Source organism: Sphaerodactylus townsendi, linkage group LG10, assembly GCF_021028975.2.
Source record: "Sphaerodactylus townsendi isolate TG3544 linkage group LG10, MPM_Stown_v2.3, whole genome shotgun sequence".
In the NCBI taxonomy this organism is placed as follows: domain Eukaryota; kingdom Metazoa; phylum Chordata; class Lepidosauria; order Squamata; family Sphaerodactylidae; genus Sphaerodactylus; species Sphaerodactylus townsendi.
Window position 1 is genome coordinate 88,838,921 of NC_059434.1, and position 110,310 is coordinate 88,949,230.

Genomic DNA, 110,310 nt, shown 5'->3' on the forward strand with positions numbered 1-110,310 from the left:
CTTAGGGAGCCACATCTAGAATAGGAAAGAGGGGAAAGACAGCTTGCAGAGACCTTGCTAGCTAAAGAGAGATTCTCACTTCCCAGAAGAAGCAGGATGTTAGAACTGAGATTATCAGTCTAAGGACAGAGAAAAGGACAGAGCGGCCTCTAACCTTACAGTCCTGTCTAGCTGTCCACTTGACTGTCCACTGCTGGTGGGCCTTCTTAGTTTCTTTGCATTGCTACTTCCAGCAGGAGATTCCTGTGTGTACCTGGTGGGTTCAAAGAGCCAAGCCTCTTCTTCCTCAGCCTGGACCCACCACGTGGCTAGGAGACTTGTGCAGCACCCTTGTGGTTGGAGTTCCCGTGAGCACGAGCCTGGGGGGCAGGCAGGGCACCATCCGAGGCACCTGTGGGGCTTTTGGCTGTTGGCAGCTCCTTTGCTGGCTGAGGAAGCTGCCGGCTGTGGCAGCAAAAGCATCGGAGACTTCCTGTCTGGACCGAGGCTCAGACCCCATGGGCTGTTTACTGCTAGTTGTCCATATATCAGGGAGGGCTCTGGAGTCCTGATTCTACTGCTCACGCCAGAGCTGCAGCAAAACTTGCTGTGGAAAAGAACAGGCCCCCAAAGGGCATTCTGGCCTGAAGCCAGGCAGGGGGGTGGGCAGAAGGATCCGAGAGGGGGGAGGTGTCAAGGAAGGAAGGTCATTGCAGGCTAAAAATCATATATGGAACTGACTGGGCAGCTGCCTATGGGATGGACCAGGGTGGGGTGGGGGTGCAAGAGGGAAGGGAGGGAGGGAGGGAGGGAGGGAGGGAGGAAGGGAGGGAGGAAGGGAGGAAGGAGGGAGGGAGGGGATGGCTGAGACTCTCCTCCAGATACCCGGCAAGATTTCCTTGGAAAGGGGGAGCCTATCAAGGCCTGATCCCAAGCTGCAAGGGCCCAGTCAGAGGCTGATACCTCTCCAGTGCCCCTTCTCTTTCGTCGTCTCCAATGTGTTTGTTTCCAAGATTGGTGTCTTGCCTTTGCTCTAAATATCAGCCTCCCAGGCAGCGGGGGGCGCGGGGGGGGGGTTCCTGTTGAACCTGTGGATGGACACTGAGATTTCCGTTCTTGGCTCTTCCAACCCAGCAGAGAGAGACCACGACTCCTCCACAGGGCAGAGAAGCTGAGCAGCACTAAACTCTTATGAACAAAATGCTCCATTCGTTATTTTTGGGTGGGGGAGGGGAGGGGGAAGGGATTTGCATAAACCTATTTTCCTCTGGCTCGAATTTCCTGTGGGATGCCTCATCTGTACGTGTGGCTGGTGCAGCAGCCCACTGTGGGGGGTTTAATAGCAGTGATTGTTATAGCACACGGACCCCTCCCCCTTTCATGGGTAGGTCAGTGGCCTTCCTTGAGTGATTTCTTGGGGCCCACAGATGCTAATAAGTGGGGTTGTAGAAGAGGAGCAGCCAGCCCCGTGGCGGCTCCCTCCAAGGACAGAATGCCACGAGGATCATCAGAAACCAGGGCTGCTCCAGGACCAGGACTGGCTGTGGCCACTGGGAGGGATGGCCTAGTGGGCACAGGCTGGAGCTGGCGTGTGAGCTCTGTGGCAGGGAAAGTTTGGGCAGCTCCCTGGTTCGAGTCTGCTGCCTGGGAGAGGCCTGGGAGAATCCCCCAAGCAGGATCTGGAAAGAATCTCCCTTCTAGAGGAAACTGATTTAGATACTTCTAACTGCAGTGCTGGACTGTTGCAGCACGCTCTACCCGGGGCTCCCCTCGAAGACCACGTGGACATTTCAGTTGGTGCAAAACATGGCTGAAATGTGTAGGTTGGGTCATCTTAAGCAGCTTCATTGGGTCAGTGATTGGATTCCAGGTGATGCATCACCTTTGAGGGCCCGCTCCTCCTCACCTTCAAGAACTGCCTTGCCTGGTGCCGCCCTGGCATCAGCTCAGATTGTTACTGCCAGGAACATATAAAAATATTTTCCTAAGCCTATCGCCAGACTGCACTGGCTAAGGACCAGAGCACAGAGACCAGTGTTACCCAGAAGTCTCCATAGGGTCTGGAAAGGACGTGTATATGTGGTTGTGCCAATGTTTCACATGGTTTTCTTCCTGCTTTTATTTCTTTTACGACTTAGTATAAGCCCCTCAGTGTTGGATTTATTGTTTGCCTAATGTTTATGCTTATGTCAATCATACATCTTAACTAGGTTTTCCAGCTGATTCAAGGTTTATTAATGTTAGTTTAGGATATTCTTGTTCACACACATATATATATGTGGGTGCTCTTTATTATATTGTAAGTTCTTTAGGATTGCATCTAACGTTTAAGTTAGAAATGCTACTTTAGATATTTGTATCTGTTAGTAAAAGCAATAGCTGGTAGCAGCTGATATTAAGACCCAAGGAAGTTAGTCCTGGAATTCAGTTTGGACCAACACCCAGTAGATCTCTTTAGCAAAACAAAGACTCTTTTGGAATTACAAATTGAATCTGATGACGGCACCCCAGATGTCCCAGACGTTGAAGAACGTGCCAAGACCATCATTGGTCCACTTGAACTTTCTTTTGTTGCGGGACTGAGGGGCAGGAGCCTCAGGACATAACTCAAGGAAGCAGCCCATCTGATAACCAGATACCTGGGTGCATTAACAGCCTCACCCAGTTTTATGAATGGACACTCTCCGCTCTCTGTTCTTGCGCTCTTGTAAAGTCTCGCAGGAAGACGCTGGACAGCGAGATCTCATGGTTCACTTCACAAAGTTGTAACTGTACCTTTCTTTTATGTGTTGATGTTTCTTTATTGTTGCAAGGTAAGGGGCCTGCCCCCTTACCTGCCCCCTTGCCCTCTTTTGATCTTCGTGTATAAAAGTTCTTGTGCTTGGCTACAGCCGCATGTTCCCTTCCTGAGCTGTATCAATCACTTTCGAATAAAGATATTCTGTTTTTGAAGAGCACCGGCTTCCTGCGCCTCACTACATTGCCTGAGCTAAAATTGCTTAATGTTACCCGAGCAGCGGCAGTAACAAGATCCCCCCAGCTGGGAGTCCCGTCTGAGCCATTTGTGGGCATTTGGGGCACGAAGGCTTTCCCCTTGGAACCCCTTTCAAGAGGATGTGTGGACTCCGACGATGTCAAAGGCAGCCAAGTGGAACCACGTGGCCACGCAGGAAGGCATTTATGGGCAGCTGCGTTGTGCTGCTTTGTGGCTGTTTTAGGAGAGGGCAGGTTGTTGTGGGTTGTTTGTTCGTAGAAAATGTTGTGTCTGTTTGGCTTTCACTGCAGCGTGTCTATTTTTCAGTGCAGATTTGTTTTGTAAGTGCCGGAGCCTTATTTGATGTGTGGGAAGAGTGTCACGATGTAAATCTCTAAATAGAACTGAAGAGTAAAATCAGGATCCAGAAGGCCCAAGGTGGGGAAAGGCAGGTAATTTATTACTTTCGGTCTGACTGACAAGGAAGGGATCTCCTCAGAGATTTGTTTACACGTTTATCTAATTCTTTATTTCCTTTCTAATCTGGCTTGCTTGTTGGGAGGCCAGGCAGTTGACAATAAAAACGCACACCACGTTACCCCTGGGGATCATCGGTGTGGCTCTCCATGGCTTGTCTGATGCTCCTTGCTGGGCGAAGCACTCTGGGACACAGCAGAACAGCTCTGGCGTGGGGGAGATCTCTGGCCTCACTGGAGGCTGGCTCTGCCGCCCCCCCCCCCCACTTTGCAGAAGGTGGAGGACAGGACCGTCTCCCAGAGATGCTCTTCTTGCTGCTGTCCCCTTGCTACTCAGCCCCTCTGGCCCTGCTGAAACGCCCTCCGTGGGGCAGGAGAAGTGGTTCCGGCACCCGTGACCAGCGCCCTCCTCCCAGGAGTGGGCAGGGAGCCCTGTGCTTGGTGCGTCATGCCCACATGCTGCCCGGATTCCCGGGGAGGGCTGGAAAAGCAGGGAGCACCAGACAGGCCCAGTCCAGCTGGCAGAGTGGCTCCCTCACGGCAAGGCGTTCCAGCCGCTGTCCTCTCCAGCAAGTCAAAGCTGGCAGCAGGTGGTGGCCACGGCCCGAGCAGGCACCACCATGAAGCTTGCGGGGGGTGGGGTGGGGGGTGGGGCTTGTCTACTGCCCTACAGACTAGTCACCCAGTAAAAAGAAAGCACTGGGGTGAGGGGGGCGGGGCTCAGAGGCACAGAGCTCCTTCCTGCAACAGTTGTGCAACTCCAGGTATTTGGCTGTGCAAAAGGGCTCCCCACAATGGGGCAAGGGAGTTTTTGCCACTAACCTCGAGCATTAGGTATCAGCAGACCCAAAACCTGCAGAGAGATCAGATTGCTCAGGCCTGGTTTGAGATCCCCCCTCCCCTTGTGGTGTCACAGAACGACAGGCCAGCTGACGGCTGCTCAGCAGGGGCTGCGGGACCCTCTGGATCTGGCTGTGAAGTTGTTGCATGCCAGTCGGGCACCGACAGTCACAAAATTGCCTTTTGATTTTTCTCATTAGCCCGGTCTCCAGTGAGCTCGTTACCAGGAACGTCCGCACCCTGGCGCTGACAACTCCTCCTTCCCACCATGTCAGCCAGATGGCAGCGCTCTGCTTGCTGCTGTGTGCCCCCATGTGTGTGTGTGTGTGTGCGTGTGTGCGACCCAACTTAAATTCCAAGAGGGATATTATTCTCAATTGACAGTGTGATCACACCTTGTGACACTCAACACATACAAAAGTTACAATAAACAATTTTCCAACTTGTTCTTTTCATTCTAATCTGGAGGAACCGAGTTTGATTCCCAGCTCTGCCGCCTGAGCTGTGGAGGCTTATCTGGGGAATAAGGTCCCTTTCCCAGTGGCCTCCTCTGGCAGGGGCACCACAGCAGGCCTCCGAAGGGTGCTGGAGCAGCTGGGGAGGGGGAGGGGGCCTTGTGTCTCCCCCACCTAGGTGTCCCTATGCTGAAGCGAGGTCACCTTGCAGGGGCCGTGCCCTTCAGTTCTTACTGTCTGCTGTTAATGAGCCTATTTCAAACCACTATGGTTGTCCTGCCTTCCATCTCGACAGGGGCCAGCCCCAGCCAGCCTGAGAGAGGGGTGCCCGCCAGCCGCCCAGTGGGAGTGGGGGGTCCCTTGGCATTCCAGCTCAGCCGCTCAGATTAAAGATTTGGCCATTCTAGAAGAGAGACCACTGTGGCCCCCCAGGGCTGTCCCTTCTCGGGGGGGGGGGGTGTTGTTCCTGGCCTTCAAAGGAATCTACCCACCAACCCCCCACCCCACCCCTGTCCATGACAGAAAAGCAAATGAGGGCCGAACAAAGCCCCGCCTTTCCAGACACTGAGCTAGACCTCTGCCTTGTGGGGCTGAGCAGCGCAAGTCATGGAATAAGCGGGGGGGGGGGGGGCACCAACCCCCACAGCTGAGCTACCCCCAGAGGTGCTCTTCCCAGCTACACAGGTGCCTGGGCTGCAAGTCAGGAGGGTACCCCTAGGCCGGACAGGACGGCCACCTGCTTCTGAAGGACCCAAGAAGTGGAAGGTCTCTTCGAGAGAAAGGAGCCCAGAGGCTGGAAAACAGTGCAATGAGCTGAGCAAAAAGAGGACGGGGCAAGGAGCAGGTGGCTGAGAAGAACATCCAGGCGAGCAGGAAGCGTCTCTCTTCAGACGAGCCAGGCAGGCAGGCAGGCAGGTAGGGAGGGAGGGAGGGAGGGAGGGGGCTGGGTGGGGCCTTTGGGGGACCAGGGAATAGAAGGGTTGCTTCAGGAAGTGGCAGAACGGCAGAGCTCCAAGGGGGAGCGGCAGTAGAGAAATAAAATAACTGGATAGGAAGCATCTGAATGAATCCTTTGCATCCATTTTCACTGAGCAAAATATGGGGGTCTGTAGCAATGCCAGAGGAATGAATCAGACGGAGGTGACTAGAGATGTCGCTCTGGACCACGGCCTGTCTGCCTTGCGCTGGCCTCCGCGCGGGACTCAATTGTGACACTGCTCCTATACGAACCAGTATCTGCAAAGCGAGTTTCTGTCACATCAGCCTTTTGGAGGGCTTTGAGAACATGAAGAACTGTGTCCCCGTGGACATCAGATGCCTGGACTTGCAAAAGGCCTTTGACAAGGAACCACAAAAAGGCTGCCGAATGGACTTGGCACTCACAGGGCAAAAGGGTGGCTTCTCTTAGGGTTGAAACGGGTTAAACAGCAGAAGGCAAAGAGAGAATCAGTGGGCAGTTCTCGGCAGGCGAGTCCCACAGGGAATGTCCGTGGGGCTGCTGGGGCTGTTTCGTTTGTTCCGGAGCTGAGGCTGAGTGGCCACGTTTGCAGAGGACACAAACTCATTCAGGATGGTGACACCTACGGGGGCTGTGCAGAGCTCCAGGGCAGAATTCGGGGGCATCCAAGGGAGCTGGTGGGCTTCCGGACCGACACCAGGGAGGAGTCTTCCTTGCCCAGCATTTGCTGGCAGCCTGGGATTCGCTGTCAGGGGAGGGGGCGAGGGACGGCCACCAACCTGGCGGGCTTTCCAAGGAGGCTGGACAGATTCATGGAGGAACTGCTTTGTCGTGGTGGCTAAAGGGAGCCTCCACATTCTGAGGCAGTCTACCTATGAATCCCCGTGGGGGGGAAGCAGCCTCAGGAGACAGGTAGGAGGCAGCCTCTTTGTTGGGCCTTTAAGAGGCCCCTGATTGGCCACCCTGTTTGAGGGGTTGTGGGATGAGGCGGGGCAGCACTGGGCTGACTCAGCCAGGCCTTTCTGATGTTCTGGTGAGAGGCGCTTCCTGGAATGGCCCAACATGGAGGAGCTGTTCAGGGGGGCCGAGTCTGGTCCTGGCCCCATTTCAGAGGGGAGTCAGGCACACTGCTTGCAGAGCCCCCCTTCCTTCCTTCCTTCCTTCCTTCCTTCCTTCCTTCCTTCCTTCCTTCCTTCCTTCCTTCCTTCCTTCCTTCCTTCCTTCCTTCCTTCCTTCCTTCCTTCCTTCCTTCCTTCCTTCCTTCCTTCCTTCCTTCCTTCCTTCCTTCCTTCCTTCCTCCCTCCCTCCCTCCCTCCCTCCCTCCCTCCCTCCCTCCCTCCCTCGGTTGCTCCTGGGCCAGTGAGTTGGGCCACTTGGCTGGTTCCTGGACTGAGTTTGCAGCTGCAGAATAAAGGCTGAGCTCCACACAAAACCGCAGTGGCACTCTGGAGACAAGCTCCTCCTGCAGGTGTGTGAGCCCACAAGTGAGTGAGGGCATGCAGGGTACCCCTGTGCCCATCTGCAGGCAGTTCTTGGGGCAGGGGAGGGTCTCAAGACTCCCCCTCCCCCAGCCAAGCCCGCCCTCTTTGCTGAAGCTCCAAGCAACTGGCGCTGACAAGCAGCCCTCCCCTTCCCTCCTAAGGCCCCGGAGGCAGGAGGGGGGAGGGGGGCTCAGGTTACCCCCATGCCTGCAGCTTGGAGGCTCCAGCCATTAGCAGCCCTGAGCATGACGGGGTGGGGGGGCGGGGGGAGTGATGGGCTTGATATCAAAGGGATGCCCCCTCCTTCCCTTTTCCTTCCCCTCCACTCAGGCAAGCTCCTTGTGCCTCTGTTCACCAGCCCCCTCCCACTATTTTTCATGCGTGGCGGGGGGGGGCAAGAAGCCCCACTTGGCCCCGATCTCTCAAGGACAGAAGGGCCCAGGAAAGTTGACCTTTAGGACCTGCTCTCACTGTCCGGGCTCATGGACTTGGTGATGACAGAGGCACCCTCTGAGCATGTTCAGAGTGCAAGGACTCCAAGGCAGAGGCAGGGCGAGGGGACAACCAGAAGTAGGCGTGACCAGCACCAGCCTAAGGTCTACTTGGCCACCTGTGCCCCACTCTGTGAGGCTGAGGAAGGGCCCCAAAGCTGCTGAGTGGGGCTAGCTTTCCGTCCTGCCCCCCAGCTGTGGGGCAGGCAGAAGTATCACAACAGGGGAATGGCGGGGGGGGGGGGTGTCGCTGTGGGGTAGAGACATGGTAGAGCAAGTCATTCCCAAAATGCTGAGACGGTCCCAGACCTTTGGCTGGAGAGCCACGCTTTGGAGACCCTCCGCCCACCCTCCCGGCCCGTAGGAGGGGCCATTCTGTGGAAGCCCCCACCCGCCACTCCTGGCAGCCAAGTGCAAATATGTAGCTGGGCGGGCCTGGTGACTTTTTATGCAAGGAAAGGAAAGCACTCTGCACTTCCTCAGGAGCTGCTCTACACCCTGCCAATCACCTGTTTGCAGTCTTGATGCAGGCTCAGAGATCACACTCTGCTGTCTTTGGAGCCCCGGCTGGGTGGCAACTGAGCAGGCTGTAGGGCGGTAGACAGGGAGGGGGAAGGGAGGGCTTTGCTCTCTGACCCTGTGGCCCCCTTCGCCCCATCCTGAGCACGGCCTGTGGGGATGCACTGTGACCCCCCCCCCCGCCAGTCCACAGGCCAGCTGCTGCCAGCTCTGGCGGGGGTGGGGGTGGTGAGAAATCACCAACAGCTGGAAGTGGAGAGAAAGCCGGGCCAGAGTAACCAGATCCCCCCACGGCGGCACTTGGGTGGGGGTTCGGGGTCAGTGGCAGCCAGCTTGCTCAGGGGTTAAGCACAGGGCATCAGGATGGTTAACTATCTGCCAGTGCCCTGTAAATCTTCAGCTGACGCACCCGACACACACACACAGAGGGCCAGCAGCACAGTGACAACAGGCCAGTCTGTTGGGAAAAGCCCAGCTCTGCACAGGGCGGGCATGCTGAAGAACCCTTTACAAATCACCCAAGGACCCTGTTGCAAAACACACACACACTCACACACACACGCACACGCACACTCACACACACAAGAAAGAATGGGAGGAGGCCAGGAGGGGCAGCCTTTGAGCTGAAGGCCAAGAGAAGGAGTCCCAGAACACGGAAGGAAGGAAGGATTCCATCCCCTACCTCATGTCTGGAACAAAAGCAGAAGAGGAAGATGGACAAAGGTGGAAACCAGGAGGCTGCCAACTAGGAAAGGGAAGGAGCGGGGCGGGGCGGGGGGTAGTGCCAGCTGCCAGCAGACGGAGGGAAGGCGCTCCATCCTGTGCCGCCACCCTGTCAACATGCCAGCAGTCGGAGAAGCCAGAAAACAGGAGACAAGAGAGAGACCTGGTCCAGCTTGAGTGGCTCCTCCTTGCAGGGCAAAGGGCAGGGCAGGCTCTTCTGGAGGTGACTGGGTGGGTTCCCAAAGCCCAAAGGAGGGGGTCGTGGGGGAGGAGGATGCGGGGAACCACGGCGTGGTCACTTGGCCCTGTCTGGAAAGGCACTACTGCAGGCACAAAGAGAACTCCCTGCCCCAGAGATGTGCTGGCGTGGGGTGGGGGAGATCCTCCGTTCAGCCTCCAGCATCTCCAGCGAAGGGGCTGGGAGATTCCTGCAGAGTCTGCCATGAAGGCAGGACTGGGACAGGCAGACCAAATGGGCAGAATTAGGAGCAGGCCACTGCCTGGTGTTCAAAGCAGGCTGCTGAGTGGAAGCCATGCAGCAGGGGGGGGGAGACGGGACTGGGGTGGGGGTGGGGCTCAGCATGTTCAGAGGGCAAACCACGCCTGCCACAGGGCAAGGCTGGTATTTCCACGCCTGCCTCCTGGGTCCAATGGTGAGACTTAGTGGCCCAGGGATGAGGTGGCGCTGAAGCACAGGGGTGGGCGGAGCTCCGCCCTTTGCCCCGTTTGGTCCACCCGGCAGGGAAGACTCTTTCCTTCTGGTCCTTTCAGCCGGCCTCATTCAGGGCGGTAAAAGGGGGCAGACATGGAGAAGTGGCCGTGCAATGAGCCCAGTCCAGGGAGCATCCCTTCTTCTGCTGGGTGTGTGTGTGTGTGCTCTGCGTGCACGTGAGCCACTGAAAGCCACCTGGCCGGCTACTGCGGGAAACAGGATGCAGCATCAGCGTCCGGAGCCACCATGGGAAGATTCTTCCGACGACGTTTGGTTTGAGCTCACCCCAGGAAAGGCGGCAGCAGCTGGGATGGCTGAAGAGAGGCTGCCACGATGGAGCAGGAGCCCGGAAGCCGCAGGCGGGCGGGCAGGAGTGAGGCGGGGCTGGGGCCGAGTGTGGACGGAGGCACCGCCAGAACAGGGCAGCCTGCTCAGGGGGTCTCCCCAGAGCCACAACCAGCCTGCCCGTTGTTTCAGCTCTGGGATGTGGAAGGCTGGGTGCTCCTGTCCACTTCTGAAACATCCGGGGGCGCTGCTGGGAGGAATGACCCGTCTGGAATGCCAGTCATGCCTGGCCCAGCTGCTCCAGCTGCCCTCCATAAAGGCACATGGCCCAGCCTGCTTGCTGTGCAGCCAATGGGTAGCGCCAGAGGGAAGCGAGGGCGGGGCCTCAGCTGTGAGTCCAGAGGCAGCCCCAGGGCCTCGACCCTCTCACCTGTCCCACCTCTGCAGTGGGAAGCAACAGGCTGTCCCCACCCTCTGCCCCCCCCAGTCACGCAGCGGAGTGCGGGTCACACCCCTTCTGGAGCTGCTCCGCTGGTGACTGGCTTCAGTTCCAGGCTGTGGCAGCGCCTGCAGAGCCCTTCGTGGCCTTGGAGGGGCAGCAGGGCAACCCCGTCGTCCCGCTCGCTCACCTGAGCCAGGTGCTGCCTGCCTGTCGGTGGGTCCGCTTGTGCTGCCCGGTCTGATGCGAGTCTCACTGAGGAAAGCCGACTAGAAATGTCCTCCCCTGGATCCGGCCCTGCCCGTCCGCACACACCCTTTGCTGAGGCTCTGGCCCAGCACCTGCCAGGGCGTGTCCCAGCCTCGTGTTCACGGCATCCTTTTCTATCTTTGCGCTGTCAAGCCATTATTTATGTACTTCTGGGTCTTGTATGCCCCCCCTCCTGAAGGTGCTCAGGGCGGCTCACAACATTTCCATAATATGTGACCAAAATCATTTAAAATGTTACCAATATGAATATGTTTCAAACCAACAGACATACATTTAAAAACATTTAGTAGATTATTGAAAACACAAAAAATATCAAAATGGTCTAACTTTATGGCACTGAGGAAGTTTGGTGGGGGGAAGGAGGGAGGCCAGACAGATGGGACACTGTGGCCGCCTCAACCGTGCCCCCGATGAAACAGCCCCGGGCCCCACAGGACAGAGCGTTCCACCAGGTTGGGGCCCTGGTTGAAGCCAGGGATCACCAGAAGACCCTTGAACCAGAGCAGGTACTCCACCAAGAGCCAAAGCAGCTGGCGAAGGACCAGCTCAACAACAGGTGAGCAGGAGACTTGCAGTGCCAGGTGCATCTTGGGAGGTTCCTTCTCGGAGGACACAGGATTGTGGGCTATTGCAACGCTTCTCTGCCTTTCCTGCCGCTAAGAACCTGGCGTCCCCATCATACCGGTAGGAGCACAATGCCAAAACCCACATTTATGTTTACTGGAATTCGGTTATCATCCTGAGCATGTACAATGAACTCCCAGAACGTTAAAAAAACCTGCAGCAGCACAATAGATAATCCTGGGTGGGAAGGAAGAGGCACATGGCTGGTGGGTAAGGGATGGGGGTCTTGGTGAAGAACAGCACCCCCACCTACTTCTTGCTTGCCGTAAAGGGCAAAGGTGGATAACTGGCAGCAGGTAGAGTAGGAAGGAGGTGGTGGCATGTTCCATTTGCCAGGGCCAACGGGAATGGAGAGAGTGTGAATTCTGCATTCATGGTTCCAAAACCCCCCCCCCCCCCCCCCCCCCCCCGACTTCTGCTTTGTACTGGTGACACCCGTTCCACGAGTAGATTGCCGTCTTTATTGTTCACACTACCCTTGATTTGGCTCGCTTGTCTTCTATCTTTGTAACTAATGCAAAGACAGGGCTTGCGCATCTTGTAGTATTTTCTCATTCGGTAGCTGAATTGTATTGCATTGTTTACTGGATTTTTACACTGCCTGATGGACCTTCTTGCTGTGTTTTCAGCCGCCATGAGTCTCAGCAAGGAAAGCAAACTGCTAGAAGTTAAGGGACAAACAGGAAAAACAGGGACCCGCTGTCTCCAGGTGGGGCGAGAGGCCACAGCCCCCTCCCATTTGTCAAGGAATAGCAGTGGCAGCAGAGTACAAAATCAGAGCCCCCCTTTCCAGGAATCAGGGGTGCTAGAAGGCGACTTCCCAGTCAGACTCTGCCCAGCTACGCTGCAATAATAAGCTAAGCTCCAAAATCCAAACTTCACGTACATCAGCTACAGTGGCCCCGCACCGCTGGCGATCGCAGGCCAGGACTGGGATTTGCGTGTGTTCGCTGAGGCTCCATGGGAAACAGACCTGTTTTGAATGGCAGCTGTGAAAAAGGCAAACTCTATGCTGGGGATAATTAAGAAAGGAGTTGATAATAAAACTGCAAGGATTGTCATGCCCTTATTTACAAGCAGTGGTGCGACCGCACTTGGAGTACTGTGTTCAGTTCTGGTCGCCACATCTCAAAAAGGATCCTGAAGAGATAGAAAAAGTGCAGAGAAGGGCAACGAGGATGACTGAGGGACTGGAGCACCTTCCTTATGAGGAGAGGCTGCAGCGTTTGGGACTCTTTAGTTTGGAGAGGAGATGTCTGAGGGGGGATAGGATTGAAGTCTATGAAATTATGCATGGGGTAGAAAATGCCGAACGAGAGAAATTTTTCTCTCTTTCTCACAATACTAGAACCAGGGGGGCATTCATTGAAAATGCTGGGGGGAAGAATTAGGACTAATAAAAGGAAACACTTCTTCACGCAACGTGTGATTGGTGTTTGGAATATGTTGCCACAGGAGGTGGTGATGGCCACTAACCTGGACAGCTTTAAAAAGGGCTTGGACAGATTGATGGAGGAGGGGTCAGTCTATGGCTCCCAATCTTGATCCTCCTTGATCTGAGATTGCAAATGCCTTAGCACAGACCAGGTGCTCGGGAGCAGCAGCAGCAGCAGCAGCAGAAGGCCATTGCTTTCACATCCTGCATGTGAGCTCCCAAAGGCACCTGGTGGGCCACTGAGAGTAGCAGAGTGCTGGACTAGATGGACTCTGGTCTGATCCAGCAAGGCCATTTCTTATATTCTTATGTTCTAATACAACCAGCCAGGGCGGGGGCCACAAGGCCCCCTCCAGAGCAGAGAGGGCTGCAGACATCTCTCAACCCCCCCCCCCCCATCATGTTCTGACAGCTGCCCAGATGGCCTCCCCACTTGCCACAACAACGCTCCTCACCAGCTATGTGCTGGGACTCCCCAAATACTCATGCACCCAAAGCCTTATGACTTGCATTATCACCCATTATCTCGAGTGAGGGAGAAGCGTGGGGGGCGGGGGCGGGGGATGGACGATGACAGGGATCATTATTTGCTCCATTATTTGCTCGCTGGAACCCTGACATCCAAAGGGGAGGGGGAAGGGGGGGTGGCGGAGATTAATCTGCCGAGGAAGTGCAGCAACTGCTGCTGGGTAAACAACGTGCCTCAGCTACCAGTGCATTAAATCACTGCACAGGAAGGGGAGGGGGGACACCACCAGCTTCCCACAGGCGGAGAGCCCCCTCCCCAATCCAGGCAGGATAATGGGGACGGGACTGCCACCTGCTGAACAGTCTGGGAAACAGCAGCCCTCTCCTGCCTTTATGGGAACCCGTGTCCTCCTGCATGGGGAGGTGGACGTGGTTGGGGGGGGGGTGTCTGTCCCCTGACGCCACGCAACAGCACGCCACAGCACTGACAAAAGAGCTGAAGGAAGCGGTGGTTTTCATTGATTTTATTCCAAAAATAAATTCATAATGAAGCAAAGAAAGGCTTAAATTAAAGGTCCAGTGCAGGCGGGCGGGCGGGCGGGGGTGTAACTCATTCTGGGGCCCCTACCTCCTCTTCTCCTTCACACTGTAGTGCAGCAGCAGTGGGGCAGGCTGGAAAGCAAGCGGAGAGGTCAGGGAGGGCCCTTCTCTGAGAATGCAGCCTGTTTCGCGCCCCCCCCCCCACCGCAGGGCCCTCCAGCCGACCTTGCCAAACCAGCGGGAGAGCCAGAGCTGCTTCAGCGTCATGTGGTCCGGGAGCACCTCGTTGTCAAAGAGCACGTGCACCTGAGGAGGCAGGGGCAGGGGGCCGTCAGCCTCAGCAGCACTGCGGGGGCCCCCCTGACACTCCCCCGGCTTCTCCAGACAAGCTAGCCCCCAGGACCGCCCTCTCACTCACGTGGGGCAGGGCCAGCTCCAAGCGGCAGCACAGCACCCGGCGGAGGTGGCGGATCTGAGCCCGGACGGAGCAGCGGACATACTTGTGCTGGGGAGGGAAGCAGAAGCACTCTGCAGGCCCTGGGGATGGGGGGGGGGCGCCACCCACACCCAGGGAACTCCCAGGCCAGGGGCTCTGCGGGGGGAGGGGCTGCTGCCATCAGCTTTTGCAGACTGCCCCCCCTCAGGGCCCCTCCCATGTCGACCCGCCAGTCTTGGTTACCTGAAGGACGTGCCTGTTCTTCTCTTTCCCGGAGCTGCAGTAAGAGGGAAGGAGGGTCAGAGGAGGGGGGGGAGCCCCGAGGGCCCAGAACAGCCAGCGAGGAGGAAGAAGGGGTCCCACCCACCCCCAGGGCAAAAAAACAGCCCCGTCTCCCTCCACACAACCCCCGCGGCCACACCCCAGCCGTCCACCACAGCAGCTCCCTCTGCTTTCAGGGCTCACAGAAGCCAACGGAGAAGAAGTGTGTGTGTGGGGGGGGGGCACCCCCTGCCCCCGTCATACTGACCCCTGCTTCTCCAGGCACAGGGAGACCTGTTCGTCGAAGCGGTAATAGTGAGCTCGGGAGTGGTCAAAATCCGTGCAGGGCAGTCCCATGCGGTCAGAAACGGGGTCTGGGGATGAGATGAAGAGAAGAGAAGGTCAGGGCCAGACAGGAGGGCTCTCTGGCAGCGCCTCCCCCACGCCGGCAAGCCCCAATCCATTCTCATAGGGGAAGAGTCCTGATTGCACCTTCGTTGCTGGGCTGAGTGACCCGCTCCAGGCCTCGGGACTGGCAGAACTCCCGGATGCGCCTCTCCTCACCTGCCAAGGACAGAAGGTCAGAAACTCAGCAGGGGGCGTGGCTGGCCTCAGCCAGAAGCCAGGAGAGCCTCCCCCCTCCTGCTCAAGGGTGGGTGGGGGGCGCTGCTGAGGGACAGGCGACTGGAGGAGAGGCCCCGTGGGCTCGGCTGGCCGATGGGTGAGTCCTTGCCCCCGTGAGGGCCAAGAGAGCCTCCCTCAGCGGCAGGGCTCTTGCCCCCCTGCCCCGACACTCACTCTCCTGCAGGCCGGGCACCAGCTTGTAGACGATGTCTTGCATCACGCGGTCCAGCTTGAGGTTGAGCAGCGGCTGCGTCTCGTGGATTTTGGTGTTGCACAAGGGGCAGTATTTGTTGGTCTGCAGGCACTTCACGATGCAGCTCTTGCAGACTGCCGGACAGAGAGGCCCCGTCAGCCCTGCACCTCCTGCCCACAGATCAGCCCCCTGCCTCCCAGCCACAGGACGGGCCCAAAGAGTGCGTGGGGTGCGTGGCCATGGGGGGTGGGGGTGGCACTGGCTTTCAGAGCGGATCAGACTGACTCATGAGGGCCAGGGGCGGGGGGGGCGGGGAGAGACATGTCCCTCTGGGCCTCCAAGCACCTGGCCAGCTACTCTGGGAAGCAGGAAGAGGCCTCTGCTCAGCATGCGGAAGGTCCCCGGCTGGACCCCAGCAGCACCCCCAGGCACTGCAGTTATGGGAAAGACGCCTCTGCTGCCTCGGGCCCTGCGGAGCCTCTCCAAGCAGCCGACCTGGTCTGGTTCACTGGAAAGCAGCATCCTGTGCTCAAGGACCAGGTGGGCCCAGCTCTTCTGAGAGGAAGCCCAGAGAACTGCTGCCCCACCCCCCCACCCCCAAGACACAGCGGTGCCCAGAGGTGCGTTTTCATGCGTTTGGGGCTCAGAGGAGTTTGGGGGCCAGAACCTCTGCTCATTTTAGTCACATGTTTCCATTGGAGGACCTTTGGTTCTCAGACGGATTTTATGGGGCTCTGCTGGCCGGTTTCTCTAAGCAGCCAGATGCCGGCCAGGAGCAGCGGCACGGAGGGCACCACGCGGGAGATCAGCTTAGCCCTCAACACTGCCTGGGGCACCTGCAGCCTGGCTGGAAATGCTTCCATTGTCCGCCCCCCCCCCCCCACCCCTGTGTCCTTCCGGGACAGCTCCTTGCTTGGACGCCACCAGGCAGCGGCCTCAGCTCCCCTCCCCCGCCCTCTGTCCAGTCACGGAGCTCCCACATGGTGTGGACTCCCCCCCCCCGCCCACCACTCACAGGTGTGGAGGCATTCCGTGATGGTTGTGGCATCGATGAAGTAGCCGGCGCAAAGGAAGCACACGATGTGTTCGTTCAGCTCCTTCATCTTCACCTTCACCTCCTCCTGCAGACAGAGACAGACTCCAAGAGACGGGCCCTGACACCCTGGTGGGGAGAAGCCTCCACCCTGACCGCCCCCCCAGGCACAGAGCAGGGGGTGGGAGGGCAGCTGCTTCTGACCACACTTCCTTCCTCTCTGAGGGCCTGAAACACAGCCCAGCACAGAGAGCTGTGTTCGAATCCCACAGCCTCCTCAGAGCCTGTCTGTGGGCAGCCCCCCGGAACCAGAAACACTGAAACAGAGCACAGCCTTCGGCATGTCTGTTCGTATCGTGGGGTTGCGCAGCCCCCCCGCCCCCCCCCCCCATATCTCTGTCATGTCGGGGCCTGCCTCTCAGCCACAGTTGTGCCACAGTTTGCTTCATTCTGCACCTGCTGGAAAGGCTGAACGGATGAAACCAGCACCTGCCTACCTGGCCTCCAGGCAGTGGCGGGTCTGGACCTCGGGCCGGGCCCCCTCCTCCCGCCCCGTTCGCCCGCCTGGACAGTGGGAGCTGCGACCACCCCTCCTTCAGAGCAGCCAGGAGAACAACACAGACGCGCTCCGCTCTGCTCCCAGAAAGGGGTGGAGAAGGGAGCCCCCCCCCCCCCCGGCTTTCTTTTCCAAGGATCGTCTGCGTCGTCGCCAGCGCTGGCCAGCAGCCCCTGGCCATTTTCCTTGCGGAGATATAAGCGGAACGGCACCTTTGCCGGGCAAGGGGCGGGAGCCTTTTTGCAAGAACTCTCCCCCCCCCGCCCCCCCAAAATCGGGAGGGGGGGTGCTTCATGGCCGGGGGAGGGGAAACCCCGCCTTCTCTTCTCAGACTTGGCACGGGAGGAGCCGCGGACGCCCCACCGAGATGCGGGCTGTGTGCGTGTGGCGACCAGGGGGGGGGGACGGGCAGAGCCCCACTGCTTTGCCCCCCCCTCCCGGAACGCGGCCCGCCCCCCCCCCCCCGGCCCTCCCCTCCCCTCCCCTCGGCCTCACCTCCCCGCCTGACCTCGTTGCGCAGCGGGTCCATCTTGTAGACGGCCTGGAGCTGGTTGCGGAGCCGCATCGCGATCGCCATCGGGCCCCCCGCAGGAGGAGATGCCATCTTGGGGCCGCCTCGTCCACTTCCGGGTGCGGAGGGGCCGGCCCGGACCATCGGCACTACAGCTCCCATCGTCCCTCGCGGCGCCGCGGCACGTGCCTGGCTGGCGGAGGCGCGCAGGGCAGGCTGGGAGTCGTAGTCCCTTTTCCGTGGCACGTGCCGGATTCCGCCGCGTTCCCTGCCGGCCTGGAGCGGGCGGTGCGCCGGAGCCCCGGGGGCGGCCCTTCGGTGGGCAGGCGGCGGCAGCGGCAGCGCTTCCATCCCGAGGAGAGCTGGCCTTCCGCCGGTTGAATTTCTCCAGCCGGTGCCTAGACTCGGCCCTAAAAGCTTCCCCGCCCCCCGGGCAGCAAACAGCTAAACATTCAGTTTTTAAAAACGTTGAAAACCATCTGAAGTGCGACGGGGGCTTCAGCGGTCGTCGAGAAAAGCACCAATTAAACACCAGCAGCCCTCGAGAAACAAATACAAAAGTCTTCTTATCAGACTGCCCCAAAGCAGAGCAAAGCAGCGAGATGGACCTTGCAGAAGAGCCCGGGGGGGGGGGCGGGGGGGGGCGCGAGAGGAAGGCGCCCAAATCAGGGGGCTCCTGCGGAGAAGGCCCTGCTCCCCACTGCCTCATCTATGAAAAATGAGGGTCTCCGTTAATGATCTGAGAAGGCGAGGGTGGGAGTGGGGGTTGCATATAAGCGACCTTTAGATATTGGAATCACCCACACTGTGAACTGAGCCCAGAGATATAGGATGGGTGACACCTGGCTTGACAACACTACATGTGAAAGGGATCTAGGACTCTTAGTAGACCATAAACTGAACATGAGTCAGCAGCGTGATGTGGCAGCCAAGACAGCCAACGCGATTTTGGGCTGTATCAATAGGAGTATAGTATCTAGCTCGAGGGATGTAATTGTACCTCTCTCCATTGGTTAGACCTCACCTGGAATATTGTGTCCAGTTCTGGGCACTGCAACTCAAGAAGGATATGGACAAGCTGGAACGGGTCCAGAGGAGGGCAACCAAAATGGTGAAAGGTCTGGAGTCCATGCCCTACGAGGCGAGACTGGGGAAGCTGGGGATGTTTAGTCTGGAGAAAGAAATGTTAAGGGGTGTCATGATAGCCATGTTTAAAGATTAGAAGGGATGTCATGTTGAAGAGGGAGCAAGCTTGTTTTCTGCTGTCTCAGAGATTTGGACACAGAGTATTGGATTCAAGTATTGGAATTTCTTGACCGTCAGAGCTGTTGGACAGTGGAATGCACAACCTCAGAGAGTTGTGGAGTCTCCTTCTTTGGAGGTTTTTAAACAGAGGCTGGATGAACATAATGTGTCGAGAGTGCTTTGATGGTGTGTTCCTGAAAGTTTTCACCAAACGAAACAGCAAACATGTGGAAAACTCTCAAAAATATCACCGGTTACAGCAAACCACCTTCCCAAGCTGAAGGAAATCAGCAATTGGCAGACGACCTGAATGTGTTCTACTGTAGGTTTGAAAACAATCTACAGTCACCTTTCTCCACAACCTCTATCTCAGACGCACCAACAATAGCCAAACTTCCTACAACTGAACCCATTTCATTGGGTTTACAACCCCTGGTGATCTCAGAAAAGGAAGTGCAAGATCTATTTCACAGACAGAAGCCTGGAAAAGCACCAGGCCCAGACAAGATAACACCTTCTTGCTTAAAAGTCTGTGCTGTCCAATTGGCCCCCATTTTCACCCAAATCTTCAACAAATCACTAGAGATGTGCTATGTTCCTTCCTGCTTCAAACACTCCACTACTCGTCCCAGTGCCGAAGAAGCCTTCCATCAAGGAACTTGAGCGACTACAGACCAGTTAGTTGCTCTAACATCTGTAGTTGTATGAAAACTTTGAAAGGCTAGTGATGTACCATTTGAAAACCATCACGGATCCACTGTTGGACCCTTGCAATTTGCATACCGGAAAGCAAACAGATCGAAACCCAGACGATGCTGTTAATATGGCTTTGCACTATATCCTACAGCATTCTTGAATCGCCATGAAGACCTATGCAAAGGGTCCTCTTTTGTTGACTTTAGTTCAGCATTCAATACTATCAGACCGGACATTCTTCTAACCAAAACTAAATCAGCTAGCAGTACCTGGAGCATATTTGTAAAGTGGGATCACAAGCTTCCTTAACAGATAGGAAACAGCAGGTGAAGCTAGGAAAAATTACATCAGACACCTGTAAAATGAGCACAGGGGCCCCCCAAGGCTGTGTGTACTTTTCACCACTTCTCTTCTCTCTGTATACCAGTGACTGCATCTCAAACGATCCATCTGTTAAAATACTGAAATTTGCAGATGATACTAACAGTGATTGGTCTCATTCGGAGACAACGATGAAACCGCATACAGACGGGAGGTTGAACAACTAGCCTCGGTGGTGCCACTGGAACAATCTAGAACTGAACACACCTTAAAACCCGTAGAAATGGTGGTAGATTTCAGGAGAAACCTCTCCCCATCCTACCTCCTCTCACAATACCTAGACAACACAGTGATATCAATGAGTAGAGACCTTTAAATTTCTAGGCTCCATCATATCTCATGACCTAAAAGATGGTCACCTAATATCAAAATGTCATCAAAAAAGCACAACAAAGCAATGTTCTCTTCTAAGCCAACTCAGGAAGCTCAAACTGCCCAAGGAGCTGCTGATACAGTTCTACAGAGGAATCACTGAGTCTGTCATCTGCACCTCTATTAACTGTGTGGTTTTGGTTCTGCAAACCCAACAAGATCGACACAGACTCTCAGAGAATAATCAGAACTGCAGAAAAAACAATTGCTGCTAACCTGCCTTCCATTGAGGACCTGTATACTGCACGGAGTCAAAAAAAAAGGGCTGTGAAAATATTTACTGACCCCTCGCATCCCTGGACATAAACTGTTTCAACTTCTTACCCTCTAAACGTTGCTACAGGAGAGCACTGCACACCAAGACAACTAGACGTAAGTTAACAGTTTTTTCCCGAATGCCATCATCACTCTGTTAAACAAATAATTCCCTCGATATTATGTTAAACTATTTATTATATGCTTTATTATATAATTGCACTGCACTACTTTTTTCATCATTCCTATTACCCATCTCCTCCCACTTATGACTGTATGACTATAGCCTGTGCTGACATTTTATTTTATTTTATTTTATTTTATGATTTTACATTTTATGTTTTCATTACTACTGATTGTTTCCTGATTGCTTACTAGACCTATATGACAATCATTAAGTGCTGTACCTTATGATTCTTGACAAATGTATTTTTCTTTTATGTACACTGAGAGCATATGCACCGGAGACAAATTCCTTGTGTGTCCAATCACACTTGGCCAATAAAGATTCTATTCTATTCTATTCTGAACTGCAGGGGGTTGTTACCGACAGGAAAATAAACAAAATATTTTCCTGAAGTCAGGTTGCCTAGCTACACCAGCTTCATGCCTGGACACAGAAGCCTTCATAAGGTTCACAAAGAATGTATATGCATGATTGTGCCAAGGCTATATGGTTTCCCTTGTGTTTGTGTCATTCTAGGATGTGGTAAAAGCTCCTCTTAGTTAAGTTTATGCCTGTAGTTTAGGATTTTAGTTTAACAAGGTTCTTCAGTTAGGTTAAGGTTCTATTAGTTTTAAGCGAGCCCTGCCAGTAGGTAGATGTACAGTCCTGCCTATAAGTATAAGTATGTGTGTTTATCCTTTAAGGTTTTCCTAATGTTTAAGTTAGAAATGTTATTTTTGAAATTTGTGTCTGAGAATAGAAGCAATAGCCAGTTAAGGTCTAATATTAAAGAACCAGGGAAGTTGGCTCTGGAATGCAGCTTAGACCAACGCCCAGCCGATCCTTTGATAAGAACAACGACCCTCTTTGGACTTGCTAATTGAATCTGTTGCCAGCACCCAAGGGTCACCCAGCCGTTGGAAGATGTCACCCTGTTTTGCTATTGGACTGTTTGAAGTTTTACTCTCAGAATCCAGAAGCTCATTGGACTGTTCACATCCTTACTTTCAGGATCCAAGAATTCATTGGATCATTTACACTTGTCTTTGTCTAACACTCCCAAGGAACCACCTCAGGCAAGAAGGTGTGAGCTTTTCTTCTGGGATTTGATCTCATCAGCATGTGCAAAGGGATTGTTTTCTCCCTTAGGTGTTCTAGGATATTTTCTCTGTATTAGATGGAAGGAGACTGCCCCCTTCCTGGGTTTTGCACTATGGGGGTGGGACTGCCCTACACCCCCTTTCTGGGTTACTGGGAAATGTATAAAAGGGGCTGATGCACAGCCATGTGGGGGTCCTTTTGCTGAGCTGTGCCAGGAAATCACTTGCAATAAAATCCTTCCTGCTTTGAAGAAACACCTGCTTCCTGCACCTCATTAAGTTGCTGAGCTGAAATCACTTATTGTTACTGGCAATTCGCTGTAACAGTTGGACTTGATGGCCCTTGGGGGTCTCTTCCAACTCTATGATTATAAGTCCATTGTTTTAATCCCAGTGGACCCAAGGTGCTCACACGATTCTCCATTCTGTCTTTGCAACAACTCTGTGAGGTAGGTGATGCGGAGTGTTGGGTTTCTTGTTGGTTAATATAGCAGCTTTGCCCAGTCATGGGAGTGTGATGCTGAATCCAGTAAAATCAGTCTTCTCAAAAAGTAAACTGCAAAGAGGAAAACTTACATTTAAGTAGATTCTGTTCAAACTCTTGTTGCAGTTGAAAGAAAGATCGAAATCCTAATCTAAAGAATATACTTCCTTATACAAGTGGGCACTTGTTGGTGCATCATATGGGAGCTGAGTGCAGGTCTGGAATATTTGCTTCTGCAGGAAAGACCTGTAGGAGCGTCTGAGTCTGTGCCGGTCCATGTGGAAAAGGTGTGACAAAGAGCAATGGCTAAGTCAGAAGGAGGAGGGTCAGGGGGAAAGGTGCAGGAAAAGAGAGGAACATCCCACCAAGAGATAACACTGATGCACTTAGAGAGACTTAGAGCCCCCCCCCCCCAACATCTCGTGCTGAGTTGTGGTCTCCAACACTGGGGTGGGGGGGGACTGGTAGTGGTTCAAGGTCACCCAGAAAGCCATAATCAGGCATAGGGCGTTCCAGTTTTGGCACTGCAGCACCCATCGTCATCCTGAAATGTGGGGCCAGTGTTGAGACTCTGTGTTGAATTATACCTGCTGCCACCAAAAGGACAGGCCAGTGGGCATGTAGGTCCTTGTGTCATTCCAGACTCTTGTGGTCCAGAGGGCTTTGCAGGCAATGGGGGGAACGTGCAGTTTCCTTTGCCGGCCCCAGTCTCAGCCTGCTCGACTCCAGTGCCGATCTCCCTTCTTCACTCTCCCCTCCCTCCCCCATTCCTCAGGCCATTTTAAAGCTGCCTTTGCTGCCCCCAGCAGGTTAGCTGTGACCTGCTGCCAGTCCCCATCCCCAGTGTTTATCACTGTTTGTGAGAACATGAATGGGAGCAGGAGAGGGGGAAAGGCGAGTTCTAAGCTGACGCTAACACAGAGGGGTAGTGGGGTGCAACGCCCTGGGCGGAGTCGCAGGGGAGTAGTGGCCAGGCCAGGGAGGGGGCGGGCATCACCACAGCACAGCCGCCAGGCGCCTGGGGTGCAGTTTTCCCTTGCTCCGCCTCTGCGCTAGCGGTCATCTTGCATTGAGGACTTATCTGAAGGAAATGCAAGAGACTATTTTGTGTGGCCAGGGAGGGCCATTTTATAACGGGGGTCTCCAATGAGGTGCCCGAAGGCAGCAGGGCCCCTGACAAACATTCTTGCAAGTAAGTGGGGCTTTTGTCCAGCATGGCTTCTGATTGGCTGTGCAGATTTTTAAAAGTTGCTATGGGAGCAGCAGCTGCTGAGCAAAAGTCTTCCCACTTCCCGGTGTGCCTGAAGGCCAGCTGCCTGCAAGGAAAAAGAGGGTTTTAAGCAATATGCTCCTTTGAAGGGCAACCTGCCTACAAAGTTGAAGAGTTACTGCTATGCATCACCTCACTCCCTGACATTTCAAGGTTGGCGTTGCCTCCTGCAGCTGCCCTTGGGTGTTTATGTCCACAACTCCTTCTTTGGGTCACCCCTGGAGAGAAAGGCCAGCTGCAAATGAAATAAACACCTTGTCAGAGTCCCAAAGTACCCCAGGCTCAAAAAGGCAGTGGGCCCCTGTGCTAGATGCAGCGGGAAAACACTGGGCTGCTACTGGGCCCTGAAACTTTTCTGTTGCTTTGATCCGAACAGGTCTTGCAAGTGAACCGGGCACATTTCCCACCAAGCCAAGTGCAAGAGGCAGAATCTAGAATGAACAGAGCAGTGTAAGAGAGATGCAGGGACACAAGAGGATTGCCTCCTGGGGGGAGGGGGACCGGGGGGGAGCGCAGCTGCTTTGCATCGAGAAGGTTCACGAGCTTTGGGCAATCATAAGCCAGGGAGTGGGTGGTTTCTACAGCCAAGCTGGTGAGTGGTTTGGGGTTGGCGAGGCAGGCTTAGAAGCCACTCAAAGGGCCACACAGCCAATGAGCTGCTCAGTTGGAGCAGCAGGGTTAACAAACTTGGCCACAACAATATATAGAGGGCTTTAAAAAGCAGCCCCCACAAGGAGCACTAGAACCTAGGCCTGCGCAAGCACTGCAGAATGTGCTCTCCTCACCCAAACAGAGACCCCCTTCCGAACACAGTGTGTGCAGCCCACCGCCTGGGTTTCAGGTCAACAGATCCTTCTTGTGGAAAGGAATTCCAGAGAGGCCCTCCCCACCCAAAGCGCTGGAGGTCTTGATGCCCAGGGTGGCTTGCATGGTGGTAAAAGCTTCAACCAATAGACCTTCCTCTTATAAACTGGCCCCAAGTCCTCATTCTGTGTGGCAGTCTTTCAGGTATGCATTGTCCAGGTAGAACAAAACAACACCACACCAAGGGCCACAAAGCACTCACAACGACATCGTCAGAGACAGTGGAGCAGACAGACCCGTGTGAGGCTTGCAGGCTCTTATCTCTGGCAACCGTTTCCTCAACCACGTCTTCCCTGCAGTGCTGCTACCTAACAGCTGTTGCTTTTTAAGCAGGGATCATGTTATAACGATAGCTTGCCCTGTTCCTCCAACTTCCCAGTTTTTATTTCAAAAACAAGCCTCTAGCCCTTTTCATTGCAGTGGTACAAGGAGAAACTGGACGTTCTGTTTCTATGCAGCAGAGAGCCGTGAAACCAGCAAAGAGGGGCAGCCAGTCGAGGGAAGGGAGCCTTGGGAAGAAGCCGGCTTTTGGCCTGCCTGCGACTCAGATCGGCTCTTGACTGACTGTCCCCACAAATGCGGACACTCCCACAGGACTGGGATTCCCTGTTCTTCTGTTGCAGCAAACAGACAGACCCAGATCTTTTGGGAACTCTAAAGGTCTGCATCTTTTGCAGTCTGCTGAACACACAGGCAAGTGCTGCCCTCATGCGGCCACTGTGAGGTAGGCGCTAAGAAGCCAAAATCACAACACAATACATATATATATATATATGTATAAGGAAAGCAGGAATAGTGTGCAAACAATCAAACATAAGCAAAAGGAATACTATACCCAGGCTACATGTGATACGAAATGTGTAAGATTTAATACAATAAGTGTAGAAATATCTGAATAAATAACAAAAACAGCCAAAATGTCTAATAAAATTATAAAGTCCCCAATAGTGCAGAGAATCCAAACATGGGACCAGCTTGGCTCTGTTGTCTGTTTCCTGGTGAAATTATTTCACTTTCGCAGCCATAGATTTTAATCTTGCCCATATGTTCTGAAATCACTATCATGGGATCTATTATACAAAGCAGTAATTAAGAACTGTATAATAATACACATGATAAACATATTCCAAATCCACTCATTATAAATATAGGATCATAAATGGCAGTAATAAAACTCTATCAAGAAACATACATATATAATACAATGGCACTTACATGCTGTGTATGTTAATAAATTCATAGATGTGACATTTTCCAGTAGGCTAATATCACAGCTGCCAGTTCTTTAGCTGGTTGTTGGCCTTTCATGACAACTGGAGCCTCACCCAGAGGCCATCCTTGGCTGTGTGTGGTGCTTTCTCTCTCATGGGATTCCCTGGCCCCACGACCTCCTGACCTGTATCTGGTCCCCTTCCCCCTGCTCCACCTGGGAAGCTATGAAAGGAAAGGGGAGCCTTCCTTGCCTGGTCTTCCTGCTGCCTGCCTGCCTGCCCTGCTGCCTTTCCCAAGTCCTGGCTCAGTTTTGCCTTCTGACCATGCTCCTCCCTGCTGATGCCTGACTCCTCCTGGCTGTGTTCCAGTGATCAGCCTCTCCTGGCCTCTCTGGGAAGAGATCGTCTCCCATGATTGCTGAGCCTGTAGAGGCCATCCCACCCCACCCCCAATCTCAGCAAGTGGGCCCAGATTTGCCACTCCTCCATCCAATCTCGATGGGGAAGGCCAGAGTTGCTCCGGCCTCGCCCACTGAGGCCACCGCCCCAATCTCCCCCATCGTGGCTCCAGGCCCCCACGCCTACCTTCAGCCCACTGCTGCAGCATAGGGTGGGCCTGGGGCCTCCCCTGGCCTCCGTCACAGCCGCAGCTTCTCCAGACTAGAGGGGACAGCTGCCGCCGCTGCCGCTCCAGGCCCACCAAAGGTAGGTCAAACCCCCTGTTTATTTTTAAAAAACTTTCTGGATTTTGAATTGTTGTTGTTGTTGTTTATACAGTTTGATATCCTGCTCTCCCCACCAGTTGGGCTCAGACCAGCTACCAACCTACATAAATACAGCTATATAACAATAAATACAATATAAAACAATTTAACAATTTAAACTTTAAAACTGTGCAAGATGGTGCATGGAGGGTGGACACTTTGGTTCTTCATTTCAGTTCCATTCATGGGAAAAGGGAAAGGGAGGGGCGGGGGGGGGAGTCCTCGACTATAGGCCTGGCAGAATTGCTCCATTTTGCAGACCCTGCTGGAGAACCGTGGCAAGTCCCACAGGACCGACTCTGTATTGTTGGGCAGGGCAGGGCAGGGCAGGGCAGGGCAGGGCAGGGCAGGGCAGGGCAGGGCAGGGCAGGGCAGGGCAGGGCAGGGCAGGGCAGGGCAGGGCAGGGCAGAAGAAACCCTGGCCCCAGTTGAGGACAGTCAGATTCTTTGTGGCCCAGGGACCTCCAACAGATTGCTATGAGCAGAGCACAGTGTCCTCCAGGGGCTGGATGGGGTATATTGGGAGAGGGGGTCTCATGCTGGTCCCAGGCAGTTAAGGGCTTCAAATGTCAAGACTGTAACCTTCAAATGGATCCCGCACTCCACCTCAGCTATGGCAGCTCATAGAGCTCAGGTCTAATGTGGGCTCCCCATGACGTTCCAGTGAGGACCCTCACAACCACATTTTGGACTCTCTGGATCGGAGCCAAGGGCAGTCCTGTGTAGAGCAAGTTGCAGTAATCAGTCCTCGAGGTGACTGTTGTGTGGATCACTGTGGCGAGGTCAGTGAGGGACAGAAAAGGCACGAGTTGCCTGACTTGTCAATGGTGGGAAAAATGCCAGTTGGGCTACATTTGTGACCTGGTCCTCCACAGAAAGGGAGGCATCCAGAGTCACACCCAGACTCTTGACCGGTGGCTTAGGTGTCAACTGCACACCATCAAGAGTCGGGAGCTGGAACCCCGTCTCCCTCCCTCCCTCCCCCCTTTCACCATGACCCATCCACAGGATCTCCATCTTTGTTGGATTCCACTTCAGCCGACTGCTTCATCCATCCCACCATGGCATCCAAACAACTGGTCGAATCCCAATTCACTATCCTCTTGTTAGTAAAGAGGAGAGATTGTGTCCTAACTACATGACTAGCTCAGAGAGAGAGAGAGAGAGAGAGAGAGAGAGAGCAATGGGCAGAGCAATCCTGAGGCCCCTCATTTCTGGGATGGGTGGGAGATCTCCTGATATGACTACTGATCTCCAGGTTACAAAGATGACTTCTGTTGGAGGAGATGGCTGCTTTGGAGGGCGGGGCTTATGGCATCACACCCCATTGAGGCCCCTCCCCTCCCTAAACTCCATCTTCCCTAGGCTCCACCCCCAAATCTCCCAGAATCCCCCAACCTGGAGCTCACAGCCCCTAAGAGTCAGTCCTTGGGGAAGATGGGGTGTGTCTTCTAGGTGCCCAAGGATGGCGAAAGAACCATTTTAATATTCTTGATCCTGCAGACTCCTTGGGCTTGAGGTTCGGCTGGAAGCATCCAGGTTCTGGTAGAGTTCCCAGGGGCTGCTGAGAGGCCGGCTGGATGGGGGGTGGGGGTGGTGGGCTTGTCTGAGTTGAAACAAATGGGCGTGGGACTGGCTCAGGACAACTGCTTTTTTGCGGGGAGGGAGGCTGAGATTGACTGGTTGACAAAATCATGGTTTTCTCCAACAAATACACAGATGGTCCATACACGGACTTCCCATTGAACAGGTTTTAAATATCTAGGGATCCATCTACAATCCAACCCCAAGTGGGTTCATGATAGAAATGCTGTGGTGAAGGGCTACACTGCTGCTATAAGTGCGGTGTGCAACTTTTTCTACTCTAAAGGGCAGAAACACATTCCCTCAGCCCTGAAGGTATTTCGAGTATCTCTCTCCTGCAGCAACTCCTGTGTAATATGGATCCCTATCTGGTGTAGTGAGGGAGAAAAAGTACAATCAACGTTTCTGCACAGAATATTCGGAGTCCCGCATTGCGCTCAACACTCGGTCCTATGCCTAGAAGTGGGCACCTATTTGCCAGTCACTAGGCTAGGGCATGGGTCCTGACTTTTAAATTCTGGATGAGGTTATGCTTCCATCTAGACCCTGGCAGCCTACTCCGCAGGGCCTTAGCTAATACACAAGACTCACAATGGTGGAATACAATTACTGCCAAGCTCACCCTATTAGGTTTTTCTCTGGAGGAGTTCATGAGGGACCCTCGAGAAATATACAGTCTAATTAAAACCAGACTATTTGATCAGGAACAACAATATCTAATCAGCCATGCCACAACATCATGCTCCCCATTGCACCTCCGTATCAACCCTGAGGTGGGTAAGATGGCCAATTATTTACTACAAGTTCCAGATCCTAAACAAAGCTGGGTTTTGACTTGAGCCAGGTGTAGCGTCTTCGCCCCTGCCTCTATACAAGACTGCTTTCAGAAGCTCCCTTTATCCGATAGAGCATGCCCATATTGCCCCACTTTGGTTGAAATGTTGGAGCATATTATATGCCACTGTCCTAAATATCAACTACTGAGGGAAGCCCTTTTAACATCAATTATGAGCAAAGCCCCTCCCAAACTCTGCATTGTTAAATTGCTGAATGGGAATGATCCTGTAATCCTAGGGAAAACAGCCCATTATTTGCTGCAGGCAATGACACCAAGAGAAATTAACACCACAGGCAATACTCTCTCCTTACAATGATATTCAGCATAAATATCTGCAACAAAGGTAGCTGAATTTAATATAATTTTAAAATAATTTTGTTAAACAAATATGATAAATACATCAAATGTGGTCTATTGCGTATTTTTATCTTTGGTACTCTTGCTTTTTTCATGTATGGATCTTGGGAGTCTATTGTCAGACTTTCCAAGTTTTACTTAAAAAATAAAGACATTGTGTAATTAGTCACTACATTTTAAGCATATTATCGTAAACAGAATGCAGGGAAGGTTAAACTCCTCTCAGTAAATATGCTGTCCAGTGGATCCTATGGGATATGCAAAACCTAGAACCTAGTTTACATTGGTCTATTCTTCTAATCATAATTCTCCCTATGTCAAAACTGAACCAACACCCAAAATATTATCTCTATGACAATGTTTATGCTATGCTACCAAACTGCTTCTATAAACGAACTGGAATTTTCGACACTACAACTAGATATAGATGGCAACCATAATCCTCCCTAAATCTTGTACTTTTTACCTGTGTCCATCTGTATTTTACAGTCAATAAAGGTTTTGTATTGTATTGTATTGGTTGAAACCTGGCAGAGGGGAGCGCAGCATCCCACAACACTGGCTGGGCGGGCGGAGATGAACTGAGCACCAGGCGTCTGCAACAGCAGTGATGTTTACTGAGGGCTCTCTGTGGTTGGCTTGATGGCATCCCCCCCCCCCCACACCCACCCACCATGGCTGATCTTGCATCCCGTGCTCTAGGCCAGGGATGCAGAGGTACAGGATTCCTCGGTTGCAGCCCTTCTCCTGGGTCCGTGTGCAGATGAGCCACTCCACCAAACTCCACCAGGCAAGGACTGGCAAACCCTCACCAGGTTGTCTCTGGGGCCTGACTGTGGGGTGTGCATCCCAAGCTGGCAGGTGCTGGCCTGTCGAGAGGGTGGGGCCCACCGTGGGTGCCTCTGGCATGGCGCAGCTCACCCAAGCACCAGAGAAAAAAAGAGGGTGGGCTGGCTGGGCTATTCAGAGATGCCCCCTCCCCTCAGCCCTGTGCCCCCATGTCTCTCGCTGCACTTCACCTGCCAATACCCTCCTGCTACTGAAACCCACCTACATCAACATGACAGGTAATAATGCTGAGCCCCTTCTCTCTCTCTCTCTCTCTCTCTCTTCCCCCCCCCCCCATGCTTGCCTGCTGTAATGAGCCAGCTGGCAGCATCTGCTGTCACTCGCCTGTCCCTGAGAAACTCATTAAACTGCTACAGATGCTGACAGGGCGAATGGTGGCCTGGCGGGGGTGGGGGTGGGGGGGAGATTCCTTGTGGCCATGCTCTGCTTGGCTGTGCCCACCCCAGCCTTGCTGCAAGCCTGAGCCAGAGGTGGGCAGGTGTGGCTTCCACAGTAATAGCAACGGAGTGCACCTGCGGGGGGGGGGGGGGGGGAGGGGACAGGCTCCTGGCACGGGAAGGCTGGGGGTGCCTCAGAATCCGAGGGCCAGGAAAAGTCCAGGAAAAGGGGCCGGGATGTGAGTCCCGGTTGTGGCCGGCAGTGAAAGCCTTCGACAACACAACATTTCGAACCAGCTGCAGGTTCTACCACCCTGGGGAGGGCAGCTCCAAGGTCTCTCAGTTGGGAAATGGGGCTGGGTGGAGCCTGGGGGTGGGAGAGGAGGGGCCCCAAGAGGGGTGTGACGCCCCACAGCCAGCCCTCCAAAGCAGCCCTTTCTCAAGATCTACCAGACCACGGCCACACAGCCCAGAAACCCCCAGCAACCAACTCGTTCGAAATGTTTCCTCCGTTCTTTCTGGGGGCGTGTCGGTCACTGTGCAACCCCCTCCCCACGTGGACTGCTGGAGTCTGCCTTCGCCCATCAAAGCCAGTCTTGTCTGCTCAAGGCAAGCAACCGTCTTGAGAAAGGAACATTTGTTTCTTACTCCTTTTCTCTGCCCACACAAGTCAGTTCAGCTGCAAATGCTCCACCTACCCTGAGTTGAGTCTGATGTGCCCTTTTGCCTGTTTGGATTTGGTTCTGTTCTGTTATTGCAAAGACCAGCTATCTTGTTCTAGGCACCAGAGAGTGTGAACAGCTGGTGGGTTGGTCATTCTTTACAATGTTCTGGCCAGGACAACATAGCCTTGGAAATATCTGAAACAGAAGGAAGGGCATCCTTGCTCTCCCCCCAATCTCCAAGGGGGGACCCCTTGGAGTGTTGGAAGAGAAGGACTTTACACTGTTTCCTGCCTCAACCACAGAGGGGTTTTTACCAGTAAGCCAGATGCTAGATCGGGACCCAGGGATCCACACCTTTACTCTATCATGCTGGCTCTATCCCTTTGATGTTAGACTGATACTCGCAGGGACCTCCTTCCAGCTCCCTCCTTCTTGCTCTCTAACCACTTCTACTGCACCTTGTGTGTAGAGAGGATGGAGGCTGAGTGCATCCATCCGCATCCAGCTAGATTAGATTAGATTGTGAACCTTTCTATCCAGAATGGAGTTCACTAATAAATACTCTTTTTATTAGATTAGAAACTACAAACGACTCTGACTTTTCTTTGTGCCGTAGCACTCACAAGCATGTTTGGGAGGTGCTTCGCTGTGCTGCAGCCTCCCGTGCACTCTGCTTGTAATGCAAAGGTGTCATCTCCAAGAGGAGATTATCCAACATGGAGAAGGTGTGTGAAGAGAGTCTCCAGGTTACCAGCTCTAGACAGGGTGCAATCACTGGACGTCAGAGGGGCAGGGAGATCTCTGGTGGCTGATGGGGCAGTAATCCAGATGTTGTTGGTAAAGATATTAGAGCAGGGGTAGGGAACCTGCGGCTCTCCAGATGTTCAGGAACTACAATTCCCATCAGCCCCTAGCAGCATGGCCAATTGGCCATGCTGAAAGAGGCTGATGGGAATTGTAGTTCCTGAACATCTGGAGAGCCGCAGGTTCCCTACCCCTGTATTAGAGCATTGTGGTTTTCCAGGCTGTATGGCCTAGCAGCATTTTCTCCTGATGTTTCGCCTGCATCTATGGCTGAGCCATCAGATCCTTCAGAGGATCTGATGGTAGTAAAGCTACTGGAGTAGATATACCTGTGGAATGCCCAGCGCTGGAGAAAGAACCATTTGCATTGGTTAACAAGTGTAAAGGGTGCAATTAGCATGTGTGATTTGCATGTGTTGATGTCAGGGTGCCATTTCTGGGGGGGAAGGGAGGAGTCTCTGAGAACTATCTCTGTGTTTACCTTTTGCTTTGCAGGTGCTATCTGTTGGGTGACCTTGGAGTGTTATGAATGTCCAGCCTGAATCCTCCGAGCCAGTCGGCCCCCACTAGAAGGATGCAGGGCACATGGGGGGCGGGGAGGCCTACATCATATTATCAAGCGTTTTGGTGCCCTTTTGCCAGAACTCTCTTTTCACTGTCTCTCACTTGTCACAAATAAAAGTCTTTGAACCCTCAAGTGCTTTGGATGTGATCTTGGAGTTCAGTGGAATACACCCATTTTAGCATATATAAGTAACAATGAAGTTGCAAAGATATTATTGATGCTGTAATGCAGATGTTATTGGCAAAGTGATTATGTCACAGCTACTATAATCGATTTTCCAGTCCTTGTTCTGGGCCAATTCCCAGATGTTTGGACACAGATTTTAAGGTCCAGATGACTGATTGATCAATCAGTGAATCTTATTCGATAATAAAGAGATGCGGAGCTGCATCCAAGGGCAGGCTCCGAGTCTGCTGTAGTCCGACCAGAGGCCCAGAAAACAGAGCGCCCCACCTTGCTTGGCCAGTGACAGTATGGAAGGGGGGGGGCGGGGGAGCTGGTCTTGGGTTCTTAGCAGCATCCAGAGGGCCCAGCGATTTTTGGCCTTCTTTCTTCACTGTTGAGTTACAGATTTTGAGGGACCACGGAATGTGGCCTTCTTTTCTTTAGTGGTGTTTTTTAAAAAAAGAACTCGTGTGTTATATTGGATGATGTATTGCTTACATAAGTTGTGTTTTTCTGGTTCTGTCCAGGTCTTCCTCACTCCGGCGTAAGTGCGAATTTACCGCTTAATTAAAAAAATGTATTTGGTGGAGCTTCGAATACTTGGAAAGGTTCTGCTTGTGTTTTGTGGAGAGTTTTAGGCCCCTTCCGCACATGCAGAATAATGCACTTTCATTTTGAGTCCCCTTCTCCGCAGAATCGCGGCATGACGCAATTAGGACGATTCCCCCTTGAGGTGGGAGGCTGTCCCTTCTGTTACAAAACGGTGCCTCTGCAGGGAGCGCCCAGGTAAGATTTCTGCTTCTGCGCGTGCGCGACGGTTGGGCTGACGACGCTTTTTAAAGCGTTTTAGTGTTTTGAAAATGGATTCGCAACGGATCTCATTTCCTGAAAGACGCGCGTGGAATTTTAAAAGGGCTGTTTTTTCTTGCATGCGACCTGCCGGTGTTTCCCCGGTCTCCTTTGTATTACCTTGTCTAATCATCAAGACACTTATCTGCCTCCCCCACCCCCACTACAAGGTCAGCAACTCGCTGGAAGTTTCTGCCTGGTTGGCGTGCGCGAGGTCAAGCTCTCGGGACTGGCTGGTTTGGTCAGAGGCGCCGGCCGGGCTGAGCGTGGAGAAGGGGAGACCCGAGTGGGCGCTGACCCGCCGGAGGGGAAGGAGCCCCGGCAGCTGCTGCCCGCTCCCTGCCACTGGCGTGGGCGGCCGGGGGCCCCGAGGAGCGCCTCATGCGGTTACGACGTGTCTGATTGAGGCAGGAGGCGCCAGTCCCTCCCCGGGGAGAGCAAGGACCCAGCGCAAGGCCGGCCTAATGCAATCTGCGGCCTCCGAAATCCGATTAGCCCGGAATTAACCCGGCAGAGAGAGAGGGAGAAAGAGACGCGCCCTGTCCCAGCTCGGCCTGCTGCTGCTGGCGAGCCGCTATGGCGGGGCGCGGGGTTGCTGACTCTTGGCAGCCGGCCCGGAACGCTCACCTGCCGCAGGTGGCCACCCGGTGGCGCCACCAGGGCCTTGGGCGGGCTGAGGGCTCCTGGGCAGATGAGGGCAACTTTGGAGGGGTCCTCGAGGGAGGGGGCAAAGCAGAAGCTGCGAGAACAAGCGAGGACCGCGCCCGCCCCGGCTACTGCAGACAGACAGACGGCCGCCCCTGTCCTGCCGCCCCCGCGGGGTCATCTGGTGGCTGCGGACGAGCCTCTCCTCCTTCCTCCCGGGACTCCGCGCCAGCAGAAGGGAAATGCGCCCCCGCGCGGCGAGGACGGGGGCCAGAGGGGGCCTGAGCGACCCACTCTCCCGTGCCTCCTCTCCCCCCCCCCCCAGGGACGTTTTGGGGCTGGCTGGGCCATGGAGTCTGCCGCCTGCGCTCCCCTTGCGCGCTCCCGCGGTCAGAGTCCTGCTCCATCACTGCGGGGGTGGGGTAGCTGGCCGCGTGGTGTGGTTGAAAGGGCCCCTCGGTGTTTCGCCGAGAAGTGAGTGGCTGTAGCCGCCGGTCCCGGGAAGGCCCTCCTCAGCAGGCGCAACCCGCGGACAGCGGAGCGCATTTCAGGGAAAGGAGGGCCCAGCGATGGAGAGGAGCGCTGGCCTGCGCGGCATTTGCCGGAAGGGAAGCAGGACCGACCGTCACTTATTGGCCCGGGGACGCGGGGGGGGGGGGGGGCAGCCGCCCAGGAAGGCCGGGCGAGGGGCATCCTGGAAAGCATCTGGCTAGCAAGCGTGGAGCTGTTTCTTGGCCTGGTTCTTCTGCCTCGAGTGCGCTAAAAGAAAATGCCGCTCACAAACCGTTAACTGCTAGCACAGAATTGTCATCTTTGTGTTGGAGTCGTTTACATTCACACAGAGGGGTATGTGTGTGTGTGTGTGTGTGTGAGGGAGAGAGGCAAGGCGTTTAAAGGAAGGCAGATTTCAGGTAGTTTCAGATGGAGGAGGGCACTAAGATTTTGAAGATTCTCATTGTTGATGTTGTTACAAAGTCTTCTCGTTTCCAGGGCTTTAGATTTTGCTGTGTGCCCCATTTCTTCATAGCTTGCTGTTTCAGGGTGGATCCCCCCCCCCCCCACAGCATCACTTTCAATGTTGTTTAAACTAGGGAGCCCTGGGTGTGTTCAGATTTGTGAGTTGGGGTATGTTCTATAATGTAATGGTGACTTTGAGATGACCTGGTGCAAAAACTAATTCTTTTGTGGGGGGGGGGGGCGGCCGGCTGCCCCTCAGAGCAGAGAGGGGGAGGGGGAGCTCCGAGGTCTGTCTCCTGGCGGGACAGCTGAACCGCCGGGTCAGGGGTCAAGTACCCGGCCGGCGTTTCCTTCAGGCCCGCTTTGGCGGCTGGGTGGTGAATGTGGCATTGTGCCCCCTGAAGGAAGCAGCCCGTTCCTGGCAGGACTCCAGCAGGACTTCCGTTCCCACTGGTGTGTGTGTGTGTGTGTGTGTCTGCATGCTACAAAGCCCAACCAAAGAATAAAATAAACGAAAAGGAGCGGTTCTGCGGCTCTCTCGGGCCCGGACCCCCCCCCCCCCCGCCCCTCACTCGAGCGTTGGTCAGACTGTAGCGACCAAGCGGCCCCCTCCGGACAAACACGGGCCAATCCGGGGATCGCTCCGGAGAAACGGGGGCGCATCTGGATGATCCCAAAGCGACCACTGGGAAGCCGCCACCGCAGCCTTGTGCTACGGCGAGAGGCGCGAGAGGGCCCCCCCCATCCCTGTGGCCCCTCCGCGGGCGGGAACTCTGGCCACGGAAGCGGCTGTTGAGCAGACGGAGCCAGGCGGCAGAACACCCGAGCCGCGTCCTCCTCCTCTGGATCCCCCGGCTGCCCTGGGGGCCGGTCTTTCTTGCGCAGCTTCATTTCCCACCAGCTTACAAGGTTGTTGTTGTTAGATTCGAGCCCGGCGGTTGTGGTGAGAATAACTTGGACAAGAGCAGAACTGCGGCAGCTCCTTAAAAGACAGTCGGGCGGGGTAAAAATGTGCCCAACATCCGTAAAGAAGGGAAGTCCTGCCCGGACAACAGTCCTCGGAGAAGGTCGACCCGCCTGAGGATAATTACCCCCCTCCCCCCCCGCCGAGATCCTTGGGCTACCCAGAATGCTCCGGAGTCCGGCCAAGAGGGCCAGTCGCTGCGGGTGAGCTGGGGGCGGCCTCCCAAGCGGAGCTGTGCCCCCCACGACCCTCGGCGGGTTGCTCCCTCCTGACCTGCTGCGCTTCAGGGGAGCGGATGAATCGTCCTCAGCCTGCTCCCTGCGCTGCCCGCTGTTAGGAGCACTTTTACCCGGGAGGGAGGGGGGATGCGGACTCCTCTTCCCCCTCCCTCCCCCCTCCCCCCGCTCTTTTGGTAACTTCTCCGCCCCGCCCCTCGTCTTGACTGAACTGGAGGCATCTCTGCAGGGCAGGAGCGCTTTCCTCCCTCCCGGGGTGCAAAAGGCCAGTCTGTGAAGGGCCGCGGGGGGGTCACTTCTGCTGCGGCGCCGGACGTCCACTGAGAAGAGCGTCGCTCTGGTTCGAGCCGCATCGCATCCAGAAGCGAAGGGCGGGAAGACATAATGAATGGCTTTCTTTGCTTCGTTTTTGCACGCCTTTTCCGCCGCCACTCCAAGCCGGTTCCAGAGCAAGAGCGCCGAAGACATCCCACGAGCGGGGGGCTCCGGGCCAAGAATTAGCGCCGCCGCCGCCGCCGCCACAACCAACGGGACCAACAGGTGTTTCGGAAGACCCGAACCCAGAAGCCTCCGTTGCCGCTGGAGAAGCCGAGGAGCCCCGCCCCGAGGGCTCTGCGGTGGCGGCCCCAGCGGAAGGCAAAGGGCCCGGCAAGGACCCCCCCTCCCCCTCCTGGCCGCGACCCAGGCAGGCCTCCCTGGAGAGGGGCGCCGGAGAAGACGTGCAGCAAGGGTGGCTCCCGGGGGGGGGGAGAGGGGCCAGGGCCAGGGCCCCTCCCTCTCCTGGCGGTTGGGGCTTGGTCTGGAGGGGAGGGTGCCCTTGGCGGGCCCGCCCCCTGGAGAGGAGGGTTTGTCCATCAGCGCCAGAGGCCGCCAATGAGAGGGTGGGAGCCGCCGTTGGAGACCGCCGACGATGGCCAGGGGGGCAAAGCGCCAGCAGCCGGGGCCCCCAGTGCGCTGGCCGGGGGCGCCCGGTGGCGGCAGGGCAGAGCGGCACGCCCGGCTTGGCTTCCGGCGCTGGCCAACAGTCTCGGTCCCCACGGGGCCTCCCCCCCGGGCCCCCGCACGCCTGTCCTGAGCGCCCCAAGGCCCGGCTGGGACGCCTCACCCAGGAGGCTTCTGGAGGCTGCCCGACACCAGGCGCGGCGGGCATGAAGGCAGGAGATCGCTGCTGCCGCTGCTGCCGCTGAGCCCCACCCCGGGGCAGGATGGAGCCCCTGGGGCTGGAGCCGGAGGGGGCCGTTCCCTCGCAGCAAGCCCCGCCGCAGCCCATTCGATTCGGCATCGACCAGATCCTGGGGGGGCCGCAGACGCACCAGCTCCAGACCAGCGCGTGCCTGGCCGCCGTCGGGGAGCAGCGGGGCGACTCGGAGGGGGCGCTTTTCGGAGGCGCCTACGGGGCGGACTGCAGCCTGTCCTGCCGCCGGGGGGACTATGGGCTCCCGGGGGCCCCGGCGGGCAGCGGCGGAGTGATCCGAGTCCCCGCTCACAGGCCGGTAGCCCTCACCGCCCTCCAGCCTCCGCCGGGGGGAGCCGGCATCACCTTTCCTTGGGGGGAGAGCGGCGGCGGCAGGCTGGCCAAGGAGCGCCTGGCAGGTGAGAAACGGTCCTCCTCAGCTCCCCCCCCCCCCGCCCCGCCTTTCCGCACCGGCCGGGTGGCCGCGTCTTCGCAGGAGAGGAACGGAGCCTCCGGCTCGGGGCCCTTTCCCTCCTCCGCCCGCCCTCCCCTCTCCCCAAAGGGCGCGCGCTTGGGTGACCTGGAGCGGAGTCAGGTGTACCTGCACCCCCGCCGGGCCTGCGCCCTTTCAACCCCCGAAGGTGAGCCGAGCCACCCCCACCCTCCTTCGCCTGCCCAGCCCGAACCGCGGAGGGCTCCGCTGGGAGAGGCCGGATTCCAGGAGAAGGCGGGGACGAGCTCTCCCGGGGGCAGCTGCAGAGCTGGGGAGAGGCCGGGCCCTTGGCTGGGGGGCGCGGAGGAAGGCGCCACTGGCCGTGCTCGGGGGTGTGCTGGGGCCGGGGCGAAGGGCGCGGGGCTGGCCTCGGGGGAAGCGGCGGCCCTCTCGCAAGGACAGTCCGCTCCTGCCGCCGCCAGAAACTGCCCCGGCTCCCCCAGTTCCGCAGACTTCGCCATGCTGGGGGCGGGAGGTGCCCCCTCCTTCCAGCCAAACTCGCGAGGAGACCGTACCCCCAGCGTTCAAGGGCGAGGAGGGGGCTGGACCCCGGGAGTCAGCCTGACTGGGGGAAAGGACGAGGGTGCTGCTGAGGGTGACGCTCCCCCCCTCTCATTCTTGCTGTGTCCGCAGCAGCCGCGCTCCCGTCCCTGGGCGCGGGGGCGCGGCGGGTGGGCCACCCCTACCAGAACCGGACGCCGCCCAAGCGCAAGAAGCCGCGCACGTCCTTCTCGCGAGCGCAGACCTGCGAGCTGGAGAAGCGCTTCTACCGGCAGAAGTACCTGGCCTCCGCCGAGAGGGCCGCGCTGGCCAAGGCCCTCAAGATGACCGACGCCCAAGTCAAGACCTGGTTCCAGAACCGCCGCACCAAGTGGCGGTAGGCCGGGGAGGGGCGGAGGGGCGGGGCGCTGAGCCTCCCGCACTGGACCCGGGCGCGGGGGGCGGGTTAGGGATCCCACGGGGGGGGGGGCGGCCTCGGAAGGCGCCCTCCTTCCCCAGCGCTGTATCGGCCTCCTTCGCCCAGTAGTCTAGGCTGAGAAAGCGGCCCCGCCAAGCCTGCGAGAGGCAGCTGGCTGACTGGCCTTCCTTACAGGGGTGGTGGGCCAGCGATTGCCCCGTTGTCACCGGCCCTTCGGCCACAGGTGCCTCATTCTGGAGAGAGGCCGGCCTGGCGTAGCTTCCCGTGGGGGCCGCTGTGCGGCCACCTTTGTCCTGGGTCCTACGCTAGAGAGTCAGGGGCTGGGGGGGGGGGTGAGGGCGGGGCTGGCGGTCAGACCCTCGCTGTGAGTCCCGCTGGGCCGGCCAGCCAGCCGCCTCTGCTCTCACCCCCGCGCACGGGCGGGCGGGCGGGCGGGCGGGCTGGCGAGCCTCCGAGGCGAGCGGGGGGCTGACGTGGCGGCCTTTTGGTCCCCCGCAGGCGGCAGACGGCCGAGGAGCGCGAGGCGGAGCGCCAGCAGGCCCACCGGCTGGTTCTGCACCTGCAGCAGGAGGCCTTCCAGAAGCGGCTGGGCCCGCCGCGGCAGCAGGACCCGCTCTGCCTGCACAACGCCTCCCTCTACGCCCTGCAGAACCTGCAGCCCTGGGCCGAGGAGAACCCCCCCGCCGCCACCGCCTCCGGGGCAGCCGGGCTCGTGTGAGAAGGAAGCCAGCACCCCCCGCACCCTTCCCCGCCCCCCCCCCACGGACGCAGAGACCGCCGGGCCTTGCCGCTGCCCTCATAATAAAGTGTCATAAAGTGCGCTGTCCGTGGCTGCAAGTGTGGCCCGTGGGACTGGTTCCTGGGAAAGCGCGTGCCGCGGCCTTGGCTTCGGTGCCCCCCCCCCCCCAGGGCCCGCACTCAACACCCCTCCCCTCAGTGCTGGCGGGACCTCCCAGGAGCTCATCCAGGCAGTTGGAGATCCGGCCTCTTCCGCCTGCTGGCGTCTTTGGGAAGGATGCCCGTTCAAGCAGAGATGGGCTGTCAGAGGTTCCGTTGGCAACTGAGAACCTCTCCCCCCACACGCACGCACACTGGCCTGCACTGCAGGGCACATCCCAGGGGCCTCCTGCCTGCCACGTGCTTGGCGGCCGGGGCCGCAGTTCCAAGGAAGCAGAGAAGGAAGGGGAGTGGGCTGGGGCGGGAGGGCGGCGGGTGACTCGCCCCAGGGCCGGGTGTGGATGCCCTGATTGATCCAAAGGCGACCGGCCGCCGCCGCCGCCCTCACCTTGTCTGGCATCTGCCTCTCGCAGGCTGGGCGGGGGTCTGGGCAGCTCAGGAGGGCCCCCCCTCTCCGCCAGCCTCCCGCAAAACCCCCCACCCCATCGCCTCCTTCGACTGCATCCTGCTGGGCGCGGAGCCACCGTGAGGGATGAGGCCGTCTCCAGCACCCCCCCCCCGCCCCCCTCGTTGCCCAGGTGATGGTTGGGGCGGGTAAGAAATGACGTTCCAGGCCGCTGAACAGCCCGGCCTGCACCCCCCCCCCCGCAAAGACACGCGGCAGCTCATGGGAGGGGGGGCTCATTCAGTAAAGGCCGCCTCCTCTGCGGCGCGCTCTGATTGGCCGCCGCGGCCCTATATAGAGCGGGCGCTCCGGCGCAGTGCCTTCGCCCTTGGCGCAGAGGTCGGCTCCCGGCGCCGCGGCCCGTGTGGGCAGGATGGGCTCGGAGGCCTTTGGCTGGCGGCGGGCGCCGTCCTCGTCGGAGGAGGAGAAGTGCCGCGGCGGGGGCCGGCGGGCTGTGCGGCGGGGCGCCCCCTGGGCTGCCAGGCGGCCCTTGAGCGGCGAGCCGGGCCCGGTGGCCGATCCTCTGGAGCGCCTGGATTTGGCGCAGGTGAGCAGCTTGAACGCGGAGCTGCTGGGCCTGCGCGCCCAGGAGAAGGAGCAGCTGGGGGGCCTCAACGACCGCTTCGCCACCTACGTGGAGCGGGTGCGCCAGCTGGAGCGCCGCCACCGGGCCCTGCGCCTGGAGCTGGAGGAGCTGCGCCGCCACGAGCGCACCCCGGCGCGCCTGCCCCAGCTGTACCAGCACGAGGTGCGCGGCCTGAGGGCGCTGCTGCAGGCCGAGGAGGGCGACCGGGCGCGCCTGGAGACCCAGCGCCAGCGCTTGCGCCACACCTGCGCCCAGCTGCGCGAGTGCTGCGCGCAGGAGGAGCGCCGGCGCCTGGACGCCGAGGAGGCGCTGGGCCGAGTCCGTCAGGAGGCAGCCCGGGCCGTTCTGGCCGCCCGCGACGCCGACGGGGCGGCCGGCTCGCTGAGCGCCCAGCTGGCCTTCCTGCAGAGGCTCCTGGCCCAGGAGCGCGCCGAGCTCGCCGAGCAAGCCGACCTGGCCGCGGCCGCGCGGGCGGCGCTGGTGGCGGGAGGAGCCCCGGCGGGGGCGGCCAAGCAGCCCGACCTGGCGACGGCCCTGCGCGACATCCGCGCCCAGTACGAGTGCCTGGCGGCGCAGAACATGCAGGCGGCCGAGGAATGGTACCGCTCCAAGTTCGCCTCGGTGGCCCAGCTGGCCGGACGCAACCAGGAGGTCGTGCGCGGCATCCGCCAGGAGACGATGGAGTGCCGGCGCCTGCTGCAGTCGCGCTCGGCGGAGATCGAGGCCCTGCGCGGCGCCGTCGACTCGCTGCACCGGCAGCTGGAGGGCCTGGAGGGGGAGCAGAGCGCCCAAGTGGCCCGTTGCCAGGTAAGCGGCGGGATGGGGGTGGGCAGCAGAGGAGCTAGCCGGCGTCCTGTCGCCGCAGCTGCGGGGCCCTCCTGAACTGCCCAGACCCCCCCCCTTCCTTCTGAGCTCCTTCTGCGTGTTGGGAGAAGCACACCTGGTGCGTGTGTTTCCCTTGCAAAAGTAGCAGAGCGGCACAGAGGCTGAACACAGGGAAGCTTACCTGGGCACACAGGCCTGGCTGAGCTTGCTAGAGAGAACTTCAGACACGAAAGAAAGTCAGAGTCGTTTGTAGTTTCTAATCCAATAAAAATAGTATTTATTAGTGAACTTCATTCTGGATAGAAAGATGGAGAGACAGGTTCACTAACTATTCTATTCTAGCTGGATGGAGGCAGATGCTCGAAACATGCATCCTCTCCCTAGGCATGGTGAAGGTAAGATGGAGAAGTTCTGAGAAGAAGGCGGAAGCAAGGGAGGAAGTCCCTGAGAGTATCAGTCTACATCAAAGGGATAGAGTCAGCATGATAGAGTAAAGGTGACAAATTCCTAAGCCCCTATCTAGCCACTAGCTCGCTAGTAAAAATGAGGCAGGAAACAGGATGAGGCAGGAAACAGCGTAAAGTCCCTTCTTCCAACACTGCGGTCCCTTGACTGGGGGGTGGGCGGCAAGGCGGGCATCATCAGCTCCCTGGTGCCACCTGCCCTTTCCCAGTGGAACCCGGCCTCTCCGGGCGAAGGGCTTTGTCCGGTGTGGTCTCTCTGCACTCTTTCCCCGCTGTGTCTGCCTGATGTCTTGGGGTGGGTCCATTGCTGAGCCTCTCCCCCCCCCCCCCCCGGCCCCCAATTCTTGCTAGGGAGTTTGGAATTCCCTGAAGAAAGGGGTGGGCTGAAATGGCTGGCTGGACTCCTTGGATGAGGAAGGGATTACAGCCGTCTGGCTCTGAGATTTGGGTAGTGGGAGATTCAGTCATTAGGAATATAGGGCAAGGAACGGCATGCTCAGCAGGGCCTGATGCAACTCCACAAGGCCTGCACCACTGGGCTGTTGTGCCAGGCCTGTGATTGAGGGCAAGGACAGTTTCCATCTTGCTGCCTCCCCTCTTTTCCTTATCGTTTGACTATCCTTATTGGCTTTATCTTGTCATAGAATCATAGAGTTGGAAGAGACCCCCCCAAGGGCCATCCAGTCCAACCCCTGCAATGTCCCTTCCTTGTGACTGAGCCCATCTCTGGTTTTGGTGCCTTTAGTTTTTGACTTTTATAGCTGAGGTTTTACTGTATTTATGTATTTAAATTGTGTTTTATGCATTGTTGGAACCTGCCCTGAGCCCAACTTTTTGGGAACAGGCAGAACATAAAGTCAAACAAACAAATAAATACATTGAACTCAACTGCTGGAGCACTGAAGTCTCATTCGCTCCATGATGGTTTTGATGGAGAAGCTTTCTGAGAGAGATGTACCCTTCGCAAGGCCAGGGCTGTTCCAAAGTTAAGTCTGAACTGAAATGACAGGATCTGCAATCTAGAGCCTCAACAGCTGCTAAGTTCTGCTGCAAGATACGGTCATTTCAGGAACAAGAAATGGGTGCTGCCAAACTTTCTGGCTAATGCATGGATTCCCATTTGGCCCATCCCCGTGCTCTTCCTTCCACTGTGTTCAAAGGGAGATACTGTGTTGTTGTGCCACTTTTATGCCCTTCCACTCCTGGGAACATTGAAATGGCTGGACACGTGCTGCTGCATTGTCCCTTTGCAGAATCATAGAGCAGAACCATAGAGTTGGAAAGGATCTTGGAGGCCATCTAGTTAACGCTGATCAATGAAGGATCATCCCAGAGCATCCCTGACAAGTGTTTGTTCAGCTGCTGCTTAAAGACTCCCAGTGGGATGAGGCTCACCCCCTCCCTAGGCAGCCCGTTCTGTTGCTGAACTGCTCTGACTGTGTCTTATCGAAGGCTTTCACGGCTGGATTCAACTGGTTGTTGTGGGTTTCCCGGGCTGTGTGGCCGTGGTCTGGTAGATCTTGTTCCTAACAGATGCAGGCGAAATGTTAGGAACAAGATCTACCAGACCATGGCCACGCAACCTGGAAAACCCACAACAACCAGTACTCGGACTGTAATTTTGTTCCCTTAATATTCAGTCGGAACCTTTCTGCCCATAATTTAAAGCCACTGTTGTGAGTGCTGCCCTCAGGAACAGCTCCCTGTGCTCCACTTAGTGACGGCCCTTCAGATATTTCAAGAGAGCCCTTCTGTCCCCCCTCAACCTCCTGTTTTCCAGGCTAAACATTCCCATGTCCTCCCCCAGCCTTTTCTTGGAGGGCTTGGTCTCCAGGCCCCGGGAGCCTCCTTGTGGCTGTCCTTTGCCCCCGCTCCATTCTTCAGTGTTCATCTTATGATTAGGAGCTCATGTCTCTGTTGATGCACCTCAAGATCGTATTGACCTTTTTTCCTTCTAGAACACACAACACCCACGGCTACTCATATGTAGCTTACATTCCACCCATTCCCCAAGATCTTGTTCACACACAGTGCTATCCAAAAGTCTGTTCCCCCTACAGTATGCTTGGTTCTCATTTTTGTTACCCACTAGAGTATGTTTCATTTCTTTTATGCATTTGTTGTCAGAAATGGTGGGGGGTTTCCCACCTACCATGTATTTACAAGGATGGCTTGATTCCCCTGTCCCCAGAACACACCAATAAAAGCAACTGGCTGTACTTAAAAGATTAAAGAAGAGGTGCAGGCTTACACACAAGGCAACGTTAATCTAGGTGCAATGAAATAATAAATCTAGCTTCCTGAAATACACGGGCAGATTTCTAGGCAAGCAGATTTCAACATCTTCAAATTAGCAAAAGCAATTAGTCTTTGGCCCATCACTGGTCCCAATAATATTATTGAACCATGCATTGAAACTTGAGCCAGATGGTTATAGGAAACTGGACTGCTGACCCCTTAACCGTGATCCAAAAGGTGATTCTGGAAGGAAAGCAAGATTCTTCCCTCCCACCTCACATAGCGGAGAGTAGTTCAGTCAGGTTGCTTTGACATTCAAAGGGTGATCTCAAGCTCTGTTCTTTACCACCTGACTTTACACTTCCCCTCCCCCACCGCTAACCTCTAACCTGCTACAAGTCAGAGGTGCCATCAAATCACCTCTGACTGACTTCAACCCCTGGCCAGAGGTTTTCAAGGCAAGAGTGGTTCAGAAGTGGTTTGGCAGGGTTGATGTTGCTTAGAGATCTTCTGAGATCTGAGGCATAATAATGACCTTAGATATACTCATGATGCCCGTCTCCCCCAAAATCACGGGGTGGGGGGGAGATTGTCTTCTTGCAGACCTAGAATATGAAACTGCAGATAGAGAGAGATGCCACATTTTGTGCACATTCTATACAACTGTCAGAATCGTCCAAGGCGTACACGGCTGATTCAGTGACATGTATTTGCTTTTAGATAAATACTTTAATGGAATAGCCAGCTAGGTAGTTAGATAGTTATAACCACTTTGTTAATGTATGCTTTATTCTACTGGACCATAATAAATTGTTAAATTGAATTAAACTGCAATGCATGTCAGACATCTGATTTCAGTGCCCCACTCTACCCCATATTGACCGGCAGAACAAAGAGGGAACTTCCTTAAGTTAATGCAGTATACAAAATAAAGCACAACTCTTTTTATTAGACAAGAATGTAATAAATATAGACATGTGCAGGCTAATCCCACAAGTACAGGAAAACAGTGTTGGCAGGGTGTGAGCACACAGCGAAGTGGCAGGTTCAGCCGATTTCAGATAAAGGTAAATATTTATTTGGGAACTACATTATAGATAGAAAAACTGAGATAGGGATAGATCGCCTCTTGCTACCTTGCTGGCGAGGGAGAGAGAGAAACAAGAAAGCTTCCAAGAGGAAAGAGGGCCTTGCCCTGACCATATCAGTCTATGCAGACAGACAAGAGCATGAATGCGCCTTAATTTTACAGACCTATCTAGCTGACCGCTTGCCTGCCCTCTGCAGGTGGTTCTTCTAATTTCTTTGCATGCTAGACATTGCTAATCGCAACAAAAAATGCATGCAGTAAAAACCAGATCTTCTAGCATTCCTCAAGCATAACTAAATCACGATAGTTCTCTAAGACGAAGGATTGAAGATGAAAGGCAGAATGATACTCAAAAGAGAAAGGCCACCATATCAGATATGCTCACACTACTTAGGGTCTTCTCCAACAGGACCCCAGCAGAAACTCTTGATTAGACCCCAGTATGACTCTTCACCGAGACACTGCGGGAACAGCAATAAACATTCTGAACTTTAACACACAATTGTCCTCTGAATAAAAAACACAAAATAAGAAATAAAACAATATCACAAGGTATTTTGCAAACAGGTGGTCTAGAAAACATCTTGTTAACTCCCATTTTAGAGTCTTGGAGCAAAGTCTAAAATGGGCCCTTGTTCATTAAAGAGTCAGCTGTTTATCAGCAGCACTAATGGAGGGTCCGGGTGAGAGGCAGTCCTGCCCTTCTGTCTCCAAACATCTTACCAGCAGGGCCTGGTCCCTGGCCTCCAAGGCTACAGATGTATCCCACAGGAGCCACAAAGAGGCCAGGTTTTTCTCTGATGTGGAAGATGGAAAAGATCAGCTAAGGAGGCCTGAAGAAGGGCCCGGAGCAGCTGCTGAATCACCTCGCACCCACAGCCCTCCCACAACCCCCAGGGCCTCCATCCAGATGCTCAGAAAGAGCAGGTTGGAGATGGGGGGTGGGGGATGCAAGTCAGATGTGGCCAATGAGATGGAGTGGAGGCTGCTCGATCATCTGCTGTCTTCCGTGCAATGCACGCTGTGCAAGTGGATCTGGACCCAGGACTCTCCAGTCCAGATCAGGCACTCCAGTAAGGACTGGGCTACCCTGGGTCCTCAGGCAGTGGGGGCATCAGAAGGTGTGAGGGTGCAGGAATCCTGACCCACAGAGCCCAGGGCTGGGATCTTGCCCGTTCGTTCGTTCGTTCGTTCGTTCATTCGTACACATAAATCCCAGCCTGGGGTGGGGTGGGTAGAGGGCAGGTTTGGGAAGGGGTCTCTTTAAAGAAATGAATGTTGCAGTGGCTGTGGAGGGGAGAGATGCGGCTCACTCCGTGTTTATTCCAGCCTGAAAGGGCTTTCCTCAGGGGCTTGCTGTATGGAAGGAGATGGGGCTGACGGCATGGCTTTGTGGGTTGCTGGTGGGCTCTGGGGCACACTCTCCTCTTCTGTTCCCCCACTTCTGTAGGAAAGAGTGGTGGAGCTGGAGCAGGAGATCTCGGAGGCCAAGGAAGAGATGGCCCGCTACATGCGCGAGTACCAGGAGCTGCTGAACATCAAGATGGCTCTGGACATTGAGATCGCTGCCTACAGGTTAGGCCTTTCTGCCCAGGGGATGGGTAGAATCACAGAGCTGGAAGAGACCCCAAGGGCCATCAAGTCCAAACCCATGCCATGCAGGAACACACAATCAAAACACTCCTGTGGTCATCCAGCCTCTCTCTTTAAAAACCTCCAAAGGAGGAGACTCCAACACACTCCGAGGGAGCGCATTCCACTGTGGAACAGCCCCGACAGTCAGGAAGTTTTTCCTGATGTTGAGGTGGAATCTCTTTTCCTTCACCTTGGACCCATGACTCCGTGTCCTGGTCTCTGGAGCAGCAGAAAACAAGCTTTCTCCCTCACCAACAGGACATCCCTTCAAATACCTAAACATGGCTATCATGTCCCCCCTTAACCTTCGCTTCTCCAGACTAAACCTCCCCAGCTCCCTCAGTCTCTCCTCGTAAGGCATGCATTCCAGACCTTTCACCATTTTGGTTGCCCTCCTCTGGACCCGTTCCAGCTTGTCCATATCCTTCAATTGCAATGCCCAGAACTGAACACAGTACTCTAGGTGAGGTCTCACCAATGCAGAGTAGAGTGGTACAATTACTTCCCTTGATCTAGACACTATAATCTTATTGATGCATCCCAGAATTGCACTGGCTTTCTTGGCTGCCATGTCACGCTGCTGACTCATGTTCAGTTTGTGGTCTACTAGGACTCCCAGATTCAGGGTAGTCCCTGAAAACCACAGCTGCAAAGACCAAATACCAGGGGAGGGGCTTGATGGTGGGTACAGAGGAGGAGGAAGGGGAAGAAGAGGCTTGGAGAGGAAGAGATGAGGGAGAAGTCTGGATGCTTAGAATCAGAGAGTTGAAAGGGCCTACAGAAGCCCTTTGGTCCAACCTCCTGCTCAAGGCAGGATCACTCTGAAGCACCCCTGGCAAAGTCTTTGTCCAGCTACTGTTTGAAGACTGCCAGTGAGGGGCCTGGGGGGGGGGGCTCATTGCCTCTCTAGGCAGCTTGTTTCACTGCTGAACAACCCTTACTGTAAAGGAAAAATAATCCTAATATTTTATTTATGTGACTTAATAGACTGCCCCTCTCCTTTCTGTTTGTAATTTCTGCCCATCATTGCGAGGCCGACAGGAAGAGCCTCTAAGGGACAGCCCTTCAAATACTTCAAGAGAGCAATCATGTGTGTGCCCCCCCACCTCTTCGTCTCCATCTTGAACACCCCCAAGTCCCACAGCCTTTCCTCCAGGGGCAAATCGACAAGTCATGTGAACAATAGAGCAGTTACAGAATTTAAAGATTAATGCAAAAATTATTTTAATATTTTCATGAAATAAAAAGTGGAGGAGGGGGGAGATGACATGGTATGTTTTAAAAGACTTTTTAAAGAGGAAAAACCCTGGGTATGGATTCAGTTTCTGGAAACTATGGAAATTTATTCTTACATTTATCACTATTGCTATTATTACTTAGTGGAATGTAACCTTTTGAGAGTTAAAACTCTCTTCATCAGATATGAGCTGGAACTGAGGTCCTTGAATTCTTATTTCCCAGACAGGTGGTGGGAGGGCGCTGCAGAGGAGGAACGCAGGATGCACAGGTGCAATGTGCATGGCCATTAGCTTGATTGGAGCTGGAGATAAATGCTCCTGGGGCAGAAAATCAGAATACCTGGGGTGGTCATCCAGATATATATAAAGTGCCAATCAATTCAACTGCAGCAATCTCACACGGTTATCTCCTCTTGAAGCTCTTCTGTCTGAGGACAGTGGTCACTCTTAGGTCAGAAACAAAATGCCCCTGGAAGATGGAGCTTGGGAAAGCAAGATCAGTGTACTTCTGGGGGGATGACTGGTAACCTCTCTCTCTCTCTCTCTCTCTCTCTCTCTCTCTCTCTCTCTCTTCCTCTCCCCCCCTTTACAGGAAACTACTGGAAGGAGAAGAGTTGTGGTGGAATTCTTCTTCACAAATGACACTAAAATGATTGGGGGGAGGCTGAGCTTCTTGCCTTCACCATCATCATCCCATCCTACGCTCTTGTTCCCTCACACGATGCGAGAAGCCTCCCCCCACCTCCCCCCACCTCCAAGCCAGGCTTGCTTCAGCGTTTGCAGAGGAAGAGGTGCCTGGCCCCACCTGTCCTTCAAGCCGCCTGTTCTACTGGCTGTCTTCTTTTGGGGGTGGCAAAGGGCCGTTGTGTGTTGGGGGAAGGGGCTGCATTCTTTATGGCACTGGAAGCAGCCTGCTTTGGGGCTGGTGGCTTCTCCCCAGCCCAGAAAAGAGAGGCAAATCCTGCACTGGGCATCCATCTGACCAGCTGTGAGCTGGTGTGGAGGTCGGTCATCCTTCTAAGCTCCAAAAGGCCAAAATGGCTTCCGAGGGTGGTCTCCTGCACAGCGGCCCCGGCACAGCTGGCTCAAGCATTGTGCAAAAGTGGCCCAGGGCCCAGGGGGGAGGGGTGGCTGACCACCACAAAGAGCTTCTAAAAGAAATCTGTGGAAGTGCCCCCTGCCCCCCCACAAACTTTCCCACTGGGATCATGAAGTTTGCAAAATGGGATGCTCTTAGGATAAGTTTGGAAAGATTTGCTTTCTCAAAGGCTTTTACGGCTGGAATCAACTGGCTGGCGTGGATTTTCTGAGCTGTGGACCTGCAGGCAAAACATTAGGGGCAAAAACTGTTGGGAGAAACAACACCTCGTGTGTGTTTTCCCTTGCACAAGGAGCAGAATGCACAGAGGCTAAAAACACAGTGGAGCTTACCTGTGTGTGAGCTCGGGAGAGAGAATTTACGACACAAAAGAAAGTTGGAGTTGTTTGTAGTTTCTAATCTATTAAAAAGAGTATTTATTAGTGAACTCCATTCTGGATAGAAAGGTGGAGAGATAGGTTCACTAAGCTATCCTAATCTAGCTGGATGGAGACGGATGCGCAGGGCACCCATCCTCTCCCTAGGCATGGTGAAGGTAAGATGGAGAGGGTCTAGGAGAAGGCGGAAGGGAGGGAGGAAGTCCCTTAGAGTATCAGTCTACATCAAAGGTTAGGACCAGCATGATCGAGTGACAAATCCCTCGGTCCCTTTCTAGCCACTGGCTATCTAGTAAAAAAAACCCTCTGTAGGTCGAGGCAGGAAACAGCGTCAAGTCCCTTTCCTCCAACAAAAATGACCAGACTGTGGCCACACAGTCTGGGAAACTCACAACAGCCACTTTGCAAGATTTTTTCCGTACCTTTTCACAGAGCCTTCCTGCCATTATGGACCTCACATCCCTGAAAATAATGTTTAGGGGGAAACAACACACAACCACAAATAAAGAAAACTTGTGCGTGTGTGTGCGTGTGTGATGGGTGTGTGTGTCTGTCACAAGCCCAAATGGACCCCCTGCTTCCAATCTGTTCAGGCCCCAGGCCCTGGGAAGCCCGAGTGCTGCCACACATGAGCTCTGGCCCCCTCCTGATTTAGGGGGGTGGAACCTCAAGCTATGACCCCCTCAGCTCCACAAGCATCTGTGGAGCTGAGGGAGAGCTGCCATGCGCAGCCCAGAGGATTTTAGAGGGGACCACTAGCCTTTGGAGCACCCTCTTGATCTTAAGCATCTGGGGAAGACTTCTCCCCCCCCCCCCCACCTGTAGCTATTCTGGGGCTATTGGGAAGCTGCCCAGCCTCCCTCCCACCAATACAGGACTGCTCCCCCTCCCAGTCTACTGGCCCTGGAGTCATTTGCCTCCACCAGACCTTGAACAGGGAAGGGTTGTGTGGGGCACTCTGTGGGCCAGGACGAGTGCTCATGCCCTCCCCCCTCCCCACAGGGGCTGGGATGCACACAGCGCACAAAAGCATCCAGGTCCCTGGCCTGGCAGCCGTTCAGCACCTGGACTGAATCTCTGCACTTTTTAACAGACAATGTTTTCAACTATTATTCTAAGGTAACTACAAAAAAAAAATACACATTTTTAAACAAATGAACGTGGAAAGGCCTGGGGCAGCTCCCCCTCCCCACACCATGTCACGGCAGCACTATTGTCCACATTTTGTGTGTAGCAGAAGCACATCAATTAAAAAAGTGGAACTAATCTGTGTTTTGAGACTCTTGCAAATTTGGGGGCTTCTGAGTGCGGATGTGGGTTTGGGGGGATTTGACTTCTGCAGCTGTTTAGGACTTTATTCGTGACTTGGTCCTGCCTCCAGTTTCGCAGGGCCTCCCCCCAGCCCCCCTTTCTCCTTTCCAGCCCTCCTTTCTCCTTTCCTCATAGGGTCCACAGCAGGTATTCTCTCCACACAGTGACCCTGTCATATTTTTTTCCCTTTTGCTATGGACATAACCAAACGAGCCTTTGAAAAATGTTTTTAACTTCTCTAGCAAGCCTGAGCTCATTCTGAGCTTCAGCTTCTCTGACTTTCTCTGTGCACATCGTGGCTATTTGTTTGAATTCCTCTTTGTTGATTTCCTCCTTTTTCCATTTCTTGTACACGTCCCTTTTAAATCTCAGCTCAGTTGAGAGTTCTTTAGACATCCATCCTGGTTTCCTTAGAGGCCTCGCATTTCTCCTCCTCATTGGAAGTTTGAAATTGATCTCACTTTTAAGAAGTGAGATCCATCATCCACTCCCTTCTCTTTTTAGTAGTCTTAACTACGGGATCACACCCAGTAAGCTCCTAAGTTTACTAAAATCAGATTTCTTAAAGTCTGGAATGTGCGTCTGACTAAACTCAGCATCCCCTTTCCACTGCATAACAAACTCCAGGAGAACGTGATCGCTCCCACCTGAGAAGTGATCCACCCCATTAATCAGGTCGTCATCATTGTTGGCGAGGTGGTTTTTGTGCTCCTAATGTTTCGACCGCATCTGTGGCTGGTTTTCACCATAACGTGCCTCTGAAGATGCCAGTGAATCGCTGGGAGCAAAAACTACCAGACCACAGCCACACAGACCAGAAACCCTCAACAGCCAAAATTGAAAAAACAGAGTCCTTCCACGTGATGCATGTGCGCTTGCGGAAAACATAACCAGCTTTGCTTGGGCAGGGGGAGGGATGACTGCTCCAGAGCCAGCTCACACGCCTGTGGCGGCTGCTCCTTTCAGGGTTGCGAGCAGAGCCTCTCGCTGCAGCCACACATAAACCCACACCTTGTGCTCAGACATGGCCCGGCCTCTTCTCCCCTCCTTGCGGAGGCTGTGCACGGATGGGCAGAAAGTGGCATTTTTATGCCAAGAAATACCAGTGGTGAGAATCATCGCATTAGAAGAATTCTGGTTGGGCTTTATTGCAGCTGACAGGCGTGCCCAGCGTGCCCTCCCCCTCCCTGCAATAAATAAAGCAAACCACGGATTAAGATCAGTCTGTTTTGTGATCCTCCTCAGACGGGGATGGCCGGCCTGCCTCCTTCCCCTCCTGCCCTCTGCAGACCAGCCACGCTGGCCCTCCCACGGAGACTCATCTTCCTTTTCTACTGGCAAGATAAACACTCTACTACATTTTTCAAACATTAATTTTATTGGTCAGTTTTTTTAATGCACAATTTGTAGATGACAATATTAATTTAAAACATAGCAAAACATGTAAAGGCAACCATGAAAGTAACCCATAATAAATTAATAGGGTGCTCCTCTGCAAATCCTTTCCCCCTTGTTTCATTCACTTGCATTTGTCAGGCCAGAATTGGTGCTCCTTCGGGCTCCCAATGTTTGGAGAAGGACGTCTGCTTTTAAAAGGCTGCCTTTTAAAAAACCAACTTCCAAACACCACGGACAGCTCTGCCCAGCCCACCCCTCACAACAATCTCCTGCAGAGCAGACTGTCTGACGCTGGACCTCCACAGATGGCTCATGCTCCGGAAAAGTTGTTGCTTTAGGTCCAATATTGGCTGTGGTCAGTTTTTTTAAAAAAGCTCCCTTCCAAAGGGAACACTTTGAGTCCCATCTGTCTTTGGGGTGAGGAATTTCCCCACAGACATGCACCCACTGTCATTCCAACCTACAACAGGGCCCTAGCCAGCCGACTGCCTGCTCAGTTTGGAGCTGCACACACAGGCGACCAACAGCATGTCTGTGTCTGGCCACTGGTTACAACCCCCACCCCTCGCAGAAGCTGTTTTCTTTTGCAGTCCAATGTGGCTGCACTGGGCTTTCTGAACAGTCGGCCATGCTGAGGGCTCCCTGCCTGACTTTGGTTTGACAACCTTGCCCTCCTGCCCCCAGACCCTGAGGAGGACCCCCTGTTAGATCCAGAATAACCAGTGGCTTCAAGGCACAGTTCCTGCTCCCTAGGTGTTGCCCCCCTTCACCACTATTTGCCACCCCCGTTTCCCCCGACATCCCGCCTGCCCTCCGCAGCCTCCGCAGACATACAAACAGGAGGAAGCAGCTCAAAACGGTTCTCTGCAGTCAGCAGAAAGCAAGCCAAGAAAAATGGCAGTGCCTTGCAGGGGCCGCTCGCCCCAGAGCACCGCCCCTCCCCCGCATCATGGGCACAGAGCGTTTCCCAACTGAGCCACCTGCAGCAAGACTCCCGAGCATCACTTCACGGTGGAGACCCAAGAACCCTGCGCAGAAGGGTGGCTAGAGAGCCTGGCACATCCCCGGAGCAAGCAACGCTTCCGGCACGTGCAGAGGGCAGGCTCAGGTCACCTGCGGCGCAGGGGCTGGTGCTGCCGCCTTCCACCCTGAGGCCACGCAGCATCTCCCTCGCACAAGCACCGGCAGCGTGAAGGATGCTCAAGGTAAGGGGAGCTGCAGGGAGTGGCACACGACACCTCTGCCCCCAAAACGTCCACTCGTCCTGGCTGCCCCCTCTCGTCCACTCTCTGCCCATTTTGAGCAGCACCTGTTCAGGCCTGGCACAGCCCCCACGAGGCTGCTGCTTCTGGCGGTCTCTCAGCAGCGGCCTCTCCTCTCCCCCACGCTGCACGGCTCTCTGCCTCCAGCCCTGCTTCTGACACAGCCCATGCACACAAGGGTGCTCTCCCTGTCCCCACTCCCACCCAGCCCTGCTCCCAGGCACCCACGGGGGAGACCAGCCTCTCTTCCTGGGCCAGCGGTGCCCTCCCCTCCCGGGAGCAGCTCTGGGGCCCCTGCAAGCATGGATGGCAGCTTCCGCCAATCGATCAGTCCACCCCACCCCACCCCACCCCACCGCGGGATTCCCCCCTCTGGGCCCCTCAGAGCCGCACTTGCTCTGAGCTGCCCGGGGGGAGGAGGGGGCAGGTTCCAGGACAGCTCATTCCCTGCGTCTGGTGCTGAGAAAAGAAAGGAGGAGCCGGCCCCGGCAGGCTGGAGCCCAAGGGGGTGGGGGCGACGGACACCCCTGCTGAGCCAGAGGCCGGCCGAGAGCAGCACAACTGGTCTGAGCCCAGAAACTGCTCTCCCAGGGCTCAACCCCCCCCCCCCCCGTCTGCTTGGTCTGGATGCTGGGGAGCCAGACACCCCCACCCCCGCTGAATGGCAGCACACAAATGGGAGGGGGGCATTCAGAAAAGCCATCCATCACCCTCAGTAGAGGCAGCCCGGGGGGGGGGGGATGGGGGTGGGCAGGCCCGATGGCCCCAGGCCAGCCAAACCAGAGCAAGCCCTGCATAACAAGCCCCAGGGAGAAACTCCAGGACTGCCGGAGAAGGCTGGAATTGGCGGCCCACTCAAGCCACGCCTCAGGCAGGACCTGCCCCCCCCCCAGCGCTGAGCACACTTATGGCACCACGGAAAGCCCCCCCTGTCCTGAGCCACCCACGACCCGCAGCCCCTCCCCACCGGTCAAGTGTCGTCAGGGGGCCACAGTCATTTCCTCCACCTGTCACACCTCCCCTTACGGCCGCTCTGGCAATCAGGCACTCTCAGCCTGGCAGCAGGGAAACCCCCCAAGAGATGCCACCGGCCACTCCAGCACCACAGCGGCTGGCCCGGAACAGCCCTGCACAGAACCGACTGGACGGAGCCGGCTCTCGTGCTGCGTGCCTCTGCCCTGGCCCCACACCGACCCACCTTCCACTCCCCACGACCACGGCCAGGGACCTCCCTGCAAAGCCCAAAGCCTTGCCTCCCTGCCGCCCCCCCCCCCCCAAAAAAAAACAGGGTCAACGTGGCTCTGGGCTGGGGCTGATCCAGACGGGACCTCACTGCAGCGCACAGACGTCTTCGCTGTCCTCCGCAGCTTTGGCAACTGGGGGCTCCTCGCCTGGTGGCGAGGGGGGCTCCTCCACCCCTCCTGCCAATCTCTCCCGCAGCTCCAGGAGCAGGTCGCGGCTCTCGCTGGCAGGCAGGTTGCTCAGGTAATATTGGGGGGCCAGTTCTGCCAGCCTGCAGGGAAAGAGATCAGGGAGAGGCTGACACCCCCCCCACACCACTCAAAACCGCACACATCATGACTGGCAGGACTAGGGGAAGGGACAGAGAAAGGCCCAGCCTCACAACAGGGGAGAAGAATTGGGTTTGGAGACCTGCACCCTGACCTGTACATCTGACCAAGCTCTAACCATCTGCCTGGACTGTGAAAGTTTGCGTGTTATGTTGGGGTGGGGGGGGGGGGGGAGCTTTTTATTTCACTTTTTATACCTGGGGGGAATCTGCCAAATGCGGTGAGAGCTGCAGAAAAGGCAGATTCCACACTGAAGACAATCTGGAAAGCGATTCAGAATAGAAGAGTTTGTCTCGCAAAATGCCTCTGCACAAAGGTCTTATGGGTGGCCTTATTTGAACCCTGCAGTCAGTTCCGGCAGGAAGAGGAGTCTGCAGGGCTGCAGGAAGTCTAGAAGAGGGCAGCCTAGAAGCGGACGAAGCAGCTGGGCCCTTTCCCTGCAGGGAGACGGAGGTGCCAGAGTCTGGGGCTCGGCCGTTCAGAAAAGAGACAACTAAGGGGAGCCTCTACAGGCAGCAGAGGCTTCTCTATCCATGGAGTCGAAGACCACAGAGTCTTTCCTCCCTGTTCTGCTGACAGTTCTCCTCAGGGGTATCCAATGGGGTTGGTCAGCAACAGGTACAGGAAACCAACAGGAAATAATGCTCAACTTAGCCATTAATTCAATGGTGGACTTTGCTCTTTGTCGGTGTACTGATAGCCACAGACACCAACGACTCTGATTTATGGAGGGCTGCTCTATCATTGGCTCCTGGCCAAGGGGAGTACCGGGAACCTCCACGTCCGGAGGCAGGCAGGCAGGCAGCCAGCCAGCCTCTGAGTCCCAGTGCCAGGAGGCAGCTTCCGGGTCAGGCCCTGGCACCCCCATCCCCCCATCTGCTGATCGTCCGGGGCTCCTGGTTAGTCGCTACATGAAGTGCATGCTGACCTAAGTATGCTGCAGGTAAGATCCAAAAGGGCTTTCTCACCTTACCCTATTTTTCTCTCCAACTGAGTCCCAAAGTGTTTTACAAAGCCTTCTCCTCCATTTTATCAACACAACATCCCAGTAGGGCAGGCCAGGATGAGAGTGTGACTGGCCCACCTGGAATGCCTCCACGGCAGAGTGGAGATTCAAACCCGGGCCTCCCAGATCCCAGCTCAGTCCTCCAACCGCCAGCCCCCCAACAGGGCCCTGAGGGCTGCTGTGGGCCCAGAGGCAGAATGCTCACATGTCTGGCTCAATCTCCGAGACGACGCTGAGGCAGTTGTCCAGCGAGACGGTGAACTCGTGGTAGAGCAGCCAGGGGGGAGGACGCGAAGGGGGCTGGCGCAGCCGGTAGCTGCAGGTGGGGGGCAGCTGGGCCACGTGCTTGCTGGTCAGTAGCAGGTAGTTGCCGGAGCCATCGATGTCCCGAGCCACCTGCCGCGAGCAAGAGACTGAGCGGAGCCCGGCAGGAGAGGTCCCCTCTCCTGCCCCAGGGGGCGGCTGAGCACTTCCACGGGGCAAGGGCAGAAAGAGGCCTTCGTCTACCACAGCAGGGATGTGGGGAGGAATAGCTGCGGTGGGGGGGGGGGGAAGGCCCTTTGCCTCCCACCCCCAGAGTCCCAATGGTTGACATGAGCCACACATATCCGCATCTCCCAAGACTGTGCGACATCAGCCCCTACCCACCCTTCTCTGGGTCAAACAGCCGACTCTCAGGATTTGCCCAACATAGTCCTGACCAATGGTGAAGCTGCAACGGGGCAGGGGCAGGGGCAGGGGCAGGGGAAGGGGGTGTGCTGCCCCCCCCCCCGGCCTGTGCCATTGGGTCGCGGGCGGGTGGTGTGTGTGGGCAGGTCGTGCCACAGGCGCAGTTTCCTCTCCCTCCCTCCCTCCCTCCCTGCCCCACCCCACCCCCTCGGCCTCCTGCTTCCCTCCAGGGAGCGCACAATGCCCCCCTGGTCCCCCGCCTACCTTGAGGAAGAAGCCCGAGATGAGGGCCTGCTTGACCCGGAGGACGTTGCCCTCTGTGCCGAAGGCTGGTGGGGAGACGGGCAGCTCGATGCGCTCCATGACTTCCAGGAGCTCCGTCCGCACAGCCCTGGCCTGCTGCAAGGCCGCCTCGCTCACGCCGTGCTTCCGGCACCAGCTCTCGGGCTCTCTCTCTGGGGAAGAGGGGAAGGCGGCAAGACTGAGCAAGAGCCGGTCAGCTCCCGAGGGCCACACGCCCCCTGCCCTGCGCCCCCCCCCCCTCGATATCACTCACGCTGGAGGAAGCCGTTGAAGATGTTGATGAGGGTGAAGTGGTCCCCCGCCGAATGCAGCAGGGCTTGCTGACGGGCCAACAGCGCCTCCCTCCCGCGGGCGGCTGGGGTCACAAAGCAAGGCCAGGCTGCGGGGAGAGAGCGAGTGAGGGGCTGGAGAAACACAGACGGCCTCCCCACAGGCAGGGGGTCGCACAGCCAGGGACAGTAACCCCTGCCCTCTTAGCAAAGAACAGGGCTGTCCCGGGAAGGGTGCCCAGAAGGGACACTGGACTGGGGGGACGAAGGACCCGCCACCCCTGACCCACAGGACAGGGCAGAGGAAGAGGCACAGACCTGTCAGCATAGCCGCCAGCGTGAGCATCTCCTGGACGCAGTCAAATTCACACGAGGCCAGCAGGGCCTTGGCCAACTGAGGGTCGACGGGGAACTCGGACAAGATGATGCCCACCTCCGAGAGGTTGCCGTCGTCGTCCAGGGCTGCCAGGTAGTCCAGGTCCTCCAGGGCCCTCATGAGGGATGCTGGGGCTGGCCAAAGGAAGGCGGAGCAAAGGCTGAGGCTCCTCCCAGAGGCCTCAGCCCAGTGGACCCAGAGCACCTGTGCCCAGGACGCCCCTGCAGCCCCTCCTCACCTGGCCGGTCGAGGAAGTCGCACTGGCCCATGTCTGCAATGTCCAGCCTCTTCAGCAGCAGCACAAGGCGGCTCAGGTTGGCCTCGGTGACATGTGCCGGAGGGAGGGCCGGGAGGCTCTGCTCGTAGAAGGACTCCGCATAGAGGCGCAGGCATGTCCCTGCCGGGCACAGGAGAGGACCCCGGTCAGCTGCAGCCCCCAGCCGACGCCTGACCCCTCCAAGCCCCCGCAGGCTCACCAGGGGGACTCCCAGCCGCCCTCAGCTGCCGAGCCTCTGCTTGCTTCTTGCTGATTGGACGCAGGACCTGAGACTCAGCACGGATTTGTGGGTTGTAAACCTGCCCGGGAGAGACACCGAGAGAGGGCGGGATGAGCCTGGCAGCTGACCTGCAGACCAGGTGAGTGGGGCGTGGAGCAGCAGCAGCCGCGGCCAAAAGACTCAAGGCCAACACCCCCCCCCCCCCCCAGGGAGCCGCAAACCTCTGCAAGCCAGAGGGGGTGCATTGGGGAGGGTGGGATTAGCCAGCAGGGTCCCCCGGTGTCCCTCCAGCAGACGGCAGCAGGAGAGAGCCTTAATAAACCAGGCAGATGGAGAGACACCAGCTGCCCCAGAGGAAGCGCCAATGCCTCCCACCCCCATTTCACCCTACCCAACCTGTCCAGAACTCTGAAGAGGGCAGCAGGATAATTGCGGGGGGGTGGGGGGGTGCGTGTGGGGGGATGGGCTGAGTCACCTGAGAATGCTCAGCCAGAGGTTCTGTGGCACACGGGCTTGACAGGATGGGGGGGGGTGGTGGAAGGCAGAAGCCCCTCCCTGCAGAAGATGGGCATGGCAGGCTCCCGCCCCCACCCCGGGCTCAGCACTGCAGCCACAAGGCGCACCCCAGAGCAGGCTCCTGAAGGACGGGCAAGGGGAGGGGGCCCCCTTTGTGCATCCCGGAAGCACCCAACAGCCCCCTCCCTCCCTCCCCCACTCACGCTGCGCAGCTCCAGCCCCGCATCCACGACGTGTCTGACGCTCCCCACGGAGAAGGCAGCATCTGCCAGCCAGTGGGTGACGATCACCCGGCGCACTGGAGCTCCGGCCGGCGGCTCCAGGGTCTCGTACACCTTCTGGACCTGCCGCCCCACGGCAGGATGGACGGGCAGCACCAGCAGAGAGCCCAAGCAGGACTCCAGGGTCGCAGCAGCCCCACAGAGAGCCTCGCAGCATTCTTGGATCTCCTGGGGCGGGCGGGAGGGAGGGAGGGAAAAACATATATGGGGCAGTTCTAGTAGCCCCCCTCCCAACATGTTCCAGCACCCCCCTCCCCCGCCAGCCTCCACTGCACTGGCCCCCCTGAGCAGCAGCCGTCCAACTCCGAGAGCTCTTGCTCATCGCTGAATGTGGAGAAGAAACAGTTGACCCCGAGTGGGGCCTGCATCGCCCACGGGCCCCCTCCACAAAGCCCAAGGGCCACTTTGGCGGGGGAGGGGTCATTGGGGGCAGGGGGCGGGTACTGGCAGGAGCCTTTCTCCTCCTGCACTCGCCAGGGCTGGCTCCGTCTTGCAGCCCTCCGTCAGCGGCCCAAAATCGCTCCCAGCCCCTATCCCAACGCCCGGCTCGTGGCCCCACCTGCTCACTGGCCAGGAAGACCATCACGTCCCCCGCTTCCTCCTGCTGGTGGAGCTCCAGCACCGCTTGGCAGGCAGTGGCAACCCGGCCCTGAGGCGAGGGCTCCCGGTAGGTCAGGCGAGGGGTGGGGCTGAGTGGCGGCACCTGCACCAGCGGGGCTCCTGGGCAGAAGCGGCAGAAGCGCTCTTCCAGCGAGGGCTCGGTCACCACCACGAGGCGCAGCTCCGGCCGCTGGCGCTGGGCGTCCTTCAGCAGCCCCAGGAGCAGGTCCGCAGGCACTGTGCGCTCCTGGGCCTCGTCCAGCACGACCACCCCGTACTGCCGCAACAGTGGGTCAGAGGTCATCTCCCGCAATAGGACCTCGTCCGAGCAGAACCTGCAACCCGCACGACATGCTTGTCACCTGGGCCAGGTGGAGAGCACACCTGGAGGCAGCTGAGCTCTCCGCCCCTCCATCAGCCACACCTCCTTGAGAGAGAGCCAAGAGAGATCCGGCTGGCCAACTGGCCCCCAGCCCTTTACCTGAGCAAGGTCTCCGCCACACAGCAGTCCTCGTAGGGGATGCTGTACCCCACCTCGTGGCCCACATTGAGGTCCATCTCGTCTGCAACGCGCAAAGCCAGGCTTAAGGCAGCCAGACTGTGGGGCTGAGCGCAGGCCACCTGGCCATGAGCAAACTGCAACGAAAGGGCATACTCCGCACACCACTGCGGCACCTGAGTACGAAGAAGAAGAGTTTTGGATTTATATCCCCCTTTCTCTCCTGCAGGAGACTCAAAGGGGCTGACAATCTCCTTGCCCTTCCCCCCTCACAACAAACACCCTGTGAGGTAGGTGGGGCTGAGAGAGCTCCGAGAAGTTGTGACTAGCCCAAGGTCACCCAGCTGGCGTGTGAGGGAGTGCGCAGGCTAATCTGAATTCCCCAGATAAGCCTCCACGGCTCAGGCGGCAGAGCTGGGGATCAAACCCGGTTCCTCCAGATTAGATACACGAGCTCTTAACCTCCTACGCCACTGCTGAGCGAAGGAAGGCGCACCTGAGCTCACCTCCTCCCCCCCCCAGAGGCTGACTCACAAGGCAAGGTGGAAAGAGACCCCCCGCAAAAACCCCAACAACAACGTAGGACAGGCAGCACGTGAGGAATGATGGCACAGACCACGTTGCTGGGAGAAGGGGCAGATTCAAGAGCCACGCTGCCCATGTCCGTGGCGCCACCTCTGCTCTCCCACCCCAGGAAGCAAACAGGAGGCTCTGCCTCAGGAATCCGGGCTGTGGGGCTGCTTCACACCCACCCGTGAGAAGACCCAGCGAGAACACATTCTTTAATTTCACAAACACGCCACACAGTGTGTTTATACATACTACAATATAAACAATACACTTTGTGCCCCCCCCCCCCCCCGCATGCCTATGGTTTCACAGCCTCTGTGCCTATTCTGCCAAGGAGGAAAGCAGACAGCGCGGCAAGGAGAGCGTTCAACCCGCATTCTCCCTACATTATCAAGGGAGGGACCCTGCAGGTGGGCCCCACCCAGGGGAAAGTCTGCCTGGGTCTGGGCAAGAGCCAGCAGCAGCAGCAGCAGCAGCAGCGGCCCCACCTGCCTTCTGCCCTGGGGTCAAGGGGCCTCAGCCTGTGTCTCTTTATCCCGGTGCCTGGGAATGCAGGAGAGACTCCAAGGCCTCCAAGGAGGGGCTGCCCTGCCTGCAACAAGGTAAATGCAGCAATTGCACGGGGTTCTGGGCGGGTTTACAACACATTAAGGTAGTCATAAAAATCATAATGTTTCCTACCATTGTAGGACCTTAAAAATAAAGTTCAGCAGGATAGCCTCATTTCACTTTAACACATCAAATCTTAAAACATTCATTTTAAACAGGACAGGGACAGAGGACAGAAACCCCAACCATTGGCTGGGCAAAACAGCTTCATCTTACAAGCCCCGAGGACCTGCGAAAGATCCCACAGGCCCCGCTGTCGTTGGGCAGAGCGTTCCATCAGGACAGCCGGATGGCTTTCGGGTTAGGGAGCACCAGCAAGTTGCTATGCGCCGGCAGGGGCAGTCTTACAGGCCTGATTAGGTCAGGCCGTTTAGGGCTTTGAAGGTTGAGACCAGCACTTGGAGCCTGATTTGATCCTTCACCTGTTGCCAACGCAGCTGATGGAGCATGGGACAGATGTGGACGTGCCACAGCATCCCAGATGTTCGTACACAGGCAGCGGCATTTTGCACCAGCTGAGGCTTCCAGGGCAGCCTCAAGAGTACCTCTGCATAGAGCGAGTTACAGACGTCTAGCCTGTGAGCGGCTGCTGCGTGCGCCACTGCGGCTAGGCCAGGGCAAGACAAGTGAGGCAGCAGCTGTCTAACCTGGTGCAGGTGAAAAAATGCCAGTTTGCCCACGTTCCTAACATGGGCCTCGATGGACAGGAAGGTCCCCAGGACCACGCCCAGGAGGGCTTAGGTGTCAATTGCACCCCACTGCGGGCCAGGACCCCTCCCCAGCCCAGCCACAGGAGCTCCATCTTTGCTGGACTGAGCTTCGTCCAATCCTCCAAACAACTGGCCAATACTTCTGGGGCGGCACTTGGCTGGCCGCTCACCAGCAGATGCAGCTGACGGTTATCAGCTTCGCGATGACAACCCAGCCCAAATCTCTGGAACCCCTCTGCACGAGGGGGCGTGCAAAGGCTAAATGACACCAGGGAGAAGAACAGAGGGCGGACATTCTCTCCCCTAACGCTACCTTCTGTCCCTGAGGGAGGACCTTGGTTAAAACGGTGGTTAAAACAAGTGTTTTCTATTCTGGAGAACTGGGTTCAATTCTTCACTCCTCCACATGCAGCCAGCCAGGTGACCTCGGGCCAATCGCAGTCCTCTCAGATCCTTCTCAGCCCCTCCCTCCTAAAAAGGGGTCTGTTGTACAGAGGGAAAAGGGCTGTGAACCCATTTGGGACTCCTCGTGGTTAAGAATGGGGTCCAGATTCAAGCTCTTTTTCTTCCCCACATGTCATGATCCACAAGGCAGTGACCTCACGGCTGGCTGGCGAATGACTACGTCAAATGCTGCTGCCGTAAGGTTGAGGAGCCCCCTCAGAGCGAAGTGGCCTCACTCCAGCCACCGCTGGAGATCAGCTGGAGGAGGAGCCAAAGCGGTGTCCACCCCGTAGCCAGAGCAGAAACCCGACTGGAATGGCTCCAGCACAGGTGTGTCCGTCCTCCAAGGATACCTGTAGCGGCCCAGCCACGGCTCTCCCAGGAAGGGCAAATGCGAACCTGCGTGGTGGTTGGCTGGACGCTGATTCAAGCACGGATGTACCCCTTCCCCTTTCAACCTCCTCCCACCTCTGAAAGACCCCTGGAGTTGAGGGGCAGATTTACCATGTTTTGGGGAGGGGGCGCACTGGGCCACCATAGGGTCTGTTTGAGGCTATTAAGAAACCCCCTCTGCCCAGGTTGCTGCTAGCCGAATGCGTGGGGGGAGGGGGGCTCCTGGCAGGAGGAGTCAAGCTGGGCAGAAACAGGTGAGTTCAGGGCTGACTTTGACAAGGGAAGGCGGGGAGCAGGAAGCATCCCTGGCTGCTGCTGCCTGAGACGCGGACTCCCTCCACAGGGGTCTTCTGGGGGGCAGAAGGCGAGGGTCGCGTCGCGCCCCCCCCCCCCGCAGGAGGGGCTTAGTGGGAGGGAGGGAGCTGCTGGTTCCGGCTCTCTTGAGCGGCGCCTGTCTGTCAGCCGCAGGGGGAGACGCGCCCCCCGCCCCCGCCCCCGCGCGCTCTTGCCTGCGTGCTCTTGCCGGCGCCGGGGCCCCCCGAGAGCAGGACCAGCGGGGCGCGGTGGAGGCGGCGCAGGAAGGCCTCCTTGGCGGCCCAGACCGGCAGGCGCCGCCGCTCGCGCAGCAGCTCGTAGTAGCGCGACGAGAAGGGCAGCCCGTCGAAGGGGTTCGCCTCCCACGGCCCGACGCCGCCGCCGACGCCTTCCTCCTCCTCCTCCTCCTCCTCCTCCTCCTGCTCGCCCGGCGGGAGGGAGCTCAGCGCCGCCGCCGCCTCCCCGTCCATGGCCGCCGCACCTGCCCGCAGGAGAGGAGGCGCCCCGTCCCGCGTGAACGCGCCCGCCCGCCCGCCCGCCGGCCGGAGGGAGGGGGGCAAGCCAGGCGGGGGCGCGCGCCGCCGCCGCCGCCGAGGAAGGGGCTGGGGACGTGGTCGCCGCGACCAATAGAGCGCCGACTTCCTCCTTCCCCTCTTCCCACCCCGACTGTAGGCGGGGCAAAGGGTACTTCCGGCCACGAGCCAGCCCCGCCCACTCTGGCCCGCACGCGCTCTGGGGACCTGCCATCGCGAGACCCCCAGAAGAGGGGAGGAGGAGGAGGAGGGGGTCCCCCGTGCCCATAGTAGCAGAGGAGCCGTCGCCGGCAGCGCCCCTTGCAGGCCGGAGGGCGCCCCCCCTCCCCTCGCCTGCTTCCCCAGACTGGGGCGGCGGCGGCGGCGGCGGCGGGACCCCTCCCGGGGAGGCGCGAGGTTTGCCAGCCCCCCCCCCCCGGCACACGTGGCGCCACCCACACGTTCTCTCCTTCACCCCCCGCCCCAGGCCAAGACGCGGCCGGTGAACCGGGGGACCAACCCCCGGCCCGGCCTCTCAGCGGCGAACCCAACGGGATTTTGTGCAAGGAAGCCTCGGGGGGCACCGGCCGGGGGGGGGGGGGCGCCGCCTGGAAAGGACCCCAGGCAAAAGAGCCTCTCCCTGCCAGGGGTGTTGTTTATACGACAGGCAGTTGGGAGGAACCCTGAACGGTGCGCGACGGTCTGCAGCCCCCCCCCCCCCCGCAAATAAATGACTCCAGCCAACGTGGCCAGGTTTGCAAGCCCGTCCTTTCCCCCCCAGGTGATATGTACACATATATAGTTCAGTGTTTTAAGCCACACACACACACACACACACACACAAAGATAGCCTGCACAAAGAGTGAAGCACGTTATATATATAAAATCATCTTAGCTAACATCCCTGATTAGGCTTAGAATTGAGTTTGCTGAAGATTTGGTAAACACAAAGGAATGCGAAAGGGGTGAATTAAAAGGCCATCGAGAAATGAAACTCAGGGAGCAGCCTGACACAGGCTCAGCTCTGAGTTGAAAGAAACGGGGCCTCTCAGAGAGATAAGGGAGCTAGCAATAAATAAGGAGTAGCAGAAGACTTAATTGATATAGAAACTTTGTACATGAGGTGTTTTAGACTCAAGTTACATTAAAAATATGGGATGAAAAGGTGTGGTAAAAGGTGGGATAAGATGACCAGGTCTGTACGTCTACTTGACTCAACCCAATGAGCAAGGAGCGGGGAGGTATGTTTTTGTAATTATAAATTATGTTAAACAGGCAGCAGCTCTTTGAACCTCCTCCCTGTTGCTAACAGAGGAGAGTTCCCTCTTCTGCGCAGAATTGAAACAATAAAACTCTGAACACTGAAGAAGCTTATGGATGGTTATTTGTGAGTAACCGGAGAGAGCCTTAGCTCTGAAAAACAGGGCCCTGCCCTGTCTCTAACACAGGGCCAGTTAGTCTCTCCTGAGAGGTTGCCCAACTCCCCAGTATCGCTTTATCCCGTTGTCACCTTTGACCTCCACTGCATTCCGTGGGCCAAAACCTTGCCTCACTGTCGAGGCCGTCCTGGGAGTTTGACCCCAGCTGCCGGGGGATCGCTCCTCTTCCCTCTGATTTCTTCACAGACCGGGACAGGCGATCTTGGCCCCTCTTCCGATCTCTCCTCCTCTCCCAAATCACACGGGCATCGCCCAGAGAGCTGGACATTTGCTTTCGTATCTAGAAGACTGGATCCTCCACCCCAAATAATTCCACTTCTCTGCCCTCTTCCCCACATAAAGCCTTTCAGCTGCAGGATCAACCCTGCTTCAAACTGGAGAAGCTCCGCTGCTTGGCTGTGGTTCCTATAGAAGTGGTTCCTATAACCCTAACCCCCCCCCCCCCACACACACACACACTATTTGCCAAATGCCTCAATAAACTCTGTTCCTTTTAAATCAGGTCTCTGCCATCCTCACCTACTGAAGACTCGCTACTCACAGCGATTCACCTAAAGGGCCAGTTTCCTGGAAACATGGAAGCGAATTCCCCATGTTAATTTGGATCCATGGTCACTTCTTTTGTGCTGGGTGTGTGTGTGTGTGTGCTGTTGCAAGATTTATTTATTCATGCACGCCACGTTTATATCCCGCCCAATCCCCGCCACGTGCTGCCTGTCCTTCCAGCTGGCCCCGTCCACTCTTCGGAGCTCCACCGCTGCATAACAAGGAGCGGCTTTCACACAACGGGCGAGAATTTGAGTCATGTTTATTTTGATAGCGAAAGCCTCCTCCGACCCACCCCCTCAGTCGCAGGCTGCCGGCCCCTCCAGCGCTGCGGTGGGCCCAGGGCCCGGAGCGAAAGCACAGGTGGGCTGGACACCAGCCTTCTCGCCCAGCTTGGGACACACAGAGTTGTTGTCGCCAATCGCACACTGCAGGTGTCCACACCAGGAACCGCCACAGTCCACTACCAAATCCAGGAGAAGAACATGATCTGCTCAGGGGATCCCCTGGCTCTGGGGCATCCCGTATTTCTCTGAGTATCTCCTGTGGAGGCAGGGAGAGTTCGAGGCAGCCGTCTCCAGAGCCAGGCTGTCTGCTGCTGTGCTCAGCCCCGGCCAAAGGGCAGGCCAGCAGGGGAAGGGGCAGCACCACACGCCCCCCGCCCCCAACAGCAGGGGCTGACGCTGGCCCAGCCTCACCTTCTGGCATAGTCAAAGAGCGTGCGCTTCCGGTCCTGGAGGGAGAGGTGCCTGGCCTCTGGGGATCTGGCAAAGACCCTGAGGGGCAGCTGCACACAACAGAGAAAGAAGGGAGGTCACCCCCTGCGCATTCTGGCTTTCTCCTCCCCCACATCTAAAGGTGGCCTGCACATACCACTGCCGGAGGGGGAGATGCAGGGGGCTGGGCGCTGGAGACAGACGGGCCAAGCAAGGAAGCCTCCTCTTCTGTCTCGCAGGGAGTGAAGGGAACTTGTCCCTCCAGCAGATTGGCGATGGTGGCATCCACGCAGTTAGTCTGAGCTGGGAGAGAAAAGCAGGCCCTGTGTGAGCGAGAAGGGCGGGGCAGGGGGCGGGGCTTGCTTCAAAAGCAACAGCTCAGAGCTGGAGGCCTCTCCCTTAATCCAATGCTCCAGAAGCCCTGAACCTGCCCACAGCCCAGTTCATTCATTCAGGCCACAGGAGCGCCCCAAGAGCCTTTGCCAAAGCGCAGCAGCAGCAGCCGCTGCTGCCTTGATTTCGTTTCCGCAAACCTAACTGGGGTGGGAGAAAAGGACAGGAAGAGGCTCATGGAAGAAGAGCAGAGTTGTGGCACGAGGCAACGTCACCAGAGTAATGTAGTCCAGCTCCTCTGCAGAAGACTGACGTGTCTTGTGGAACCACAACCACACCACAGAAACTCTGCAGCTGACCAATGGGGCAGAGGCACTCGTGCTGGAAGCAGCAGCAGCTCCCAATACCTGGCGCTCGAGGCCTCTGCAGAGTAACTTCGCTTATCAGAACCAGCCCGGGTTTCCGCCGTCTCTCAGCAGGACCTCCCTGAGGACGCTGCTCTTGCAGAGGCTGGGTGGGCGGCAGGGCCAGAAAACGAACCGTCCCAGTTTCCTGGAGAGGCCTCAGCGCTGTTCTTCCAGGTGCCTCTCAACTCATTGACTACTTAGATTTTATCCTCATGAGGAGGTTCAATGGATGTTGCTTTATGGGTCTCTAATGAAAACAGCCCTGAGCCAAAAATGAAACTGAAGTCTGACGGCGTCTCATCAAGGCAAACAAAATCTACTCCAGCATAAACTTTGATGAGGAAGATTTCACATCATCAGGTGTCTGAAACACAATTCGACGTTTACTTCTGTGCCACTGATCCAGTGAGACGTGGCCTGTGGAAGCTCTGGGTGGATGAAGTTCTGTATTTAAGGTACCTGCAGTCTGTATAATTCTGTTGCAAAAGACTATAATGCAGTCATCTTGGAACCCACTTCCAACACACTCCGACTCTGTCCTGCCTGCCCTGGGTTCTCCTCGCTCGGCCACGGCCAGAAGAGGACCGTCAGCCTCCCCTGTCAGTCACCCACCTGCAGCCTCCCCTGGCTCCCTTCCTGGCCTTTGCTCACTCACCCAAGTCCTTGCGAATGACTGCCAGGGGCACGTGGGGCAGGACTTCCTTGACACGCTGAGTCATGCTTGTCAAGCGCGTCTCCTCTGCAGAGGGCAGGCTGGGGTGAATTTGAGGCCGGGCTGCCAAGGGCTGACTCGGGACTGAAAGGTGAGCGAGAGGGATGAAGCACAAGTGGGCAGTCCCACCACCCTCTCCTGGGTGCTACATCTCACAGAGTCAAGTGCCACGTGACCAATATCCTCCCTGGAAGAAAGTGTTTCTGACACCCCCACCCAAATATGCTTCTATGACACACAGCACAGACAGGGGCTGCTGCTCACACAGCGTGCAAAGGGGTGGGGTGGGGCTGTGGGGCAGGCTGCCCTCGATGGGGTGGGGTGGGGGAGAGCTGCTCACCTGGGGCGTAGGGAGTCTGCGGAGGGCTGTGGTGCAGGCGCTTCAAGTGCTCTGCTTTGTCAGCAGCAGTGACTCGTGTCGACGCCACGCCCAGCTCTAAGGCCAGGAGCTGCAAGAGGCAGAGATTGAGGGAGGCCCTGCCCACAGGCCTGCTGGCCATCCAGACAAGCTCCTCCTGCCCACGGCTTCTACACCAAGCCTTTCCGGGGGGGGCGGGGGGGGAGAAGGTGACAGTCAACATGGCTGCCTCTGGGAAATGATCCTCCTGCCTAAATGTCCATCCTCACCTCTTGGACTCGCCGAGCCATCTCCTCCCGCGTCTCCTCAGCTTGTCTGCAGACCGAAGGGAGCCACCTGCGCAAGGCAAAAAAAGCCGAATTGATGGGAGGGCAACAAACAGACCTTGTGTCTCTGTGCTTGTGTGAAGGGGGGGCACCTTCTCATTGCTCGAGGAGCTGCCATTCCTTGGCAAGGGCCTCTCAAGACTCCCCCTCCCACCCCCCAAGAATCAGAAAGGATTAGTAGTACCTTACTTGATAAATGGTGAAGGGGACAAAGAGAGTCCAGAGCAGCTCCGTCACCCAGGAGGCATCGGCAGTGCTCTTCAGAGAGAAAGGGAGAGAAAACTGTGACTCTGGCAAGCAAGCAGCCAGTCCTCAGTCAACACAGCCGTGCCGACTCCCTCCACCCCCAGCAGACTCACTGCTACGTGACGCTTTGCAAAGGTAAAGAAGGAGCCAGAGGATGTGCCAAACAGGCGTGGAGTGACAGCCCCACCCCCGGGCCCCGGGAGCACTCACCACGGCAACAAAGGGCCTCTGAACTTGCAGGGCCACTGGCTGGACCACGTCCAAGATTGAGAACGGCCACGTGCTGAAGAGGGAAGAGCCTGGTCAGCCATGCCAGGGGCAGACGGCACCTGCCGCCTTCTGCTTGCCCTCTCCCTCCCAGCTCACCTGAAGCGCAGAAGGCCGGCTCTCCCGTTGGTGGTGGCTTCTTCGGGGAAGAGGAGCAGAGGCGGGTTGCTGCCCTGGGAAGAGTAAGCCTTCAAGAATTCCAGCAGCTCCGCTCGGCCCCCTGTGCTCCCCACCTCCAGGAAGCCCCGGGACCAGCAGAGGAAGCCGGAGGCCCCGTTCAGCATGGGCTGTGGGAAGAGAGAGGCAGATGTCAGAACCTGAAAAAGACCACTGGTCACCTGGCCACAGGTACAGGGAGCTCAGATGCTGCTGAACAAGGAAGAGGCCAGTGACCGAATACAGTTGTGGGGTACCTGCAAGCCGCCCCAAGATAGCGGATGCCCTAGTTCTGACCCAACTGGGGAAAGAAGTGATTAAAGATTTCCCAAACGTAGCACAAAATGCTCAGGCAACCTTCTCAGGGGCAGCAGTGGCGTAGGAGATTAAGAGCTCCTGTATCTAATCTGGAGGAACCGGTTTTGATTCCCAGCTCTGCCGCCTGAGCTGTGGAGGCTTATCTGGGGAAGTCAGATTAGCCTGCGCACTCCCACACACGCCAGCTGGGTGACCTTGGGCTAGTCACAGCTTCTCGGAGCTCTCTCAGCCCCACCCACCTCACAGGGGGGAAGGGCAAGGAGATTGTCAGCCCCTTTGAGTCTCCTGCAGGAGAGAAAGGGGGGCTATAAATCCAAAACTCTCTTCTCTTTTTTCTCTTTTGCAGGAAAGAGACAGGACGTGGCGCCAAAACAGGCACATGTGCAGGGTGGTGCTGGGTGAACCTAAGACCTATTCTGGGGACCCGCTCCCCCACTGGGGTTCTACTCACTGCGTTGCAAGAGGTCAGCAAGTTAATGACGTTGTGGTCGAAGTGCGTGACGTGGTTGGCTATGTAGACGCGGGCCCGGAGGCCCCGCTGCCGTGGCTGGCTCTGCCGCACCAGGAGGCCCAGCACCGAGCACATCACCCGCACCACGAACCTGGAAGAGGTGCACGCCTCAAGCACGCCCGCCTACCTGTGCGCCCGCCACGCTGCCTCTGCGCAATCGCGACCCCGCCCCCCTCCCACGACCTGCCACCCACAGCCTGGGGGGGGGGCGCGGTTTCCCTGGCGGAGTCCCCCCCCCGCCCCGCGTTCCTGGCCCGCCTCCTCCGCGCGGCCGGGTTGGCTGCAGCGACAGCCCCGGCCAGACCCCCCCCCCTTGCGGGGCGGCCACTGACCTGCGGAGGGCGCTGTCCGGGAGGGCGCAGCTGACCAGGAAGACGTGGAGGCCGACGAAGAGGCGCAGCAGCAGCAGGCACAGCCCCACCGGCGCGTACAGCAGCAGCGACACCAGCAGCAGCCCGTCGCTCGGCAGCCTGCGAAAGGAGGGAGGGGGGGAGGGAGGGAGGGGTTGGCGGCGGCGGCGGCGGAGAGCGGGAGGGGGGCCCCGGGGCGGGGGGCGGGGGGCGAGGGGGGCTCACCGGTGCGCGTCGAAGAGGCGGTCGGCGCCCGGCGGGGGCGGCGCGGCGGCGGCGCCGGCGGCGTCGGGGGTCGGGGCGGCCTCCATGGCTGCGCCGCTCCGTCCTCCCTTCAGGGCCCGGCCGAGGCCCGCGCAGCCCCAGCCGCCATCCTGGCCGCGCTTGCGCAGACGAGAGCTCGTTGCCTCTCGGGCTGGCCGGAAGTCGGCCGGCCTTTCCCAGCGACCACCGCGCGGCAGAGCCGCCCGGAACGCCAAGTCCCGCAGGGGACTTCCGGCCGCGGGAGGCGGGGGGGGGGGGAAGATGGCGGCGGCGGCGGCAGGGCGGGCTGTGCGGGTGGCGCTGGCGGGGGGCGGGCGTCGGTGGCGCTGGCGGGGGGCCGGCTGGGCCTGGGCCTTGGCGGGCGCGGGAGGAGGAGCCGCGGCGGCGGCGGGGGCGCTGCTGCTGGGCGGGGCGGAGGCGGCGGCGGCGGCGGAGGAGGGGGGGAGGGGAGGCCCCGCCTCCCCCCGCGCCACCTTTAACTTCATCGCCGACGTGGCCGAGAAGACGGCGCCGGCGCTGGTCTACGTGGAGATCCTGGGCAGGTGAGGCCCCTCCTCCTCTCGCAGCGGGGGCGGGGGCTTCACAGGCCGGCCTTCCCCGTGGGGGGACCCACCGCGGTCCCCATCGAGAGGAATAACGGCAGCCACGAATGTAAAATGCATCCGCGCAACAGCCGTTTCCCCGCGCCCTACGCAATAGGTGGGAAGGAACATCCTTCCTCACAACAACCCTGTGGGGTAGGCTTGGCTGAGCGAGGGGGGGGGCTCGGCTCCTGCAGCTAAGTCTGCCGAGCAGACCACGGATTTGTTAAGCCCTCCCCTCCCTCATGTTTCCCACTTACGGGAAGAACGTTGATTTGAAATGTGGCGTTGGAGGCGAGCTTTATGGATTCCACGTTGATCAGACTATGAGTGCAATTGGGGAGGGGGGGGTAGAATTGTGGATGCAGCACAAGGGCCCACTGACACCCGTTCCTGTAACATCTGCGAAAGGGGCAACTGTGCCCATCGTGGGGGCAGATATGCCAGTGCTTTGCAGCACCTGAACGCAGAATCTGCCACTGCTCTGGGGCTTCTCTGCCAGAAGGGCCCACATCTGCATGGGTGGCCAGTTCTGGGAGGTGACGACTGACACCCTGGAAATGACCAGCTGCCATAACCTAGGCCATCAAAATAGCAAGAATGCGCCCTTGCGGCAGAAGGGTGACTTGGGGTCTTCTGCTCGGTTTTGGATCTTTCACCTTCTCTGCATCTCTCCACTGCCGGCACCATCCTCGGCTGCTGCAAAATTGTCCCCCATCCCAACCCAAGGAAGAAAGTGTGCTTGCCTTCTTGGTGGCCTCCCTCAGGGCCTAGAGAGGCAGGTCCCTTCCTGCCCTGGACGGGTGTTCCTCTGTGAGGCGCTGCTTTTCTGCAGCCGCTCTCCTGCCTGTGCAGCCTGGAAGAGAGCCATTTGCTGGGCTGCTCCAGCTGAGAAGCACACAGTTGGAAGGGGCCAGCCAGTCAGTGCAGGATCAGCCTCGCATCCCAGACAAGTGTTTGTCCAGCTGCTGCTTCAGGACTGCCAGTGAGCGGGAGCTCACCCCCTCCCAGGGTGGCTGATCCCACTTTTGCACAACTCTTACAGTGATTCCCCCCCCCCCCCCCAATATCCAATTGGAACCTTTCTCCCTGTAATTTACATCCTTGCATAGTGCGGGGTTGTGCGTTTGGAGCATATGACTGCCTGTCGCCTTCTCCTGTTGTCCCCAGGCATCCGTTCTCAGGGCGAGAGTTGCCCATCTCCAATGGTTCTGGTTTCGTGGTGTCTGCAGACGGCTTGATTGTGACAAACGCCCACGTTGTGGCAAACCGCAGGCGAGTGAGGGTGCGCCTGGCCAGTGGGGAGCTCTACAATGCTGTTGTGCGGCAGGTGGACCAAGTCGCTGACATCGCCACCATCAAGATAGATCCCAAGGTGCTTTACTCAAGCGAAGCCGGGGGGGGGGGTGTCTCCCAACCCCCCTGTTGTCCTAGGCTGGGGCAGGAAGCTGGGGCAGTGCAAAGCCACACACACAGAATCTGGGTTGCACGGATGCCTCAAGAAGCGGCACCAGGAGGCTTCAAACTGCATGCAACGTTGGAAGGCAGCCCTTCCAGGAACAAACTAATCGGGTGGCACTACACTGTGTTGCTCCATAGTGCGCCCCCTGGAATCCCTCTTTTGTTTCAGGTCGCTGCTGCAGCAGTTGGGGTGGGGGCATTAGCCGAAGGCAGCTGCAACCACAGATGCTTGCTTGTTCCTCTCTCCTCAGCGCCCCCTGCCCACCTTGCCCTTGGGTCGCTCGTCAGAGGTGCGCCAGGGGGAATTTGTGGTCGCCATGGGCAGCCCTTTTGCCCTCCAGAACACTGTCACATCCGGCATCGTTAGCTCAGTCCAGCGAGGAGGGCGAGAACTGGGCCTGGCTGCTTCTGACATGGAGTACATCCAGACAGACGCTGCCATAGACGTAAGGACCCCATGCCTTATATGGACCTCTCTGGGGTTTTCGCTATGGCCTGCCTGTGGGCATTGCATCTGCAGAACGTGAGGGGCTTGGGCCCTCTTTGCATGGTTGGGTTTGTTTGGATTTATATCCCCACTTTCTGTCCTGTAAGGAGACTCAAAAGGCTGACAAGCTCCTTTCCCCTCCTCTCCCCACAACAGACACCTGGTGAGGCAGGTGGGGCTGAGAGAGTTCAGAGAGAACTGCAGCTAGTCCAAGGTCACCCAGCAGGAATGTGTGGGAATGGAGAAATGAATCTGGTTCACCAGATAAGACTCCTCTGCTCATGTGGAGGAGTAGTAAATCAAACCCGGTTCTCCAGATTAGAGTCCACCTGCTCTTGACCGCCTTACCATTCTGGACACAGCCCTCAGTGCACTTAGAAACATGGAGCTGGAAGAGCCTCAAGGGTCAACCAGTCCCACCCTCTGCCTAACATAGGAAATTCACAGCTACCTCCCCCCACCCCTAGTGAACCCTGCTTTATGCCTAGAGGATGGCATAGGACAGTGGTGGCGAACTTTTGGCACTCCAGATGTTATGGACTACAATTCCCATCAGCTCCTACAATTGGCCATGTTGGCAGGGGCTGATGGGAATTGTAGTCCATAACATCTGGAGTGCCAGAGGTTCGCCACCACAGGCATAGGATCTCTGGCCAATTCCTCCCTGACCCCAAAGTGGAGTTATCCTGGGCATGTAAGAAGGGACCACGAGAGCTGAGCACTGGCTCCCCCTGTCCTGCCCTCCCTCTCATGGTCTGCCTGAGTTCACAGAGTCAGCCTTGCTACGGGTGGCTGCCTGGCCTCTGCTTAAAGCTCTCCAAAGAAGGAGAGCCCCCCACCTCCTGAGGAAGCCTCCTCCACTGTTAGGGTGTTCTTCCTGATGTTTAACCAAAAACTCATTTGATTTAATTTCAACCCGTTGGTTCTGGTCTGACCTTCTGGCGCAACAAAAAACAACTCTGCCCCACCCTGTACGTAACTGTCTTTCAATAATTTGAAGATGGTTCTCATATCACCTCTCGGTCGTTTCCTCTCCAGGCTAAACATTCCCCGCTCCTTCGGCCTCTCCTCAGAGCACTGGCTCTCCAGACCCCTTGCTGTCTCCGCTGCCCTCCTCTGGACATGTCCCTGCTTGTCAGCATCCTTGTTAAATTGGGGTGCCCAAAACTGAGCACAGCGCTCCAAGTGGGGCTATCACTTTCTGTGGCCTGGCCAGTGACTTAGAGTCAAAGAATCCTAGAGTTGGAAGAGACCCCCAAGGGCCATCAGGTCCAACCCCCTGCAGTGCAGGAACACATAATCAAATCACTCCTGACAGATGGCCATCTAGCCTCTCTTTAAAAACCTCCGAAGAAAGAGACTCCACCACACTTCGAGGCGGTGAATTCCACTGTCGAACAGCCCTGACGGTCAGGAAGTTCTTCCTGATGTTTGGGTGGAATCTCTTTTCCTTCACCTTGAACCCATGACTCCTGGTCCTAGCCTCTGGAGCAGCAGAGAACACGCTCGCCCCCTCACCAACATGACATCCCTTCAGATATCTAAACATGGCTGTCATGATTTTTTACCTCTTAACCTTCTCTTCATCAAACTAAGCATACCCAGCTCCCAAAGTCTCTCCTCTGTCGATGCAGCCTGAAATTGCTTCTGCCTTTTCAGCTGCTGCATCACACTGCTGGCTCACTTGAGCTTTCTTGGGTTGTTCCTCATTATTACCTTTGTTTCCCACTCTCTGCAGTTTGGGAACTCTGGTGGCCCCCTGGTCAACCTGGTAAGTTTCTAACGTTCTGCGTGCGATAGGCGGCGAGCAGTTTCTTCTGCAGATGTGTACATGGAAGGGCTATGTCTGTTTCTTGTGACTGGTGGTGGTGGGGCAACAGGAGGATTTCCCTCCGGAGCAAATGATTGGAGGTTTGGGTTTCATGCTGCCAGCTGCAGGGCCCCCTCCTCCTTCCCTCCCCCCGCCCCATTTCCCTGGGTGCTGCTGGGTCTTTCCAGCCAGCCTGTGTGGCTTTTCCAGTGAGCAGGGCTCCAGGTGCCGCCTGCTGAGGTAACTTTGTCCTCTCCTAGGACGGTGAGGTGATTGGTGTCAATACAATGAAGGTGACTTCAGGGATCTCATTTGCCATCCCCTCTGACCGGCTGCGGGCTTTCCTTGAGGAGGAGGGGAAGCGTACGGGTGCGTGTGGGGAGGGGACGAGGTCTGAATTTCCCCCACTCTCCTGTTACATTGACGGTCTACTTGGATGGGGCCTGGGCTCAGTCCTGGAGTGAGGTGGGGGAGGACCATGGCACCTCCAAACAACGTTGCTCTTACGGTGACCTCAATGCTGTCCCTTTGATGCCTCAGCATGCCGAGTGGATGTTGGCCTTTCCAATGGTGTTCCCGGCTGTTGCCACTCTGGGCTTTTGGGGCAAGACGACGTCGGCTGGGGTCTTTGTGCTGATGGGGGCTGGGTGTGGCAGGTAGGCGGATCGCAGCACCCCCTCGCTGACTGCCTTTCCCTCTGCAGGCCCCTGGTTTGGCAGCACAGAGGGGAAGCGCCGCTACATTGGAGTAATGATGCTGACCCTGACCCCCAGGTGAGCAGGAGTCTGGGGTGGCTGGATGCTCCATCTCTCCCCTCCCCTCTCCTGCCCTGCGGCATCAGCAGGTTGCAGCTCCTGAAATCTGTATGGTTCAAAACCATTATTCTATCTCATTCTGAACAACGTTGTTGGTGTGGATTGAAAAGTTTGCCCCAGGAGACAGCGTATGCATGAGCAGCATTTTTCTACACACCTGGCGGAAGCTCCAAGGTGGGGGCTGTTTAAAAACTCTAAAATAGTCCCAGCAACGCCTGCTTCCTAAAGGAAAGGATCCCCCTGGGATGCCGTGACGCTGCCCTGGGAGCGCTGGGTCGCTCTTTCGGGAAGGGCTGAGCAACAGGGCCAAAGGTTACAAGCGCGGGAAAGAGGGAGACTTTGAGACTAAGTCACAGATAGGCCAAGGAAAGATAAAGCGAGAGGAGGGTGAGAAAACGCCTACAGGAAAACCAAGGAAATAGAATAGGGTGGAAGGTGAGAGCAGTAGAACAAGACGCACCAGGGTCTGTGTGGCAGAAGAGGCGGAGTTTGGATTTATACCCCACCTTTCTCTCCTGGGAGGTGACTCAAGGTGGCCTACAATCTCCTTTCGCTTCCTCTCCCCACAACAGACACCTTGTGAGGTAGGTGGGGCTGAGAGAGTTCTTAGAGGACTGTGACTATCCTGGGGCCACCTAGCAGGAATGTAGGAGTGCGGAAACACATCTGGTTCACCAGATAAGCCTCTGCCACTCAGGTGGAGGAGTGGGGAATCAAGCCCGGTCCTCCAGATTAGAATCCACCTTCTCTTAACCACCACACCACGCTGGCTCTCGGGGAGGAGCTTCGGGCCCTGCTAGAGGGAGGCAAAGAGCAGGGGAGTTAGAGAAACTTTATTCTGGTGGGTTTCTCTTCTCAAGGCCTCCCTCTGCCTTCTGGCTGCTGGCATCATAGCTGTGTGTGGAGACGAAGGGACAGGCAGAGCCCCCCTCCCCCACCTTGGCATTAGAGCTCCTGCTTTGTGCACGGAGAGTCCCAACCTCTGTCCCCTGCAGCATCTCCAGAGGAGAGGGCAAGACTTAAGGTGATGTGGAGAACCTTGGCCCGAAAGAGCTGCTGCCAGTCAGAGGAACCTCAGGGGCACCCCGCCACCAGTCTGGCTCTTTGCATGCCTGTCAGCCAAGTGGCGCTGGCGGCGGCTTCTGCTGCATTGTTCTTGGGTCGGGGCTGGCTGCTCGCTTTGGGGCCTGGTTTCTCATTCTGCAAAATGGGCAGCTTCGTGGTGCTTTTAGGACGGGGAGCCCCAGGGAGAGGCTCCCAAAAACCCAGGGGGCCGCTTTGGAGAACACGACTGAGTCTGCCCTCTTCCTTCGGGGCGAATCACACTGCCAAGAGCAGAAGGCTGTTGAGGAGACGAGGCTGGCAGTGGCTGTGCCAAGGCACTCCAGAGGTTTGATGCAAGCCACACACAGCCCTGGAGGAGTGCGCACGGGGAGCACTCTCTGGCCGTGCAGTGGCAGCCTCCGTGGCTCGTGAGGTGCTGATCTGGTGGTCTCTTGCCTACCCTCCATAGTATCCTGTCTGAGCTGAGGCTGAGAGATCCAGCCTTCCCTGACGTGCCTCATGGCGTCCTGATCCACAAGGTGATCCTTGGCTCTCCGGCTCATCAGTAAGTGTTGGACTCCCCTCTCGCCTGCCCTGCGGGGGAGGGGGCAGTCTTGGGTGCCTGCCCCTCCCCTCTTCCCCACCTGCAGCCAGACAGGATGTCCTTCTCCCGCCCCCACCCTGCCTCCCTTCTGCCTTTCCCCAGGGCTGGACTCAGGGCAGGTGACATCCTGATGGAAATCAACGGGCAGCCGTCTCGGCGGGCAGAAGACGTCTACACGGCTGTGCGGACGCAGCCCCACTTGGAGCTGCTGGTGCGGCGTGGTTCTCAGTCGTTGCCGCTGACGATCACCCCCGAGGCCACAGAGTAGGGCGGGAGGCGTTGGCTGGGGAAGGTGGACTCTGTCTTGGATGCAGGGCTGGGTTGTCCCCCTCTCTGCTGCCCTCTTGCCCAGCCTGGGGGGTTGGTGGGGCTGGACCCCCTCCTTGACACCTGGGCGGCCTCCTTTCTGCTGTTGGCCAGATGGCAGCTTGAGCCCCAAGGAAGTTCAACCTTTTTCTTTGCGGGGGGGGGGGGGGGGCCCCCTCCTCTCACCAGTCCTCTGTGATAAGAGTACTGGAGACTGGACAGGAGTCTATCTGCGCAGAACCAAAGCCAGAGGAGGCTGCCCTGAGAGACGAATTTGGGGGGGGGGGGGGTTTGCGCACTGGGGCTGCCTGGAGGAGGAAGGAATCCACAGCTGTCGGACTGGAGCTGCAGGGCTGGTCGGCCGCAAGGAGCATGGCAGCGACCGCCTCGGCGGGTGATTCTCTCCGCTCAGAGGTGCCCAGTCTCCAGTTGGGTGGTGGCTGCATGGACGCGCACGCACACACCCCCAGCTGTGAGAGTGGGTCAGGGCAGACTCCGTCATGGTCTCTCTGCTCGTTCAGTGGTGCAGGAGGTCCAGATTGTGAAATGTGTTCTGCTGAAGGAATAAAATGACACTTGAATCAAGATGGGTTTTGCCAGCTCCTTTGGTGTGCTTTGGTGAGCGTCTTGTGCTCTGTGTGGTGCAGTTGTTGACAGTTGTTGATGTGCTTGTGAATCAGCACCCGGCCCATGAGCCCCGGCTCTCCTGGCATAGCAGCTTCCCTGGTCTTCTCAGGCTCTCCCTGCTAGAGCCGCGTTTCCGGCCTTCCCAAGGCAGCTGCTGACGCCCCGGCAGAGGCTCTCAGGGGGGCTCTGGGAAGGGCTCTGACTTGTGGGCGCAACGGCTGGATGCTGACTGGAGGGAGTGGGGCTGGGGAGGGGTGTGTGGTGGCAGGTAAGCCTGCCTCCCCATCCCCAAAGGGACGGTTGCCTCCCTGGGGTAGCCGTGGCAGAGGGCTGTCTGCCTTTCTTGAAGGAGACTGAGCAAATCGTGGCTGGCCACATCCGGCCACAGCAGGGAGGGGCATGTGGCAGAGGGTGTCAGCCGGGTGCTGGGGTGATGCTGTAGGCCTTTCCCCTTGTCTCCAGCTACATGGTCGGGGGCCAGTGGCCAGCCACCCCCTCCAACAGGCAGCATTTGCCTTCCTGTCTGCTTTTGGAAGCCATGGTTTTGGGGGCTGGGGGAGGGAGGGGGGCCTGTGCTGTGACTCTGGTGAGACCCTGCAGTGGGGCTGAGCCCCTCTTGCCCACTTCCATATGGCCCACTTCCAAAGGAGTCTGGAGACATCAGATCTGGGATTGGGGGGGTGGGGGGCTTTTCCCTCTGGTCTCGCCTGCCTCTCGAGTTCTGGCTTCCCCTGAGAAATACTTTCAGTAAAAAGACACATGAGGAAGGTTTATAAAAGTATTCCTCAGGGGAAGCGGACATTTCCCCTCCCTGACCCATCGTGCCAGAAAGAGTGCCGTTCTTTAGTCAGCAGTTTTGTGTTTTCACGTCTGCCTCCCCAGATGTTCCAGTTTCCTGGCTCTGCTCAGTGCCTGCTGCTCTTTGTGCTGCCGGAGGGGAGGAGGGGCCGAGGGTTGGGTTAAAGTTCAGAGCAAGCCAGAGAAGGCCCCGTCGTCTCCACTGGGCATCTCCATTGACCCCTCTGAGCGGCCAGGCCTCGTTTCACCTTCTGCAGAGGAATCTGCTTCTCTGCTCAACGCAGCCTAGAAAGAAAACATTCCCAGGAACACAAAGCGGTTGCAGCGGAGAGGGGCCAGGGGGCCCAGGCTGCCACCTCCCCACCCACCGCTGTGCTCCAGAGCTCTTTCTCCTGGCTCCAGTTGCTGGGGCCACAGAGGGGTGGAGTTGTGGGGCAAGGGGCTCTGCCCAGCCTGCCCTCCTTGCTGGCTTGCTGAAGGCTGGGGAGCACCCTGTGCCCTCCCCTGCCTGGCAAGGCCTTTCTGGGTTTGAGGGACCCCCCCCCCCTCCAAAAAAAAATATAACTAAGCAGGAGACAGGTTGGGGCAAAAAAATTTAACACTTTATATAGAAAACAGCCCTGACAAGCATTGTTTGAAGGAAAGGCCCAGTGGACGGCGGTGCCTGGGAGGGGAGCCCCCTCCCCTGACGGCCTCCCCTTGCTGCCCAGGCCCAGCCTCACCCATTGGCAGGTGTGTGTGTGGGTGGGTGTGTGTGGTCCAGACCTGGGTCATCCTGCAGTCTCGTGCCAGCCTGCTTGGCCCCATGCTCCTCCAGGGCCACGCTGGATCAGCTGCTGGCTGGTGGGTTCAGGAGAGGGCAGGTGGCTGGGCCAATGTGCCACTCCAGCCCTGCCTGACGCGGCTGGAGCATGAGCAGGCTGTCTGCGGCCCAGGAGCAGGCGGTGGCCTGGTTGCTGCGGCCTACACAACTTGGTTGTTCAGCTGTCCGGGATACTGTTCCAAGCGCCTGCTGGCCTCCTCGCTGAGTGCATCACCTGCAGGGGGACCACAGGAGAGGGTCAGCCACTCTTAGCCCCAACGGCTCCCCTTCTCCCACCTGGGGCTCTAGCCTGGTCCCCCCCCCCCCCGAGGCCCCAGTGTCTCTTCTGTGCCCCCAACCCTCTCCCTTGGGCCGGGAGGCCGCCTAGCAGCTGGGCCCTACCGATGTGGCAGCTGTGCACCCAGATGCGGTGGCCGTCGTACTTGCAGCTGCACTTCATGGCGTTGTTGGTGAAGTCGCTCTCTGCCACCTCGTTCTGGGGGTTGATCACCACCTGGGGAACATCAGCCAGCGCTCAGAGGGACCCCCAAGGCCCCCCCCCCACACCTGCTGCCCATGGCTGGGCTCAGAACCCCTGCCTGACCTGCAGAAGCCTTCCCTCCACCCCACAGCCAGGCAGCAGTCTGAGTGAAACCACCCCCTTCCAGATGCTGAGCCAGAGAAGGCAAGGGACTGCTGGAGGGCCCCCCCCACTCCTCTGCTTCCCCAGTGAAAGGTGGTCTGGGGGTCAAAGGAGATCAGCCCCAGGGAGGAGGGCGCCTTTGGGGCTGTGGGAAAAACAGGCTGTTGGGCCAGGGGCACCTCTGCTCTCAAGGCAGCCTGAGCACCCCAGGCCGTTTCTCCAGACTGACCCCCCCCCCTCTGAATGGCAAAGCCCAAGCGGCTGGTGGGGAAACTCCGTGCACCCCCCCCCCCCCGCTGATCCTGCTGGGGGTGGAGAAGGAGCCCCCTCCTGCCGCCCGCCTTCCGGCTCACGGGGCTCCAGGGGTCCCGCTTGACTCTGCAGTGGCTGACCTGCAGAATGTAATTCCCGGGCCGGACGTCTGTGATGTCGATCCACTGGCAGTCAATGTCGTGCCGGTAGAGGTCCCAGCAGCCCACGGTGATGCCCTGCTCCCCAAAATTGGCACACTCGTACCGCTTGCCCACATCTGTCAGAGGAAAGGACCAGGGGTGGGGGAGAAACGGGCATCAGGTTTTGCCTCTGGCTTTCCGCTTTCTCCAGTCATGACCACGTGGGGCCCAGGCAAGCGGCTTCACAGCTGTGGCAAGGAGGGAGCTCTTTAGGGCAGGCTTCTTTCCACACCTGGTCTGAAAGGGCCCAGGGGGCTCTCCCAATGCAGCCCCTCCCTGGCCACCCTGCCCAGCCAGCCAGCCCTCCCTCACCCACCTTCCTGGCACTCCGTGTCTTCCAGGCAGAAGCTGGCCTTGTGTCCCTCGGCCACCTTGGTGCCGTTGGGCGTGAGGAGGTCATAGTGGGTAAAGATGTCCATGCTGTGGTAGTGCCTGGGGCGGGGAGGGGAGTCCAGGATCAGAGTGGGGAAGGCCCTCCCATCCTCCTTGTGGTCACTAGTTCAGCTGAGCTCTGCTCAGTCTCCGGCGTGTCCAGGGCACCACTGCCACCCTCCTCGTAGCACTCCTTACCCGTGGCACTCGTGCCACACCCAAGAGTGGCGCCCTGCCTTGGGACGGAAGTCTGCCCGGCCATTGTTGTGAATCTGGGAAGAGAAACGCAGGAGGCGCCGGTGCCCGTAGGGCCAGTTGGCTTTGCGGGCACTGCTTGACAGGCAGTTCTCCTCTGCAGCACAGTAGAGCATGTGTAGAGGGCGATCCTCAATGTATGCCGTCTCTTGCACCAACGGAGCATGGAGCAGCAAGTCGGAGGCAGCTGCAGGGAGGCAATGGAGCAGGGATTGCTGCAGGAGGCCAAAAGGGCGCTCTGCAGAGGTGCCTCTGCAGGAAAGGCAAAAGGGGGGGGCAAAGGCCTGGCTGGCTGGCTGGCAGGAGGACACCCAAAAGTCAGCCTCAGCCGGCTTCTGCCCTCATGGATCCCAAAGGCCAGAGCAGAGATGGGACGGGAGCCCAGAATGCCTCCAACCGGCCTGCAGCCCGCCCTGGGGAGGCCCAGCGTCCGACCCCCCAACCACAAAGCTCACTCTCAGAGCAGATGACCCCAGCAGCAAAGCGGGGGCCCGTCTTGCGGCAGGTGAGGGTGTCGTGGCGCTGGCAGTGGCTCAACGTCATCTCGTGGCCCGCACACTTCACACCGCTCAGCACCATCTCTGTCACGTTGCTGGCATCCCAGTACCAGGTCTCCTTGGAAAGACAGCACACCACAGCCCGGTCAGGGGAGTGACCCACGCCTCCCCCCACCCCATTTCTCCCTCTCCCCCGACATGTCGTGAGCAGTGTTCGGCATCAGCATGCAAACATGCATTTCCTGTTGCAAGTTGCTGGCACCGCTCCCCTCCCAAGCCCTCCCCCTGCCCCTTCCATGCGTCCTGCTGGCTACAGACCGCACACGCTGGCCCTCCACCTACCGTCACAGCATGCATGGCATAGCCAAGGCCGAGCTGCCGACATGCCACCATGGCTTCTGTGGTGCTCCAGCCCGAGCTGCAAACCGTGCCCCACCTACCAGCGTGTTTCACCTCCAGGCGACCCTCAAACACCGTGCGGCCACCGACCATCCGGATCTGTGGAGAAGCCCTGCAGGGAATGAGCCTGCGTGCCCCCCCTGCCCCGCCCGGGTCCCCACAGAGGCAGAGGGATGCAGGCAGCGCAGCGCAGAGGGCAGCCCAGCAGCCAAGAGCTTAGCCCGGAAGCCCGCTCGGGAGCCACGCGAGTGCAGGCAGGCATCGGGTACCTCCACTTGCTCTCTAGTAAGCCGCTGCTGGCGTAAGCCCCAGTGCTCCAGCTGGCGATCGCACGCCACCGTGGCTCTCCAGGGGTCTCCCCAGCCTCTGCGCCACCAGATCCAAGCTCCCACCGGGCTGGGTGAGACCTCGTTAAGCTCCCAGCCCCCCGGGCCACCTCAACCCGCCCCTCAAAGCGGTTGCGGCCCATGCTGAGGCGGATCTGTGGAGAAAGGGAGTGGCAGAGGGGGGGGGATCAGGGTCTCTGGGGAGCCAGCAGCTCCTACTGGGGAAGCCCCCTCTGCCACTGGGCCCCTCAAACAACACCCCCCCCCCTGCGTGCGCACACATTTCCCCGGGGAGCTCCTCTCCCCTCACACCCAGCCTGAGGCTTTCCAATCCGCTGTCTTCTTGGCCTGTCTGGTCTAAGCAAGCCCACCCCCCAAACTCCTCCCTCAACAGAGGCCCAAGGTTTTTGCCCAGTGTGTGCCCCACTTGGAGGCAGCCTAGGAACTACACAGGGGGCAGAGCTGGACCCACAAGGGTTGGTGTTCCAGGCATTTCCCCCTTCCTCTGACAGCTGGTCACACAAGGGCAGGAAGAACTGGGGGGGGGGGGCGCAGGCAGGCAAGCAGGACAGGCTACTGCACGGTGGGGGAGTGGGTCTGGACCTTCAACTGCAGCACAGGTGCCCCCGGCAGTGACTCAAGCAGGGCTGATGAAACCCCATCTGCGGCCCTCTGTTCCCCTCTTCCATGCCCACTTGCTTGTGCCAACAGGGGCTGGCAAACACCCTTGGCCCGGGGTGCGTGGGTGGGCAGCCGTGCTTGACCCTGAGGCCAAACTTCAGGTTACATTTGGCACCAGTTGAACCAACTGCCCCCTCCCTCGGCCACTGTGGTCTGAGAAAACGGCCTGGGGAAAAGCCTGGCCCCCTCCCCCGCACACATGCAGCATGGTCCGGAGCCCAACAGGGCCTGGCGCACCACTGGACCAGACTCTCCTGGTGTCCCCACTGGCGGTGCAGACACCAGACTCGAGCCAGGAGGCTCCCGGCAGGCCCCGTGTGGTTCCTCCAGATGCCAGCCCAACTATCCGCGCAGCAGCCATTTCTCCCTCCCCCTCCCATCCCTCCGGCAGCATCTGCTGCCCACAGCGTGGGTCAGTCGGCCGTCTCATAATGCCCTGCAAAGGAGGTTCTCCGATTCCCAGCCCTCTCTGGGCCCTTCTGTGGCAGAGATTTTGTGCCTTCCCATTTATAGGTAGAGTGGCTTTTTTTAAAAACGACGACAACTGGTGTTGCAGAGATGTTGATATTGTGATATTGTAACAGTATCCAGTTGCTGATTAAAGAACCTGGAAAAGTTCCTGTGGCCCCCGGGGTGGGGTGGGGTGGGGGCCTGGAGCAGGGACCTCACCCCCCCCACCCCGACCCCTGTGTCAAACCCTCCTCCTCCTCACAGCACAGCCTGGGCAGGGCAGGGAAACCACAACCGTGGGTCCAAACTCCAGTTCCTCCTGAGGGCCAGACACAAAGGTTTTGGGGGGCCAGGGTGAGAGACGCGCACTTTGAAGGACTGGTTCTGGGGGGCACGTGGGCCCAGTCCCCCCCCCACACACACCCTCCACAAAGCCAATTTCTTCTTCTGCAGGCAAACGCCCGCTTGACCCCAGCCAGGGCCTGGCCCTCCACGGCTCCCCCCAGCCTGCCCCGGGGTTTTCATCCCTGGTTGGAGGAGGAGTAGAAACAGGGCTCCACCCGACACCCCAAAGCAGCAGCACCTCTTCTCCTGTGCCCCCCGCCCTTGAACGGCCCCCCAGATTCCCCACTTCACATGAGGAGGGCGACCTCTTGGCAGGGGGTGGGGGTGGGGGGCTGCAGATCTGGAAATGCCAGAGATCCGTTTCCCTGGAGAAAATGGCAGCTTTGGACAGCAAACTCTCGGGCGTTCCCCCCCCCCCCACTGAAGCCCCCCACCCCCTCCTCAGGCTCCACCCCAAACTCTCCCGGTATCTCCCAACCTAGACTTGGCAATCCTCCCTCTTGGGGAAGGGGGGGGCAGCAGCAGCAGCCGAGGTGGAGCTACTTTGGGGCTGGGGGCTGCCTCCATCCGCACCTTGCTGGAGCCACTCCAAGAGGAGGACTGCCCGGGTCCTGGGCCCAGCTGGGCAGGGGAGACCAGCCCCCAGCTCAGCAGGCTGCAGGCGAGTGGGGGCCCTTCCTCCAGGGGGGCAGGAAGAGGCGGGGCCCCTGCCCAGGGTTGTGCGTGGCCCAGCTAACCGTGGTCTCGTAGCCCATGTAGGGGATGTTGCAGCGGACACCGGCGTCCTCCGAGTGCTTGCAGTCCTCCTGGGTGATGTTCTTGTGTGGGCAGCTCCACAGCGACTTCTCAGAGCCGGCACACTGCACCTCGTTCATGTGGACGGGGCCCATCCCTGCCGGGGAGAGAGGAAAGAGGAGAGGCTCCCAAGAAGCCCACCACTTCCAACTCCATCAGGGCAGCTGGCAGGCCGGGTCACTTACAAGGCGGCTGTGCACCCAGCCGGGCCTCCCTCCCTCCCCCAAGGGCAGGGTCTCGGGGAGCAGGGGTCCTTCACGACCTCCTCCAACCTGACCCTTTCCATCAGCAATGCCGGGGATTTAACTGTATGGGGGCCAAGAAGACGCTCTACTACTGAGCCACCCAGCCCCAGGCAGTCACCGTGTCTTATAACCGGTGGGTTGGAGCCGGCAGGCCAGGGCCGGGGCTCATTCGCAGGAAAGCCAGGACGACTCTTCAGAACAGGGAAAAACTTGGTGTGGGGAGGGGGGTGGGGGGTTAAGCTCCCACCCCCAGCCTTGTGGCTCAGAGTGGCGCGTGCCAGCCAGACTCACCTTGGCCCATGCGTGCCCCCGTCAGGGCCTCCTTGGCGCTGCCAAAGCCCAGCTCCCGGCAAGCGACGCTGGCTGACATCAGGTTCCAGCGGTCATCGCAGACGGTGCCCCATTCGTTGTTCTTGAGCACCTCCACCCGCCCTTCGCCAGGCCTGGCCCCGCCCTTCAGTCGGATGCGCTTCTGCGGGCAAGACCGGGAAGTTCAGGGCCCTGGGGACAGAGGCTGCCCCCCCCCCCGCCCTCACCTAAGACCGGGGTGGGCTCACCTGCCCCTGCCGCTGCTGCCGCTGCCTCTTCTGGGCATTGCCTGTGGCAAAGAGGGGCCCCAGCACACAGCCCACCACCACGGGCATCCCGCCCTTGCAGGCGCCAGTGGCGTTGCCCCTGTAGAACTGGGAGGAGCACAGGGAGAGGTGGGCCTCGTTCCCCAGGCAGGACACGGAGTGCAGCCGGTAGTTCAGCGGGTGTCGCTGCGCATACAGCCTGCAAGGAAAAGGGCCGGTCAGGAGGCGGGGAGGGAAGCGGAGCTGGCCGGGGAACTCTCCTTTGCACTGAGGCCTGGCATTCGGACCCCCGTGCCCCAAGAGACGCTCACTTGAGGAATGGAGACGACCCAGGGACGGGGAGGCTCAGCAGGCACCTCTCAGCCCAGGAAACAGCACCGCACCAGAGCCCTAACAGGGCCAGGAAGGTCCTGGGGCCACCCCCTCAGCTCAGGTGCAGATCCACCAGGCCCCACACCACCACGCGGGAGCTGGGAACTCTGGAGGCCTAGCAAGGGCGGGGGGCGGGGCTTCAGCTGCTCCTCTGCTGAACAGCCTCCAGCTGTCCTCGAGCGGCTCCTCTGCAGAGCGGCCTGAGGGCCCTCCTGGCTGCACACCTCCCAGGGGGCAGCGGGGCTCACGTTACCTCTTGACACCTCTAAAGCCTTCCCTGCGCCTATGCCGGGGCTGAGCCCTGGGGGCTGGCCTGGAAAACAGAAGCGAACAGTGAAGGAGCCCCCCAAGGGCCCCTCCCCTCCCCCATCTGCAAGCATCTCCCCAAACCCCTTTGCTGGCCCAGCTCTGCCCGCTCGACGCAAGCCCCCTGGCTGGATGAGACCCGTGCCTTTTGCCCCCAGCCTGCTGTGTCTAACACTGGCCAGCCAGAGACTCCCCTCACCAGGTGCCAAGGAGGGCACGGAGGCGGCCTCAGCCCAGGCACCTGCCTCCCTGCCCCGCCCCCCTGGCACTCCCAGGCCCCTCGCGCTGCCCCCGCCCAGAGCATTTTTCCACACTTAGTCGTGGGAATTCATTTTGCACTCCGAGCAGTTTCCCTCTTGGTTTCTCCAAGCATACCGCTCAGGACAGAAGATCTGGCCCTCAGCCCTTGCCCGATTCCTTAGCTGAAGGACCTCCCCCCCCCCCCCCAAAAAGTGCCACTGCGCAAGCAGGTGCTGTTTGTACACCTGCAAAGGCTCGGGGGAGGGGGCACCATGCTGCACACCTAATCAGACTCACAACAACTTTAAAGCCCACCGAGAGCCCCACGGCCTCGGTCACGAGCATTTTGGCTCTCATGAGGGCTCCAGTCCATGAAGTATCCGAGCCTCAAACTGCCTGTTTTTTGCAGTCCAGATGAGCACACAGATGTGTTTACGTGGGGCTGCTGCACCTCATCACTGCTGAGATGTCCCACGTGGCACGAGAAGTAGTTCATGGGCCACCATCCAGTGCAGCCGCCCAGAGGGGACAGGAGCCGTTCAAACCCCTCCTAGCGCCAAAGTTGTCATTTTTAGTACCAACTGTAACTTTTGTATAAAACTTTGTGGGTTGCCTTGAGTGCAGCAGGGGCTGGGAGAAAAGCGGGGAATGAAGCGAACTGCGGGGTCTCCCCTGCCTCCAACTGTGCCTCTGCTCCAACAGCTGCCTTCTGTCCACCTCCCGGGAATGGAAAGCCAGCGGCTGTGGCCACATCTGACGTGGCAGTCCATGTAGCACGGAGGACTCCCTTGTGCCTGTCTTAACCCCACTTGGCCTGTGACTTCATCAGGTCTAGAAAATCCCTCTCACCGTTTGGGATGTTAAGAACATGTCACACCTGAGACATCACGGTGTGTGCCTAGAAGGAAAAGGGTTGGCGGAAAAGCCACTGAGGTCTGGCTGCAGGCCTCTGGCAGCCTCCTGGCCGGAGGGAGGTCGCCCACTGAGGCTGAGGTGGTCCCTGGCACTAAGCTGTCCCTCTCGGCCGTCTCCACAGCCAGTCAGCACGCAGTGCCGGAGGGTGAGTCATCCCCCCTCCCAACGGCCCGGGAGAGGCCCCTGCACAGTGTCGCCTTTGTCTGGAAGCTCTTTCCAGACTCCCATTCATGTCTGTCGGGTTCTCGCACTCACCTGCTGACCCACCCCACTGCCTGCCCCTCCATTCCTTGCTTGTTCCTCCCCATTCACACCCTCTGGCAGCTGGCCAGATCTGGTCCCCAACTGGGGTGAAAGGAACCAGCTGGCCGGCAAAGTTCAGCCTCCCCTGACCCTACACGTGGCCTCCTGCCGAGGATGCTACCAGCGGCGGCGGGGCTCCTCTTCCGTCCTGTTTCTGAATGGCCTGCCCTCTTCCTCCTCAGCACTGCGTGGCCGGCCTGCCACTTGCCTCTCCACACAGGACAGGCTGGCCTGCTCACTGCTGGGCCCTCGGCTGCCACGGAGGCAGGCCAGCCGGCCATCATCTCATAAGAACACACGGGGACAGCTAGCCGGCTGCTGGCAGATTCGCCCCTCCTGGGAGGGTTAAACAAGACTATTACCTATGACTCTCCAAGAGAGGGAGGTGCCAGCAGAGAGGGGAAACCTTGTTGGCCAGAGAATGAGCAGAGATGGGCTGCTGGAAGCTCCTGGGCCAAATGGAGGCTGGGGGCGGGGCGAGGGAGGAACACCTGGAATTCTGTGCCCAGTTCTGGGCACCACAATTCAAGAAGGATATTGACATGCTGGAACGGGTCATTGATCAAAGGTCTGGAATCCATAGATTATGAAGAGAGGCTTAGGGAGCTGGGGATGTTTAGTCTGGAGAAGAGAAGGTTAAGGGGGGTGGGTGGGACATGATCGCTATGTTTAAATATTTGAAGGGATGTTGGTGAGGGAGCAAGCTTGTTTTCTGCTGCTCCAGAGACTAGGACAATGAGCGATGGATTCCAGGTGCAGGAAAAGAGATTCCACCTAAACATCAGGAAGAACTTTGTGACCGTCAGGGCTGTTAGACAGTGGAATGCGCTACCCTGGAGTGTGGTGGAGTCTGGAGGTTTTTAAACAGAGGCTGGATGGTCATTTGTCAGGAGTTCTGTAATTATGTGTTCCTGCATTCCAGGGGGTTGGACTTGATGGCCCAGGACAGATTATTAACTGGACCAGACGCCATGACAGCCAGCAGCTTTGCCCCCCCCCCCCCCTCGCCCCAGAACTGTCCCAGTCAAACCGGTACATATGATAAGCCTACTGTTATGGAGAGAAGCATTGGATTAATCCTGCCCCACACCAGCGATTCCTTTGCACAGCTGGCAATTAGACACAGCCACAGGTGGGGAATAGAAAGCCCCTCAAAACAGACCCTCCCCCTCCCCAAAAGACCGCGGGCCCTGGCCCCTCCTGGGCCGAAACAGGCCTGCCACAGGGCTGGGTGGCACAGAGAGGTTGCCAGCAGCAGAAAGGCCACCCGCAGCCCCCACCCCAGCTTTGCAGGCGGCCCGAGAGGCAGAGAGGAAGCGGCAGCCCCGATCCCAAGCAGGTCAGCGGCGCCCTGGGCTTCCCGGATGAACCTCACTCCTCCCAAGCCAAAGGGGAGCAGCTGGGCGGCCGGCCGGCCGGCCTGCCCCCCCGAAGGAGGCCCAGCATGCAGGGCGGGGGGCTTGGGGCGGAAGTTCATCCTGTGTTCTTGGCTGGATTTCAAGCCACTCGATCCAGCCCGGATGGTTCTGCCCGCTGGGCAGCTTGGGCCCATCCCACAGAGAAGCCTCAGGGGGGTCTGGCGTTACCAGGGGGCACTGGCAGCCCAACACTGCAGGGCCCGCCTGGCCCTGTTACCTCCTCCTGCCCAGGCCTGCCTTCCTCCTGCCCTTCGTCGCCTTGGCTGCTCGCTTGAACCGCCTGGAAAAGTCAGCAGGAGCTTCTTAAGGGGGAGGCGGCAGCTGGGCCCTCAGTTGGGATCCCAAGAGTCTCACAGTGGGAGTCCACAGACCGGCTCTCCCTGCGATGCCCCACGCGAGCCCCCTTCCTTCCACAGAACGCCACTTCCAGGCTCTTGACCCTGAGCCGGCCACTAGAGTTGGGGGGGGGGGCTTTCAAATGGTGTGGGGCCCAATTGAAAACAGTGTTCCTCCTGCTGCCTGCAATCCCCCCCGCCCCCCCGTGTCCTGCGTGTCGGGCGTAGTTTGCTCGGAGCTGAGCCCTCGGCACACAGAGGCTGGAGAGGGGCTGCTTCAAATCAAGACAGGCTGAGCCCCCCCCCCCCCCCCCGCTAGTTAGTCAGGCTGTCTTTCCAGCACGCAATGGGTGTGGGCTGCTGCTATTCTCTACGTGGCAAAAGCTCCTCTGTAGCCCCCCCACCCCGCCCAGGATACTTGAGCCTCCCCCAAGAGGGCTGTTTCAGGCAGAGAGGGCCCGGGGCCTCCTCACCCGGCCTGGGGCTGCAGTTCCAGCTGGGCCACCTCCTCTCCCGGGCCCTTTCTTCCCCTATGCCCTGGGGGCCAGGTCTCCCCCCTGCTTGGCCGTGAAGCCTCGGTGGCCATGGAGCAGGCACGTCCTCCCTCTCTGTGCCTACCTCGCTGAGTTGTTGTGAAGATGAGACCGAGGGGGAGGGCCACTCGCACAGAGCTGAGCTCACTCTGGGGACAGCGTGGCCACGTCAGCCTCATCAGGATGCTGGGCCCGCCCCCCCCCCCGCCCCGCCCCCCCCGCCCCAGACCAGGGGTCTTCCGTGAGGGCCTGACTCACCTGTAAAAATTCCGGTTAACCTTTTTCTCAGCAGGGAAGCCCAGCAGGCCACACACGACCCGGCTGTTCTGGCTGCTCCAGTTCTCGTCACAAATTTGGGCCCAGCTGTTCTTGTAGCGGACTTCCACGATGCCCTCCGTCACTGGCAGCGGCCGCTTTGCATGGGACACGACTGGGCGCAGCCGCAGCTCCTCCACCTGGCTCTGCTCTGTCTGGGGGAGGGGAAAGGGTCAGCCCCGTCCACGCCTGCCTCAGCCAGGGATGCCAACCCAGCTGGCACCTGGGGAGGATCCCCGGAATGATAGCTCCTAGTCTCCAAACACAGGTTAGATTCCCCGGAGAAAATGGAGAGGGCAGGGCTCTGTGGCACAGAGCCCCACTGAGGCCCCCGTTCCCCCCACGCCCCATCCCCAAATCCCAGGAGTGTTGGCAACCAGACCCCCACCAGCCTTGGCTCTCGTTGCATAGGCCTCCTGCAGCCCCCCCTCCCCATCTCCCCTCGACTCAACACATTGGTTGGAGCAGACAACTTTGGGCTGTCCCTGCCGTGGGCCCAGGCCAAGCGGGAGGAAGTCTTGCTACTCCTGAACAAGCCCAACTCTGCTTTGCCGGGCTGCAGCCCCACACAAGGCTGGGAGGGGAACCCCCCCCACCTCACACACACACACACAGGGTTTCCATGGCTTCAAGTGGGAAACTGGGAGGGGGCTGTGGCAGAAGCCCAAGATAGATTGAGAGGCAGAGGAAGGCCCCACTTGGAAGGCCCCGCACCTGCCTGGCACCGGCCACTCCCATGGATACCCCCAAGGTGGAAGAAACGGCTTCAACTGGCAAAGGCAATCCAGTGGAAGGACGTCCACACATTACCTGCATGACGCCCGCACACCCCTGAACGGCCCAGGAGGACTTTTTGCAAAGCTTAGAGGGCACAGAAAGACGCTTGGCAAGAGGACAGGGACTCTGGGGCGGAGTAGTGCATAGTTAGGGTTACCAGATCTGGGTTGGAAAATACCTGGGGATTTTGGGGGCGAGACCCAAAAGGGTGAGCTGGGGGAAGAAGGGCCTTCTGTGAGGCATAATGCCTTAGAGTCCACCTGCCAATGGGGCTGTTTTCGCCAGTCGCAACCTGGAGGTTGGCAACTCTGTTCATACCACTTGCTGCAGACAACCTGACCTTGAGGTAGGTGCCGAGTTAATACTGCAGTTCTGTATTGGTTGGTCCCAGATTTCTGCTTTCTAAATCCTGCTGCAACATTACTGGGTATGTCTGACGGCCCATCCTGATTCAGCTGCATTACCCACATTTTGCCTCGGTGAAAAAGCCCAACCTCAAAGGATGTAAATACATTTTTCTTTTAAAATTGCCCACAACCTCTCTATGAAGTACAGAAAAACAGCTGGTGGCAGCCTGGGGGCCCACGGTTGGTCCCACTCCTGACCTTGGGGGCAACAGGACCCACCTGGACCACGAGCAGCGTCGGCTGGAAGACTGCAGTGGTGTTGGGGCTGACCAGTCCCCAGGACTGTAAGTGACCTCCAGACGACAGCGCTCAGTGTCCCATCGCCCCTGAGCTCCTTTGCCTCCCCAGGTGACACTCCAAACCCTCCTGGAATTCCCCCAACCTGAGTTGGCAACCCCACTCCTCCTCCCACACCCTCCGCAGCCCTCCCACCCACTGGAGTGGCTCTTGGCCAGGCAGTCACGTAACCTAAATCACAACCTTGCTCGGGGGCCGGGGGAGTAAGTGCCTGAGGAGCTGGGCTTGGAGCAGGGGCCGCTGGGGCAGTGGGATGGGGCTGGTCGCTATAAACTCCCCCCTCATGCAGAGGGTTGGACTTGAGGACCCCAGAGGCGCCAGCAGAGAGATTCACTTCCTTACCTGAAGTGAAAACTCTGAGCCCTCCCTTTCCCTCCCTCCCTGCCTCACCCTTTTTTCCCTTTAAATTTGTCACACCCAGACTGAGGAAGAGTCCCAGAGACCCGGGAAGCTGTTCGGGGCCATTGTCCTGATAGCAGAAAGTTCTGTCAGTCACAGCTAACTTATGGGAGCCTCTCTTGGGGGTTTTGAGGCAGGTGGCTGGCCTCTACGGAGCAACCTTGGGATGCGGGGGGGGGGGGGGCTGCAAAAGGATCTGTACAGGAAGACCCACAAACAGGTTAAGCATGCATGAACGACAGGGCAGAGAAGGAGCAGCCTGCCAAACCTCCTGCAGTTCTCAAAAAAGCAGATGGGCAAACCAAACTCAGAGCAAAGAGCAAAACAAAAGTGGTCATGGAAAAAAGGAGGGGGGGGGGAGAAATCCCCAGGGATGGGGGGTGGGAAGCAGGAGGACTTCAAGGCAAAGAAACTGCCCAATCTGCAGCCGGCATGTCCCTCCGAGACTAGCAAGGCGGAACGGGAAAAGGACCCTTCTGATTCAGCCTTCAGGCCAAGAACAGCCGGCAGAAGAGGCTCCGCTTGCTAGAAAGCAGCAAACGCTGCCAGCAGGAGGAGGAGGAGGAGGAGGAGGAGGAGGAGGAGGCGGGAGGGATGCTGTGGGGGCCCAATAGCCAGGCTTCAGTCAAGCTTGTGGTGATGCATATAAATCTTTTCTTTCTTTATATTATCTTGTACGATGTAATTGTTCAGTTAATTTAGATAAAGATTTAATGTACCTTAAAGGTGAACTAGTATAAAAGATATGTTCCAAAATTAGACCATTTTTCATAGCACAGCTGGAAGTTTTATGTAACAAAGAATTTTGGAGGAGGTTTTTTTTCCACTGAAAACTTTTCTATTATAACTTTTATTCCTACTGTCTTTTATTCTCTCTTTCCTTTTTATTTTTTCCTTTTTATTTTTTCTCTATTAAGAATTGCTACGTTTTTTAATATTATTATCATTTGACTCCGCATTTTAAAACTTTGTTACTTTCAAATAAAGATTAATTTTTTAATTTAAAAAAAACAGTGACATTTTTAACTTTCAATCTTTTGACTTGTAACTTGGGGTTATTGTGAGAGCAATTAAAGAGGTGGGAATGTCTGAAAAAGCTTCTGCAGGTTTAACAGGAAACGTCCCCAGCGAGAGTCCCTGTTCCAGACTACGTTTGTTTTCCAGGAGAATACAGGTCTAATACTAATAATACTAAAAACAGCACATGTGACAGATCACAAACAATGCCACAAAAAAGGTAACACTCCCTCTGGTGACCGCTCACAATTCACAAACCCCTGCAGGCAGATAGTAAAGGTGACATTTAAATGAAGAGTCCAAGAGTTGGAGCCACAAGGAGTTGGTCCCCCAAGAAAAACCATGCTGTGGTTGAGTTCTGCCGTGGAGAAAACAAAGGGCAACAGGGCTGGCCAACAGGTAAAAATCCCCCTGGGTCAAACCCCGCCCCCTCCACATGAGGAAAACGATCCAAGACCACTGCTTTGCCGCGTCTTTTTCTCTCACCTGTGACTCACGCTATATGAGAGTAATCAGAGGCGCACGGCCTGTAGGGTCACCCATGTCTCTGGGTGCACGCTTTTGGTCACATGGGGGGGAACCGGTCGCCGGTCGCCCCCCCATAACCAAAAGGCGTGTGCCCCAGCCACACGCCACTGAGCCCCGCTGCCTGACTCCCTGCAGGCCAGCTCAGGAGCTGCCACTGAGCCCTGCCCCCGGGCTCCGTGCAGGCCGGTTTTGGCCCTCCCCAGGCCCTGCCAGCCTGCATGGAGGCCGGGGGTGGGCTTGTCTGTGGGTGGCCCTTCCCCCTGCCTCTGTGCAGGCTGGCAGGGGCAGGGCTCACCACCATGCCCCCGAACAAAGGGGCTGTCTCCAGGCACCATTCCCCCCCCCCCACACACACACACACTTCTGAGAGTAACGATTACAAGTCAGTGTGGTGTAGTAGCCAGACTGTCAAACCTGGATGTGGGAGACGCAGGTTTGAACCCCTACTGTGCCACTGAAGCTGGCCAGCGGCCATTGGGCCACTCATAATCTCTCAGCCTAACCTACCTCACAGGGTTATTGTGAGGAGAAAATGGAAGGGAGTGTAGCAGTGTCTGATTACTTCACCACCTTTCTTGCTAACAATGCGCGCTGAAGTGTGAGTTCCTGCACTCGTCAGCTGTCAGGGAAGTCTGGTTGCTTACAGTAACTGTAATGTTTGGCAGATGAATTATCTTTAAATGGAGATTTCAGTTAAAGGTTTAAGTTTGGCCTTACCTTGGTTAAGAAAAGACAAGGACGGGTCAGATGTGTCTCATCTGCACCGGTTTTGATTGTATCATACTTAGTTAAGAACCAATCACTGATCCAGATAGTAGCCACATGCTTATGATAGAAGACATGTAGAGGAACATAAGGCTGACATTTTCCTCTAAAAACGAACTTCCCTGAGATGCCAATCAGATATTCCAGGTGGAAACCTCGGAGGAAAGATCAGGAGAGATTTCAAAGAGGGAGGGAGGGGGGGGGGCTGGGACTTATTTGGGATGTCTGCCTGCACTTTGTAAAGTCCTGCTCAGTAAAGAGAAGGATGACTCCCCTCCCCCACCCCAGAGGATGTCACCAGAGCCTCGGACGCTTGCAAGAGACGCCTCTTCTAAAAGATCAGACTTGGCCTAGAGAGCAAGGAGTGCCGAGGGGTGGAAGCAGAAAAGAGTAGAGAAAAGCACACCACACACGCCCAGTCCAGCCTTGGGGGCGGGGGACAGGCAGACATCTGTCTGGCCAGCTGGATGGACTACTGGTGGGTTGTGCAAGACTTAAAACAAGAGCCCCCTTCACACACCTCCACAGGACTCTGTTCAAACAGCACAGACGCTGGGGGGCTGGAGTGCAGCACCAGCACCCCCCCCCCCCCCACGCAGTTGCTCAGCAGGATCTGCCAGGCTGGAAGCGTCTTGGTTGCAAAAGGCCTTTTCCTCTTCGGCCCAGACTTCCCCAGCTGGTTGTGAAGGGACTGCCCTGTTGGATTGTCTAGCAGGATAAAACTGAAGCCTTGAAGGGGCCCCTTCTGGAGACGTGAGGACTCCTGCTCCGGGTGCCTCCACCCCACCCCCACCCCCACCCCCGAGGTCAGTGGCAATCCGGGAGAAGGGGGCCTTTTCGGTCATGGCGCCAAAGCTCTGGAGTTCTGTCCAGAGGAAGATTGGGCTGCCCCTTTCTGCGGCCGCCTTCTGCCAGTGCGTTCACATCTTCCTGTTGTGTGTGGTGTTCCCTCAATGATCTCTCCTTCCTGCCCACTGTTCTTTTTACTTTTTAATGTATTTGTATCTCTGAATTTTATTTATTTATTTATTTATTTATATTTAAATACCGCCCTCCCCAAAGGCTCAGGGCGGTGTCCATCAACACTAAAACAATTTAAAACATCAAATACATAATTTACAATAAAATAATATATAAAATACTAACTACAGATGACTGGACTATACTATAAAATACTAAACAACCCCTCCTTCCCCCTTTATGTACCCACGGGAGGCCAGCTGTTCTTATGGCGGAGTTGACATCATCCCGGCTGGCCAAACGCCTGGCGGAACAGGTCCGTTTTACAGGGCCCTGTGGAAACTTTGTAAGTCCCGCAGGGCCCTGACCTCACCTGGAAGCCTGTTCCACCAGGTAGGGGCCAGAGCCGTAAAAGCCCTGGCCCTTGTAGAGGCCAGCCGGAGCGCCTTGGGGCCTTTGACTATTTATTGACTCAAATAGTTAGAATGCTTTTAAAATGTAATTTTATTATGTATGTTTCCATTTGTTAACCACCTTGATAGGCCTTATGAGGGCAGAAAGGCAGAGTATACGTTCTATTTAATAAGTAAACACTAAACATTTATTTCAGTGTAAGCCAGTGTGGTGCTCTGGTTTTGCATGAATTACACCATGTGTCTTTCAAGCCTAAATTTCCACACGAGGGGGAAAAGGAGGCATGGATGTGGAAAGGGCACCTCCTGCCACAGATCAACAGAGGCAGCCGCAGTGCCTGCTGGAAGGGGAGGAAGGCCAGAGATTCAAAGAGATGAGCAGATAGTTCCGGGGCTCTCACAGGAGGTTACTGTGTGATAATATTTATGATCGGCCCATTCAGATGTCCCGAGAGGCAGCACTCTTGGCAGCCGTGTGAATGGGCTGCTCTCAACATGCCCCCTTCCTTCTCCCCTTACACGGAGATGCACACTTGGAAGACCTCAAGCCTTGAGCTCCCCTCCCCCGATCTTTGTAAGTCCCGCAGGGCCCTGATCTCACCTGGAAGCCTGTTCCACCAGGTAGGGGCCAGAGCCATAAAAGCCCTGGCCCTTGTAGGGAGCTTCCAGAGCCCCCGTTTCCCAACCCACCCTCGAGCAACACCCGTGGCCATGGCGGCCTGGACCTGGGTGGAGAAGGAGGGGCCGTCAGGAGCGTCCAGAGCCCCCGTTTCCCAACAGGATGGTTCCCCAGCCCGTCTCTTTCTGATGAGGAGGCCCAGAGGCTGCTGCTCGCATGCTGGAGGGGCCAGCCGGCCACCTCCCTCCCCTCCCTCACCTCCCAGTTCTGGCCGCGGCCGGTCCACTTTCCTGAGGAGACCCACCTCGATCACGTTGGAGTCCACGAAGCCAGCAATGCGCTCGTCTTTGCAGATGACGCCGGCATCTTCCTCGTGAGAGCAGTCGCTGTTGCCCCAGCCCCGCGAGCGGCAGTCCACCACGCTCTTCTCGCTGCCCCCACAGTTCAGGTTGTCCAGCCAGATGCGCCCTGCAGGGTCCCAGCCAAGCCGGAGAAATGAGAAGAGGAGGCCACGCAAGCCCGAGGGGGGACCTCTGGCCGGAGGTGGCTGGGTGCCTGACCCTGCCCGAAAGACTGGTCACTGAGGTGGTCTCTTGGGGATCAAGGGAAGGCACTCTGCACATGCGTGAAGGCACCTTTGTTTGTACCTCACGTGACCCGTGGCTTCTGTCCTGCAGGTCCCGAGTCTGACCCATGGGGTGCTTTGCAGAGTGGCGGGGGGATGGGATGGACGGCTGTTTCCACCCTCGGTCCACCTAGCCCCCGCCAGACCTTCTGCAGCTGAACTCACCTGTGCCTTTGCCGTATTTCGCACTGTGGGTCCAACCAGTGGCAGCAACAAAGCCCAGGTGGCGGCAGAGGACATGGGCGTTGGCCAGCGTGAAGTCGTCGTCGCAGATGGTGCCCCACTCTTGGTTGTAGAAGACCTCAACGCGCCCCTCGTTGTGCTTGCGGGGATAGCCCGCCAGCCGGAACTGCAGGGGGGTTCCCTCCCGGTTTTGCCCTGTGGGTGCCGTGGGGCTCGGCTCGGCTGCGCTCACCCACAGCCAGACGCCACACAAGAGACCAAACAGCTCCTGCCGCCCCCGAGCAACACCCGTGGCCATGGCGGCCTGGACCTGGGTGGAGAAGGAGGGGCCGTCAGGAGCTTCCAGAGGCCCCGTGTCCAGCATGGGCTCCTCCTGGGGCCGCCTTCCCCAGCAGCCAGCACCAAGGAGGCGCTCCCACCCCCAGCACGGGAGATCTGATGGGGAAAGGCACTGGCCAGCGACAGGCCTGCCGACACAAGAGGCCCTCTGCATCCAGGCACTGAGCAGCAGCACCTGCAGGGAAACGCCTGGTGGGAGTCTGCAGGGGGGCTGGGCCAGGGTCTCCAGGCTGGCTCAGTGGCCCCTGGTCTCATTGACCCAAGAAACACTGCTGGCGGGGGGGAGGGGGCTGTTGCCACAGGCACTGCAGCTACACTGAATGGTGGCTGAACCCACTGTGGTGCACTCTGATCTGGAGAACCGGGCTTGCTTCCCTGCTCTGCCATTGAGCTGTGGAGGCTTATCTGGGGAACCAGATTAGCGTGTGCACTCCAACACACATGCCAGCTGGGTGACCTTGGGCTAGTCACAACTCTTTGGAGCGCTCTCAGCCCCACCCACCTCACAAGGTGTTTGCTGTGTGTGTGTGTGTGTGGGGGGGGGAGGGTGTGGAGGGAAAGGAGATTGTAAGCCAGTGGTGGAATTCAGCAGGTTTGCACCAGTTCAGCAGAACTGGTTGTTAAAATGGCGCTTGTAGACAACCATTTGGTAAATTATTTGAATCCCACCACTGTTGTAAGCCCCTTTAAGTTACAGGAGAGAAAGGGGGGGGGGGTATAAATCCAAACTCCTCCTCCTCTGGGTGAGGTCAGGCAGAGAAGCTCTCAAACTGCAGGCCCAGCAACATCCCCCCCCCCCTCACTGGTGTTTCCAGGAGCAGAAGCCAGAGAGTTTGCTGGGAGGAGCTGCCTGCCAGCCTTAAGCAAACCGCGGGGTGGGGGGAGGCCTTATTCCACACTACTAGGCCTCAACCCACTGGGCAGGACTGGAACTCCAAGCAGCACTCATTGCCCCAGCATGCATTTTATCTTCACAACCACCCTGTGAAGTAGGCGAGGCTGAGGGATGGATCACCCCTGAAGCTTTGTGGCAGAGCAAGGATCGAACCAGGGTCTCCCAGATCCTAGCCTCACACTCTAACCATTAGGCCCGCTGGCTGGCTCTGTGTTTCTGGACTGGTGGGCAGCTGCTGCTGCTGCTGCGGGTTGGAAGACGCTGGGGGGTGGGGTGGGGGGGGGGGTTCCAGGGCAATCCCAGCTGATCTCCAGCCTGAGCTGGGTGGCTGCCCGCCCGCGGGGATCCCGGGCCGTTTGGGGACCTTCTTGCCGGCGCCTCCAGGGGCTCCCAATCCGCCAGCAGTCACCGCGGGGCCGAAGCCACCCGCGGCTTGCTCGGGGCCGGGGCCGGTCCGCTGGGCGGCCTGTTCCGTGCCGGGTTCCGTCGCGGGGCTCTTCCCCGGCGGCAGGGCGGGCTGCGTGAGCATCGCCGCCGCTTGGGGGTGAGGGAGGGAGGGAGGGAGGGCGGCCTTCTCCGCCCGAAGGCCTCGGGACCGTCAGCTCAGCCACAGCTTCGGGGCCCGCCAGTGCTGCTGCTGACGCCACTGGGGCGGCTCCGGGGCGCGGACGGGGGTGCCTAGTGGCCGAGCCAGACCCTGCCGCCGCCGCCGCCGCCGCCGCCGCCAGCTGGGGACGTGGAAGGCGGGGAGGCGCGCCAGGCGGCCTGGGAAAGGCCGGCGTCTGGCGGCGCCCCCTCCCCGCAGGCACCGCCGCTCCGCTCCGCTTGGCTGCAGCCCGGCCCACTGCCCAGGCCAAGCCGCCGCCGCCGCCCGCCCCCTCCTCCCCGACGTCTCCCCCCCCCGCCCCGGGAGCGTGGCACGCCAGCGGCTCAGCTGCTCCACAGCCCCCTCCCCCGCGGCCCGGGCCACTGACCTCTCCTGCGCTCCCTCGCCCCGTCTGCGCCGACTAACGGAACGGCCGCCCCCGCCCCCTCCTCCGCCCGCCTCCAGGTCGGCCCGCCCAGGCAGGCGCGGGGGGCTCGGGGGCCGCGCCTCGGCCCCCCCTCCACGTCCGTGGCTTGAGCCCGCGGGTGGGGGGCGGCCCTGGATGCCTCCCCTGCTGGCACGGACAGCCCTGCGCTCCTGGTCCCCGGGGTCGCCCGCCCACCGTGGCTGGCCGCGGGACTTGCCCACATCAGGCTTGACCCGCCGGTCGCAGGGGCGCGGGCGCAGCGGGGGAGTCAAGACCCCGGCGCCGCCCCCCGTCCTGCTGCCCCACTTTTCGGAGCGGCAAAGGGCCGCGGGGGGTGGGGGGGCAGGCAGACCTTGAGTCGGATCTTGCCCGGCCCCCGCCCCGTCCCGCGGCAGAGCAGCCGATTAACAGACCAGGTGATCGGGAGCAACAGCCACAGCAGAAGGCCATTGCTTTCACCTCCTGCACGTGAGCTCCCAAAGGCACCTGGTGGGCCACTGCGAGTAGCAGAGTGCTGGACTAGATGGACTCTGGTCTGACCCAGCAGGCTAGTTCTTATGTTCTTATTCTGTCCCGGTCCATGTTCTAATGCTTGAGCTCCCCTTTGTTGGGTTGGCACAGCACGGGTGCCCTGGCGGACTGCAACTTGCGCCAACAAAGGGCATGGGACACCTCGCTTTGCCCCCCCCCCCCCGCCGCGACTCCCTCAGAATGGCCGGGCGCTTTCCGACCCACCCCGTTCTCAGGTCGCCATCCAGTGTCCCCCCCTCCCCTGGGACCGCCCAAGTAGTTTATTGTGGGGGGGGGGCGATCTTCGTGGCCTGGGCAGGGACCAGGCAGGTGGCCGCTGGGCGCGGTGACGGAAGCGGAGCCGGGGGCCTCCTCGGAACACGGCAGGCTGGCACGGGTGCCCTGGCGGACTGCAACCTGCGCCAACAAAGGGCATCTTGGGTGGGGTGGGGGTGCAGGCAGGCTGGTGCCCGGCGGCAGCGACTCCCGGCATCTCGCTGGCTGGACGGGCGTCTTGGCCCCACGCCCCCGACCACAGGGTGGCTCGTCTCGTCTCGTCTCGTCTGCCTGCCAGGGCCGGGCCTGGGGTTTGGCGGAGAGGTCCGGCGGCCGAAGGGGCCTGGAGCCTTTCCCGCGGCGGCCCGGCCGGCTCTCTTCCCACGACGGGGCGCACCGGCCGTCCCCCCCCCCTCGGCCTTCTCCTAGTCTGGAGAACAAGATGGACCCCGCCACACTCCCCCCCCCCCCCCCAGGAGTGCCCGCCTCTGAGGGCAGCTACGCCGGCGGTCGGGGTGGGGGCGGGGGCTGCTTCAGAGCACTCTGTGTGGTTTCAGACCTCCCTCCCTCCCTCCGTGGCCTCCTGAGCCCCCTGTTTTGTTGGCAAATGGGTCGCCGTCTTGCCATAAACCCAGAGAGCTGGAAGGGGCAGTCAAGGCCATCTAGCCAAGCCCCGCTCCATCGAGCAATCCCGCCAGGCGCTGCTTGCAGACCGCCTGCCGAGCCGGAGCTCCCCCGGGGGTCCCTTTCCGCCGGGCGGCTGTCAGACGTCACCCGCCGCACATGGGGCTGCCGGCGGCGCTGCGCGACCCTCTCTGTGTGCCTCGGCCGGGAGGGGGGGGGCTGCCCGCTGGGGGCTGGCTGGGCCAGGGATGGTGCCCGGGCGCTCTCCAGTCCCTGCCCGGGAGGCTGGCACCCCGATCGCCGCCAGGGCCGGGGAGGCGCCGCCAGCCCTGCGAGGGAGGCTGGCCGGGGCGCGGAGCGGAGCGGCCGGGCTTCCTCTCTCTCTCTCTCTCTCTCCCTGTCGCGCTTTCTCTGGGCGCCGCCCCGAGGAGGTCCGGCCAGGCCTGGCCTCGCCCCCTGGCAAAGGGGCGGCCGGCCGGGGAGGCTGTTGGACGGTGCCGCTCCCCGCCGCCGGCCCGGATGGACCCCCCGCTGAAGGCCGGGCTGCTCCTCCTACAGCAGCCGTCGGGGCTGCGCCTGGGCGCCAAGGTAGGGGGGGGGGGGGACAAGCCGCCCGCCGCGCCCCCGCCCGGCTCCCCGGGCCGCGCCGCTGCTTCCGCCCCCGGGCCTTGGGGCAGCCCGACGGCCTGTGGGCGGCCCGCCCTTCCGTCCGCCTCCCCCCCAGCCGGTGGGTCCGTGGGCGCGCCGGGCAGTCCGGGCGGGAAGAGGCGGCCCAGCCCGGAAGGCCTGCTCCCCCGGCGGCCCGGCAGTGCTGCGTCTCGAGGCGGGCCGGGCGCCTTCCGGTCGGAGCGGCTGGGTCAGGGCTTCGACGGGCCCCTTCGACGGGCGCCGGGGGGTTTTCCGGCGAGAGTTTCGCGGATACGGGGCCGTGGGGCGGGGCGGGGCCGGCGGGACTTCCTTCCTGGGGGGGGGGGCGCCACCGCTTCTGGCAGGCAGAGGGCGGGGCAGCGCCGCCCGGCCCCTCCAGCTCCAGCCGGGCCCCTCCCCTCCTCTCCGAGGGTTGTCCCGGGCGCGGCGGCCCCAGAGTGGGCGTCCCGGCTGTGCCTGGGGGAGCCCGGTGGGTCCGCCGGTCTGGAGGCGCGTCGCGGGGGCCCGCGGAGTCTTTGGCTGGGCTTCGGGTCGGGGCGCTTTGGGCCCGTCTGGCTGCTGCGAGTGGAGTGGGAGGCGGTTGTGGAGCTAGCCCGCGGGGGAAGACACGGGGGGGGGGTGCAGTTTGGAAGAGGGGGAAGCCGAGCAACCCCCCCCCCCGTGACCCGGGCCAGCGGGTTCCCCGGGAAAGGGCCAGGCGGCCGCCCCCGCAACAGCTTCGGCCAAGTCAAGGGCCCTCGACGGACCCAGGCAGGCGCTCGCTCGGGTGTCCCTTCCAGGAGCCACCATGCCCGGGGGGCTCCTTGGCCAGTAACAGCAGCAGCAGCCGTGGCAAAGTGGGGGGGGGCACAGGGGGGTCCCTCCCGGCGTCTGGTCTCTGGAGTGGAGGGTTGGTCCAGAGCAGGGGTAGGGAACCTGCGGCTCTCCAGATGTTCAGGAACTACAATTCCCATCAGCCTCTGTCAGCATGGCCAATTGGCCATGCTGGTAGGGGCTGATGGGAATTGTAGTTCCTGAACATCTGGAGAGCTGCAGGTTCCCTACCCCTGGTCCAGAGGCTTTATGGGGGATTCATGGATAAGTCCCCCCCCCCCAAGCTGCTGTTTCTGCTAATTTGTTGAGGTTCGATGTAAACAGAGAAATTCGCTGCCTGTGTCTCATCTGCCAGCCCCCCCCCCCCCCCCCCAAATGGGCCCGTTGGGCTCCCCTCTCAGCTTGAATTCAGGGTCTGCCTTTCTGGAGCCTCCCAGTGTTTCCTTTGACCTTCTGACCAGGGGGTCGGTTTCCCTGCTACCTGCCCTGATGGCCGGCCTCTGCTGCAGCTGCTTGGGTGGTTTGGGCAGGATTTCAGAGAACAGCTTTTGCTCTTCATAATGTCACGTAATGTGATCCGGAGCCACCTCAAGACGCCCCCCTGCCTTCCCAGAAGAACCCTGAACACCAGTGACATTTTAGGCTACGAGTGGGTGTTCCATTTTGGACGTTTTGATTCTTTCATATGGAGTGTCTTGGGTGTGGGCAACTGCTCTACAGCGCAGGGAGGCAGCATCGGAAGACTACCACCAAAAACAGGGTAGCTGCTAGACTCACATAGGAGGAGCCACCAATTCTTCAGCGAGGGGGGAGTCCCAATTCTTCAGCGAGGGGGGAGGGGGAACTGCCAGATCTTCTGGTAGATGAGAAATAGGGAAAGTTTCAAGCACCTCCTGATGAAGACCCTCCCCAAAGGGGATGAGAGGACAGGTCCTCCTCCTCTTATGGGTTAAGAGTTGGTTGAATGGCTGGAAGGAACTGGGGACATTTCATGTGCTCATTAAATGATCTGGAGTTGGAGCGACGTAGTGCCTGTTTGGGGGCGGGTGAAAACCAAGATCAGTATTGGTTGTGGTGGGTGCTCCCGGGGGGGCTGTGTGGCCGTGGTCTGGTAGATCTTGTTCCTAACGTTTCACCTGCAACTGTGGCTGGCATTGTCAGAGGTGTATCACAGAGGGAAGTAGGCTACAATACACTTCTCTCTGTGATGCACCTCTGAAGATGTCAGCCACAGTCCGGAAAACCACCACAACCAGTTGAATCCAGCCGTGAAAGCCTTTGACAAGATCGATATTGTTGAAGGAGTCTCTCTCTGTCACGGGCAGCAAAATGGCACAGGAGACTCGGTGCTGGGAACTGCCAGGTGACACACATGAGAAGAAAAATCATCTGAATACCTCGCTCATCTGAATACCTGCTGATGTCTTTTGACCTGGCCAAGGTCAAGAGGAAACGGATGTTGGAGCTGCAGCGGACAGCTCGGGCGAAACTGTCTACTCAGCGAGCTGTAAGAGGGTGGGTGGGGAGGGAAACTCCATGCTGGGGATTATTTAAAAAGGAACTGCAAATGAAACAGCCAATATTATAACGCTCCTGTCTTGGTCTCTGGTGCAGCCTCATTGGGAAAGTTGCGTGCCGCTCTGGTCACCGCCTCTCAGAAAGGACACTGCACATCTGGAATCTGGATTAAGGGCCTGGGGCACCTTTCCCATGAAGAACAGTTTTCTCACTTCAGAAAATAATTGCGGGGGGCGGGGGGTGCAGCACAGAATGGTGCACCAGGTGGGCCAAACCTATGGAGAGAGAGCATTTTCTCTGCACCCCCTAGTACTAGAGCTTATGGGCAGGAGATTCAGGACACCCCAAATGAAACGTTTGTGGAAATCACTGCCAGTGGATGTTGGGCAAACCGCTGGCTTAGCTGGCTTCCAAAAGAGTCGGAGGTCCATGAATGCCAGAGTCTTGGGGGGGGGGGGGAAAGAGCAGGTGGCAGCCGTGGCCCCCTTCCGCTGGTTGTGGCCTTCTGTCAGCATCTGTTTGGTCTCTGTGTGAAACCAGACTCTGGTCAGGTGCTGTGACGTGCTGTTGCCCGGAGTGGCTCTGCCGGCAGCTGGGGGAAGGGGGCACCCCTCCATCAGAGCAGCCAGATTGTGGTTCTGGGGGGAGCATGTGGCCGTGCCCAGGACATTGTGGGGTGGTGGGATGGGGACAAAGTGATGTGAGGCACAGGGTGGCCTGCAAGCGTCAGGGAGACCAGGGATTCCAAAAGTGAGTGGTACCAGCTCCTGGGAGTGATGGAAATGTTAAGGGGAGCAGTGGGGGGATGGTGAGGAATTTGGGGGCACTAGGAGGGTGGCAGAGAATTTTGGGGTGGGGGGGAGCCATGCAGGGATTCCTGGGCCAACTAGCAGGAAAAAGGTCTTGTGTGTTTTGGGGAGTGCTTTGATTGTGTGTTTCTGCGAGGCAGCGGGTTGGACTTGATGCCCCTTGTGGACTCTTCCAACTCTAGGATTCTATGATTCATTCCTAGTGATTAAAGAAGAGTTTGGATTTATATCTCCCCCTTTCTCTCCTGTAAGGAGACTCAAAGGGGCTGACAATCTCCTTTCCCTTCCCCACTCACAACAAACACCCTGAGAGGTGGGTGGGGCTGAGAGAGCTCCGAAGAACTGTGACTAGCCCAAGGTCACCCAGCTGGCATGTGTAGGAGTGCACAAGCTAATCTGGTTCACCAGATAAGCCTCCAAAGCTCAAGTGGCAGAGCAGGGAATCAAACCCGGTTCCCCAGATTAGAGTGCACTTGTTCTGGTGAGTTTTGATGGAAAAGCAGCAACTCTTTCCTCACTGTGTAGCCCGGAGTAGAGTGGAGGGAAGCCGAGGTGAAGAGTCCAGTTTGCAACAGCATTCTCCTTGCTGTGTAGTGGGGGGAGTACAGCGGCACATTCCTTGTGTTTGGGGTGGGGAGGGGGAGAGCCAAGGCAAGGAGCCAGCAAAGGTCTTCCTATTACTCCATTTCTGAGCCCCATTTACATCTGGTTCAGGTGTCCCTGGGATGGCAGCAGCACATCACATGGGCTTTCCTCTGAGTAATGTGGGCCGACTTCTTGAGGAGATGTACAGGACATAGAGAAGGGGGAGAGAGTTTGCCCAGATCCCCCCTGAGCAGAGCCCTGGAGAAGGCGGAGTGGGACATAAAGGCACCCAACCCAACTCCCTGCACAGGAGTGAAGGAGATTAATGGCTGCCTCCCTCGTCCTTTCCCAGTGACCGCTGCTCTGTGTCCAGAGAGGAAGGCAGAACACCTGCAGGATCCCTGGCCAGTCTGGAATTGGAGGAACATTCCCTACTGACCCCAGAGCAGCAATCGGTGGTCTCCCGGGGGTTTTTAGAAGTGGCCACAAGAGCTGAGCACCGGCTCATCCCTTCCTGCCCCTCCCAAGGGGTTCTGGTCAGATCTTTAGGGGCAACAACAGAAAACAGCTCTGCCCCATCCTCTGTATGACGGCCCTTCAGATACTTGAAAATGGCTATCGTGTCATCTACCCAGCTCTTTCAACCGTTCCTCAGAGGACCATGTCCAGACCCCTCGCCATCTGTGCTGCCCTCCTCTGGACACGTTCTAGCATCTCAGCATCCTTAAACTGCAGCACCCAAAACTGGACCCAAAAAGTGAAGCCTAACTAGAAAAAAACAAAGCGATACCATCCCTTTGCACGATCTGGCCGGCAGCACACTTCCGTTGAAGCAGCCCCGGGTCGTGCCTCTGCTTGCTCCAGCCCTCCATGCCAGGCAGAGCCTGCTGGGCCTCCACTCAGGCAAAGGAGGTGCTCCTCTGCTAGCCCCGGGCCCCCCTGTGCCATCTCCCGCCTCCCTGCCGCTTACAGACATGGCAGGCTGGGCCGGCCGGCTCCCGTTCCCCTCGTTCTCTCAGGATGACGTGACGTTTCTTTGCAGCGCTGGAAGAAGGGCTGGTTTGTGCTGTATCCAGCCAGTCTGCACGGCGTGGCTCGCTTGGAGTTCTTCGATGGCAAGGAGGGGGCCGCGGCAGCCGACAAGGTCAGCACCAAGCGCCTGGACAAGAAGATCGTGCGGCTGGCAGACTGCGTGAGCGTGGCCCCCGTCCCAGACTGCGTCCCCAAAGAGGGCCTGGCGGCCTTCCGCCTGGAGACCAGCGAGCGGACCTACCTCTTTGCTGCTGAGCCGCAGGAAACGGCCGAGTGGGTGACCAGGCTCTGTGAAGCAGCGTTTCTGGTAATCAGGGAGCAGTGGGTGGGAGGGTGGCGTCTCCAGGGGGAGGGGGGCAGAGGGCCAACTCTGGGGTGGAGAGGCAACGCTCTTGGACTGGCCGAGGCCTCTGGCTGTGCTGACACTCAGCATGTGCGAACGGGGCCTTTCCATCTTGGCAGAGAGGGGTACAGAGGAAGGCTTTTTGGGGTCTGCCTGTCTTCCCCCTCCTTCTGGCTCTCTCCGTTGTGCAGAAGAACGTTAACCTTTTGTCCAGAGCCACAGACCCTGGGACGCTTGGCCAGAGCCTCCGCACCTGGGGGTGGGGGGGGGGGCATGGCAAGGCGGCCATATTGGCGGCAGGCAGACAGGCTCCAATGCCGACTCTTTTCTCTCCTGGCAGAATGGCCATGGCAAAGGAGCAGCACTTCCAACTGAGCCAGGTGGACAGTGCCCCATGGAAATGGCCACCAACTCCATTTATTACTCCCGAGATGAAGGTAGGGGCTGAGTGGGAACCCTGCCCCCCCCACCGATCCAGAGCCTCCCACCACGTCCTACTTGTGGTTCCTACTGAGGCTCTGTTGCTGCAAAGCAGAGCTGTGCACAAGACCCAGCTGAGGAGGAAAAGGGCTCTGGGGGTGGGCTGGGAGGGGTGGGCCGGTCCCTGCTGCACGGGGCCCGCCTGGGGGCAACACTTCTGCATGGGGGGAGGGCCCACCCCGACGGACCTTTCCTGAGTCTCTTCCCCGTGGCCACAGCCAGCACGTTCTGGGTGACGGTGCAGAAGACGGAGGGGGCCGAGCGCTGCCAGCTGCACGGGGCGTACGTGCTGAAGGCCTCCCAGGACGGCCTCGTTCTCCAAGACCCGCACTCGCACCAGCCGCTCTACACGTGGCCCTACCGGCTCCTGCGCAGATATGGCCGGGACAAGGTAGGGGAATGAGACGGGGGAGGGGGCGGGGACCAGGCTGCGGCTGTCTTGGGAGAGGCCAGTGGGCCACTCAGTTATGCCCTTCTGAGCCCCCCCCAAGCCAGTGGGTTTAGGAGAAGGGCTTCCTGAGTAGGGCGAGCCGGAGGTTCAACTGCTCCGGGGGGGGGGGGGGGGGGGGCAGGGGAGCAGTTTGGGCCAGGCAGGGGGCGGGTGCCCTTCTTCCATCAAACTGTGCCTTGTTTGGGGGCTGGGGGGGGGGGGCTGGGTAGAGATTGGAAGTTAGTGGAAAGGGCAAGATTCTGCCCATGCCTTAAAAAAGCAGAAGCTCTCGAAGGAGTGGCGATGCCCAGATCTTGCCCTGGCCCCATCTCAGAAGGGTCAGTCTGTGCCCACAAGAGGAAAGGCCGGCTCTGTCCTGGCCAGGAGGACGGGCTGAGGTCCGGGTGTCTGTGCGCCTGCCACTCCCACCCCACCAGCGCCCGCTTCCGCCCTGCAGGTGATGTTCTCCTTCGAAGCCGGCCGACGCTGCGAATCTGGCCCTGGCAACTTCACCTTTGAGACCAGGCAGGGGAACGAGATCTTCCGCGTGGTGGAGGCAGCCATCCAGGAGCAGAAAGCCCAGGCGGAGGAGAACCGGCAGAGTGGCAGCTCCCTGGACTCAGAAGCCTCCGGCGGCGTGGCCCACATCCAGACCACCATCGCCAGCATGCTCCTCCTGGAGAGCGAGGGGCCTCCTGAAAGGCCGCGGGGGCCGAGAGCCGCACCGGGCACCACACTCAGCGTGGCCGCAGAAGAGAAGGAAGCAGCCACGGCCACGCCCAAGGAGCAGAGCCTGCGAGACCCTCAGCCCCCGTGGCCCAGCACCCCACCGCGGTCCCCGCTCTTGGGCCTGGCAGGTTACCCCCTGCCCTCCGAGGACCCCGGCACTGTCTACTCTGAGCCCCTGGATGCCGTCAAGAACTCCCGGCACGGGCCGGACCCTCTCTATGCCGACCCCCTCGACAGCAGGCTTGAAGGTGGGGGGGAGCCCGAAGAGGCCGAGCCAAGACGGACTGGCGCCGTGTATGAGCAGGTGGGGCCGCTGCTCACCATCTGCCAGGGCCGGCAGGGGGCTGGAGGGCACATCTATGACGAGCCGGAGGGGCGGGCCCCCAGGCCCACCCCCACTCTTGCTTCTGCACCCATCTACGACGAGGCCCACCCCCCTTGCGAGGCCTGGCGGACTCAGGGCCTGAACAGCTCAGCAGGCTACGAGCTTCCTTACTGGCCCCATGCTGGAGACTACGCCGTTCCCGCCTTCCCCCAGAAACAGGGGGGCAAGCCCTTCAAGCCCTCCCCGGTCCCAAAACCCCCCCGGGTGCATAAGAAAGCCCCCCTAAAGCCCGAGTGGGCCAAGCTGAAAAACGGCTCCAGCAGCAGCCGCAGCAACACCAACAACAACAACCACCACCCGGAGAGCGGGGAGCCTGTCTACAGTCGGGTGCAGAAGCCGCTGGGTGCCGGTCGTGGCCCTGCGGGGGGGCAAGAGCAGTCGGTGGATGACAGTCGCCCGGCCTCTGTGTACGAGGACCTGGGGGTGATCTGAGTGCCCGGCTGCTGCCCTGCCTGAGCGCTGTGCCCCGGCAAGGCCCCCTCCAGCAGGCTTTGGGGCCGCTCCTGTGCCCAGCGGGTGTTCAGCTTGCTTTGCCGTCCAGTGAGAGCTGCCGGCCTCCAAGTGGGGGCTGCCACCCTCTGGAAACGACCCCCCCACCTGTGCTACAGTTCCCGGGGGGGGGGGGGCTTCTTTGGCCCTGCCTTCCTGGCTGAGCTCCCTCTGCTCCCCACACGCCACCATCTCCAGGGACTTCCTGGCCCAGAGTTGGCACCTGCTGAGTCTGTAGGTGGGATTTTATCTAACGTGCAGCAGCTGCTGGAAGTGCTTTGGAAAATATTTTTCTATACATTTTGGTTTTTCTATATCTGAGTCTGTGATGCTGAATGCTCTGGGTGGGCCTGTCCCTGGAGGCCAAACAGCAGCCCCCCCACCCCACCCTCCTGGGAAGCTGCTCTGGGGACAGGACAGGATTGCCAGGGGAGGGGGGATTGCAAGCGGGGGCACCCTGAACACCCGAGTGCGTTTCTTGGGTCCTGAGCCTGCCTTGCTCCGCTGCCTCTCCTTCAGCTGCCTGCCCAACCTCTTCCCTGTCAGAGCAGAAGGCTGCCCCCCCCCCAAAGGCAACACCCAGTGCTCTTGAAAGCCCCACCAGAGTTTCTTGGGGGTCCAGAGCAAGAGGCTGCAGGTTTCCTGGGCTGCAGCCCCATGACGCCACCAGGGGCCCTCCTGGGCAGACTGCCTGCCTGCCCCCCTGCCTGCACGCCACCAAGAACCATTCCTCCCAACGCTTTCCACCAGGCATCTCTTCCCCACTCCCCCCCCCCTTGCCCTAACTTTCACCCTGTGGCCCAAGTCCT

The 110,310-nt window shown here is 58.3% G+C and overlaps 8 protein-coding genes across 8 annotated transcripts; 4 read left to right on the forward strand and 4 right to left on the reverse strand.

The window, feature by feature from the left end:
• Positions 1 to 13,638: 13,638 nt before the first annotated feature.
• Positions 13,639 to 17,400, reverse strand: PCGF1 (polycomb group ring finger 1). The gene is made up of 9 exons (XM_048509583.1): positions 17,281 to 17,400; positions 16,199 to 16,304; positions 15,165 to 15,317; positions 14,859 to 14,930; positions 14,635 to 14,740; positions 14,349 to 14,382; positions 14,088 to 14,174; positions 13,895 to 13,975; positions 13,639 to 13,801 (listed from the first exon to the last, which is right to left on the reverse strand). Exons 1-9 carry the CDS (start codon positions 17,374 to 17,376, stop codon positions 13,754 to 13,756), a joined length of 783 nt encoding a protein of 260 aa, XP_048365540.1. The 5' UTR covers positions 17,377 to 17,400; the 3' UTR covers positions 13,639 to 13,753.
• Positions 17,401 to 37,151: 19,751 nt separating this feature from the next.
• Positions 37,152 to 39,270, forward strand: TLX2 (T cell leukemia homeobox 2). Its single transcript, XM_048508785.1, has 3 exons — positions 37,152 to 37,539; positions 38,250 to 38,490; positions 39,031 to 39,270. Exons 1-3 carry the CDS (start codon positions 37,152 to 37,154, stop codon positions 39,248 to 39,250), a joined length of 849 nt encoding a protein of 282 aa, XP_048364742.1. The 3' UTR covers positions 39,251 to 39,270.
• Positions 39,271 to 40,157: 887 nt separating this feature from the next.
• On the forward strand, positions 40,158 to 49,539 carry LOC125440212 (alpha-internexin-like). Its single transcript, XM_048509902.1, has 3 exons — positions 40,158 to 41,267; positions 46,528 to 46,652; positions 48,543 to 49,539. Exons 1-3 carry the CDS (start codon positions 40,248 to 40,250, stop codon positions 48,601 to 48,603), a joined length of 1,206 nt encoding a protein of 401 aa, XP_048365859.1. The 5' UTR covers positions 40,158 to 40,247; the 3' UTR covers positions 48,604 to 49,539.
• Positions 49,540 to 52,096: 2,557 nt separating this feature from the next.
• DQX1 (DEAQ-box RNA dependent ATPase 1) lies at positions 52,097 to 63,686 on the reverse strand. Its single transcript, XM_048509588.1, has 11 exons — positions 63,220 to 63,686; positions 59,967 to 60,160; positions 59,445 to 59,820; positions 58,808 to 59,053; positions 58,068 to 58,167; positions 57,830 to 57,988; positions 57,534 to 57,725; positions 57,200 to 57,325; positions 56,908 to 57,098; positions 56,180 to 56,370; positions 52,097 to 54,910 (listed from the first exon to the last, which is right to left on the reverse strand). The coding sequence occupies exons 1-11, from the start codon at positions 63,493 to 63,495 to the stop codon at positions 54,727 to 54,729; spliced, it is 2,235 nt and encodes a 744-aa protein (XP_048365545.1). The 5' UTR covers positions 63,496 to 63,686; the 3' UTR covers positions 52,097 to 54,726.
• A 2,081-nt stretch (positions 63,687 to 65,767) lies between these two features.
• On the reverse strand, positions 65,768 to 70,696 carry AUP1 (AUP1 lipid droplet regulating VLDL assembly factor). Its single transcript, XM_048510129.1, has 12 exons — positions 70,448 to 70,696; positions 70,205 to 70,342; positions 69,813 to 69,963; positions 68,987 to 69,174; positions 68,831 to 68,903; positions 68,559 to 68,632; positions 68,318 to 68,384; positions 68,031 to 68,139; positions 67,634 to 67,774; positions 66,396 to 66,541; positions 66,221 to 66,309; positions 65,768 to 66,065 (listed from the first exon to the last, which is right to left on the reverse strand). The coding sequence occupies exons 1-12, from the start codon at positions 70,531 to 70,533 to the stop codon at positions 66,017 to 66,019; spliced, it is 1,311 nt and encodes a 436-aa protein (XP_048366086.1). The 5' UTR covers positions 70,534 to 70,696; the 3' UTR covers positions 65,768 to 66,016.
• On the forward strand, positions 70,532 to 78,179 carry HTRA2 (HtrA serine peptidase 2). Its single transcript, XM_048508786.1, has 8 exons — positions 70,532 to 71,028; positions 72,238 to 72,442; positions 72,780 to 72,974; positions 74,754 to 74,786; positions 75,086 to 75,194; positions 75,529 to 75,598; positions 77,154 to 77,249; positions 77,391 to 78,179. Exons 1-8 carry the CDS (start codon positions 70,532 to 70,534, stop codon positions 77,554 to 77,556), a joined length of 1,371 nt encoding a protein of 456 aa, XP_048364743.1. The 3' UTR covers positions 77,557 to 78,179.
• Positions 78,180 to 79,599: 1,420 nt separating this feature from the next.
• Positions 79,600 to 100,083, reverse strand: LOXL3 (lysyl oxidase like 3). Its single transcript, XM_048509839.1, has 14 exons — positions 99,792 to 100,083; positions 97,566 to 97,893; positions 97,080 to 97,243; positions 90,537 to 90,748; positions 85,839 to 86,055; positions 85,573 to 85,753; positions 84,979 to 85,133; positions 82,383 to 82,538; positions 81,999 to 82,158; positions 81,487 to 81,730; positions 81,233 to 81,348; positions 80,857 to 80,993; positions 80,224 to 80,335; positions 79,600 to 80,056 (listed from the first exon to the last, which is right to left on the reverse strand). The coding sequence occupies exons 2-14, from the start codon at positions 97,879 to 97,881 to the stop codon at positions 79,983 to 79,985; spliced, it is 2,244 nt and encodes a 747-aa protein (XP_048365796.1). The 5' UTR covers positions 97,882 to 97,893; positions 99,792 to 100,083; the 3' UTR covers positions 79,600 to 79,982.
• Positions 100,084 to 101,313: 1,230 nt separating this feature from the next.
• DOK1 (docking protein 1) lies at positions 101,314 to 109,815 on the forward strand. The gene is made up of 5 exons (XM_048509840.1): positions 101,314 to 101,828; positions 106,656 to 106,952; positions 107,329 to 107,425; positions 107,687 to 107,859; positions 108,356 to 109,815. The coding sequence occupies exons 1-5, from the start codon at positions 101,400 to 101,402 to the stop codon at positions 109,442 to 109,444; spliced, it is 2,085 nt and encodes a 694-aa protein (XP_048365797.1). The 5' UTR covers positions 101,314 to 101,399; the 3' UTR covers positions 109,445 to 109,815.
• Positions 109,816 to 110,310: the final 495 nt, after the last annotated feature.

Coding starts and splice junctions, on each gene's coding strand:
- PCGF1 (XM_048509583.1), bottom strand. CDS start 17,376: ATGGCATCTCCTCCTGCGGGGGGCCCGATGGCGATCGCGATGCGGCTC. Junction 16,305..17,280: donor TGGACCCGCTGCGCAACGAG/GTCAGGCGGGGA, acceptor CTCTGTCTGCAG/GAGGAGGTGAAGGTGAAGAT. Junction 14,931..15,164: donor GGTGCCCGGCCTGCAGGAGA/GTGAGTGTCGGG, acceptor TGTCCTTGGCAG/GTGAGGAGAGGCGCATCCGG.
- TLX2 (XM_048508785.1), top strand. CDS start 37,152: ATGGAGCCCCTGGGGCTGGAGCCGGAGGGGGCCGTTCCCTCGCAGCAA. Junction 37,540..38,249: donor GGCCAAGGAGCGCCTGGCAG/GTGAGAAACGGT, acceptor TGTCCGCAGCAG/CCGCGCTCCCGTCCCTGGGC. Junction 38,491..39,030: donor AACCGCCGCACCAAGTGGCG/GTAGGCCGGGGA, acceptor GGTCCCCCGCAG/GCGGCAGACGGCCGAGGAGC.
- LOC125440212 (XM_048509902.1), top strand. CDS start 40,248: ATGGGCTCGGAGGCCTTTGGCTGGCGGCGGGCGCCGTCCTCGTCGGAG. Junction 41,268..46,527: donor CCCAAGTGGCCCGTTGCCAG/GTAAGCGGCGGG, acceptor CCACTTCTGTAG/GAAAGAGTGGTGGAGCTGGA. Junction 46,653..48,542: donor ATTGAGATCGCTGCCTACAG/GTTAGGCCTTTC, acceptor CCCCCTTTACAG/GAAACTACTGGAAGGAGAAG.
- DQX1 (XM_048509588.1), bottom strand. CDS start 63,495: ATGGACGGGGAGGCGGCGGCGGCGCTGAGCTCCCTCCCGCCGGGCGAG. Junction 59,054..59,444: donor TCTTCCTGGCCAGTGAGCAG/GTGGGGCCACGA, acceptor CGCCCGCCCCAG/GAGATCCAAGAATGCTGCGA. Junction 56,371..56,907: donor TCTCGGGCTTCTTCCTCAAG/GTAGGCGGGGGA, acceptor TGCTCGCGGCAG/GTGGCTCGGGACATCGATGG.
- HTRA2 (XM_048508786.1), top strand. CDS start 70,532: ATGGCTGCGCCGCTCCGTCCTCCCTTCAGGGCCCGGCCGAGGCCCGCG. Junction 75,599..77,153: donor ATGCTGACCCTGACCCCCAG/GTGAGCAGGAGT, acceptor TACCCTCCATAG/TATCCTGTCTGAGCTGAGGC. Junction 77,250..77,390: donor CTTGGCTCTCCGGCTCATCA/GTAAGTGTTGGA, acceptor GCCTTTCCCCAG/GGCTGGACTCAGGGCAGGTG.
- AUP1 (XM_048510129.1), bottom strand. CDS start 70,533: ATGGAGGCCGCCCCGACCCCCGACGCCGCCGGCGCCGCCGCCGCGCCG. Junction 68,633..68,830: donor AGAGGCCCTTTGTTGCCGTG/GTGAGTGCTCCC, acceptor TTCTCTCTGAAG/AGCACTGCCGATGCCTCCTG. Junction 67,775..68,030: donor GCAGACTCCCTACGCCCCAG/GTGAGCAGCTCT, acceptor CTCACCTTTCAG/TCCCGAGTCAGCCCTTGGCA.
- LOXL3 (XM_048509839.1), bottom strand. CDS start 97,881: ATGGCCACGGGTGTTGCTCGGGGGCGGCAGGAGCTGTTTGGTCTCTTG. Junction 82,159..82,382: donor ATGCCATGCATGCTGTGACG/GTAGGTGGAGGG, acceptor TGTCTTTCCAAG/GAGACCTGGTACTGGGATGC. Junction 80,057..80,223: donor GGTGCACAGCTGCCACATCG/GTAGGGCCCAGC, acceptor GTCCCCCTGCAG/GTGATGCACTCAGCGAGGAG.
- DOK1 (XM_048509840.1), top strand. CDS start 101,400: ATGGGGCTGCCGGCGGCGCTGCGCGACCCTCTCTGTGTGCCTCGGCCG. Junction 107,426..107,686: donor TTATTACTCCCGAGATGAAG/GTAGGGGCTGAG, acceptor CCGTGGCCACAG/CCAGCACGTTCTGGGTGACG. Junction 107,860..108,355: donor GCAGATATGGCCGGGACAAG/GTAGGGGAATGA, acceptor TCCGCCCTGCAG/GTGATGTTCTCCTTCGAAGC.